Source organism: Haliotis cracherodii, unplaced genomic scaffold, assembly GCF_022045235.1.
Source record: "Haliotis cracherodii isolate W230 unplaced genomic scaffold, xgHalCrac1.p SCAF_8, whole genome shotgun sequence".
NCBI classification, from domain to species: domain Eukaryota; kingdom Metazoa; phylum Mollusca; class Gastropoda; order Lepetellida; family Haliotidae; genus Haliotis; species Haliotis cracherodii.
Genome location: NW_027266341.1, coordinates 57598942 through 57731311, shown reverse-complemented (window position 1 = coordinate 57731311; position 132370 = coordinate 57598942). Strand labels below are relative to the sequence as shown.

The following is a 132370-nucleotide window of genomic DNA, read 5'->3' as shown; positions in this document are numbered from 1 at the left end:
AGCACTGGTTAAATGTTTGTTGTTGGTGATACATTTGCCGGAATAACAACTGTTTCTACACTCTATGACCTGACTGTTTACATGTTTGTGGTTGGTGATACATCTGCCGGAATAACAACTGTTTCTACACTCTATGACCTGACTGTTGACATGTTTGTTGTTGGTGATACATCTGCCGGAATAACGACTGTTTCTACACTCTATGACCTGACCGTTTACATGTTTGTGGTTGGTGATACATCTGCCTGAATAACGACTGTTTCTACACACTATGACAGCACTGTTTACATGTTGGTACTTGGTGATACATATGCGGAATTACGCCTGTTTCTACACTCTAGGACTTACATGTTGAGTTACGAATGTTCCTATATGCCATGACCTGGCTGCGTGAGTGGCGAGTAAGAAAGAAATCTGTTAAAATTATCTGAATCATGTCAAACATTTGGCAAACCTCAGACTGCTTGAATACACGAAACCTTCCTATGGACGAAAGGCTTAGAAGTAGCCCTGAAACGTCGTTAAAAAGAATAAAAGAAGTTGTTATTCATAAATAAGTGTCATGTATATCATGTTCTTCCAACTTCTTGAAGTCTATCAAAGACTTCCATGACCGCTTCTAGGTGTTATGGACTGACCAGTGAGTGATAAATGTTCAACATATGCCACAGTCATGTTAGCTTGTTCGGTGTTTTGTCCTGACTGTGCAAGAGGTAGGTCAAACATCTGCGATAATTACGACAGACTCGAGGTGTTTTGAGCTATCTGTGTGAGAGTGTTGTCAAACACGTGTCACATTTACGACTGCTTCTGAAAGATTTGAGCTCACTGCGACCATAATAAGTAATTTTATGGATGACAACCTCTTTATCTACACCCCTGCAACGTTTCGGTGCAGATACGATCACCTCTATCAAGCATGTTAGATCAGCAGAAGATATATACATGGTTGTGAAAACATACTTAAAGTTATGACAAGTGGTATGACTGTGTGTAAAAGGTTATCAAAACACCTATCACATTTACGACCGCTTCCACCTAATTTGAAATTGTTGATCAGCTTTTTTTGTATCCAGCCAAGGCTGGGAAAGTTATTAGCCAGGCTCACTGTCTCACACAAACAACAATATCCGTGACTGCGTTTTATTTGAACGTGTTTGTGACAGGTTCCACCGGTGGGGCAGGAGACGCTCTCAATTTCGCAAACACCTGGTGTCATCACCAGTTGATAGTGATTTATGAACGTATGCTCATGATATAGTCGGAATCTTACAATCGCTTCTACGTTTGGCAGAGATTTCTTATGGATGTGGTAAGGGCTTTGTAGTTTTTATTTGCATCAGCATTTTGTTGATAGTGATTTATAAACGTATTCTTATAATGTACTCGGAATTGTACTACAGACTCTGCTTCAAGCAAACATATTTTATGATTATTGAAAGGATTTTGTTGCTTTTACTTATATACATGGGTCCACAGACATTTTGATTGGTAAGATGTCAAAGTAGTGATGCAGGCTTAACGCCGCTTTGAACAGAATGCCAGTTTCATCACACTGCGTCACAGTAACAGCCTGTACTCTGTTCAGTGTACGGATATACCTGTGTTTTTTCAGACAGGTTTATTGACGTAAGTATATTTATACTAGTGCACATGATCCTCGAGTGGCATCATTTGCTCCGTGCAAATATCGCAATATACATTACAGTGTTTCAGCGGTATCAATCTACTTCAAACACCGAATCGAAACCATAAACAGGAGCTATCTATGGAAAGTGTATATTTCAGGGATATTTGCAGTTCGGAAACGTAGTGTCTCCTCATCGGTTCATTTCAACACTCGATTCTCTGAAGACAAAATTTGCTAAGGAGAATTTAGAAGTGATTTGTGTTATTTGATTTATGTTGCCCTGTGTTCGAGGTTACACAGACTGTGCTGACCCGGAAGACCGTCCTGGCGACACAGACCATATGTTCTGCTCCCTGTGGTATTTTGGCCGTGCCTCTACATGCCCGAGATATGTGCACAGCTTAAACAATGTGGTAATGTTCCTGAACATCGAATGACATTACATTCAACACCACGTTCAGGGAGCCCTGACTAACAATTCGATTCTGTAATCAGTCAGTGAGAAATCCCTGTTGCACACGTGAGCCTGGCAAGCCACTTTGATGAGGCCCAAGAGAAATATAAACTTTTTGACCAGATTGCTATACTTGTTTCGTCAGATGTTTAGCTAAATATTTCGATCAAATGATCAAATTTGCACCACATTTGTACATATTGAGCTGAAGGAAATGTTTAATATCGACCCAGTTGCAAATTACTTATTCGGATTTGACGCATTATCAGTTACAATTTGTTAAATGTTATCATTTGTAGTTTGATTATTTGTTTATTAATTACTGTGCTTAATTCTGTTGAAAACGTTCTTAAGTATTGGCAAATCTTTAACTCTCCAGTGATCGAGGCTGATACAAGTGGGTTGAAGCACTAAGCCAGAAATATGTATGGTACACTGCCGCTCTGTTTGTTGTAAGGGAGCCTCACCACCTGATCACTAAAGCACTCGGAATCTTCACGGGGTCTTATAGGGAAGGTAATACCTATGCCTAATAACAGGTAATTCAGACTTCCCTTTCACAGATCACAAGTAATTGTTCCACCTATTTAATGAAGACACATGTATAGCAACGATCAAAATTTGCGTTGGTGATTTTTTATCAGGCAATATATATTTACACAACTGATTGTGAACCTGCCTTGTGAGTGCTGTCAAAGTCAGATCCTTGAAGCAAGATCTGATGAGATATTAAAAGGCATACATTTTTTGTGGTGATTGTTGTTATCATTCTATAAAATTGAGTTGAACGATAAAAAACTATTCTCAATTTATTCACAGTAAATATAAGATTAGATATTCATACATTCTGCTGAGGCTGTCTGTAGTAAATTACTTAATTAACCTTTTCTGAGATAAGTGTTTGCACTATTTTCATGATTCAGTCGGTTTTTTCGAACGAAAAACAAATTGTTCGCTGTGTAATCTACAGCGCTAGGCGATCACAGTTATCACGAAGCCAATTTACAAACACTCTCTACTGTAGAGTTATATAAGGGCGTCATTTTCTTGTTCGTTAAAGTTGCCTTAGCTTTTAAGGGTTCTTAAATACGTAAATCACATATACCCCCCCCCCCCCCCCCCCCCCGTTAATCTTCAGATATAATACGTAAATCTACGGTACATATTTGTGCTCAGCTTGTGAAAACATTTGCATGTTAACGTATTGTTCTAATTGTGTAAACTGCAGTAACGTCTCATTGATGATGCTTTAAAGTATCATGATGTCCCGCAGCTGCATGTAATAATGATGATGTCGGTGGTGATGTTGCTGCTGCTGCTGAAAACCTCCACGCCTCAAAGTGTAATGCTCAAGGCACATTCAGAAAAAATAATATACCCAAAATATATATTTAAAATAATGAGGTCACAATGTACATGTACTAACGTCAAGTGATATCATCTTTTTTTTGTACAAATAGAGCAAGAACCACTTTCACTTGAACAAGAAGTGTAGACATTTGTTTCCATTTTGACCTTGGTGTGGGAACATTTAGTTTCTAACACACACAGCCCTTTCTAAAATAAAAAGTACATTGAATATGACACCCACAAGATGACATTAGAGGATGTAGGTTTAGGCCTAGAACATATAGAAAGTATGTGTAGGAGTACACCGTGCAGGAAAAAGGGATCAATACGTGGCCGGAAACTAACTACATTAAGGGTTCTGGATGCCTAGTAGTCTGCAGTACGCATTTCCCTGTACGTCTTTTATATAGCCGTGCCAGGAATCTTTCTAATTTGAGATTCGCCCCGATTATGTTCCTTGGACTGCGAGTACTCATGGATAATCACAAAGTTGTAAAAGGCTTACTGTACGTGCCACTTTGGATTTTTCACCAATATCAACCTGACACGCAGCGATATTACTTAAAGACTATTCAAAACATCATTTAAGCAATACAATCACATCATTCTGTGTTCAACCTATTTATAGAACCTGGGATGAAACCAACAATAAATTTAGAATCTCTGCCCTTTATCTGACAATTTTGTTTGATAATAAATGTATATATTAATGTTAATGTCAAAAGATTCGTCCCCTTACGTGTGACAAAAAAGTATTTTTCAAATTTATTTGCTCAAAACCACTGAAACGAAGACTATGAATATGTCAATTATAGAAATAAATCTCTTACATAAATTGATTAATCATAACTAGTCGACGGACTGGAGCCATGGCTGAATACAGAATTCAGAATACGACTCCATAACGCTATGAGTGTCGATTTATACTAAAAAATAGCCAATACATCAGTCAAAAATACATCAAATATTTTCTGAACAAACGTACAATACATGACCTACACAGAAGTTGTAAAAAGTTCTTGTAGTCTTATCGAGTGGTCGTGATCAATACAGGGATGTTGTTCAACGCAAATGAAATAGATCCAGTTTTTTTATTCTTCTTTTCCCTATTTTTATTATATTTTCGGTGATTCTAATGAGGAATAGATAAATAAAGGAATCACTGCTTCACAGTTGTTCTGGCGCCATCTATCATTAGACCTATTTATGAAAGCTGTTCGTGTATTGGAATCTGTATGTACAAATAGAACAAGAACCCCTTTCACTTAAACAAGAGGTGTAGATATTTGTTTCCATTTTGACCTTGGTGTGGGAACATTTAGTTTCTAATAGACACAGCTCTTTCTAAAATCAAATACATTACAAATTGAAATGTTCATATATATGTTGAATATGACACCCACGAGATGACTTCACAGGATCTAGGTTTAGGCCTAGAACATATAGAAAGTACGTGTAGGAGTAAAACTTTCAGAAAATAGAACTGAAGAATGTACAAAAAGTAGCTTGAACGATCTCTGTATTTTGAGAACTTAAATCCATGGTCCATCGATACATTATGACACACTGACATTTGAATTTCTTTGATTAGTCGAATTTGAGTCTTTTTCGAAATGAGAGAAAGGTTTCATGGTCTCCAACATGTTCGAAAACAACTTATGCATATATGCAATATCAAGATTCGTGTATGTTTACACACGTCTCAGGTGCCGCAACTAGTTGTGTAGAGTTGCTTTTCTTATTGCTCTCATGGAACGATGTGCATGCACGTGTGTGTGTGGCTGCTTGTACTAGTTCGGGTGTGTCTCGCTTTTATAGTGCTAGCCCGCTGACATATCACGCTGCAGTTTAACACGGATACCCTACTCAGACATATTGTACTGACTCCGAGCCCACCAGTCCTTGTTTTAGCCCCTTAATGCTGAGCACCAGGCAGGGTATGTTTTGGTATGACTCCGACGTAGGATCGAACCACTGACCTCGCGCTCTTCGGGCGGACGCTCTATTCACCGGTATTTGTCTTATAGCTGACACTGTTCAAATCGGCTTTTCAACAAACTCGTTCGCTCATTTTATGAGTTGTCAGTACCTAATTCTTCGGATGGCATATTCTTTCTACGAAGTTCCGAACTCTCATGTCAGCCTTTTAAGGGCCTTTGATGAAAGTTTTGGCCTTGGTCCGCTCTAATTATTGTCTAGGTCAGTCTTTTTCTATATTTCTACAGATGTCATTACAATGCATTGATTTTGAAGAATACCATGCGAGTTTATGCAAAGATCTTTGTTGCAAACTAAATGTTTTCCTAAACATTTTAGACCATCAACTGTAAACCTTTGCCTTGTGTTGGAATAGTGACGCAAAGGTAGAACAACAGTACCAGCGACAGGAAAAATATATTTGGAAGTTATTTATGAAAGGTAGTTTATTTGCCCTTTTCGCGATTTGGTAGTTTTCGTTATAAGGTTATTAATTTTCATAGCTGCAATTTAGAGACAATCAGAAATACAATGGCCGATGATATAAGACAGCTCCTTTTCAGCATTAACCGATATCCGCCATTTTGGGTGTTGAATACGGTGAAAGGTCAGGTCAGTTTAACCTATCTGACAATAATGTGAATGTCTGCAGTTGACAGTGTCAAGCCTACCCAGACTTCACATAAATCCAGGATACACAAAGGCTTGCCATTCACTTCTAAAGTTCAACACTAATTGATTCAAGCTTTAAGGGCAGCAGACAGAGACATCATCTACAGCGATTACTTGTGGACGGTTGTGTAAGCAGTCGATATCAATCATGCTGGACCATTCCGTTTACCATCACTTGGACATGATTCAGATGATTCCCTGGATTCATCAGATCATAAAGGCCCGAAGGGGTTATACAACAGGTCCTGCCGGTTCATCTCCTTTCTAGAATTGCAATAGTCTACATTCCATCAGACTTCAAGTCTTTCAAACTTTGTTTGGCTTCACGATTAGCGTTTGTTTGTTTGTTGTTTAACGCCACACTCAATATTTCCAGCTATATATATCCCACACAGTGCGGTTACGATCATATGCACTTAACCAGTTCACCGAACTTGATCATCCATCCTATCAGTCGTCTCTTATGACAAACATAGTTACTGTGGAGGTCATTCTAACGCGACACCGACATCGGATCAATCGGCATTGTATGAACATTGCTCTCACTTTAAAGTAAAGTTTCCAAAAACTCGAGACACTGTTTTAAAGCATTTGTAATGGTTACCAATTGTTGAAACATTCTTTTTTCTTCATTTTTATTTGAGTCGTTAATATTTAAATATTTGTTTGTTTGTGTAGTGTTACGCCATCCTCAGCAATTCAAACTAGATGAAGCGGTCTGTAAATAATCGAGACTGGACAACACAATCCAGTGATTGACATCATGAGCATCGATCTACGCAATTGGGACACGATGACATCCATCGACCAGGTCAGCGAGCCTGATCACGCGATCCCTTTAGTCGCTTCTGAAGACAAATATGGGTTGCTGAAGACCAATTCTAACCCAGATCTTCACGGAGGACCTTTGAAATAAAAGTAAATAGATCCATGACGAGGTCGTTGTTTATTAGGAGTGTAACTGTAGAAAATGGCTGATTTGGCACAGTAAAAAAGGAACGAATATGATAGACATGAAATTGATACAGACATGAGTCGGTAGGGATAGGAGGAATGGTGGGTGTTAAACAAGAAGTTGTTCAGATTCAGACAACGTTATCTACGCATTAGTGAACATTTATTGATAACTTTGGAAATTTTTTTTGCTGTTCATTGTGCGCTGTTTATATTTTATATAACATACATTTCAAAAGCAAACTTTAAGGTTCTCATGCTAACAATTGTGGCACCAAACGTGAGATCTAAATTGTTGCCATATATTATAGAAATATATAGAGTATAGAGTTTATTTCCTCCAAGTTTTAGGCCATAGGCCCATAGAACATACATGATATGAATAAAGTGTATGCATAAATACATGAAAAGAATATAATACATAAATAATACATCAGTGAGTTGTGAGTGACTCGCGTTATCTAAAAGCGTGGTAGATATATTTAGCAAGTTGTGTAATAGTGTATTTACATTTAGAAGACATAAGATTTACAAATTTTTCATATGATGGATTAGTGTGAAAATATGTATCAATAAAATGTAAACGTAATGTTGAAGATGAAGTACAAATAATAAGGAAATGATATTCATTTTCAATGTAGTTGAAGTCCAATTTTTGACATTGTGGGCAAAGTCTTTTGTTTTCTTCTGTATTGGTATGACGTCCAGTTTCGATCATAAGTTTATGGCAGCTGCATTATAGAAATGGTCGCGAACAATTTTGTAAATGAATCATCATTTGTATTCATTATTTAAGTATAAGTGACATATCCAATAGTTCCACAGATAAAATCAGACATGTTAACTGAGAAAGAAATCTGCCCAAAGCATGCATCAATACTGTTAATTTTTGACTTGACACTTAAACCTGAAGACATGCACATTCCTTTTTCGTACTGTAGTCCAAAGCTCCATAAAAATCCGTAGAGATATATTACTGTGTCCAACAAATGCACCGCTTATTCCCTCAATGATTTACCATAATCCTTAATACAATCAAGGAAGGACTATATATTTACAGAGACAAAGGGGATCAATACCATGTGGATACTAAAAAACTCAAAGGATTTGCTTGACTTTTTACAATATTCAATTCCGTATGAAAATATATTTGATTTTACAACTTTGTACACCGCTTTATCCCAAATGACAATTTAAGGAAACACTTCATTCCTTGATCCATTTGGGCTTTTCTTTTCACTAATATACAGTAAACTACCGTTATAACGAATTCAAAGGGACCACTAATTTAGTTCGTCAACAACCGTAGTTCGTTATAAGCATATATACAGCATATATACACAGAAAGGGAGAAAACAAAGTTCGTTATATCCGTCAGTTCGTTACAAGCGTGTTCGTTATAAACGTAGTTTACTGTTAAATATCTATCCTCAGAAGTTGTCCCGTTGTAGCGCATTTTAACGCAGCTGTTTCACACATTTTAGATGGGGCGACAATTCGACAGCGTCAAATGTCGCATTGTCGCTCTTTGGTACAATAAATACTATCATTCAACGCGGGACAATGCGACACGTTTTGCCTGTTTGTGTAAGGGTGACAACACAAAAATGCGACAATGTCCAATCCAGAATTCCATACTCTCCAGTTTGTATAATAATTGTCTGATATTTCCAATACATGTCACACAGTGTCTCAAAAGACGATGCTATATGAACATAGATACTGGAGTAGCTTATGTTTTATTTCTGTAGTAATGTGTGACACTTTGCATAAGCATTTTTCCTCTCTTTATATTTTTCTAAAATTATTTAAAAAAGAATAAACATAAAACATTCCTATTTGCATTCTAACTACCAGCGTAATAGTCCTAATATTTATATACTGACATGTGTCAGTCATTGTCACTTCCTTCTGGTCGTTGACAAGCTGTCCTATGTCCTCGCATCTCTTTCTTGTCCCTAGTGTATGGAAGTATGTCCAGCAGGCTCATGTAAACAAAGTACATCCAGTTTGCTCGTCCAACAAGCTGTCCTATGTCCTCACATCTCTTTCTTGTCCCCACTGATGGAAATATGTCCAGCAGGCTCATGTAAACAAAGTACATCCAGTTTGCTCGTCCAACAAGCTGTCCTATGTCCTCACATCTCTTTCTTGTCCCCACTGATGGAAATATGTCCAGCAGGCTCCTGTAAACAAAGTACACAGTTTGCTTGTCCAACAAGCTGTCCTATATCCTCGGGTCTCTTTCTTGTCCTCCGTGTATGGAAATATGTCCAGCAGGCTCCTGTAAACAAAGTACACAGTTTGCTTGTCCAACAAGCTGTCCTATGTCCTCAGATCTCTTTCTTGTCCTCCGTGTATGGAAATATGTCCAGCAGGCTCCTGTAAACAAAGTACACAGTTTGCTTGTCCAACAAGCTGTCCTATGTCCTCAGATCTCTTTCTTGTCCTCCGTGTATGGAAGTATGTCCAGCAGGCTCCTGTCAACAAAGTACAACATGTACATCCAGTTTGCTTGTTAAACAATTATCAGCTTTACGGTGATATTTGTTTTTATAATAAGTATAAGTGATGAGCGAGTAGTATTTTACGCCGCTTAATGACGTGAGGTAATAAAGAACTGCTTCACAGATTGTACCCATGTGTGAAATCCACCTCGGCCTTTCGGATAAGTTATGAGACTAATATATAAGGAATTGCGTAAGATTAAAATCATTCGTTGTGGACATGTCACATAGATATATCCACAATTGAATAAATGGATCAAAATGTTTCGCCGTGACAAATCCGTAAAATAAGCAGGGACCTGTATTGTGTTCTCTGGAAAATGACCAAACTTGAGGAACGTGCAGCAATCAAGTATATCCTTGATCGACAGGGCACACTCACATTCTGCTTCTGCTTGCTCTTATCGCGCTTGAATTTAAAATCATTTGACACTCTGACACTGGAGCCACTTGTCAAATACACAAATAACAAAGTAATGGCTGTTCGTGGAAGCAATGACTGTGTAGAAGATTCCTAAAAATATTCTGGAAAGGTTATGTCCGCCGTGTTCGGGATGCCATGTGTGGCATCGTGGTGGACTGTCTTAGAAAAAGGCCAGACAATAAACGGAGCATAAAATTCTGCACTTTTGATACAATAAAGATTAGGAGACTAGGGGGAAGCTGAGAAAAAGTGAGCTATTCCATCAGGACATTGCGCCAATGCATTATAAATCAGTCATTGCCATAGCTACACTCCACGACTGTGTCTTTGAACTCCTTCAGCATTTATTCTCTTAATCTGGCATCGCCAGACTTCCGTATGTTCTCAAACATGAAGAAAGCTCTAGCCAACCCATTTCTACTCGAACAATGACATCATAGCAGCTGTGGAGAACTTTTCGTACAGCCAAGAAAAGGACTTCTACGAAACTGAGAGATAACTGAAAAAACAACCTTCCAACATTTTGGGAAAAAGTGTATCAATGTCGACGGGAACTCTGTTGAATATATATCATGTTGATGTCTGTCTTCAGGTCAAGTCTTTCTCTGTGAGGTTAAGAATATATTAATTACCGCTCGTATAAGGATTTAATAACATTCGGTGTTCGTATCTGCCTTTGATCACCTGTGATGACGTATTGTTGATGACTATTCTTGCAAAAACTGAAGTATGTGACTAATTCAATATATACACGCATGTGTTATCGATGCTTCGAGTGACGACTAACTGTTGAAGCTGTTTACGTGACCGATTCATGACTCCATCACTTTCTTAAGTTTTTTGTGGCACGTGTTTTTGCTTGGATCTTTGAAAATTTGAAATATTACAAACGGTTAAGAACAAAGAAACGCAGTTTCTGAATGTTTAAATAGCATGATTGGTAGGTTGGTTGTTTTACGCCGCACTCAGCAATATACCAACATATGACTCACTCTAAATATATTCAAATATAAACCTAACTATTCCTTTGTTCATATCAATAAGGTAGCATCATATGACTGTTTCCCAAGGCAAAACTTGCATTTAGATCTGCACATGTATGATTGCATAAAAAGAAGTGTTTTACTCCCATAAACCTAAATCCAAATCTATATCCAACTCTAAAGAGGAATAATGTTTTTTATATGTAAGAGAATGCATCAAAAGTGTTAAGATTTACCTTTATCTTTCAGAAATGCCACACTTGCTCAGGGACGTTACTCACCGAACCTCGCATGACTTATGTACGTACGCTACAGGGGATAACTGTTCTGGCAACTGTACAGAAACGTCACATTGGGAGATAAAGAAGTCAGTCCAAATGACAGTTAAAGGTCGTACACGCGTATAGATAAAACTTATATTACTTAACCATTGATTTTGAAAATTAGCAAAGGTCTAACTTGTATGAAATATACACCAAACTGTTCGAGAAAATTGCTAATACTTTTTTGGCAGACGAGTTTCTGCTTAGTACCTCTGACAGTTTAACGAGCGTTACTATTTTTAATGTTAATATGTCAAAGCTGTAGAAGATTGTATAATGATGTGCGAGTATACCATTTGGAACTGATGGATCACCTTGGACTAGTATATGACATGTATTATTTTAAGCTGTACACTTACACGCGGATGCAATCAGCATTTTTTAATTACCAAAATATTTATTTACACATAAAACGTCAATGCCAGAGAATAACAAGTCTTCCAACATCCATTGAGCATAAAAGGCAAAATTGCGGTGAAAAGTGCATGAATGGATCACTGAAAAACAGGTGTAGGAATCCATTATACAGTTTGTATCACACTGTGGCGTGCTGACAGGCCAGGTACAATATAGAATCTGCAGTCGTATTTTCCGTCTAAAACTAGGATACTTACATGAAGTATTGGACCCTGGACCTTGGTCTTTGTTTTCATCTCCAAACCAGAAGTTGTCGTCAATCATCCAGAGGATTTTGTTTGCATCATAGGGTTGGGTACTCCATATTGGGGGTCCTTAACAACCGAATGGCGTCGGTGTGGAGTGACCGGACCCGTCATCGTTCTGACTATGTCGCTAGGGACGTGCCGTTCATTGAAACAAATAATAATTATGTCTATTTCTGAATTGTACTGGCTAGGTTATTTAAACCATTCAGTTCTAGAAGAAACACATAAAACCGCAACAAAGGCGGTCATTTCGATGTATGTCCAAAGTATTATTATCTCATGTCATGCATCTCTTTTATGAATGCGGGCAATGCATCAATGGAAATGCATTCTTTTCTACATGTAACGTATTTCTTCATCTTCAAATAAAAAAGACAGCTTTTATTGCTATTGTTCGTAAAAGAATTTGGAATGAGAACCTATCTCAGTTGTTTCACACCTTGTTCATTGATGCAAATGAGCATGGTATAAAATAGTATGCCTGGATTCTGAACGGGTAAAGAAATAATAATTGTTATACGGACTATTTAAAACCGTTCAGTGAAACGGTATAATTGCAAATGAAATAGAAAGAGTCGGGAAATAACGGTCATTTGTGCATATTTCCAAAACCGATCATATAAAAAATTTCAAACAGTGATATATTGACATGCTGCTCCGCGGGTTACAATGACCCGCAAATCAAACAATTCACCGTTCATGAAAATCCATTACATTTCGTCGCCTCTTTGGCCATATAGTTTATTTGGGGCTCTTCCAATACAAAATCAATACGGGTCAGTTGGAATGAAAACAATTACTTTTACTTGTTAAAGTAAAGTTTCGAAAACCGCCTGTACACTGTCCATTTTCATTGGTTTTCTTCAGTGCACAGAAACATTTGTATAATTTTGTTTATATTTCTCAGCGAGCATCAGTTTGCACACCTTTGATCTTCCTACGTACCAATAGATAAAGTAACGGAGAACGCTTCAGGTGTTTGAATACATCCGGCTGACTTAGGGTACAGTATGCTTTCATGTACAGTGTAGCAAGAATGATTGCACTCGTTGCCGAGATCAACTTGATTTTGAAAGAAATTTCCATGATAACATATGGGGTACACAACGCTCTTGGCGTTAGGTATTATATTGCATAGTCATAGTCCAGGACCAAGCATCAAGAAACATATGACAACGTAGCACACTTAAAGGAGATTTCGGAAGGCCGCTTGATCGTGCTTGGGCAATGTCTAAAGATAATTTCTAGGCCTGCTGTACAAATAGTGGTATCATTTTTCTAAATATTGTAGGCCAAAGTCCGAGATTGATGTAATTCGTGTACACGTTTTTGAGGTCACTAGAAGATATGTGATATTGTTCTCTAGATGACCATATATTCATAAACAGTGTTTGAATTATTACACATTAGTTACATGTGTAACCACATATGATTATTTTATGACATTAATTAACGTTTCATCCATGAATTTTGGAAATACTCGATGTTGATTGGTTAATCAGAGGTATCAAATCACAATAACCACTTCTGATTGAAAAAACTGATTTGACGAACGTATCATCGGGAAAGATATAAAGTCTTCTTTCTCCTGTCATTGTCGGTAGAAATTTTATAATAATTATATGTACAATTACTGGTAGAAGTTGTAAAATGAACAGAACAAATCCTGACATACCTGACTGAAAAGTTTTGGGGCTATCAGGGATCAATTTTGACAAGTACCATTTGTTCCCATGTGTTTTCTGGTGGACAATTGACGTGCCTCCGGACTTTTTGTAAATTGAGCCACTGGAAGGGCAGGATACGCTCCACTTTTCGAGAACACTTGGTATCATCACTATGGTTGTGATATATGAACATGTGCTTATATGTAGTCAGAATCGCACAGTGGGTCTGCTCTAACAAATATTTCGTATGCTTAATGACAGGGGTTTTGTCACTTTATTTCTTCAGGGGTTCCCATCATGCTGGCCTAAAAAGGAGCTGTGCTACATACGTTATGTTCCTGCCGTGTATGCTAGTAAAACCTCTTTTGTAGGAGCTGATGAAATGTGATATGTTGTTCAGAGGCTGTTATCGGTGTTTCCGGAATTGAAATCGACAACCATTCAAAACAATGGACTATAGCCATGCAGCTTCACTCACTATATTATTATCCACAAAAGAGTTTGCGTTCAATTGTGTCATGGTAGAATGGCGATAACCGCACCATGCTTTCAATTTAGAGCTAGGATAGCCTGTCGACTTAACCGTGTTAAAAGGAATTCGGAACCGAACGTGCAGCTCTACATTAATTTAGTGACAAAATATTTTACATATGCATAATTAGGATCCAGTCAATGGCAACTTTTAAATACCAAAACCACGGAACATCATTTTTTAAATATTCCTGTCAAAATATCAACAAAAAAGTAACATATACAGCTAATTAGTTATCCTTGAAAATATATAAGAAGGAAGACCGTTTCTAAAAACCTAAATAATTTAACCAAACCAGATAAGTGTAAATCATATAAATAGTTTTTTTTATGCCGTAACTAAAAAATTAATGAACCCTGCCAAGAATATTTTGTCAGCATGTTCATACATGCAACTCACTCGATCAGACAACAACAGATTATGTGTCTGCATAATTATTTTGGATTGTACGGTTTTCGACAGGATCCGATCCTATAATGTGTCTGAAATCCAGGTTGACCCGTACACTTTGATAAATCCAGACCACACAAGCGTGCTTCTGTCCTATGACTGGGTATCTCCAAACGTTGGCAATTGAATTTAGTTCAGAATACACTGACATGAAATAGGTCCAGGCAATAATAAAACAAAGATGTGACTGAACCATCCATGTTAAAGAAACGAAGAGTGCGAAGAAGGTAGCAGATTAGGAAAAGGACACTCTATTCAGAATGGGGTGGGGAGCTTTCAGATCGCCCTGAACTACTTAACGGTGATAGGAAGCGGTTTGTGGGTACAGGCTGGCACGATCTCCCCAAAGTGTCATTTTCCTCATCTGCTACCTTCTTCGCACTCTTCGTTTCTTTAACATGGATGGTTCAGTCACATCTTATATATTATTGCCTGGACCTATTTCATTACGTCAGCTAAAGAAAGGAAGATGCATCAACGGACCCCCAATGCCCTTGAACTTTAAAAGGTTTCTCACGAGCCGACAGGGGGCTTCCGTAACAAGTGCCACGTGTGACTTACTGGAGAATGAATGTCCATGGACTAGATGTGCAGATTCCCCTGTCAGTTTTCACAACTCATCTAACTACAAACCCATTCACCTTTCGAAACACTGATGACAAGGCATGTCCATTATTGTAACTGAAGGAGTGCCAGTCAATATGACCCACATGTCATTGTATCCCAAATGTGATGGGCACTGGACATGTTAACCACTGGTTTATCTATCCCAGACTGACCTTTCAACATCCTGCCGAGACATTGCTGAACTGTTGTTGAGTGTGCATAATAAAACAAACAGAGCAAATGTGTCCATAATCGACTGGACACATTCACATCCTGCTTCTTCTTGCTCTTATCACGCCTGAATTTAAAATCATTTGACACTCTGACACCAGAGAAGTTTGCCAAATCAATAAATGACAAAGTATTGGCTGTTCGGGGTGACAATGACTGTGGAAATGTGGAGCTGCAAGTGCTGACTCTGCACTGTTTCCTTTTCCTCGGGACATTCAGATGACACTCTTAGAATGAACATTAAGGGTGGAATGTTAACATTCTCGAGTCAGATAGGCCTGCTTACATCTTGGATGGAATGGTATGTGAGCAGATGGTGCCACTGCTACATACTGGGAATGATGTACATATCTGTATGGGAGACAAGGATCTATCAAGGCAGGAGTACACATGGAGCTTGAAGTGGTAATTGTTAAAGAGAGTACATCAGCAATCCAGTGACCACATCTACAATAGTAGCATGTCAAAACAGGTCTGAATAGATTATCTGATGTGTTGTGGAGAGTGGATACAAGGATACTTTAGATAGCGTACTGATTCTTCACCTGGAAGTGTTCAGGTCAGCTAATGGGAAGAAAACAAAGCGACGAAAAACATTCGCATAATCGTAAGAAATGTCCATTGTAGGATTCCGACTATATTATGAGCATGTGTATATGAACCACTATCAAATAGGGACGATATCATTTGTTCGGGAAAAGGTGGGCGCACCTGCCTCACCCATGTATTCGTCACAAACACATGCAAAGGCAAGTTCCATTGTTCAAACAGCACGCGAACATATTATGGTACAAGTCAAAATAGGAAGTCAAACACGCATTTGTGGCATGCACATCATGCCCCTGACGTCCACACACGAGTAGTCTCCAGTCTCCAGTTTCCTTTTATATTTTGGGCACGGTTGGCCCAGTCTCCTCGGCGCCGGGATCCCGGTTCATCCACATTATGTTTGTAGGTTTGTCAGGACCATGCCTGTGTTGGTGGATTTCGCCAAAGTGGCAAGCATCTAATACCTACATTACTGCGTGCTTTCCTCACACGTCAAATCAACACGCCGTGATATAACTGTAATACTGTACAAAACGACGTTAAACCCGACTCACACACTCACTCCTTCCATACTAGATACAAGTATCTATGTCAGTGTTCTGAGATGGGGGATCCACACAAACACAAAAGGTTATCTATATAAACTATGAACCATCACATTGAGTTGCAGAATGTTTAGGTCCAACGCTGTTCTCTCCCCTTATACGTGTAGGATTTCATGAACTTACAGGGTGTGATACTACTAATTCATATTGGGGGAAAGGAAATAAAACGACCCTGTACATGCTTAAGTTTTCCCATAGTAAACAATACGTTACAATATGAGTGATTGAGTTGGTATGGTTGCATGCCGCTTTTAGCAATATTCCAGCAATATCACGGCGGGGGACACCAGAAATTGGTTTCACACATGGTATCCATGTGGGGAATCGAACCCGGGGCTTCGGCGTGACGAGCGAACGCTTTAACCACTAGGCTACCCCACCGCCCCGTGAACACGAGGAGCCACCGGTAGATGTTGTAAGGTCCTGTGAGTGTATTTTGCAATTATGACTCAAAGCAAGGCTCGATAAAGGCTCCATATGACGCGATATAGGCAGCACGCTGTCGACGTGACAGAGAAATACAGGAAGGACTAAGGACTGTGTAGAACTGCCAACTACAATTTCTTCAGAAGCTCCCGTTCCAGTTCTCATGTCAGTCTATTTTTGTAACCACCTTGCTCGTGCTGAAGAGTTTCACCAAGTGGTTCAGGTGTGGGACCTGCATCCATTCATGCTTTCCTCCTACATCAAATAGGCATTCCGTTATTACATTGCATTGTCTATACCCAACTCAATCAAACTCCTGTCAAAAGAACATCTTGCAAATTTAAAAAAAAAAGCATGCAAGACGAATTACCTGTGTCACTGCAGAAAAAACAAGTTTGCATGGTAGGCGAATCGTGTGAAGATGTTTTGATTACACTAGCAGGTGATTGTAATGACCTTGATTACTCAAGATTGAAATTGAACCTGCAAAAATTGTATTGAACAACATTGCAAGTGCTTTGTCTTTGATCCTTGATTGACATTGAGATTGTTCAAGTTGGAAAAAGCATTTGTATTTTTGGAGTTGCAGTTGTGTGTTGATTAATTTCAAAGTTGTAGCATAGAAAGTTCACACAAATAAAGCGTCCATCTTGGATTTCTAAAATTACTAAATAATCACAGATGGTCCAAACGAATATAATTGTATCAATAAACTACAAAATACTTTTTGTGGACGCAGGTGCAAGGTTAGTACCTGGATTCCGAAACGATAATTCTGAATGAAAATGGACACATTCCCCTGTAACAAACATTGACCAATAAATTTAACTTACACCACAATTCTATCGTACAGCGGGCCTGAAAAACTGCCTGAGAAATCAAACTAAGTGATTATAATGTCAAACCTTCCGAATATTTGGTGTGCTACGTTACTCAAATTCTAGGCTCCTATTGAAAATTAGCTCTTCTACTAATATTCAAATAAGTTATTACAATATGACAATAAGGTGACATGTTAATGTCAAGTATAGTTTAGTTCTAATCGTCTCAACTTTATACAGGGTACAATATGTACTATTTCATGTACACCCACACTGATGACACGACACGGTGTCTTATTGTAGGCGAAACGTGCTTGTGGATCCTGGCATTCTTGCACTGTGAGGGTTATGAGCGTTTAAGATAAATTAAAGGCGTTAGGTGGAAATATCATGCACCTAATAAAGAGTGTCTCCGCATGAATACCTACACTGAGTACACGACAAAGTATCTTATTCAATGTAGACGAAACGTGCTTGTGGATCAAGAAATAGTTGAACATATTTGTTCGAGGTGCAGGGCCCGATAGGCGATCCAAGCTTCAAAGAATAGATAGTTAGACTAACATCTAGTCTCTCGCATGAACATGTTTTACAGAAAAAAAAATGTTTAAATTATCTCATATGTCTTGTCATATATTATTGACTTGAATGGGCTGTCATCTAAAGTGTAGCATTTCACCATTCAGAGTTACGTCCCTTAGGCGTGCCAGAATCCTATGATCGTGGGTTCGAATCCTAAATTCACACTGATTATGGCCGTTGGTCTGTCAATGCCATTCCCTCGCTCATGGGTTTCACTTAAGTGTTGGGGGCACGGGTGGCCCAGTCGTCTAAGGCGCCGAGATTCGCTGTGCAGAGTTGCATTCCTTGGACACGCCAGAAACCTATGATTGTTGGTTCGAATCCCGGTTCGCCCCGATTATGTTTCTAGGTTTGTCAGCACCATACCCGTGCTCGTGGGTTTCACCAAAGTGGTAAACGTCTGAGACCTGCATCACTTCGGGCTTTCCGCCACATTAAGCTGACACGCCGTGATATAACTGGAATACATCATCAATGTACTGTTAAAAGCGGCGTAAAACCCAACTCACTCACTCACTTAAGTGTTAAACGCTTAAAAACCGACATCACTTCAAACTCTTCCCTCTACCTAAACTGAGACGACGGGATATTTAAGTGTTTTTTTCAAAACGTTTTTTAAAGTTTGTTGTTTCTTATCTGAAAGTTGTGTCATTGCAATATAGTGTAAAATTGTGAGAGTTTATAGAAGTATTAACAGAATGTGTCATGAGTGCAGGAAACACAATATGGAATGGAGACGAAAATAATATTCCTATTTACTACCTATTTAGTTATTTTTGTACCAGTAATCAGAAGAGGAATGCCTTGGTGTTGTACGGATGCCCTGATGACCCGGTTATCCTTGTCCATACAGTTAGCTGTGCTAGAGTTGTGTTCCTCAGCAGCCAGGCTCTGTGGTTGGAATACAAATCTCGCCTTCAAAATGACACTTTGTTTATCATTAATACATCCATTATAATAGGGTTTACTAAGGTGGCATATAGCTTTCACCTGAGACACTTAGGACTTTCCTGAACTGACGGTCGTGAAAAAAAACTGAAATAGTGATAAACGCGGCGCTAAAAACATCATTCATATTAAGTGAGGTTCGAATTCAAGTGACATGCTCTTCCCGACGCCATGTGAACGTCAACAATGAATAGTAGTAGCAGCGGAAGCTATGAAATGGTTTAGCTTATCAATGTGTTGCAGTCGCAAAAACAGACACTATTTTTTAATTCACATTACAATGACTACAAATAAATGAAAACTGAAAATCAAATTGATAAAAAAGTAAATAAGTTACTACTACTACTACCGTTCAAAGCGGAGTTAAACCCCACTCAATCACTCACGCGCTCACTCACTCACTCACTTACTTCAACTTTGAATTTCGTGATTTAATTTAAGTATGTGCTATTTTTGTTTAGTCAACGGTTACATTACACGGAAACTACTGTTCTCTTTCTGACCATCTTAAAAAAAACATAAAAACCTTTGCCAGCAGATGAGTATCTCTTGCAACATCCTGGCATTCTTGCAACATCTGGCATTCTTACAATACCCTGGCATTCTTGCATAGCGAGGGTTATGAGTGGTTGAGATAAAGGTGTGAGGTGGAAATATCATGTAACTGATGAAGACTGTCACCGCATACTGACTCTGATGGTTGCAAGAGGGTTCAGATTCCTGGTTGGGCATTCCACATTCTGATGTTTACCCTTTGCCATATGTCCTGTATATTGTATATATGGTTAAGTACCACTGGACCAATTTCTACACAAAAATACATTTACCTTGCTGTTAGTTTTACCTATTTGGTTAAAACGTCAACGCCAGAGAATAATCAGTCGCGATGGAGTGTCAAAACAGATTCCTAAGGGCGTAAAGGGCAGAATGGTATCTTCCCATCAGTCATACAGGCCATTTGTCATACAGCCTATAACAACATAGGATATGCATGACTGGACCACTTATCCCCTGCCTTCTACCTATCAATATGGACTGTTCCACACAGATCATTAACTGTGTTATTGTTTAAGTTTGAAATATAGGGAACACCAGGATCATCATTATGAATGATCCTGTGCTAATTCATTTGCAGATTGTAAGAAAAACAAATTGTAAAGCAGAAAAGTAGTTTATATATTAGTATCATAGCTGAATGGCTGAATGGCTATTCAAGCTTCAATAGGTGACCTGCAGCATCAAGGAACTGGATTGGACTTTTCATTCCTTAAGCTTGGGTCAGTTGATCTTTCAGTCTCTGGAGTCTATTGTCATTTATGAATTTAACATTGTTGTTGTAACCAAGACATAACTCAGAGTGTTGGGTCATACCATTACAGCTAAAGGTGAGTGTTCTAATTACCCCCTACTCAACTGTATGACGATTGGCAATAACAACGTGTATGACAAATGGCCTGTCTGTCTGATGGGAGGGAACCGGCAGAATAGTGTCGACAATCAGAGTAAATCAGTTTTGACACCAGGTATTCGCAAAAGGGTGGGCATGTCCTGCGTATACTTATGTCCACATTTTCACCACCTTATCTGTGTAAACTTGTTCTTATTCTGCATGGTTACATTTACCTTGTGCCCTTATCAACTGTCCGCCAAGGTTCCGTACGTATTTCAGCGTTTAGAGACAAAGTTATTTTGTAAAAGCATATCATGATACATACATTGTTAAATTTATCTGTAATAAACACCGAGTAAAACATAATTAGAATTAAAGAAATCACGTTGTGTGAATAATTTGGGATTAGCTTTCAATTACATCAATAATTGGCCAACCAAGCTCTCACAACATACCTCACTTACGTTTCTTGCATATAATGTTTGTTTGTTGTTGAATGCCGCACATATAAATTTTCCAGGTATATAACGGCGGTCGAGTCCGGACCAGATAATTCAGTGATTGACCCCATAAGCCTCGATCCAGTATATTCTGTTCATCATTAAACATACAAATGTGTTTGTTGACGTACAAATGGACCATATAAGTAGAACTATTTTCATTATATTGGTGGTTTGTTTAATTTAATTATACAAGCGTTAGATACTTTATCAGTCAGAAGGGGCGGTCGGGTAGCCTAGTGGTTTAAGCGTTCTCTCGTCACGCCGAAGACCCGGGTTCGATTCCAGACATGGTTTCAATGTGTGAAGCCTATTCTGGTGTCCCCCGTCGTGATATTGCTGGAATATTGCTAGAAGCGGCGTAAAACCATACTCACTCACTTATCAGTAGTACATTTGTTTTATAAAATACAGAAATGGTGCACCTGACAAGGTGTTTTTTACCTATATGTCTTGAATATCTATGTTAGTCGGTAACAACTATATCATACATGTAGCTGTTGGATTACAGGAGCGGTTTGTTACCCGAGTGGTTAACACGTTCGCTTGTCATTCCGAAGGCCTGGGTTCGAGTCCTCACGTGGTTACAATGTGTAAACCATTGCTTTAAAGTGATGGAAAATGCAACTCACTCAACTCATCTAGTACAAGTGTTATAATTTAGTGTTTACATTTTTCCATTCATATTAAATTATTCATTTATTTCAATGCAGCAGTAATCGTAGATAAATGTTAATGAAATTGAATACAATTTTGATATTTAGATTCTTTCGTGTAGAGAATATTTATTGAATAATTACGCAAAGTTACATATTATCAATGCGGCTTCAGTCCTGCGTTAGCAGTGCTCTTTGAAAATATTTCAAAACCAGAAAAAGTATTTCTATTTTCGATCTTTACATTTCCGGCAACTACTTAGTCATAACGGGTCACTGATAAGTAGCATTTGCTAAGCGTTCATTATCAAATTAAATTCGACATGCCGTTTTTTTTAACAAACCATTAACACAAATATTTCTTAAAAGTTATAAATTTTAAATTCTAAATAAGTCCCTTTTTTGTTGGCTGGATTAGATAAACAAAACGCTGCAAAGAGGCAGTGATATTTCAGACATATTTATACACCGGACCGACTCTCAAATATTAGGTCACGTTTACTCACAATGTTAGGAGACATTCACATTCAAAGTAAAGTCATATTTAAATACGTTGTTATATGTAAGTCATATTAAATTACATTATACATCATATTGACTCAGAATGTTTGGTATATTTTCTCGCTGAGGCATATTCGACACAGTGTTTTGGCACATTGAATCACGACGTCGACAAGTATAATAAATAATACTTATGTGAGCTAACGGGTTTTAGTGATGTGATCTGGTGAAATCTGGCAGCTGCGTACCACATATAATAAGATCACATCTCTACCCATCTGCCACATATTATAAGATGACGTCCCTAACCAACTGCCACATATAGTCAGATCACGTCACCAGCGTTTACAAACTGCCACATACCGTCAGATCACGTAACTAACGTTAACAAACTGCCACATATCGTCATATCACGTCACTAACGTTAACCAACTACCACATACCGTCAGATAACATCACTTACGTTAACCGACTGCCACATACCGTCAGATTACGTTACTTAAGTTAACCAGCAGCCACGTATCGTCAGATCACGTCACTAACCAACTGCCACATGCCGTCAGATCACGTCACTTTCGTTTACCAACTGCCGCATACCGTCAGATCACGTCACTAACGTTAACCAACTGCCACATACCGTCAGATCACGTCACTTAGGTTAACCAACTGCCACGTATCGTCAGATCACGTCGTTAACCAACTGCCACATGCCGTCAGATCACGTCACTTAGGTTAACCAACTGCCACGTATCGTCAGATCACGTCGTTAACCAACTGCCACGTATCGTCAGATCACGTCGTTAACCAACTGTCACGTATCGTCAGATCACGTCACTAACCAACTGCCACATACCGTCAGATCACGTCACTAACGTTAACCAAATGTAACATATCATGAGATCACGTCACTACCCAACTGCCACATATTACTAGATCGCGTCACTATCCAACTGCCACATATTATGAGATCACTGTTATGAGATCGTGTCTGGTGAAATTTATTATTGTTTCATCTCGCGTAAAGGCAAATGGAGTAAATATATTCTCACTCAATTGATATGTATGGTGTACATCTATAGCTTTGTCGCGCTAATATCACCAGAAACTAACGACTGATACAAACTGTATTGCCTGAGAAACAATTACATTCAACAAGAAATAGCGGTATTTACCACCTGGAGTACTCCAGATCGGTACACATGTTTGCCTGGACACTACTTGCGTCTACATCATGTTAACACTACAGATGTTTGTACATGTGTTAACAACATCGCTAAAGCAATATTTACTCACTCACTTGTGTAAACAGCATTGAAAGGGAATCTAACAACATGTTTCTTTGTAGAACCATCTAATTTCCAGAACATTGCCAAGCACAATGTTCATATGTCCATTCATGCTCATGTACACAAGCAATGTTGCCGACATTTGGGTAACGACATTATTCCCGATAAAGTTAAACATTTAAGGTACGTTTAAAAGTAATAGCAACTATATCGTGACACAATGAATGTTTAAGTTTTCTTTGTTTGTTGTTTAACGTAGCACGAAGCAATACACCAGTCGGCTTGTGTTTAAGAAGTAATGTCTTTTTGAAATGTAAATGATTACAAATTTAAAAATAATGTCAGCTGTCAACTTTAACAACTTTTTAGTGAAATCATTGGAACGTTTCTGGTCGCAGTCGTTAACTGTTCATGGTTACAATCTCCATTGGTTGTTCAGATGCGGATGACTACGATGACATATAATAATAATAATAATAATAATAATAATAATAATAATAATAATAATAAGTGCATTTATAATGCGCCAGATTCCAATCACCAAGTGAATGCTCATAGCGCTACACTATTATTACCTCGGTCAATGGATCAGTGAGCATTCGATTTTCATTCTTAGCTCCCTGGGGGGGGGGGGGGGGGGGGGGGGGTATACAACCCAAGTTGCTAGAAGGTTAACATAACCATCTCATCCTACCGGGTACCCACTGGCTGCTGGGTGAACAGAGGCACATTTCGAACAAATTCACTTGCCAAAGGAGACACTACATGTGGTACATGTGCTTCAGAGTGGGGCAAACCTCTTCGTTTGGTTGTTTTTTAACGCTGCACTCAATAATATTTCAGCTACGACGGCCTGTAAATGTCAAATCTGGATCAGACGAACAAGTGAGCAATGCCTATGCAATCGGGGTACGATGACACACAGTCAACCAAGCTTGACCACCTGATCCATGTCGCCTTGTAGGACAAGAATAGGTTGCTTGGGAGCTACAGGAATTCTAACCGAGGGACCTATTTCCCGAACGTGTGAATTGAAAATTGAAAACAGTTTGCTGGGAATTAAGTAATCTCACTAACAATGCTAAATCATTGAAGAGGCATTACTAAATACGTATAGCCACGAAGCCAGTGAGAATTATTAACTCGTTTTATAAAAGTAATGTAACTTGTTGGCAAAGAGGCTGTTAAAGAATCTTTACGTTTCTGAAAGGTTTTAATACGTCACATACCATTTTCAATCAAGTAGTCAATAAAATGTCAAAAATATTTTGATATACATGTACGTGAGTGAGTTAAAATATAACGTCGCATCGGCATTATTTCAGCCATATAGCGACTATACATGTACGTGTTTATCAGTAGACTTAAATAATTAAATCAGTTAACGTTAAATGAAATGGAATACAACGTATCACTGTTGTGTTGTGTCATTTTCGCCCTGTTAATCATGGAGTTATGATATTGTTTTATTATATGATTATTAAGGTTTTATGGCCAATTATTGATCCAGAGTGATCAACCTTTTTGTCAGCCATTATATTCTATTTCGGTCGTTAGAAGTTTTTAATGTTCTAATTGACTGTTGAAGTTTGTATTAATTCTCTTACTAATGAGACTGAGATCGACTGATCCATGAACAATTTACCACTAATTTGATTATAACCAACACATAATGTCTCAGATAATTACAAGCGATCATTTGATACGGTAAATGGCCACATCGTGGTCAAACAGACCAAGCTGTTGCTTAATTCCAGATGTCTTCTGATAAAAATGTGAAATTTGGAATGATATGTGGCAAAAACATTTATCTCCCGATTATTTATTGTCGGTGAAGGCCGCCTTCGTGGTGTAGCGGATACAGAGTATGCCCGGAGAGCGGAAGGGGAAGGACGGTGGTTCGATCCACTTGCCCGTCATATAGAAACACATTCAAGATAGTACGTTTTGTTACCTTCCTGTCATTAAGGGGCTACAAAAAAGGACTGGTCGGCACGGAGTCAGCCTTATGTGTTTGAGTCGGGTATCCACAATAAACTGCGGCATGATATCTCAGTGGACTAGCACTATAAAACCGGTTTTAGTCCGGACTTGTACAAGCACGCACGCACGCACGCACGCACGCAAATAAATGCAGTAATCTTGAATGCGACGTCAAAACCCTATTTCACCTAGCATCACCTATTGTGGTCGAAAGGCAACTTGGTTCCAGTGGTCATAATTGGCAAAGGATGAGATCGGCATTGAAATAGATTAGACTAGGTTAAACAGGCCTAGGGCGTGCATTTCTGGGTAGTTCATTCAGAAAATAGGACTATTGAAACTATAGTATCACTGAAATAAAACTGATCCTGACAAATTCACAAATGGGGGTCATGGTTGACCGAGTCGTCTATGATGTCACTTGGCTGTGCAGATCTCCTACGTATCACAAGTACAGTGAGTTCGAATCCTTGATTCGACCTGATTATGATCCTTGGTTTGTGAGGTCCTTACCTGTGATCATGGTTTGCACCGAAGTATTCAACAAAGGGTGTCAGGTCATCAACAATTGGACCTTCCTCATACATTATGCTGAGATAATGTTCAAAGCAGCGTTAAACTCACTCACCGATGACAGTATGGTGCATATGATAACAGAAATGTAACCCACCCAACGCCTAAAATGACGAGGTTACCAAGAGACAGTTAAATGTAGGGTATCCTATATTCACGTATGTCATATGCTTCATGGTGAGTCGACCGAGTAGCCTTGTGGTAAAAGCGTTGCCTCGTCTCGCTGAAGTCCCGGTTCGATGCCATTTGTGGTGTCCCCATAGGTCGTTTTATGCAATTATTGTCACGTAAGTATTTGGGATAAATATTAACAGTATATTTGATATTCATTCAAGTTTAATCTGAAAGCAAATCAAAATCCGTTTAATTAAAACTTGCAATAACCGAATTGAACGTAGTCCGCTTTACGTTTCATTCCATGGATTGAATTCGTCTAGACCTAGACAGAAAGAAAACATTTATGTTCCAAACGTTACAATCTCGCTAGCACCTGTGTCAATACGATCGCTGGAACTCAATACTTGCCTCAACCAGAAAGGTCACGCAGCCATTATTTTCTTCATAGTCAATCTTAATGGCGTGTTTCAAAACAAACAATAAAAAATACGTACATTCTAATTAAAATTTTATTTTTTGCCAATGTTTTTCTTGGTCGCGTGTTTTAGTCTAGTTGAATCTAGAAAGGGTAACACCAGCTGATAACGCATGGCCATGATGAGCGGTGCTTGTGGTGAACACATCTGGAGGAAACATCCTGGTGTTGCCATGTAACTCTGAATGGTAATGCACATTCATCGTGTATGATAGTGAATGTGGAATCACTCGAGGTGTATTTCAGGAAGTAATCATTGAGCGTGGATGATTTTGTAAATTGTGATGAGTTTAACCTGTTCTTATCACTCCAAATGTCAGACTAGGACCCATCCTTCTTGATGATTCAGTTGCAAAGAAAGCTATAAAGTGAGGGTTCAACATTTTACAAGTTTTCATCAAGTTCCTGTTCTGAATAAACGTTTCTGTAGGATCGTCTTTATTGGAATTCAATGTGTGGATGATGTGTCAAAACTGCATATATCCTCAAAGGATGGTGTTGCAGTTTTAAGGTTGTTACCTGGGTAAAAGACTTGACATGTACATTTTTTAAGAACATGTGAAAATGTATTCAGGAGAGAAGTGGACATGCATTACCATTCCATATGGCTTCGTAATAATGGCAGATAAACCCAAAAGTAACTTCTGTGATCCAGTAAAATCACATTTCACCACAAAAACTAATCGTCGTTAGCATAATCCGTAGAGACGAAGGCGATGTTGATGTTATCTTACAGTAACTGGAATTGCCATTTGAAAACATCCTGACTTGGACGTCCACTGCTTGACTCAGTCTCTTCGTTAATGGCTTGTTGGGCATGGGTGACCAGGTGTTCTAAAGCGTAACATCCCTTTGGGCAATACTGTGGCCCTTAACCAGGATCCGACGGAGCTGGGTTCGAATGCAGGAATCATCAATTATGGTAAATGTTGATGTGTCCTTGTGGCTTCGCCAATGTATCAAACTTCTCCGACCACCATCGATAGGCGCCGTGATAGAGGTGGAATACTATAAAAGCTAGAGACCGGCAAAGTCATTTCTGAGTGGCGCGTTGGTTACGTCAGCACACGTCAGTTCCATATCGTGTATCATGCATGACATGAACAATCGTAAGTTAGGATTTCTCAGATTCCTTTAATCAGTTAAACATTCCTTTAAACAGTTCACGCCACCAGTCATGCCATGTAAGTTGACAAAGCTGTTTCATTCTTATAAATATTGGACGGTGGTTTATCATTTTGGTGAAAGCGTTCGATCGTCATGCCGAAGGCCCGAGTTCGTTCCCAACATGGGTACAATGTGTGAAGCCCCTTTCTGGTATCCCCAATCCCTGGTATTACTGGAATACTGCTAAAAGTGGCGTGAAACCGTATTCACTCACTTATTTATAGACTTGATAACATTAGATTTTTTAAACAGGAAACATATTTAAGAAGTAAAAAGCACTTGTTACGTTGACTGAATCTGTTTTCAGTGATTCACGGTGAATGCCAAATCCAGGAAACTCTCTAGCGTTAAAAAAATAAAGATGTTCCTTAGAGTAATACTTCAGAATTTAAGAAACATGTTCCAATTTTAAGCGTTGTTAGACACACAGCTTAGAATGACATTGCAGTCAGCATTTTTGATTTGCCTGTAAGGTAAAACCAGTGTCAAACATCTCTAGTTTACATTTAAAGAAAACAAATGTGAAATGTATTACTAAGGAATATGTGTATGCGATTTAAATTGGGTGGTCTGTATGTTGGGAAAACCTGACAATGATATTTGGTGACTGTACAGATGTAAGACGTTGAGGATGTAATGTTAATTACGCCTGTAAAGTTAGATGTCATTGTCTGACGCTTGTTGCTGTTCACATTTAATTGATCAACAGTCTGGCGAGGCAGTTACCCTGGAACGTTTCCTCTGACAAAGTCATCAATGTATACTCTTACAGCCTACTGAGTATAACAGTCTGGGTGATACAGTGTATGTTTCTGATTTGAATAAAATAAAAAAGAACATCCGTCCATCATGCAAGTAGACAAGAAATGTCATTCTTCAAAAGGGATTTTGAATTAACCTTTTAACATAAATGTCACCCAACACTAACGATGTACAAAAAATGAATGTATCGTGTAAATGTGTAACCATCATAGGTAAGGGCATTTTTTTTCCATCTTGTAAACAATGTGTGTGTGTGTATGTGTGTTTGTGTGCGAGCGTGCGTGAGACCGCGAATGCGTGCGTGAGAGAGAGAGAGAGAGAGAGAGAGAGAGAGAGAGAGAGAGAGAGAGAGAGAGAGAGAGAGAGAGAGAGAGAGAGAGAGAGAGACTTGAACTCGTCTGTACTGATGCTTGTTCCACACTGAGATACCATTGACAGTTTTGGCACGGATACCTCACTCAGAGTGTGTGTGTGCGCGCGCGCATGTGTGTGTGTGACTGCTTGTACTAGTCCAAACAAATACCGTTTTTTACTGTGATATCATGCCGCAATATAACAAGGATATAAAACTCAGACACACACATCATACCGACTCCGAGCTGACAAAGCATTGTTTAATCCCCTTAATGCCGAGTGCAAGACATGGTAACAGCGCCTTTTGGAACCATAGACCTTCTGCTCTCAAAAAGACTCTCTATCCACTGGACTACGGAGGCGGTCTACATGGGCAAAAAGATCAAGGTGGTGCGACCATGTGAATTACACCACTTTAACCTAGGTGATGTGAAATCGTGTTTAACTTTGCTTTCATATACAATGTAACGACTTGCATGGACGTGTGTGATTGCACTAGTCCGGACTTTCCTCTAAGCTAAACTACGTACATTGTACATCAAAACATGCATGTCTACTCTTGTTGTGTTACAACACTGATAGCAACGTGTGTATGAAGTGCTTGGCTACGTCTGTACACTTGCCGCCATTACTATGTCGTACTTTTTTAAATATTTCCATTACAGACGAAGCATGTGAGACAGTGTTCGAAATAGCTGCCTGCCCGCCAGGTAAATGCCAGAGACTTTTAAATTGGGTTAGTAACATTTCTGTGAAGTTGGCCAGACTGTCGGAAACTCCAGTCAATACATACTTATTTCTACTAATCATCAAGTCAGTTAAGGCTTCATTTAATTTCAAAGTCTGTTGTCATTTGTTTTCATTACGTACATGTAGTTTATTGGAAATGTTTTCGGCTAGCAAATACGATATGATGAGGGCTTGCATCATGTTTTGTTAAACCCCCCTGGTCAGCGAACTTTGGAAACTAATACATACACTGATGTGGGATACTGTTTAAAGTTGAGTTACATTATGTGTAACGTACAAGTAGGATAACCCTGGATTTAATTATATTTCACGTCAAAAAGCATGCATATTAAATATATTCATACATCAATGGCTGGTGAGACATTAACGGCAGCAAATATATCAAAAATACCTCGTATGGGTAAAAATCATTTTGGAAATAGAGTATTCGAAACATAATTTTTCTGTCATGATAGGTTGAGTCCTCTGACTTAACACTAATGAATGATAATATTATCACACAATTTCGTCATTTTCCTGTGATCTATTCACGTAACTAACGACACTGAACTCTTTTTCTTCTGATCGAACGTCATCTGAATAATATGAGCTAATTATGAAGCAAATCCAGATGTTTAAAGACGCTCCAAATGTAATGTTAATTATTCACTTCCTTGACTCCCAATGCCTGGATTAGTTCATATCTGTTAAAAAGCCGATGTTTCAAACTCACTGTTAACCTTTCCAATGATGGCATGCCTGCCATTTCAACCATCTTTGCTTTGATGTGTCAACCCTTTGGAACTGCTTTACACGTGAGTCCATCGCTGATAGAAACATGAGAACGCGAAAAGGACCAGCGAGCCTGTCCAACAGAGAGACATATTATTTAAGGCTGATCTTTAATATCCTTCTCAAGCTGTCAATAGGATGAATTCAATGTCTCCACGTTCGCATTACACTAACTGAACCTATTCCTACTTCACGCTGAATAACTGTGGAGGGTGCATTGTTTCCATATTTTCTATTGTGTCAGGGGCAATGGAGGTTATCTGCTTACATGTTTCGGCCAGTATTAAATTGGCAACGTTTTCTTGTAATGTGTGGGGCGTTGATTCGTTTCTACACTCGGATATACAATGTGTGAACTCTTGTCTGGTGTCCCCGCAATGATATTGCTGGAATATTGCTAAAAGCGTTGTAAAACACATTTACTCACTTTTGTAATGCGTTTGGATAAAACAACAGACACATGCCAGAATATAAGATGAGTATGAGTGAGTGAGTAAAATTTAACGTCACATCGGCAGTATTTCAGCTTGAAGTTGAGTATGAAACGGGACATATTTTAGTCAAATCTATATAGAAATAAAGCGACAAGGCCCTTTCCATATTCCGACCATCATCAGCATGTGTTTATGAATCACTATCAAATAGAAATGATACTATGTGTTCGAGAAAAGGTGAGCTTATCCTGCCCCACCAGTGGCACCCAAACACTATTTGAGGCAGAACAGTTTACAGACTCCGCTTAAAGGTATATTTTAATTTCATTGATTATTTGAATTCATGTGATAGTTTTGCTCGCTTCGGTTCGATGCTTTTTCAACGAATCAAGGAAATTGCTGTAGCATATTCCTAGACTAACAAAAAGCCCCTGATCCAAAATTATATTGATACATTTATAAAATGAAATAATTCCATAAAATATCTCTTTTAATGTGAATTTCGGAGCTAAAGTGGCACGAGAATAGGGTGTTCTAGAGCTGAGATGGGACTTGAATATGATGGTGAGAATTTAATTGTGCATGCAATAAATGTTCTAGACTCTGGAAGAGAGACTAAGATCTCATATTATCATATCCGAAATGTTTTATGTCTTCGTTAAATACTAAGAAGAATATCACCATTTTGTGACATATTGCATTTTCCATAACAATCCTCCTTAGATGTTTTCCTTTAAGTTTTTTTCCACAAGAAAGAGGGGAACATGACTATGAATTTAATATTCGCCTTATCGACGCCATAAGTGTTGTAGGCGAGGACTTTGGACACAAACATAACCGAGTGATCTAATCGACAGATTTGTTTATCATCAGTTAAGTTTTGAAAGGAAGAGAATAACTTTATATCGTGGCTTCTACTCTTGCGGGGGCGGTCGGGTAGCCTAGTGGTTAAAGTGTTCGCTCGTCACGCCGAAGACCCGCGTTCAATTCCCGACATGGGTACCAAGTGTGAATCCCATTTCTGGTATCCTCCTGCCGTGGTATTGCTGGAATATTGCTAAAAATGGCGTTGAAACATACTCACTCTATTCTTGCGTTAATGGCATGCGGATACCGTCATGATTTGGTCCACGCATTAAGCAACCAACCGCGTTGGATAGTTGAGTTATAGGATTATGTCATGCAAACAATTATATTTTTAATGTCATCTAAACGTTAACGTCAGAGAATTATCCGTCTTGCGTATCTGTCGAAACAGATTTCATATGTCGAAAAGGGCAAAGTAGTGATAATAATTCTATGAATGGATGACTGGAAATCAGTGAGGACAACTGGTGTTCGTGAAGACTAGGGTGAGAAAGACTAGTCCTGTTCTATCGGTAGCACCCGCCACTCACACACATTTCATTCAGAAAGAGTTTGTGTTTTTTGTTTCCCAACGCCACACCTAGCACAATGTCTGAACCAGACAATCCTTCCATGGACACTGCAAGCAACGACCTACGTTTTTGAGGTCCACGCAAACTCAAAGTAGACACAATTTATGGATAACAACTTATTTAATACTGTAAAGGTATTAAAGAAGTTGTTATCCATAAATTATGTCTACTTTGTCATCCGACAAACAAGTCACCAAGCAAGTCACCAATACCTATCACCACGTTTTCTTACTTTATCACAAATTAACTGGGCCAAAGAGGGCCCTTTCTATACATCTCAATGTCCTCTTATGTGCGCTTATGAAGACAATTACTGCTTGTGAATAAGTTAGCAGCCGTTTGCAGGAATAGGATCTTGAATCTATTTTGTTTGTGAGACACTTCTTGGGCAGATTTATAACAACTATTGTGTTTTGTAATTAACATTATATTATCACACCATTAGAGCGAATTTACCACTTATACACATACCAAACACCTGTCGGTACCAAGCCATAATTTCTGTATGTTCACTTTATTGAAGGAGGAAAGCCTGATGTGATGCAGTTCTCTGACGTTTACCACTATTTTGGAATCCACGAGCTCGGATATGCTGATGAACAAAGAGACATAATCAGGGCAAATCTGGGATTCTGGCATTTTTAAGGGATGCATCTCCATTCAACGAGTGGGCGAGTGTAGGATCAGTGCCATAGTATCGATGACTTGACTTATGCTTGTCATCGTTCTCCTCATGAACTGGTTTGTCTTGTGCAGACTCGAATATTTACCGGCCGCCGTAATAGAGGTAGACTGGTGCTCACTGCCACGTTAACACCATACACTTGTTTCTTTGCACGACTGGTGGGATGCAACAAAGTCAACCGAATACAAATTGTTAATAGGATCAGATGATGGTATGATGATTCATTATATGGTAATTGGACATATTGACAACCAGACTCACCGAAACAAATTCAACCGGTGTCGAGTATAACCGTAGTCCGTAGAAAATGATCTCGCTCATTGATTGTCATTCCATCTTGGCGTCATGTTTGGACATTTTGATGTCGTGTTAGGGTTGTAATTACCATAGAAACCGCATCGCAACCAAGTGGTAATAACACTGGATGCCATGAATCAGTTGAAAATGAACAAAAAACATGCTATGAAGTATGCAAGGTAATGTACACAAATTCAAGTTGATTTGATGATGGCGGTAGGAGGTCATACCGGTTTAGGTTTCATGACCATGACTTAATCCTTGTGCGGTGCCATCGGGTCTTGATGCGATTGTGCCATTGGTGAATACTATGACAAGGAGCTAGCGGAAACGATGTGAAAGTATTCTTCACGTATAATCAATCGGAATAAGTTGAGGTCCACACCCAGAGCAATAAGGACTAAAGAGACTACAGGTGTTATACACTTTGACATGTTGCATGTCCATCGGTTTTGGAGCATATAATAAAGATTGTAAATTGTGGATAATCGAGTTATGCCATGTCTCTATTTGTCTCCACACAGAAATACGTTTACATTTTTATCATTATTGAGCCGACGGTATACAGGATAAGTTTGCGTAGATCGATGCTCATGATGTCAATCACTGGATTGTCTGGTCAAGACTATTATTTACAGACCGCTGTCATATAGCTGGACTATTGCTGAGTGCGGCGTTAAACAACAAACAAACAAACAAACAAACAAACAAACATGGACGTTTTAGTGAATTTGGGTAAAAATAATCATTTCTACCAATAGCGGTTTAATTCATATGTAATGCAACTGACGATTACATAGCTGTACGCCAAATTGAATCTGTGACGTGGGATAATATTCTCTGGCTTTGACGTTTCATATTTGCCTATTAGGACAACCTATTTTGGTTTTGTTCCCTTAAAGTTTCTTCAGATGAAGGGACACAGATAACAGGCTGACATCGCAATAAATGTAAAAATAAATCACCAAGTTGTAGAATACACCAACTCCTTTTCTGGTCCCTGAAGAAATATGTCAGTGTGTGAATGTGTTAAAACCACAACCACTACGGTTATTTAAAACATTGGTGACATTCTCACGATTACTATAATTGCTGAAAGCAACTGTTAAATTAATTTCGTCTTCAAGTGAACACTTCACTTGCCTTTGCAGGTGTTTGTGATGATGACACAGGTGGGACAGGATTCGCTCATCTCTTCGCCTTGTACCATCACTTATTGATAGTGATTCATAAACACATGTAATTGTACAGTGGTCTCTACCTTTAGCAGCGCTTTCTCATGATCAGTGAAAAGGTTTTGATGCTTTTATTTGTTATAAATATCCATCTTATCACAGTAAATGGATACTACTTTATTATAGAACCCCGTGAAGATTGGGGATTGGGGTTAGAATTGGTCTTCAGCAACCCATGATAGACGAATGAGGCGATTTACGGGATCGGGTGGTCAGGCCGCCGACATAGTTGTTGGATGTCATCGTATCCCAGTTGTGGAAATGGATGTTCATGATGTCAATCACTGGGTTATCTGTTTCAGATAATTTACAGATCGCAGTCATATAGCTGAAATCATCCTAAGTGCAAAGTTAAAAAAACCTAAACCACTACTTTAACAATATTCCAGACACGTCGAACCAGCGATGTTGGACTTCACACATTGTTTCTACTTCATATGACAAATACCACACACGGTGCAAAACATGTGTCTGAGAAGAAACAATTACACTCATACGTACATAAAGTTCATTACCTTTAACTATGAGAGGCAGATACATCGAGATGCGCCGACGGTGGCACGCCGGTTCTTGATGAGTTGACAGGTGCTGTATTCCTGTCATACTTGCAAATCCCCCTGTCGGCAAGACGGACACATAACATGTGCCTTGTTATTACTTGTGCTTACTTTATGTTCACACTTAATCTTAGAGTATGTAAAAACATGTGTACGTGTCTTATCAGCTAGGACGTTCAGCGAGGAAAATAAGCACTGAAACGATTGACTTTCTGCTCCGGTAACATTTTCTTCCCGATCAGCGCCACATTATGATCATAATGTCATTTCTGGTGTGCTTGTGTTCATCACCATTACATAACTCCATGATGGCTTATAACTCATGTTTAAGGATGAGTATAAGATATGATGTTTACGTATAAGAGGGTCTTATCGCTAGAACTGTATCCCTGATGTACGAAATGATTAAGTTAAGAAATATTAATCTCCCAAGATTTCTATGTTTGAAATTAGCACTGTCTGCTTCTAAATTGCAACTGAGCCATAGCTTTTTGCAACAGGAATTGATAAAACATTTCTCAAGGCAGTCAAGTTGTGCAAGGCAATAACACTTGTCATTGATCGGCAAGAGTTACACATCCAATGTTTCTGATTTGAATAATCTATGTTGTGTTTTTGTTTCGCGAAAGGGATACTTGGCATGATGACTGAGATTTTATGTTAAATTGTGCATATTGAGTTCAATTTGTCTGGATTTCAAATAGAAAGCCACAAAACTCGTATTGTTAACACATCAAGTCATAGTGCCTCTGCAATAATAAATACACCTATTGTTTCATTAAACAAAACGTGATCAAAACACATGAACGTTGAATGTAAAAGACATTAAACACCAACGCTGATATTATCAGGGGAACCCGATTTCAAAGGGTGGGCCTGTATAAGCCTTTGAAAACGTCCTCTGAAGTACAATAAGATCGGGATATACGTTAACACATACTCGGATATTAACAACTTCAGTTGTTATCTACGCTATCATGTGAAGGGTAAACTATTACATAGATGATATTAAAGTCACTTTTAATTCGGTATATCCAATGAAACACAATTTAATTGATCCGATTCGATTTTATGATATGTTCACAACAAGAAGCTAAAGTACTTAGAATATAATAAGCCTACTATAATATCCGAAATATATCAGTTCCGAAACGCGAACCCTTTGGAACTGTTGCTAAAGCATGGTCGGCACGCCGAAGAACTCGTTTTGATTGCCCCCGTGAGTCCTTCACTTGGTTGTCCTTAACGTTCTCTACAGTTGCTGTGACGTCACCGTTCGAATTGAAAAGGGTTCCGGCTTGAGTTGTCTTCATGTTTGGGAACAGATGGAAGTCTGACGGGTCCAGATGAAGAGAATAAGGTTGGTGCTTGAGGAGTTCAAAGCTGCACTCGTGGGTTGTAGCCATGGCAATGCCTGAGTTGTGCACTGGTGCATTGTCCCAATGGAAGAGCACACTTTTTCCCATGTATCTTAGACGCCCTTGATGACACCCACGGCATCCCAGAACACGGATGCCATAATCTTTCAAGCTGATGGGACAAAATGGACCTTCTTGGGTGCTGATGTGGAATGTTGTCTGCACTCAGGCTGGAAATGAGAACCCATGTTTTTCACCCATAGCCACAACTCATTGCAAGAACCTCTTTGGATGAGCTTCAATCAGAGCTAGAATACTGCGAGACATGTACCTGGTGCGTTTGTTTTATCAGGCCAGAGGCTTTGGAACCCACCGAGCAATACTGCGATATGGAATGTCCTGTCTCTCTCAATGGGAAATGCCTTCTGAAATAGCGTTATTACGCTCAGTCTTTGGCCTGTCGGTAATTTCTGGTGTTGTTGACGTCACATGCCTTCAAGGAGGTGGTAGTCTTCAAGGCTCTCACTGCCACGCCTTAACTATTCTGCCCATCTCTTAACATTGGCATAGGTAGGGGCATCTTTTCTAAGTGTTGTACTCAATTCTTCATGGATGGCTCCTGATCTTTATATCTTGGATGCCTCTCGATGTTAAGCCTTTGTTCTGCAAGTACATTGTACTTGATCACTGCACGTTAAGTCACACTTAGTGTACTGACTTGTCACAGCGAAACACTTTGCTAATCTGACTCAAGCTACTGTGGATATAAATCTGTGACATCATGAAAAAAAATATGTCACTATTACGCAATTCCTTATGTGGGAGGCTCTGAAATTATCAATCAACCCTCGTATGTTATCTGATTAACATTGCAATAATGAACGTTCAGTTCAATACACTCTAATAAGTGAGACAGAAACTTATGTACACACATGGCTTTACAAATACACAAACATGATTTTGTTTTTGTTTGTTTGTTTGTTTGTTGTTTAACGCCACACTATATATTCCGGCTATATGATGGCGGTCTGTAAAATAATCGAGTCTGGACCAGACAATCCAGTGATTGACACAGCGATCCACGCAATTTGGATCGATGACATGTATCAACCAAGTCATCCACCCGATCCCGTTAGTCGCCTTTTACGACGAGCATAGTCGCCTTTTACCTTTAGTATGGGTTGCTAAAGACCTTTTCTACCCCGGAATCTTTACGGGTCACACAAACATGACGCTGTATAACTACGATATTCCAACAACAGCTATTGTCTGGAATTGATTTTGTTCCAAATAACACACCCAGGAACGCATGTTTTGCATTTCTGAATTCCAGAGCTGACTTGAACATAAATATAAAACATAAATCTGGAGCGATAAGCAACTCAGTTTTTATTATATATATGCTTGAAAAATAACTTACCGAATGCCATCGACTCTAATTATTTGCCTTTCACTTCTGTGCTATATTTGAGTACATTTCACACTCAAGATCCTACAGATAAATGCTAAGCTTACATAGATTTATTTCAATCTCTGTTTATTCTTATCAAGTATTTATTTTTTCTAATTTTGATTGCGAATCTGTCTCAGCAAACATAAATAAATACGGGCATGGAGGGTGGCTTCAAACACTTGATGGCAGATATGATAAACTTTTATTATCACTTCACATAATTATACCTGGCAAATGTCGGTTAACACACTTCAGTAAGGAAAAGATTATGTCATCAAATGTGTTCTCTTCAAGTATGTTTTTCGTCTAAGCATACGGTTCTCACTCTCCTGCTACGCAAAGAAACAGACATATCAAGTGTTTTGTTCTTTCCAGAGGAATGATCAATATGGTAAGAAAGTCGAACACCAATACAAACATATGATAAGGCAATTTGTCTTTCATCACTGAATGGTGTATCAAGGGAACAGTACGGTTTGGTTCTGTGGTTTACATATACAGTCATAGTTGGTTCACCGAGCTAAAAAGGCTTCATGCACTTAAGCTTGCTGTGTTCTGTGTAGGTGAGGTAAAATGGAGTTTAACGTCGCGTTCAAGATTGTTGCACTTATTTAGCGACGTGCATGCTTGTGTGTGTGTGTGTGTGTGTGTGTGTGTGTGTGTGTGCGTGCCTGCGTGCGTTGCTGCTTGTACTAGTCCAGACTAATGCCAAGCGCCAGGCAGGGTAACTACAAGTACCAACGTTTTAGGTCTGTTGGTATGCCGCAAACGTTCTACCACTAGACCACGGAGGTCGTATTCTGTGTAATGCGTTAAGTGTGTTAATTGCGTCGCATTTAGCATAATCCAAAGCATATATAAGAGAGTGACATTTAGAGTGAGCATCACACATTGTACCCATGTACACGTAGGTATCGAACTGGCAAGTGACAAGCGAACGCCTTTACCACAAGGCTATCCGACCGCACATCATGTGAATCAGGTGCATGTTCAACAAGTTCAACATTCCGGTGACAATGAAAGACACCATTAAATCCTACAAAGCGTCCCATTGAACACTATTGAATTCTTTTATTCGTGCACCAAACGCAGATTGCCAGTTCACAACCTACCGTTTGCGTTTCATATTTAAAGGTTTGGTTCTTTGTTCTTTTCACCGAAGCAAAGAAAACACTTCCTATTTCAAACGGTACATTTCCGCAAGCACCTGTATCAATACGGGTCATTAATATGCAATATTGCTTTTAGCGAGACAAGTCAGTTTGGCAGCAATCTCCATCAATTTCAATATGTGTTTTCAAAACAAGCTATTTACGTAAATACGTTTCTAATTAAATCTTATTTATGTTGTCGAATGTTTGTATTTAGTCGGGTGTCTTTTTTGTTTCTAGTGAAGTTAATATCCAAGTAGAGTTAAGCCAGCTGTGCTGCGTAAGACTATGATGTGCGGTGCATATGGTGAACACATCTGGAAACGTCCCATGTTCCTTCCAGCAGATCTACAAGGAAAGGTCTCGTCAGGCTGCAAGACTGAAATGCAATGTACGCACATCGACGAGGATGATAGCGAATGTGTAATCACTCCAGAAGTATATTTCTGGAACCTCATCATCGAGCGCCGATGATTTTGTAATTGTGATGAGATAAACCTGTTCTTATCACTCCAAATGTCAGGTTACAACCCCTCCTTCGTGATGATACAGTTTCAGAGAACCCTGCCATGTTAATCTACAACATTCAGTTTTCCACAGGTTCCTTCATTTCAGTGTTCTGTTTAGGTTTATTCAATGCTCGGGGTCATATCTCAACACTGCTTCCTTAAAGGATAGTCGAGTGTTTTAAATGCGAAAAGAACATTAGACTCATCGCCACATGTGTTTTCATGTAACAGACAAATGTAATAAATGAAGGAGTAACGTAAAAGCGACTGCTGGAAATGAAGTGAAATAGATGTTAAACAACACCATAATTTGCAGCCAGCGACGTACGTCTACCTTCTACACAATAAAACTTTATGATATATCAGCTTCAGTCATGTTTTCTTCGTGCAGAATTATTCAGTAATGGAAATGGGAAATGTGTAAAGCTACCTACCTCGTGGAGGGTATTTAAATTGTTCAAGAGTGTCATAAACTTTAATGAACAGTTTCATTTATCCACAGCACACAGTCAACTTGTCCACATATTGTAACTACCCAATGCCCAGTGATAGACGGATTAAAGACCATTTGCTGGTCCGGAAATGTGTTTCTCTAAGCTTAAAACACATCAATATTGCACCTCTATTACATTAAAAAGAAGATTGGGCAAAGTTGGCCTTGTGCTTTTAGGCATCGCAATTCCCTCTACAGAATTGCGTCCTTTAGGCGTGCCAGAAACCTATGATCGTAGCTTTGACACTGGTTAGCACTACTTCTTTCCAGGTTTGACAGCATCATACAATGTTCGTGGGTTTTTCTAAAGAGGTAAATGTCTGAGACTTTGCATCAAGGCAAGATTTCCTCCATGCCAAGTTGACACGGCGTGATATAATTGAAATACTGTTCAAAGCGGTGTCAAATCAAACTCACTCACTTAAAAGACTAAAAAGCACAATGTGACTTTGTACACAACGTAATTTACAACATGCAAATTGACATATTTAAACAGGAGACATGATCTTAGACAATTTAACTAATCCTTTCACTGATTCTCATATTTAGAATTTAGTTATGACACTAATGTCGGAATTATGTGGCAGTGATAACTGGATAACACAAACTGTGTTTCATGAATAATGGCTTTTGTTTTCTTTGACCTTTGTACTCCAAGTCTGGGCCTCATGTCACATGATATATAGTTTAAACCTTAATTTGGAATTACTGTATGAATAGTATTACGTCTTTGCTTCTGAATTAGCTATTAGCTTGCTCGGAAAAGTCTCTCTTGTCATCAACGAAGAAATGAGAAGACCTGCAAACATCTGAGTTCATGATCATGAACATCCTACTGATACAGTACTTATAGTTCAATAAGTGCAGAGATACTAAGCGCTGGTTTCAACCAGTCTGTTGCTCAACTCCTGCAACTGTCTATGTTTCAGTGTAAGCACATTTAAAGGAGAGGAGGGCTATGGAAGGCTTACAGTTGAAACGGTACACGAGATTGAAACAGAACAATCAGATAAGCCTTTGTACAATAGAGAAATTAAGTGCAGGTTGTATAGGTTTTATAAAGAGCTGTATTGCCATCAGGTTTGCAGATCTGGCACATGGCTAATCGAAGAAAAGTGTTTATACTATACTATGTATTCATTGCAGTTAGTTGAAAGTGGATAATGTGCTGCCGTAGACGTACTATGTACTCTCATACTCATATTTAATATCGATTTAATATTTCACATAAAGCATAGAAGACATAAATTTGTGGACAATGGACCCATTTGTAATGCATATTTATCATTCGGATGAGTGTCAACACTACTGTTATGCTTGTCTACTTTCTTCCTATCCCTTGTCAAGTAATTCATTGCTGTTCTAAGTAGAAAACGTCTCATCAGTTATTGTCGACTCCATAAAACACACGAGGGACTACACCAACTATAATCCTCCCCTTCATGAATGGAATATGCTGCAATCTGATTTGTTTTAAATAAATGGGATTGGATCACGAAAATCTTTCAGATACTTCTGCATACATTTCGTGATATGCATTTCATCTCAATCCCAAAATGTAAAATAGGTGTCATTTAGTCCTGCACCATGACTATGGAATATATATTTTTAGGTAATTGTTTTACTAACAGTCGAGGCAAGTCTAGATCAAACCAACCAAGTCTAGTTTGCTTGATTCCACATAGAAGAGGAAAGGTTCTTTCGAAGATTTTAAAGACATGTTTTCATTGACTAAGTGTTAGTCTATGTGTCATTCGCCTTGGCGAAATGGTCACCACATCATTAATCAAATATTACCTTTTCTCATTATTGATCACTACGACCTCGATTTAGTTTTTTTTCTCACATTTAAATAAAACGGCTTTCCAGAAATGCGTCTTACAAATGTGACAGTTTACTTACAAAGAGACTACTGATAACATCGATTTGTATTTTACAATGAGATCACTGTTACATGAGTATGTAGATATCTTAATAAGATACACAGAAGTTCGGAATATATGAAAATAAAGACGGGTTGTGTTTAACTTATCTTCAGATGTGTAAATATAAAATGAAGCACAACTAGTTAAGCAAAAGTAAGTTAATTAATCTAATCTGGTTATTATCTTAAACTGATAGTAACATGTGAACTCCAATATATTTTCATCAAATACGTTGCCTTGATGACTCAACAAAATCTGAACTGATTGACCCGCCGATTCATCCTTGATAGAGACAGACCAAGACGTCGAAGGTGGCTGTTAGATAATCTTTAAGGCCGATTTTATGTATCCTTCTTCAGCTGTCAGTTGGATTATTACAGTATCTCCGCGATCGCATTTCACCCAATGAATCTATGCTTCAGTAACACTGGATGATTGTGTGTGAACGTTCAGACTGACGAGGCATGGCTCTCCCTCTGATTGTTTGAGACGTGCCTGATCAGGACGAGTTACGACGTATTGTAATGGATGCAGGAAATCGCTCGGGACTTACGACTGGCTTTCTTCAGCCATGATTGGAATCGTACTTAGCAAACCGGAGAAGACACGTCAAAATCTCACTCATTCAAACGCACTGGTACATAGGAAAGCTTAATCATGTTTTTATTATTCGTCAACTAATCTATTTCACGTCCCGTCTCCAGATGAGTAAGAGCGTTGGGTTTAACACTGCTTTAATCCGTCAAGTATTGAAATACATGTATCTACAGATGTTTAAGCCAGTTGACTATTTTTAATGAAGAATGCTAAAGAAAAGCACCCCGATCGTCCTTTGGGGATAGGGTAGGTTACATGACTGAGATATAACGCTAGTTTGTTCCATTTCCTTTCACTTGCCCTGCTTCGCAATGGAATCTTTATGATTCTTGTATGAATTCGTTCGAAGATTATTCTAAGTTAAAGTATTATATGTGTCGTTATAAGGTACCATTGCCATTTGAACGTGTCACTGGGTTAAGTGTTTCCCATCAAACTTCTAAATTGCTGACAAGGGTATCACTGATCGTGCCATCAAGATCAAGACTGTTTGAAGTCTCCTCCAGTTCCCCATTCATTATATTGATTGAATTGTGTGAATCTTGATAAAATAGGCAGACTGATTCATGTCATTTTCCGGAACATAATTTCAAGAATTTGGAACATTTTTCATTTTATTAACTGTGTTTCATTTCTCTTCATAGACAAGACAAACTAAGAAAGAATATGCATTCATTCGACGCTTACTCGACGCCAAAAGAGCTGCGGATAAGGACACTGCTACATAAATCAAACAAAATCTAGTGATCTAATGGGCAGTTCCGTTTATCATGAGCTGCTTGTGGAACGAAGTACGTTCTATCGGATCGCCTAAACTGGCGTTGATGTTCTGTGGCAACTGGTCATTCTCTTTTCATGTACATTATTCAACCAAACCTTGCTTTGATGAAAGAGGAAGTACAACTTGAAGCATGTGCTGGAAGCCTGTGTTTTATTATGTTACTGTGAGTCGCAAAGGATTAGAATTAAGAACCTTCATGATGTGGAACAGTTTCTTTTCTTTGACTGATGAGATTTGTATCGGTTCACACTCGCCAGGTTGGGGTTACATGTATATGTACGTATATAATTGTCCCGTGAAGATCCGGGGTAGAATAGGTCTTCAGCAACCCATGCAACCCAAGAGGCAACTATCGGGATCGGATGGTCAGGCTCGCTGACTTGGTTGATGCATATCATTGATCCCAATTGTGTGGATCGATCTTCATGATGTCAATCACTGGATTGTCTGGTCCAGACTCGATTATTTACAGACCGCCGTCATATAGCTGGAACATTGCTGAGTGCTGCGTTAAACAACAAACAAACAAACGTATATAATTTGTCAGAAAACAACCTTTTTTAATAAAAGAAAACTGTTATCAGTATCAGAAATATTGATCAAGTCATGTACAGGTCAGTCGGGGCGGTGGAGTAGCCTAGTGGTCAAAGCGTTCGCTCGTCACGCCGAACAGTGATTGCTTCCATAAGAAAGGGCCCATATAATACCTTCAATGTAACACTTAGGTTTTACAGTTTTAAGACGGGTGTAGAGTAAAAATATGTCCGCCAAACTAGCAATTCATAATAATTAGGATCATCAAATCTCTGTTAATGCTTAATAGTTTCCAAAATGATATTTGAAACCAATCATTTGTGATAATTGAACACAATTATTAGAATATTAAACTTCAACACCAGAAACTTCGACCAGCGGAACAGATTCAACTGGACCTACGAGGCAAATAGCGGTGAATGGATAATTGAAAGGGATAAGAATATCCTGACCTTGCGGAAGCATCCCGACTCACACCACCAGTCCCTTACTGTCGAGCGCGAGGCACGGTAGCAATAAGTACCATCTTTTAACGTCTTTTGGTATGACGCGGCAGGGGATCTCTGCTGCTAACAAGTAAAGAGAAACGTTAAAGAAATGTGTTCGCTTGGCAACATATACAAATATGACAAATCGATCCTTTATTAATAGTTTAAATCTACCTTCACAACGAAGAACCACACATGACAAACTAATTTCCCCAACCTCTATTTCAATACTTGAAAACACCCATTGATATAATTCACTGATTGGTCGTAACAGATTCTTCGACAATATTGGGATAATATCAATGGAAAGTATGAAAAACACGAACTCTATTACCGTGCCGGGTAAGATTTTCTACAAGTGTATTTCATTTTGTCATGTACAGGGATCTCGAATTAAAGCGTTTGGCTGTTTAAATTTAAATTAGTCAAAGTATCCCGATGTATTCTGATAATTATAATGACACTCTCAAATGTCTTAGCTATAAAAAATGGTTAGCTATAAATGCGCTCACAGGCTAGCTCATTTTTGTCGTTTCTAATCACGTACATTAGTTTGAGTATCCTCACTTTTTCAATGAACACAGCACGTTTAAACAAAATCAGTGGAACATAAATCATTCAACATATCCTACAAGATTTATACAATCTATCAGATGACTGACTTCTCAGGCTGCAATCACTGAGAAATCACCGAACATATTAACAGCAATAGTACTGATATGTCGCTTTAGCTCAAGAGAGAATGTATGTTTCTTTGACAGATTTAGCAAAGAGCTTTGATATCTGAATGTTTTTCTCAGATGAAACATTTTACCAGTAGTTCCTAGGTTGTAACTTGACATGTGGTTGTCATTCAGCTATCAGAACCAGGAAACAGTAAGCCGTAAGACACAGAAGAAATTCGTCGCTTTCAATACTAGTGTATTGTGGCAGAGCTGGTATTTCAGTGTACAAACCTTAAACATGAGCTTGTCATTTTTTATAATTGTGATAATAAAACAAGTATCCCGGTGATTACTTTTAAGCATTCGTAAAGATTATACATGGACGTATGGATTTACACACAGTTAGGCTTACATTAACAATACGATGGCATGTGAGAATTGTTATTATATACTGAAAAGAATTGTGGTGGAAATTGAGCACATAATTTCATAAAATTATCCACCAAAATAGTGATCCCCGATGAGCATATTTACACTACATTTCAAAAGTCACTTCTCCTGTATCATTCGTGATAGTGCCGTAAAGGTATCGCGAATGTGACTCGAAAATGGCGCGATAATACCGCAAAAGTGTCTAGAAAGTGGCGCGTTAATGGCGAAAAGTTTCGCATTAGTGGCGCAAAAGTGACGCGATAGTGGCGTAAAGGTGACGCGATAGTGACGCTTTTCCGCAAAAGTGGGTAATAGTGCGGCGAAAGTGGCGCCATTTGGTACACTACTTCGAATTCCCCATTTATATTGGATGCGAAGATACATGAACATGAATGTTAATCTAACCCGGAGCTATATTAAGCCTGTTCTTCTTGTTATATTCAGAGAGGTGTATATTTGTACGTAATATACAAATAGCTTTGATAACATAAAGCATACTTGTTGAAAGTCGTCAGTGAGAGACACTTTTCCATTGCAGAAGGACCATTGAGACATCACAGGGTCACAATGCCTCCCATTCCGTCATGCACCAGTTTCTGGCACCTTCCATCACACACTTACCTGCACGATGTGACTTCTCGTGTGACAGTAGTTAAGTTATATCATGGCTGGTAAACCTTATTTTCGAGCTTTCCCTTCCGTGAAACTAAAGGACACGCGCGTATCGTGCTGACGAATCGTTGATGCAAACCATAAAGACCAACCGTTCCTGGCAGAGAACACACGCCCATGTTACTTTTCCAGCACTGACATAGCCTGAAGGCATTCGCATCTGGGTGAGAGAAGACAATTTTTGACAACACTACCAGCTAGACATCTCGTGGAACTGTTTCAACAACCAAAGAGGTGTTCCACTATTGACAATTTAGCAATATCATTATTAGCTTCCATGTAGGAGTGAAACGATCTGGCGCATGTGCATTAATAATTTTACAAAAAATACGTTGTATCATTTGGACGTTAAAGCGGACTTTCCACAACTCTTTGAATAAAGTCCCTTTAATCCTGACGATTCCGTTCTCAGTGAAAATGCCAGGGTTATGGTATTGTCCGGATAAACGAATCATTATCATAGAGTAGAGTACCACTGTGGAGACGTTTCTAACAGCAATCGCCCTGAAAGCGATGTTTCCTGACTCACGGGTCTCGCAGTTTCGCGAATAAAAAAAGGAGCTGTATACTTTGTAAGTTATGGAAGTTAGGTCTGCGTTCTTTACACACGAAAGAACATTATGTTCCCAAAAGACGCAATGAAATAGTATGGGAGTAATTTAAGTCGACACAGCAAATCCATGATGATGGATTTACGCCATCGGCTGTCTACGTTGAAATTGGAACTCAGCTTCAATACGTAATTTGAAATGTTGAAACAGTTTTCGAGGCCATCAATTTATAAAGGAAAAAGGCAGGATAGCCGGTCAGGATTACATGCACTGTGTTTCAGATTTAAATAAACAATGTTTTGATGTAAATTTGGTTATATCTTGTTTTGTATTCTAAAGGGAAGTCACACAAGATGAGTTTACACTTCCATGTGTCAGACAAAGGTGCAGCCTATTGCATCTCTGTCGTGTTCCTGTTAAAAAAAACACATGGATGTTGTAACGAGAGTATCTGTGATCTTGGTGTCGGTACAAACAATTGAAACCAGTCAACGGTCGCTTTGTAATGTTATTACAGAAGATAAATGACTCTTGTTATATGTACTGATCGTGTAATCCATCATGCCAGTGTCATGATGCGACTTGAAAAGTTAACCCTCCCACTAGTACAGGAGAACGCGCGAGAGGAAAGGCCAGCAGTGAACTGCTTACATTAAACACACACTGTGTATACCCTAAAGGTGTCCACCTTTTATGTGTCTTTGTTGTTTTACGACACACTCAGCGATATTCAAGCTATATGACGGCGGTCTGCAAACAATCGAATCTGGACCAGACAATGCAGTGATTGACATCATGAGCATCGATCCACGCAATAGGGACCGATGACATGCATCGTCCAAGTCAGTGAACCTGACCACCCGATCCTTTTAGTCGCCTCTTACCACAAGCCTTGTCGCATGAATGGGTAACCGTAGACCTATTGTAAAACGGATCTTCACGGGTTTCCTTTTCATGACAGTATTAACTAGTATGCATGTGTTTGTGACGACAGTGACCAGTGTTCAGGATACACTCACCTTTTCGCGAACACCTGGTGTCATCACTATTAAAATACAATTTAGAAAAAAACATATTTATGGAAATTGTTTGCCGCATATATTCACATTTTGATTTGTATTTGGACATACCTGTTTCACAATGGAATACCTTTGATATGAAGGCTAATGGCAATGATATATTTTTGCTTGAGTTTCAAACTTCTGAAAAGACCAAAGTGATATCAATTAAATAGACAGAAACAATCAGTGTATGTGTTATATTAAAGCCGTACTCAGCAATATTCCAGCTGTAAATATGCGAATCTGAACCAGAAAAATCCAGTGATTGATATTGTGAGCACGCGATCAAACCATGTCACCGAGATTGACCCGATTCATTTGGTCAGCTTTTATGCGTAGCATAGGTTGATGTAGGCCTATTCCAATCCGGAATACCCACAGTGGACAGAGTATTCCTTTCATACAGAATTATGAATATATTTATGAATTAAATTTATTATAGTCACACAGAACCTATCTCTGAAGAGGGGACACGGGTCGCCTAGTCGTCTAAGGGGGCGCGATTCGCTGTGCAGAGTTGCGTCCCTTGGGCACGCCAGAAACCTATGATTGTGGGTTCGAATCCCGGTTCGCCCCGATTGTGTTTCTAGGTGTGTCAGAACCATATCCGTGCTCGTGGGTTTCACCGAAGAGGTAAACGTCTGAGACTTGCATAACTTCGGGCTTTCCTCCCACATTATCTCTTAAGAAGTAAAAATGAGATTTTTGGCAGCGAGAGATCCTAAACAAACGAAAATGCCTGTGGCAGTATCACATATTTAGAAGAATCAGAAACTCTTAAATCCCATTCTAGAAAATGTACAAACGTTTGATTTTTTTCCTTTTTATAGACATCAATTCCCATGGAACACCTAAGAGGAGTTCGCCCTTTGATAAAAAAACAAACATATTTGGTATAAAAAAGGTACGTCAATGAAGATACATCTTCATTATCTTATGTTGTACTGGTATCAACTGAGAAATATATTCTTTCAACAAGTAAAGCGAATTGGATATATACGCAAACATGCTTGAATTCCTGATTGACTACATCAATGTCAAAGAGGAGGGAAACATTTGAGGCAAGAACCTGGCATGCATGCATCACGTTTTGCCGACCATTCTTCTATATGTACATGCGTCGAAACACTTCTAGATCGGGATCGAGACAAACATTTAAACTATAATAATTTCAAATACCATCTCACAGTCGACCTAACTTCTTTAAATAACAGAACAGTTGCGGAAGACATACCGTTGATTTATCGACCATTCGTTTTGATGCACATGATTAAGAATTGTGGAGATACCCGCACAAGTTATGACAGAAGCAAGGAGTTCATTTTACCAATCAATTTTTACCAATTATATCAGAGAGACTATCCTAGCCATGTCCCAGTATGATTGGTTGGTTGTTGGTTGGTTTGTCAGGTTGGAGAACAATCAGGAAGAATAGTTTGGATTGTACATTTTTCAGACACAACACAAAGCTGGCCTTGTTAACATGCAGAACATTTCAACAACACTTCCTTTGAGGAATAGGTAATTATTAGAGGTCCCAAGCACGATATTACTTGTCACAAGAATTCATGTAGGTGACATGTGATCGGGTGATTGCAGTCCATCGTACTCGACGGCATGTGATCAATCACTGATTTTTGTCATATTTTTTTATATGCCATAGCTGGAATACTGCTGACTACAGCGTTAAACGAAAAACAAACCAAACAATTCCTAAAAATCCAGCTAAGCTGAAGGCAATTTATCTTATCAAAACCATTAATGGAATTGCAGGGCTGCTATCCTATACATGTATGTTGACATAAGTGTACTTAATCAATCAAACATGTCGTGTACAATCAGTAAGCTATTATCATGTGATATAATACAAGCATACGCTTTCTTGTTGTATGAGATGTATTCCATACGCTTGACATATCGTTGCAAAACATTTCAACCGATAACACGTCAGATGTAATGTAGAATTTTCTTTGATACTTAGGTTTAGGAGTACGTGGCAATTGCCAACTATATTAAGTAATTACTTAAAGATTATTTTACTGTGTTCACAGAGTAAAATGAGTGAGTGAGTGAATATTGCTTAACGCCGCATCAGCAATTTTGCAGCTATTCGCGGCGAGAAAAGTCTTTTGTGTAATCAGATATCAACCAATAGAATAAAAGTGATGTTGAAAATCACTAAAATCTCAGTCATGTATCACATTCAGAGGTAAAAGACTGACTGTTCAGGTAAAAAATCTATATTTTATCATAGAGCTTGATTTCCTTTAAATACGCTAAAATCAAGTGATTAGAAACTGTGGTAAAAAGTTCAAATAAGGTACGAACATTACCATAAAAACGTTGTCTGACAAGTGCAAAATCAACACATTCCAGCAGAATGTGCTTCATAGTAAGAGGGCTATGGCAAGGTATACAAAAAGGTGGATCTTCACCCTTCAATAAATATGAATGTGTATAATAACTGTGTCCAATGCGGCATCGCTGCAAAACAACTTCATCATGACGATATAAACCAGAATGTGCGTGACCACCAATCAATGGTTTGATAGCATGAAGTTTGTTCATAGTCTTGGTATTCCAATTTTTTTGCCAATGGTCATTCACATATTGTCTGATGGAAGGTTTTAGATCAGAATATGGGAAGTTTGTGTTGGAGATTGGTTTATTAATAGCAGCTTTTGCCGAAGAATCTGCTTTACAGTTACCACTGATGCCAACATGACTGGGCAGCCAACAAAAAATGATATCTTTTCCAGCTACGGATAAATTGAGATGACGCCTTAAAATTTCAGCTAAAAATGGATGATCCACTTTTCGATTTTTGATGGCCTGTAAACAGGACAAACTATCAGAGAATATGAGAAAACTGCTTTTAGAAGACTGTTCAATATATTGCAAAGCTAATAATATAGCCTGAGCTTCTGCCGTAAATATCGAACTGCCGTCAGTTATACGCATAGACACTGTATAATTGTTAGCAACAGCTGCAGCAGACACCTTTTCATCATCTTTTGAACCATCAGTGTAAATACTGGTATAAGAGGAATATCGGTTCTTCAGTTCATGAAATTCTTGTTGATAAAATAACTGATTAGTGTCAGACTTCTTCAGGTTCGCTAATTCTAAATTAACATCAGGTTGTATCGATTGCCAAGGAGGCATTTCTGAGATTTTGTATTCGGCAATGGCAGATAGGTTTAAATGGGCATCCTTGATATGGGATTGCATGCGAATTCCAAGTGGTGGGATTGTGTTTGGTTTTCTGAGATATAAATGCTGATATGAAGCATTGAAGATATTGTTAAATGCTGGATTAGAAGGATGGGAGCGGAGTTTAGTGATATATTGTAATGCCAGTTTTATTCGTCTTAAGCGAAGACTGGGTTCATTGGCTTCCACATATAGACTGTCAATGGGCGATGTCCTAAATGCTCCAAGACACAACCGAAGACTCTGATGGTGAATAGTGTCAAGTACTTGAATGTATGATTTACGAGCTGAACCATAAATGAAGCAGCCGTAATCAAGTTTAGACCTTATCAAAGTTCTATAGAGATGTAATAGTGTTTCTCTATCACCACCCCACCTAGTATTTGACACTACCTTTAAAATGTCAAGCGCTTTCAAACATCTAGCTTTAAGATTTTTAATGTGGGGTATAAATGATAACTTTTGATCAAAGGTAAGACCCAAAAACTTGGTTTCTTTGACCACTTTTATTGGAGTATTATTTAAAGTCAATTCAGGATCTTTATGCAGTTTCCGTTTATTGCAAAAATGAACACAGCAGGTTTTAGTTTTGGAAAACTTAAAACCATTTTCTAAGGCCCATTTCTGTATTTTATTGAGACAAAGCTGTAACTGTCTCTCAATGCTATTCATATTTGCACCACAGCATGAAACATTAAAATCGTCAACAAACAACGAACCATCAATATTTTCATTTAAAACTTTAGCAAGACTGTTGATTTTAATGCTAAAAAGTGTCACTGATAAAATACTGCCCTGAGGGACCCCCATTTCCTGATCATATATCTCGGACAATGTGGATCCAACTCTAACTTTAAATTTTCTATCTTCTAAAATGCGAGTGATGAAATCAGGCATACGGCCACGTATACCCATGTCGTGGAGATCTTTTAATATACCATACTTCCACGTGGTATCGTAAGCCTTCTCAAGATCAAAAAAGATCGACACAATATGTTGCTTGTTTACAAAGCCATTCCGTACAAATGATTCCAATCGGACAAGATGATCGATGGTGCTCCTGTTGTGTCTAAAACCACACTGAATGTCTGTGGTCAGATTATTTGATTCAAGAAACCAAACGAGACGCCGGTTAATCATCCGTTCCATGGTTTTACAGAGACAACTTGTCAGAGCAATAGGTCTGTAATTAGAAGAATCTGTGTGATCTTTACCAGGTTTAGGCACAGGTATTATAGTAGCCTCATGCCAGGAAGGAGGGAAGTTACCATTTTCCCATATACTATTAAATATGGATAAAAGCGTTAAAAGAGAAGGCTCAGGAAGACGTTTCAAAAATTGATAATGTACATCATCTGGTCCAGAAGATGTATCCGGAGCCTTGTTCAAAGCCTCTTGTAACTCAGTCAACGAAAAGGATTCATTGTAATCCTCTGCATTATCAGACCGAAAATTCAGAGTTTTCCTTTCCTGCTGATTTTGAAATTTTTGAAAATTTGGGTCATAGTTGGCAGATGAAGAATTTTGGCTGAACGTTTCTGCCAACTTATTAGCAATATCCTGTTTTGATGTCAATACATCATGATTAGATTGTAGATGCTGAATCTTGTTCTGTGACCCCTTTCCTTTTATCTTTCTTATCATATTCCATACTTTATTAAGGGGGGTTCGAGAATTTATTTTCGAAACAAACTTTTTCCAGCTTGTACGTTTATTTTGTTTTATTGTTCTACGAGCCTTTGCTCTAGACATTCTTAAGCAGTTTAAATTATTGGCTGTTGGGTGTTTATTAAACATTCTTTCAGACTTTTTCCTATTTTTCCTAGCTTTCCTACAATCTTCATTATACCATGGTGTTTTTACATGTGGATTAATCGAGGTCTTGGGGATGGTTTCTGTGGCAATGGAGATCAATTTATCCGAAAATGAACTGATTGGGTCAGGATCATCAATAAAATTTTCGAAGGTCAATTCATCACTGCACATGGAACTAAACGTTTGCCAATCTGCCTTGTTAAGTTTCCATTTAGTAATCGGTGGGTCTTTACAAGGAACGATAGTTTTGAGTAAGGTTGGGAAATGATCACTCCCACACAGGTCATCATGTACTGACCATGAGAACTCATCCAAAAGAGACGGATCAGCAAAGGCTAAATCAAGAGCAGAGTAAGTACCAGTCGCTGGATGTAAATACGTGTTGCTACCATCATTAAATAGACAGAGATCATGCTTCTGAAGCAACTCCTCAAGTATTTTCCCTTTATGATTTTGATCACTGGAACCCCATAATGGGTTGTGACCATTTAGATCGCCCATAAGCAAGAAAGGCTTAGGAAGTTGGGTGATCAGATTATCTAAATCTTTAATCTGAAGTGCAGATGATGGTGGTAAATAAAGCGAACATAAAGTTATAGCAATATGCAAAGTTAAGCGTACTGCAACCGCCTGTAGGTTGGTATTTAGGGGAACAGCACTATGGATTGTCCCTTGTTGAACGAGAATGCTCGCACCACCTGTCCTTTTACCATTAGTAACCTTCGCATATGAATGATACATATCATATTGACGGAAGCTGAGATTATCGCAGTCACCTAAATACGTTTCTTGAAGACTAAAAGCCACTGGATTAAACTCTTTTGATAAAAGTTTCACCTCATCAAAATTCGCCCTAAGCCCTCGACAGTTCCACTGTAGGATTGTATTATGATACATTTAAGGAGCATTGACAGGAGACCGGTCTCGGTCTTTCTTCTTTGGAGAATGGCTCCTTGAACGTGTGTTTTGTGGAGAGGACACGTCCATGTCCTCGAACACACCAAACCTATTAAACATTGAGACTGGATCTCTATGACCTTTTGGGACACGATCTGAGTTATTCTTATTCTTAGAATAATCAACGTTTGGGTTTTTTTTGTTAGCAGGAGGTATTGATTTAGTAGTCTGTGAACTAGATGTTTTAGATGCAGTTGTTTTAACCAGAGAAAGTGAGATGACTTGAGGAGACTCAGTTCTTGTCCAAGTGTAATCTGTTTGGCAACCAATGGATGCAAAGGAAACAGACCTTGAAACAACTTTTAAAACATTACCTGAAACAGGTCTAGAAGCTGTAACTGAGTAAGAAGGCACTGTTGGATGTGCTTCAGCTAGTACAAGTTTCTTAGCATCTTGAAACGATATGTTCTGTTCGTGTTTCAGTTTGACAATTTTTGCTTCACATTTCCAAGTTGGGCATTCCTTTGAGGAGGAATAGTGGTCCCCAGAGCAGTTGACACAAGATGGCACATTATCACACACAGCACTGTCGGCACAACTGCCACCACATCGATGACAAGCAGATGGATGAGTGCATGACTTAGAACCATGACCAAATTTTTGGCATTTGTAACATCTCAGCGGATTAGGGATATACCTATCCACCTTGATGTTACAATATCCTGCTTTAAGTGAGTCTGGGATTTTAGGAAATCCAAATGTAAAAAGATAAGTGTTTGTTAAAACAACTTCATTTTGTCTTTTGGCAGTAAAGCGCTTCACCGACGTTACACCTTGACCTTTAAGTTCCAATACAATTTCATCTTCAGTCATATCTGCCAGGAATCGCCCTCTATCTCGAACGATTCCCTTGCTACTATTGAGAGATCTGTGTGGGGATACCACAACAGGAACACTGACAAGTGACTGAAGTGAGAGCAAATTGACGGCTTGCTTTTGTCTCTTACATTCTATCAATAAGCACCCAGACCGCAATCTTTTGGCATCTGCCACATCTCCAGCTATGCCTTGTATTGCTTTCTCAATTGCAAAGGGGTTCAGCTTTAACGGGGTGCCATCCGAAGCAGATATCACCAAGAATCGAGGCCAGTTGTCAACAGTAACAGGAGAAGTCCTTGGACTAACATCTTCAGAATCAAACCAGTCATGAGATACATGAGAGCGTTTTTTTAAAGGGGGTTCCATGTTGGTATTAAGTGTGTTTCATCCTCTTGGGTCCCCACCCACCATGGAGTGTCAACAAGGACAATGCCATCTGCCTGTGGGCCTCCGACAGGCGACACCAAGGATACCAAGAGGATATACTCAAGCAGAAACAAAAGATATTGTTCTACCAGATTGGCCCATGAGCCACCGCCTTCTGGGCATAGGACTCTAGGCAAATTTCAAACTTGAAATACATACATTGGAAATACAAACATTTGAAATTGAGACATAAGTCAGAATAATCAGGGCCAAGCCTCAAATAAAATACAATTCTGAAACATAACTTGTGCAAATGCAATTTTGAATGCACAGGGCTCGGCATGACCAGCCGATTGATAGGACCGGGCCCATCCTACCTCCCGTCTAGGCGAAGTAAGGGTCGAAGTGGTGTATTGGGCAAAGGAACACTGTTCCTGGAACCAGTGCCCTCAACCACCAGACTCCCGTCCTCCGCCGACACAGGGACGCAACCCACGGCAAACGGGCTGCCCACTTTGGTCGCCTCATACGACCAGCAATGGGGTGCTGTGGAATTATTCTGCCCCGGTTCCACACGGGGGAAGAGCTATTAGCGCTACCCAGCACTCACCACGAGGAGGTTGCTCTTCACGAGTGCCCACAGAGTAAAGAGGATTCTTTTCTTCATCGTTCATTAGGTAATTCCGCTAGAACAGCCAACTGATCGTTCAAACAGGGCAGAGGCACAACGTCCGTACTTTCCACAGACTGCTGCCAAACCTTTGGTCGTGCGTTCCAACCTGGGAGGAGTGAGTGAGTGAGTTGGGTTTAACGCCGCTTTTAACATAATTCCTGTTATATCGCGGCGTGTCAGCTTAATGTGGGAGGTAAGCCCGAAGTGATGCAGGTCTCAGACGTTTACCTCTTCGGTGAAACCCACGAGCACGGGTATGGTGCTGACAAACCTAGAAACGTAATCGGGGCGAACCTGGATTCGAACCCACAATCATAGGTTTCTGGCGTGCCCAAGGGACGCAACTCTGCACAGCGAATCGCGGCGCCTTAGGCGACTGGGCCACCCGTGCCCCAAACCTCGAAGGAGGATCACCATAAAGAAATTGCCTTTTAGGGATTGTTTGTTTGTTTGTTGTTAACGCCGCACTCAGCAATATTCCTTCTATATGACGGCGGTCTGTAAATAATCGAGTCTGGACCAGACAAGTGATTGACATCATGAACATCGATCCACGCAATTGGGATTGATGACAAGCATCAACCAAGTGGGCGGGCCTGACCACCCAATCCCATTAGTCGCCTCTTACAACAAGCATAGTGGCCTTTTATAACAAGCATGGGTTGCTGAAGACCTATTCTATCCCGGATCTTCACTGGTTTTAGGGAGTGAGCCACGTGGAAACTGAAGTACGGGAAACAAAGTAAAAAATTTAACTAAATACGTTAGCTTGGGTTAGAATTATTTACAGACCGCCGTCATATGGCTGAAATATTGCTCAGTGTGGCGTTGAACATCAATATCCGAATCTCCGCCCTCATTGTTTGAAAATTAAAGGAGACAAAACAATTTTCATAATCCATAAGAAATGTCAACCCACATTTTTTTCTGAACAGTGTCACTTGAAGCGCTATAGGCCATACCAACGGGTTTTCCCTAAATATGTATGTGCGGTAGTTATAGCGATAATAAGGTAAGTCTGTTAAAACGTAAATGCTGATATGAAAACCCAAAATTATTCTGAAAAACCCTATTTTCATCGTCTTTGTAGACGTAAAATAATTATTGGCTAATATAAATAAATATATAAACACACACACACACACACACACACACACACACACACACACACACACACACACATATATATATATATATATATATATATATATATATATATATATATATTCACACACAAGCGACAAAGCCATTTCCATAATCATAAGAAATCTCTGAAATAAAATCTGAACCCCACTTATCCTTGTTCTTAAGGACCACGAAAGAATACACATTCCTTTACTTAAATCAGCACTACAAAGACAATTTTCCAGAGTTATTGTGCCATAGATTGGATTCGTAGTAATGCTCAAAACATCAGTCTATACAAACAACACCTGGTGTTATCACTGCTCTGTCATCGGATGCTTTACTGTTAAGGTGTAATATCAATAGCTCATTGGCGTATAACATGTGTATATGGTTGATAAATTCTTTTTAAAATTATTCAACAATATTTCAAAGTTGCGTCTTGGATATCCCAGGTGTCCTTGGGGTCTCAATTAAAATTAAGTTGTTATTCATTATTCATTGTGTACGTGAGATCTACATACATATATACATTTATGAATGCACTGTTCATGGGCCATACACCTTACAAATCTTGACAAGTCTTTGACATTTAATAATTAGTCCTGAAAAGTAATACTATTTTTGATACTGTTGATCTTAGTGACATACATTTAGTTTACAATAATGACAGTGCTAACATATGAACAAATATGTCACAATCAACAACAATGACTCTGATTAACTAACAAAATGTCATTTCATTTGAGGAGATGAAAGACAATTCTTACATAAAAAGATGTAAAGATAATTGTTTACTTTAATCTCGATCTGTGAACATCTGATTAAAGAGCCTGTCATTCTTCTCCGAACCCAATATTCTCTACCATTCCATTACTTTGATGTCCGAACCATGCGCGAACTGCCTGACACGTGAGTTCATCGTCGTAAAAGACAGATCAAAACGTCGAAGAGGCCTCTAATGCCGCAGATTGCAATCGAGAGTAATAAAGTTCAGTTCATTTCAGCCAGTGTACCAGGTACTAATACCTTTAAGAACTTTTTATATAACCCTCTCAAGCTGTCAATTGGATTACTGCAGTTTCCTTGAGATCGCATTCACTCAATGAACGTGTGCCTCAACAATACTGGATGGCATTTGTGGAGATGTCTAGATCAGCGATGCATAGTTTTCATTACTCGTCGTTTCAGATGTGCTGCTTCGTGAAAAGTTGAGACGTATTTTAATTCCCAATGATTTACCCTGTGTCCTTGGAGCCTGAAACAATATTATGACACAAATACTTCAAACTGGAGGACGAATAAAACGTGTATAAATCAGATTTGTGGGAATGTATCATGTTGACATGTGTTATTTATTTACTTTACCAAATCAATTATTGTTTATTTAGTATGAATACCAAGTTTCAATTTAATACTGTTTCTTATTCTTATTTCTAAGATAAGGAAGAAATCACGGTAATACAATATTTCTTTCCGTATTTTGGAAAACATTGTATCCATTACTGTCCAAATATACTGTTCAACCTATCCTGTCTTTGTATAAGTGAGGGTGTAGTACGTCAGGTATTTTATAAGAATAAAAGTGTATAATTGCGAAGTGCCATATCAAATCTGCCAAGACTCAAGAAGAAGCTATCTGAACGACAACTGCATCGGGTTTATGTGCAGTGTGTTGAGAAGATCCGTAACCCTGAAGAGTCCTTCACTTGGATGAAGTCGGCAGGCCTGAAAAGTGAACAGAAGGCTTTCTGTTTGCTGCTCAGGACCAGTCACTTCCCACACGAAACCGTCAATGTGTGATTTTGCATCGAAATTTAAACATGTAATGTAGATTATGTAATAAATTGAATGAGACTGTCCAAAACATTGCCAGTGGATGCCCAGCTTTGGCACAAAGATAGTATATAAGCGACATGATGGAGTGGTTCGATCCTTTTAATTACCGTCTTCGCCATGTTTGTGGTTTGGGCACAGAGGTCCACCCATGATACGACCCGGAATTACATATGCGTCATGGAAAATGATGAATACAAAATTCTTTGGAACAAACCTGATCTTGTCCTGTGTGATAAATCCAATTTAATCATTTATATTGTTGAGTTTTCTGTCCCTCTTGACACTAATGTGATTGGCAAGATTCAGGAGAAACATGGTAAATATGCGGACCTCGCTTTCGAAATGTCAAGCTTGCATCCCATGTACCAAGTTGTCCGACTCCCCATTGTTCTCGGTGCCCGAGGTTTAGTACCTCTCAATCTGTTAACTGACATTGGGAGAGTACCCGGGTTTGCTTCCAGGAATACAGGGTAATGCAGATGGCTGCAGTGTTGGGGGGTCTTCACATTCTCAGAAAAGTTCTCGGTGGGTTTGACTAGTCAGAGAAGTCCCATTCAATGTCTGGGCTGCGATGTAAGGGGGCAAGGGCTCTGATCTGATGATGAGCCCCACCAGCCTGACTGTGCCAGGAACACCTGCAACAGCAATTTAACTTTTTACCTGCAAAAACACGAGAACGCATGGTTAGGTTAGGCTTGGCAATTGCATCGGACACAATGTTTGCCAGTGATGCGTCAAATTTGGAAATGTTTTCCACATCTCATACCATAAAACATTTTAAAGCTTTGCTGAGGCCTTGAATTATGTAACCTTGATCAAACAACTTTCGAGCAAGAGACGTATGACACTGGTAAGAATTTTCGTAAAAAACGTATGTCCAATTGTACCTCAAAAGTTGTGAAATGTAGCCTTTTGAAAACACGATATGCACGTTCAATCATGATAAATTGTGAGTGAGTTTGGTTTAACGCCGCTTTTAACAGTATTCCAGTTATATAGCTGCGTGTCAGCTTAATGTGGGAGGAAAGCCTGAAGTGATGCAGGTCTCAGACGGTTACCGCTTCGGTGAAACCCACGAGCACGGGTATTGCGCTGACAAACCTAGAAACATAATCAGGGCGAATGGGGGCGAACAATCATAGGTTCCTGGCAGGCCCAAGGGACACAACTCTGCACATCGAATCGCGGCCCCATAGACGACCAGGCCACACGTGCCCCCTGATAAATTGTACGAGCAAAGGTATTACTAAATTCATCAGATGCATATATGTCCATCAATTCTCATCCTGCCGTTTGCCTCTTTGACATTGGCGTATTAAATATCGACGAATATCAAAACTCAAATCAGGTTGTTAATTAAAGTTCCTATTTTGGTTTACAGACGAGGAAAGTAATCATGCAAGGTTAATGTCATCCGCGTTAGGACACGTTTACATTTTGCTCACATGCCCCAAATCACCATTAAATGACATTGCTTGATTTGATATAAAAAAAGTAATAATATTTGGATTGCTCTAATGCATTTACGAGTAAATATGTTTTCCAAATTATGTATTCCACTACAATGTAAGTGTATCTATTGTATGGACAGCATACAAACATCTTTAAACCTACCCGAATGGGACATCAAGGTATGTTTTAAGGAAGTTCCTTTTATATCTGTTGAAATACATTACTCTCGTTCATAATTGTTATTGCAATCCTCACTGGCCTGCGTCTTATGTACTTTACTCGACAAACTCAAACAAACCACAGATGAGGACAAACATCCGTTCCGTGAAATAAAGACACATTCTCTGAAATAACAGAAGCCTTACATTCATCACCGCTGACAACAATCACTAAAGACATTAAGGACTTAAAGATGGATTTGTCTTCTAAACTGAATTGAAAGTTTAACGCAAACGTAGTTTTTTCTGGCCCTGAAGACTCATTTCTTCAGATTGTTTTAATCTTGGAAAGGCTGGAAAAAACCCGTTCGAATGTAACTCAAATGATGTAAAGAAGCAGAGGGTTGTCATTCTGTCTCACAAATTCTAGAAACTACCATAGAAAGAGAAGATCGATAAGTGAGATTATTTGGCGGAGACAGTTTCTGATATTAGCGAAGGAACATTATGTATTTCACAACCCATAAATATTGTCTTTCTCATACATGTTGAATTGAAAACAAACAACAATTAATACATCGGATTCATAATTGTCCATATTTGACCAATTTATCTTTCAGAACTGTATCCCTTGCAAGCAAATTTTCACAGGGGAAAGTATCAGTGTCTCGTTAACTATCCACTATAACCCTTTATAATTACATGGATTTGGGGATACGATACTTGATTGTTACTTCAGCACAGTCTATATATGCATGTAATAACTGTGTTATCATGTTGAGATGTAGATCAATATTTAAAACAAAGTCACATGAATGTTCGTGTGAATTGGGTCGTGCGCATTCATGCTGTAATCCTCCAGTAGTCGGTGTATTGCAGATAAACCCTCCAATAGTTAACAACTAATGTTCACCCTCCAATAGTTATCAACTAATGTGCACCCTCCAATAGTTTAAACTCCATTAGCCGATCATGTCAGTCGAACCGTGTTTGTGAACTTTGATAGACAAAACGTAGAAACGCACCCTCCCAATGAGTTAAGGAACTACGCTCACCATTGGTTTGCATGTGCCAGTCGACGTTCGCACGTTTCACTGCAACGCATAACCACAATAGTTTGGCAGGCTTTTCTTCTGCAATGAACATGCCGCCGTGATATAACTGAAATTCTGTTTGTAATAAAGGCGCTAAATCCCAAATACACGAACCGTCCTGTATTTGTGTTAACACTATAAAACTACCATGATTTCTGTCCTCTGAGGTAAATGAAACGGAGACACATTAGAAATTAAATTTATTTCAGAAAGACGACGACAAAGTTGCCCCATCTGGTAATACGAGTTTCATGGAGTTTTTTGCTGCACTCTCGGCTGTAGTTGTTTCTGTTACTGCGACTGTTGACGTTTCATCCAGAACCGCTGTAGGTGTCAAAATTGTCTCAGCCGATTTAGCATCAGCAGAGGCGGTAGATACCAACGTTTTCGAAGGTGCGATAGCGGGACCAGAGGCGGCAGATGTCACAGTTGCAGAGGCTCTCGATTTTCTCTGAATAACTCCGTCTACTCGGCCCTCCATCTGTGCAGATGTTCTCTGTAACAAAAAGTGTTGTGTGAGTTTAGAATGCATATTGGACGATGTCAAATGATAAATCGTACTTTCTTCATACAGTAAAGATTGTAAGAAATATCACATTAAATAACATCGGTTATCATCTAGTTTAATGTCACAATGTTAGAAATGCATGTTTACAGCTAAACGTTGGATACTCATTCATTTGTGCACCTAAATGTGTGAAATAGACTATAATCACGGGGGGACCATGACGTCAGTGACCGGTCACCTAACAGGTACAAAGCTGACCTAGATGACAGTCAATGTATTGGGGAGTCTCCATAAAATATAAAGGCAAATATTATCAAACCGAGCGGTTTTATGAGAATGGGACTGAAGTTAGGAATCATAAAGTTATCATTTAAAAATGAAACGACTGCTTCCCGGGAGAAAAATGTCAAATCTTTATTAAAGTTATCTTTATGTTAGGATGAGAGAAAGTACTTTAAACGTTATGGCATAAACCCTGGTTTGGCTATGTACATCTAATGATATATGCATTATGGGAGTAGGTTTTAAATAATAGGTGAGGCGATGAAAAAAAATAAGAAATTTAACTCACCCATTTATCGCAACATTGATATTAGCAACCAATAATGAAGCATTATTTTAAACAGTAAAAATATGTGCTACAAAACTACATTTGCATCAATTTATAGTCTGTTTCAGATTTCCTTAATTTCTTTATTTTCCCCCATTTTTTAAGATATACAACGCTCCAGCAAAAGTAGAATATTTTGGTTAAATCTTCCTCCTGTAAATTTACAATTAGAAACTGCTCATTAGAAACATAAAAATATTAAAACCCTAGGCAGACAGAGCATTTATGATTTAGATTAGGTATTTCAGTAAAACTTTAAAAATATGATATTGAGAGTAAAGGCGAAAATTCAATTTTTAGGATTTCCGACAGGACTTGAGATCTATACGACACATCTAGAAACACCAGTGAATACAAATACCTTGTAGCTACGGATAGCCAGAGATCTGTGTCCAGTGCGTTCGGCTATCAATTGCTCGTCCAGGCCGGAATCGTACAGTCTAGTAGCTGCCGTTGCTCGAAGAGAATGATTAGTGAAATATCCTTCAATACCAGCTTGCTTGAAGAGTTTGGAAACTGTTGCACGTAACGGGTGCTTCCCGACGGGAATATCGGCATACCAGACACCCTCCTTGACGTAGTGCAGTGGTCGCAGGTAAAATGCGTTGCATTTACCATTGTTGGGTCTGAAATATACATTGCAGTCAAAAATTATAAGAATTTGAAATCGGGATTCACACCACATAAATTAAGCAAAGATTCATAAGTACTTTAAGCGCGATTGTTGCTGTTATTTAAGAGAAAAAATTGATATTTTTTCACATGCAGATCAATTGCAAATCACATAAAAAACAATTTGACTGCAACAAACTGTTTTAAATTCAATTCTATGCCTAACATCTTACCTCAGAGACATGTATTTGCGGTATAGTCGAACTGGACATCGCTGTGGTAGTTCAACGTTCTCTGACACTCGAATGGTCTTCCTTGAACATTTTCGACTTTTTAAGCCGCCTTTGTTTGTCTTAGAAATGTCCTCAGTATATTTCAAATAGGTGACGCCACTTGAATCTTCTGTTATTTGAAATTGAGAATTGGGGCCCACACGTAGATTCCTGTGTTCGTCTCCACCTCGAAGTGCACAGTTTAAGCCAATGAGATAGACCAAAGTGTCTAGCAACTTTTGAGGCGTATCCTCGCCGAGCATACCCTTCTCCCACAATATATCCTCTTGATCAACTGAAACAACATTTGCCTGTCTTTTCTCAATGCCAATACCCTGCTTAGCTAATGACTTCATGCGAGCATCCAAGACGTTTCTCATTCCCTTGATTCAAGGAGACTCGTAAACGTTAATCTCGACATCATGTCTTCGGAGATAGTATTGCAATGACGCAATCAGTTCATATAACGTATTTCCCCGATATTCTTCACCTTTTTGGTTTCGTACTTCTACCAAGAAACGCATGAGAGTTTTATTAAGATCTGTTTCTCGATGCGAAAGGGCAATAATGTCGGGGTTTAACAAGACGTTATCACGTAACCCACGTGATTGTCTTTCCTTGACCCATGCTTGGAAGACGTTGAGGGCCCACCTACTCTTGTTTTCTGTGTTCTGAGAAAAAGCCGAATTACAAAGACTTTGAAGATCCTGCTCTGACACAGGATTGCTAAAACAGTTAGGAATAGGACCTGCGTTATTTCCGGAAATACTGTCTGCGTCATCAATGGCATGAGTAGTAATGGGAATTGGTATGGCCTGGGGAATTCTTGCTTCTACTTGTTGAGAGAGTTCCACCAAATCTGTATCATTTCCAGAGAACTCATCTGATTCCAAGATATCACTTTTACCAACATCAAAATCTGGTACAGCCACGTCAAATGTTTCAATATCAGTATTAATAAGTCTTTCAAAATCTGAGTTAAATTCTGCCTGGTACGAGCTCGTAAAACGATTTTGTGTAATGAAATGAATATCGGAATCGGAATCGGAATCAGAATCTCCCATGTTAATCACGTACAAAGACTGAAAGCGAATTGAGAAATCGCACGTGCTTTTCCGCGCTCTTATAAGACGAGGGCTCCAATAGTTTTGCTCGAACTTTAGCGCGTTCATGCGCGCAGTTCCTATCGATTCGGCATAAACAAGAACGACCCTCCAATATATATGCACGTGCATATTGGGTGGACATTAGTTTAACATGTATTTTGAATGGGACTCTGTTTTAAGTTGGATATGGTCCTCAAAGTCACGATTATTTTTGCACGTGAAGCAAGTTCTCGGCCTGACGGCCTCGAACTCGCCCCACGTGCAAAAATAATCGTGCCTTTTCGGACCATATCCTACACGTATTGATTGTACGAATAAAAAATAAGGGCATAATAATAAAAGTATGTAATTTGAAGATGAACTGACGGTGGCTGACCATTTGTATTGAAAATATAAATTGTCAATGCAAGAGAGTAACCAGCCTACTAGATTGTCCGCCGAATCAGATTCCATTTGGGCAAAATGTGTAAGATGTGAAAGTCATATGAATGGACCAGACCATCAAGTGATCGATGAAAAAGAAAATCCAGCGACACGATGGTGCATTTACTGAATATGATTCTATTGAAACAAATGAAAACGATATCTTAATTCTGAAGTACGTCTGCTGTGTGCTGCTTCAAGATAAGACATACGTTTTAGAAATGAATGTATTCGTTTTGCAACAAGGTTTGGGGTGGGGGTGGGAATGGGGGAATGGGGGATGCAGTTTTAATGTCCCGGTAAAGAAAACTTTACAACCAGTAAAACCTGCATCTGGTGCAGATAATGAAGTATATAATGTCATTAATGTGAATACACTAAGAATTTGTTTCACACTTTGTATCAATGTTGGAGGCGAACCATGTTTTGGAGGGGATGTGTAAGCTTCATTACCAAACTACCGCATTGATGGTGCAGATAATATTTAGAAGTTTCAAGCAACAAATAAGGCACACAACGATTTATAATGGCTCGAAGGAAGACGTGAAGTAGGCCTTAAAATTGACTATCATATTCCCTAGATCTCTGAATAAATAAGAAATATTAGACTGACAGTTATTTCTAGAAAATAAATGAACACACAAACGATGTGCATGAGAAACGTGATTACTGTTAAATGTGTACATGTTTATAGAGATCAGTTCACAATATTTGATAATAGATTTGATCGATAGTTCGTATTATGTTTGATTAGGAGCAGCGTAAAATTTTAATAAGCAAGAGAAAGTTAATAGTGAGTACCGACGGGAACATGTATTGACAGAAAAGGGTTTCTTGTGTTTGTGTATAGATCACAAACATGGATGTTAGCTTTCAGGCAAACTGCAACTGCATTTCAGACAGGTTTTCCCAATTAGAGTCGTTAATGGGATTCAACTGCAAATACGTGGATATACAGAACCGATATCCGTCAACCTGATATAAAGTATAAAGGAATTACAAGGAGTTGGCAAGTTTTAAAGTTGGCAAAGACAAATACAAGTTGTCCAAGTTTTTATGACTGTCAACTATTCTCTATTATTACCAATACATGGAATATTTGGACATAACACATTATCTGACAATTGCATTCAGTAAAGCTTTCGACAACATTCATGGTACTAGACATGTGGAGGACATTTCCAAGCCTGTCGCATCAGTGACCAAAATGATGTCCAATGCAATGCTCTAGTTCAACTTGTACAAAATGTTTCCATGTTGATTAGTTGAATATTAAAATTGCTTTCGACTATTGAAACCTTTTCGCGAACACTTGGTATCATCACTATTTTGATAGTGATTCATAACGATATGCTTATGGTACAGTTAGAATCTGGACTCTGGACTCTGCTTTCAGTACATATATATATTGATATTATGTATCCAAACAATACATTACATCGTTATTATAATACCGCCTGACTAGGGGGACAATGCAATTATCAAACTCTGATACGTTGAAACACAATTTCAGCGATCCTACCAAGTGAAACTGAAGCCAGCATTATAGGGTATCCTCATGTCCACTCCACTATAATAATGTGTTACAGATAATAAGTCGATGAAAGAAGAATAGTAGAATTTTCGGTACTCGAAACTGCCTACAGATCAGGATGTGGAAAGAAGTGTTTTCTTACAGATATATTCTTTTGCAATTACCAGAGATTCATTATTTGATACCTTTGATTAATTAGTCAGAAAAAGTAAATGTGCAGCTCCGTACAAACCAGCACGGTAGGTAAAGCGGTGTTGTTGCCCCTGTCTTTATTATCACAAATGTCGTAGATCTATTTCAGCCTTAACGAGTAGAAGCGGTTCTTTGAATTAACTGAGGAACACAGTCGTTGATTACCGACATGTTGTTCATAATATAAGGGTGAGTGAGTGAATAAGTTGGGTTTAACGTCGCTTTGAACAGTATTCCAGTTATATCACGGCGTGTCAGCTTAACATTGGAATAAAGCCCGAAGTGATGCAGGTCTCAGACGTTTCCACTTTGTTAAATCTACGAGCACTGATATGGAGCTGATAAACCAAGAAACATAATTGGCGCGACCCTGGATTCGAACACACGGGTTTCTGGCGTGCCCAAGGGACGTAGCTCTGCAAGCGAATTCAGGCGCCTTGAACGACCGGGCCACCCGTGTCCCCACATATACGGAAAGAGAAAAACAGCACTCAATCAGCATACACAACCACATGCAGGTCCTTGTATTTGTAACAAAGCATCAGCAGTTATAATTGATGCTACTTGACCAAAAACATATTTCTAATCAGTCAGTTTTGTTTAACTATATACATGGAAATACCATGACCGATTCCACACTGACACACACATTGATAGAATTCGTTGCCACATTTAAGAGTTACCCATGTGACGTTCTCATTGGGACCACTCCTTTCCTGCTTCATATTTAATTTGAGGCACTCCTTTGTGGTCGTAACAAATTCTACATTTCCGATTTCCCGTAGAAATAGAGATAAACTTGACTCATTTCAGTGTATTCGTGTATGTGTGCTTGAAATTTATAGATTTACCTCAATCTGTGAAAGACATGACGGTTTCAATATCCATTGCTGTATAGAACAGTTTCTACAGTGTCGAATGCTTTAGGGAAGAACACAATTTACTTTTTCAAACCTCTTTTCCTTTAAAACGAATTCCCGTGGGAAAGTATCCACGATAACTAGTCTACTGAAAAGAGAAAAGATAGATGATTTAATATAATTAATATAGTTAATATAATTTAAATTCTGTTTATTCATTTAACATCACGGTAAAAGACATGTCGGTAATTAATATGTTTCTTGTTACCCACAGTGTCAACTATTCCAGCGTTACTGTGATATATTTAATGTTACTATTTCGTCCGCTGAATTTAAAACATTGAGCTGTAGTCTTGATAGCGTTTTTTGGTCTCGTCTTTGGTGAGAAGTTAGACGTGAGCGGATGGGGTTTTGACTGTTCGAGCGGAAGGTCGGAGGTTCGATCCCCTGGCCGCGTCATTATATGCATAGAAATGAGAACATGTATTGCCATGTATGTGTTTAAGTGCAAGGTAAAAACTTGAAGGTCAGAGATCTATCAATTTGTAATGGGTCCACAAATTGTTCATGAATTGGGTCGTATGATTATATACTATTCAAGAAGAAGCAAGAATCACCCAATTCTTCGTGACAGATTAACTGTAGTGATATGAAATAAAAGGGTGAACCTTAACGTTTTTAAGTGGTATAGAAATAAAGACACTGTTGTGACGGAAGCATGACATATCAGTAGTAAATCACAACCTCGTCAGTCATGACCCTGGCATGAAGATGGCTGATGGGAACGTATGTACAAGGCAAAATTAATCCGGTGAGCATGCCAACCTTCAACATCGGAAGTGAAATAAAACTTTTCATTTGACACTGAAATACGTTTTCGGCAGTTAGTTGAGCGGCAGGTTCACATTCTGTGACGATCTGAGGTGATTTGATTAATGACAAGTTTCATTATTTTAAACATACAGTTAAGACATATGTGTACATTAAACGCAATTTCAATTTTCTGTAATGTAAGGGTGATGATGCAATGTCTATAATACATTAATATACATAATACAATAACACATGTGCGAGTGACACCTTGATGCCCAATGCCAAACGACTGGAAGCAATTCTTCACAATGACAATACAACTGAAGATTGTTTCTGGTGAGAATATCCAGTTTTGTTCATGCGAGCATGCCAACCTTCAGTAAAATATATCCTTTCATTTGACACTGTAACACGTTTTGACAGCTTGTTGATCGGCACTCTCACATACTGGAAAGATCTGGGTTGGTCTGAGGTAATGGGTCAGTAGTGCTGCTTTCTGCTTAAGGTGAACTATCTCGAGTAAGTGACACAGTAAACAAACCTGACATCTTTTGCGCCCTTTATTGGCTGTTCACTCTGTTTGTAAAAACCAATAATCCTTTGCAGGGTGTGCTCAAATGTAAACCATTACTCCGTACCGATGATTCGTTAAGACGGTCAATTTTAGTCATAATGCCTCTTCTGGGTCAGGGCGGTCGGGTAGCCTAGTGGTTAAAGCGTTCGCTCGTCACGCCGAAGACCCGGGTTCGAATCCCGACATGGGTACAATGTGTGAAGCCCATTTCTGGTGTCCCCCGCCGTGATATTGCTGGAATATTGCTAAAAGCGGCGTAAAACCAAACTCACTCACTCACTCACTCTTCTGGGTCAACAGGAATTTCGCTGTATATACACTCCTTCCATAAGTTACTTCCCCTGTGTCGTGAAATGATATCGCGAAGGCCTCGCGATTTTATTGCGAAAACGATGTGGAAATGGCACTATGGTAGTGCGGTGGTATCTCAAACGTGGCGATCCTCTGAGCTGTTATTGCGGAAATGGAGAGAAGGCATGTCGGAAAAGGCGAAAAAACTTTGTGGTAATTATTGCCTCTAAGTGACACGATGATATCGCGATAGTTACGCATAAATGGCGGTAAACATTCGTGAAACTGCGAAGTTATTTTTGAATGTAGTGTTATATTCATCCTACCGGGCGTTGTTGGTCAACGCCCGGGGAGACAATAAAACACAAAATGCTTTGCATAACCATAAGATATCACTGCCAAAAGCAGATTCCATTGTACGATTCCGACTACATCCTAAGCATCATGACAGACATAAGTCAGAATGGCTCCTGTGCTGTTGTTTGGAAGGATATTTATATAAACGCCTAAAGCTCATATGGAGACATTCTTTCAGAAAAGTTTCAACATAAATGATTTGTTCACGATGCGATTTGTTTGTCTAGAAACGAGGGGGCACGGGTGGCCCAGCCGTCACAGGCGCCGCGATTCACTGTGCAGATTTGCATCCCTACGGCACGCCAGAAACCTATGATTGCGTGTTCGAATCCCGGTTCGCCCCGATTATGTTTCTAGGTTTGTCAGCGCAATACCCGTGCTCGTTGGTTTCACCGAAGTGGTAAACGTCTGAGACCTGCATCACTTGGGGCTTTCCTCCCACATTAAGCTGACACAACGTGGTATCACTGGAGTACTGTTAAGAGCGACGTTACACATAAGTCACTCACTCATACTTAGAAACGCTTTTCAGAACCCCATGGGGATTCCTCATAATAATTGGTCCCCAGTAACTCATAGTAGGGGTGGAATACAATGGATCAGACTCGCTGACTTTGCTGATTACATGTGATCAAACCCATTTTAGAATTTGGTAATTCTAGTCACTAGAAAAGGGCAAGTATATACCTCATTCTTTACAAAGTTGGTAATTATAATAACGACTTAACTAGCTTCAGAAGACGTGTGGGCGGGGCTCTGCAGCAGCAAATTCTCTCAGATCCTACTCAATCAAATAAAAAACAAACAACACACACATGTTTCTTTATTTCACGGATGTGACGAAAGACGTTACAATGCGAATGAAAGAGATGGGTGAAGGAAAACTCCTATTAGTATTTATAAACGTTGATATAGATTCCAATAAGATGAATGATTTTGTTATTATGTTTGATATATAGCAACATAACTCAATTATAGACGCTCGAGCGACCCGAGCTGTGACCAGTCGGTGACTTGCAACATAATGCCACAAGCCGGAAATGATCCGGGTAACTATATCCTGTATAGCACAGGTAATGGGTAGTAAATCATAAGCCGGCGCCGATTTGGAACCGTGATTGGACGGAGAAAATAGGAGTGATGAGCAAAGGTACACTCCAATAGTCGATTAGTGTAAAGATGTAGACGGTGTGGTTCCAGTGGAATGAAAGTGTTTGACAATCGGATGCAGTTTCCAAAATCGAAGTGGAAGCTCCGAAGTTGGCCTCTGTGTGTTTTGATTAAAGAGAGAATGTTACGCAACACATTTGAAATTGATTTGCCCATTCTTTGAAATAATCACTGACCAATACTGGAGACGGTTATTTTCGATTTTTCAAATAAATAACGCAAGTGGAATCCGAAGAAGCATCAATATTTTTAAAATCCAATTACGACCCCGTCCATCAAAGAGAATGTAGTTGGTGAAAATGAAAAAGAAATATTTGTGTCTCATTTTGATGCTAAATGTTCACCTGGGCTTGACTAAAACTATATCTCAAATATCATTTTTTTGTTTTCAATGACATTAAAGTATTATTGGCACAAGTTTAATTAACGTTAAAAATACCTAATCGATTTTTTTAATGTTAAGATTTACATTGCAAGTATTAATAATTCCTGTATTGTTCAGTGTATTCTGTCATCACACTGACAATGCGAGTTCGATTTAATACACGAGGGATCACGGTCGGCCTAGTCGTATGATCAGGCGCCGCAATTCGCCATTCCAGAAACCTATGATCGTGGGTTCGAATCGACGTTCACCCCGATTATGTTTCCAGGTTTGAAACCACCATACTATTCTCGTCGGTTTCTCTAAAGTGATAAACTTCAGAGACCTGAACCACTTCAGGATTTCCTCCCACATTAAGCTGCCACGCTGTGATATAACTGGACTGCTGTTAAACGCAGCGTTAAACCCAAGTCACTGATTGAGTGAGTTGAGCGTAGCGCCCCTTTGGACAGTATTTTAGTTATATCACGGTGTATCAGGTTGATGCTGGAGGAAATATAGAAGTGGTGCAGGGCACAGACGTTTACCATTTTAGTGAAACAGACACACACCTAGACACGTTCAACCCAGGATTCGAACCAATAATTATAGTTTCATTCCACGAGGGGAGGTGTGGGGTGCACATCTATACACAGCAATTTCCGGCGCCTTAGACGATTGGGTCGCCCGTGTCCCGGGCAATATGTGGAGCCTATAGAATGGTAGGATCATAATGAGGGGCAAATTGGTGTATTTTCGAAAGTGTGATTGTTGGTGACATCGACCATGCATCAGATCAGCATCATTAACTTGAATACAGTCCGAGAAATCGTCTAATGCATGATGAAACCTACATGTACGTTCAGCAAGGAGCAGTCGTCTCAAGCATCTGGTTGGTCTAAGGTTACAAAGAAAGCGGTAAAGTAAAACAGGTTTTATCACTTACCTTAAGGATATGTTTTAGTGCAAAGATTGTACATTTTCGGATCTCATTTGTTTGTGGTGAGACCAAACATTTTGTTAGTTGTATATGTTTGCTCAAACGGTTTTTCTAGAACATCCTTGCGAAAAAGGGACTTATAATTGGACCTTAATGTATGAGCTCCCAACAACACCAACAAAACGTCCTATCTTTTCAAATTATTAAATGATGCCTTTTTCCGCGTTAAATGTTATTCTTTTTAAAAAGCCATTCTGTTATCTATTGATTTTATATCATGTTACCAAATAAAACATCTTTATTACAACTAAAGGTAACTTTCTTGCAATGTACCTTTTGAGGGAGAACTGAAACTGCGTTATGTTGATTGGACTTTAGGCTTTCTTCAAATATGAACCTGTCACAACCTGATACATCTAAAATACTGTTGAAACGAAACACAATAATAATACATCAAAGGGAAAGTTATAATCTGATCATATAGATTTTAGTATTTTGGAAGCAAACATTATATCTAAACTCTGGCTTCCTCAGGAAATGCATAACATTTGAGTTCGCATGGGACAGATAGTACTACCCATGGACAATTGTTCATTTCCCGGTGATAATACAAGATGAACCCTGACACACGGTCTGGCGGCCGTTTGTAAAAACGGTCTAGATTGTTCTTGAAATTTAAACATTGTCTCGTCAAATTTAGTATATTCATTGACTTTGCCAGCATCATACCCGTGCTCGTCGGCTTCACCAAACACCTCACTTCAGGCTCTCCTCCCACATCCAAAATAAGTGAGGTACCACTCAAAGTGACATATTGGTGTAAGAAGTGCTTGTATGTTCAACATGTACATTCAGTCGTTTACTTTACCAAGGACTTCACTTGCTTTAATTTCGGTAATTATTTAATACTGGATTGGATTGATTTAAAGTATAGGATTGGACTAACAGTTACACATGACAAAGTTTTATTAATCAGTCGGATGTGGAAATGCAATAAAACATATTTGTGGTCGAAGTTAAAATAGATGTTTGAACTTACTGGATTTGGCAACAAGCCATTTCAAGATGCTTACGAAATATATCTGAGTTTTTCAATGTGAATGAAACTTTCCATACCCCCGGGGAGGCCATTTCAAATTTCAGACTATCTCTTTTCAGGCTCCTGAGTTGTACATAGGGCGTTTACACATAGACGTTATCACGGGAATCTGCACACATAACAAACAGTCTGTCACTGTTTGTAATGCTCCATACGCCAGTTGTTTCTTGATGAGGCAGCGGGTTTCCTCTTTTCCCCCCAACATTACATCCAAAAGACGCATACGGCTGTGATTTTCATTTAGTGAGTCGCTGTTGTTTCGCACCTTTTCCACCGACTGTTTGTCACGGCGGTTTTGTAAATTATTGTGATTGGACCAGACAAACCAGTGATGGCAAAAATGCATCATTGGGAAACGATGAAGCAGTTCGGTGGGTCTGTTGTCTTTGATTTCTCTCCTTCCTGTTCTTCTCTATTAGCAACAATAGATCGTAGAAAATGTTTGCAGGAGAATGCGTCAACATAATTAACTGTTCCGGAAGACAAGTTGTCTGAAGGAGAATATATTGTTTGGTGAAACGATACGAAGAATGCAAGATTGTGAAAACAATTAGTCAAATAGATCAGTCTTAATGTTTGCAAAATATAGATGATGCACACAACGTAATTCTCTGCAGCAAATGCATGTACATACTTGTGACGACAATGAATATTTTCTGTGCTGTATTTTCAATTGAGACTTTGCAAGTGATACAGTGTTAGTAGCTTGGCTATAATCCTGGCTTCCCAGTCAACATAAACAATTACCATTTGTCGCATGTGGCGAGAAACATGTGAATCGAGGAATCAAGCAACGTGCTTTCCTATCAAATTATGCAACGAAACTGTGTTCAGTGTAAGAAACAATACATGCACTAGGTTATTTATGGATAACAAATTATGTTTCCAAATGAAGCGTTTTTACGACAAATTGTGAACTTTGTTCAATATTTTTAGCTAGAATTAAGTTTTCGTCGTGTGGACATGACTAAATAACAGCAAAAGACGTCCAGTGATGAAAAGTGAATGACTGTTCAGTTGTGATACACGGACAGAAATTGAACTTGGAATTGAAAAATGGAGTGAGTGACTTGAGCCTTTTCGTGAATGTTTTTAATCCTCGACAATTGAACGGTGGCAACTTAGTGCCACAACATTCATCAGCGAGATCAGTGCATTGACTCAATCGGCCTGCCGTGCCACCTGAAACATTCAATTGAAGAACACTTTTATCTGCAAGTGATCTAGATGACGGCTGTAATGCATTTAATATCAGTAAACGTCTGAAGATAATCCTGTACAAAGATTTAACAATTTCAAAGGACGAGGTTGGACAAGGGGCCTTTCCGCACACAGGATCTGCATTAAGAAATGAGGAAAACTTTAAGAAGTCACATGAATGCGAACTAGGCTTTATTCATGTCCAAAACACTTGCATGTGTAAGGAGAACAGGCTAGTTGTCAATCATAAGAACATGTCTGATAAGTTTCAAAGTTTTCCGCAACTTTTGAAAATTTGACACAAAAGTCCTAATCCTCCCTCGTCCATTGTAAAATAAGTCTGAGAAAGCCATAGATACGTGTATTTTGACGGGAATATCCGTTATAGGTGTAGGTTGGAAATATGCCACCATGTTCTTATATGCTTTTATTGGTGCCATAACATATGTTGAGAGTAAGTTGCGATAATAACATTCCGGAAATAAATCGTCACAGGAGAAATATGAAAAAATGCGACAAAAAAACGATAAAGATTCTGCAGTTGAAACGAGGAGAAATACAAATATAATTGTAAGTATGTTGTTAAGTTCTCTTTATTTCATATCCAGACTTCATTTTGCACAAACTGATTATGTTAAACATATCTGCAGGGAGCGACAGACACACAGCTTCTTTACAATATCAGTTATGGCTATTATTACATTGATCTTGACCGTTTTGTCTTTTATATACGTATGTAAGATAGAAAATAGACTAAAATAGAGATCTCAGGATGTTTTTATGCTCTGTGTGACATGTATATTATTGCAAACTCGTATTTACTTTAGATTGCAGCCGTCTTGACGAGTTCAAACAAATAAAACTCAGAAGGAAATATGACAGTCTTGTTAAGATGATAGGGCGATTCGTTTACGATAGTATATTTAGGGGAGAAAGCTGTCCTCTAGTCTTTTTATAGTGCGGATCAGACATCAGGGGAACAGGAGACTGTCTGCCACAGGTTCACAAAGCAATAACAATATGTTATCATCAAATTTAGACAATCAAACCTCAAACTACAGATCTGTCTCTTGAAACTGAAACAACCAAACTGGAAAGGGTAAATGGTAGTAGAAAATACCTAATTACAATTTTGATGACAACGTTTTCCATCGTAGTAGAAAATATCTAATTATAATTTTGATGACAACGTTTTCCATCGTATAGGCACAGAACGTGGTGGATGCATGCCTTGTCACTTATCAATTGTTAAAAGAAACGTCTGTTCAAGGATTTTTATGAACGAAAAACCCGTGGGTGTGAAATATTGAAGTGTGTCTGTCAATAACTGAATGTTTTTTCTTAAAGTATTCAATCCTGACCTTTACGTCATGCGACTCTCAAGACGGACCTCTCAAACCCATCATACTCGGATCGTGATACAATCAAGGGCCGCAATTATGCACAGATAATTCGTACACATTAGACGACTGGGCGACCCGTTACCCCAAATTTCCAGGATAATATTGTCTCTTTACAAAGCGTCATCGTCCGGGGATTTGTATCCAGATTGTCTCTCTCGATGCATTTTGCACATAAACTGTGTCTTTTGATTTCACATGTCTTACTCCAGTCTTTCATGGATACCTTACAATGTTTCCTTACTGATGTGCTTATACGCGACGCTTCCATCTCCTTTATCAGCAAATTCAGGGAAACAAAAAGATTTCCAAATGTTCTTGTGAATGATATGCTTTTCTTAAAGCTTTTTCAAAGAATGTTTTGAACATGCATTTATACAATTTGCCATGGCCAGCTAAATAGAGATGTTGACTCAAGGGCACACATACTCAATTCATTCGTGAAAAAACTTATGTAGATTGATGAATGAAATATGTTGAATTTAACACCAATTCTGTTCATACTGACAAATACAATAAGAAATGGCTTTATTGCACTGCCGTATAAATCAATAGTGTATTATTAGGTAACAATTGAAACATTGAGGGAATGTCTTAATATCTGATGTTCAAAGTTTAAAAGGAACCTTTGATGTTCTTGTTTTGAATTCGATGAGCATAAGTGACAGGTAGACATGAACACATGTTCAGGATGTTTAATTATTGTATGTGAAATAATTGTACCCCAAAAATACAACAAAATATTTCCGTCTTACAATGTATGTTCATCTAAACTGACGGACAAAAAAACTTTACCGCTTTAAAAATGAAATTGCAAACATTTTATAACACAAGTTCAAACTATATTAGTGCAAAACACACCGTCCAAACACAACAAAGCTCCACACAGACAGTGATACATGTCCATGATATGTGTTTTGTGTGTAGAAAATGGGCAGCCTATTAGTAAACTACATGTACATAAATGATACAAACGGCTTGTCGGTCACTCACACAGATAAAGAATATCACTAGTTGCCTAAGACACGGAGGGTGTACCAAATGGTGACGAAGGTGATGAGTTACATGTGGAGGTGATACAAAAGTGAAGCAGTTAACATTCTCCAATGTATCATGTTACAGTTATAATGGGCATGGACACGACCAAAGTGCCTTTAAAACGTCGAATTGTGAAGATTACAAAGAATTTAAATTACTTTCAGAAGACATCCTATAGTTTTTGTTGTAAAACATGCATTTGAGCTTATTGTAAAAAAGAGTGTAGATGTATTCTACAGAACTGACGAAAGAAAGAAAGTCTCTATGTGTATGGCTGTAGCCTCATGTGATATATCCCGTTTGTCTGTACTCAAAAAAGTCATTGATGCATTGTTCGACCACACATATTCTACTTTGGAGATGCTGCATGCAATGCGTCTGCATCAACATGTGCACCTAAAGTGACATCCAACAATGTACCCTTAACATGCACAAGGCATAAACAACATCTAACCCTCAGGTTGGTTGGTTGGTTTGTTGTTTAACGCCGCACTCAGCAATATTCCAGCTATATGACGGCGTTTTGTAAATAATCGAGTCTGGGCCAGACAATCCAGTGATTGATATCATGAGCATCGATCCACGCAATTGGGATCGATGACATGCATCAACCAAGACAGCCATCCCGTTAGTCGCCTCTTACGACAAACATAGTCGACTTTTACGGCAAGCATGGGTTGCTGAAGACGTATTCTACCCGGGATCATCACTGGTCTTAACCCTCAGGACACACCACACATACATATTAAGAAGTCATCCACATTTTATCCCGAGACACAACACTAGGGCTTCTTATAATAGTAAATAGGACCAATAAACCAGAGGTAGACATTACAAGGGTATGCCTGATTTCGGGTTAAACAAATGCTGACAATAAAACAAAAAAGTATGCGTGGTATTGAACTGACAAGCAATATTTTGTTTGTACCGTTTGTACCATCAAGTATCACCTTGTATGCATTGATACGCAAAACCTATTGGTACCGTGACAAACACAGGGGCTTGTTCTCAAATTCATATACGTCTGTCACATATCAGAAAATCATCACTGACAAATTTGTGAAAAACAATTACAAAACATGACGGTCTGTCCTTCAAACTCCCATATTTGCTTTATAAACAGTGACAAGGCGGAGTTATTCATCAAATGCTGATGTGTTCCCCGGACTCCAAAAACACTGTTAAATCAGCACGCGAACGTAAAAGTTCATATTCGTCAATACTAATACTTTTATGATTTAGAAAAAGGATGTTTCTCTCACATTTTCTCAGTATGGTTTCTTCCATTTCAAAGGTTCTCTTTCTTTGATGTGAGACGCGACTGGAGTGATTGACAAGGGTGTCCATCAATGCTGGAAGAACATAAACGCAATTGAGGAAACAAGATTGCACAACATGAGTCTTTTGGGGCGATCATCTTAAACTCTTTAAATGTGTCAGATGGATCACGGTTATTTTGGGAGTCTTAAAATCTGATTTATTGAAAGGCATGGACGGGATTTCAAACAACTGGTGATTATCCTTTATACCTTCATTTAAGTTTCATCACTATTCTGCTTTTTAAGCTCAGTGGAATCTCTTTCAGCAAATAATCGAGACTTATTCTCTAGAGCTTATTCTCTAGCCTTGACGTCTGAATTTATAATGCCGTAGTCATTGTCTTAAATAGACTTTAGTGCTGCATCTGATCATGATTTAGTCAGTGAATTAGTGAGATTTATGTTGAAGTAAAATTCGAGGTAATGCAGGACTTGGACCTTTACCAATTTGGGTGAAAACCTCGAGCATCGGTTTTGTGCTGACAAGCCTAAAGACATTATCAGGGGTAATCTTTGATCTATGAATCGAACTCACGCTCAGGATGCAACTCTGCATATCCTAAAAGATGGCTGCTTAGACGACTTGAGTAGAGTTAGTTTGGACATATTGATGGATATGTCTTCAACAATACACTGTGTGGCGATTTGATGTCAATAGTTAGAGCATAATTCGATACACTATAAGATAGCTGACAACTTGATGCCTGTCATGGGAAGGAGTTATAGTCCATCGTCAAAAGGAATGAATGGAGGTCCAACCAAACAACTTAGTAAATATGCGTGAACTAAGAAAACAACATTCTGTCTAACATTTTTCAAGAAATCTCGGTTCTTCGACAGAGAAGAACCTTTACCGTCAGAAAACCGATTGACTTTCATAGATGCTGGCCCTTCTGGATCCAGTCAATACAACCTGAGGGTTGCATATTTTCCAGGAAAATTAGGAATTTGCGATGGGACCAATCTGTCGACCATATCTCATTATTCAATGATTTTGATGGTCGAATAATTTCTCGTCACATACGCCCTCTCAGTTTCTAACGTGTAAGAAGCCGACCTCTACCTGAGATACAATGTATAATAGGCACATAAATCAAAACTCGTGAATAAAAAAAACGGCATGTGGTTAGTCATGTTTTAATAAACAGAATGAAATATTTATATATGAGTATTTCTAGTGTAAACTGGATTACAACAAACCAACAAATTACCCCTGGAAAAAGAGCATAGGATAAAATAAAAGATTGTTAATCTATATCTTATCAACGTGATACAGCCGCGGTGCATTTACGACGTGTTCAAGTGAACAGCATGTCCAGTAAAATCAACAAATCATTTATGCTACGGCAAATTTAATTAGTATCGTTGGTGGGTATGTTTGATAAGATTCTGTTTATTCTGGAAATTAACCATATATTAGTACCACCATTACAACACCCACTCATCATAGAGGGAAATCAATTTGAAGACGTTGGTGATGTGGTGCCGTTTTAACGGAAATAAACTTTGATCAAACAACTTATCTTCATGCAAAGAGTGTTCTCTATTGTACCTTTAAAATTGTGAAATGTAGACATCAATGGCTAGAGATGCTGCAGTATTACTCAACATAAAGGGAATGTTGACTTTTGGAAAGTTGAAGTCATCTCTCTTTGTCATACAGTCTTGTGAGTGAGTGACTGAGTGAGTGAGTTAAAGTTTTACGTCACATCGGCAGTATTGCAGCCATATAGTGACGAGATACAGTCTTGTGAAGAGAGCTTTGTCACTCTGAATCTTTACGCAAAGATCTCAATATGAAACAGCTGAGTCTCACTGGTCTCCTTTATATCTCGTTGAGGTTGGTAATCAGTGGAAGGGACTTGGCTATTTGACCGCTAGTGAACGACATCAGATCACCGTTATACCTGAAGCTTAACAAGCCATTTGGAAACACGATATGCACGTTCAATCATATATACATAAACATGATTTTTGGGAGTGAGCAAACGTATCACTACAATCTTCCGATTCAAATCCGTCAATCAATTTTCATCTTGATGTTTGCCCCTTTGACATTGGCGTATCAAACATCGTCGAATATCAAAACTCAATTCAGGATGTTAATTAAAGTTCCTGCTTTAAGTATGTGGATCAGTGGGGGCCAGTGGTACCACCTTGAGAGACCAAGCATCATTGTATATTTCATGTAGCTTAAACTGCCTGTGAGACATTTGATAGACATTTGTGAGGTACAGCGTTTTCCCGAAATTGCTCATGGTATGTATGTAGTGACGAAAAATGGACAAAACATCATATTTAAGCTCTTGCTATCATAGTGAAAGTGCAGTTTTTATATCTCGGTAACGAAAACTTTACAACCAATAAAATCTGCATCTCGTGCAGATAATGAATAAATATAATTTTATTAATGTGAGTTTCACATATTGGATCAATGTTGGAGGTGAACCATGTTTTAGAAGGTGATGTGTAAACTTCATTACTAGACTACCTCATTGATCGTGCAGATAACATTTAGAAGATTCAATACACGTAGTTCTATTTCAAGCAAGAAATAATGCCCACAACGATTGATAATGGCTCGAAGGAAGACGTGAATTAGGCCTTAAAATCGACTATCAGATTCCCTAAATCTCTGAATAAATAAGAAATATTAGACTGACAGTTTTTTGTAGTAAATAAACACATAAAATCGATATGCATGAGAAACGTGATTCCCTTTTAAATGTGTACATGTTTATAGAGATCAGTTATCAATAATTGATCATACAGTTGATCAATAGTTCGTATAAATGTTTGATTAGGAGCAGCATAAGCAAGAAAAAGTTAAAAGTGAGTATTGACATGTATTGACAGAAAAGGGTTAATGGAGTTTGTGTATAGATCGGAGAAATGGATGTCAGATTTCAGGCAATTAGAATCGTCAACGGGATGCAACTGCTATTACGTAGATTTACAGAACCGATATCCGTAAACCTGTCGTTAAGTATAAAGAAACTAAAGATTCAAACTTGAGATAGACAAATATAAGTTATCCAACGATAACAATGACAGACAAATTTTGACAAGATTTGGACATAAACTATTATATGACAATCGCATTTATTAAAACTTTTGACAACATTCATGGTACTAGACATATGGAGGACATTTTCAAGTCTGTCGCATCAGTGACCAAAATGATGTCCAATGCAATGCTCAAGTTTTTACTTGTATCAAATGTTTCCGTGTTTTTCAGTAGAACATTTGACTTGGTTTTGACTGGTGACACTGGTGTGGCAGGATTCGCTCACTTTTTCGAGAACATCTGGTATAATCACTATTTTGAAAGTGATTCATAAACATATGCTCATGACACATTTATAATCGTACAATGGACTCGGCTTTTAGTACATATTGATTAAGATTATGGAAAACCTTTCTCAGTTTATACACATTTGTATTCGAACATAGTATAACATCATTATAATAATACCGCCTGACTTGGGGACAATGCAATGATCAAACTCTGATACGTTGAAACACAATGATCATGATCCTACCAAGTGAAACTGAAGCCAGTTTTATAGGGTATCCTTATGTCCACTACACCATAATAATGTGTTACAGAGAGAATGTCATTGACAGAAGTACAGTAGAATTATCGATACTCGAAAGTGCCTACAGATCAGGATGTGTTTTCTTACAGATATAATCTTTTGCAATGACCAGAGATTCATGATTTGATACCTTTGATTAACCAGTCCAGTCAGAAAAAAAATACAATCTGCAGCTCCGGTATAGGTATAGCGGTGGACTTGGTTGCCCATGTCTTTATTATTACAAATGTCGTACATCTATTTCAACCTTAACGAGTAGAAGCGGTTCTTTGAATTAACTGAGGAACAAGGTCGTTGATTACCGACATGGTGTTCATAATATAAGGGTCAGTGAGTGAATGAGTTGGGTTTAACGTCGCTTTGAACAGTATTCCAGTTTTATCACGGCGTGTCAGCATGACATGGAAGGAAAGCCCGAAGTGATGCAGGTCTTAGACGTTTACCACTTTGGTGAATCCATGAGAACGGATATGGAGCTGATAAACCAAGAAACATAAATAGTGCGACCCTGGATTCGAACACACGATGATGGGTTTCTGGCGTGCCCAAGGGGCGTAACTCTGCACAGCTAATTCCAGCGCCTTAGACGACAGGGCCACCCGTGTCCCCACATATATCGAAAGAGAAAAACACAGCACTACATGAGCATACACAACCACATGCAGGTCTTTGTATTGGTAACAACAGCATCAGCAGATGTAATTGATCCTTCTTGACAAAAAGTATTTCTAATCAGTCTGTCTTGTTTAACTGTGTACATGGAAATATCATGACCGTACACATGACACATACATTGATAGAAATCGCTACATGAATTAATTACCAATGTGACGTCCTCATTGGGATCACTCATTTCCTGCTTCAATTTTGAGGCACTTCCTTGTGGTCGTAACCAATTCTTGACTCATTTCAATGTATTCGTGTATGTGTACTTGAAATTTATAAATGAAGAGGGTTTCAATATTCATTGTTGGAAAGAACAGTTTCTTAAGTGTCAAGTGCTTTAAGATTGAACACAATTTACTCACCTTTCCAAAGCCCTTTTCCTTTGAAACGAATTCTCATGGGAAATTATCGACGATAACTGGTCTACTCAAAAGAGAAAAGATATCTGATTTGACTGCCACATGTTCTCTTAAAATAATCTCATTTCACCTTTGATATTATTTTAATTCTGTTTATTCATTTAACATCCTGGTAAAAGACATGTCGGTAATTAATATGTTTCTTGTTGCCCAAAGTGTCAACTATTCAAGCGTCAGTGTGATATATTTCATGTTACCTTTTCGTCCGCTGAATTTAAAACATTGAACTGTAATTTTGATAGCGTTGCTTGATCTCGTCTTTGGTGAGAAGTAAGACGTGAGCGGATGGGGTTTTGAGTTTTTGAGGGTCAGGTCCGAGGTTCGATCCCCTGACCGCGTCATTATATGCACAGAAATGAGAACATGTATTGCCACGTATGTGTTTTATGTGCAAGGGCAAAACGTGAAGGTCAGACATCTATTAATTTGTAATGGATCCACAAATTGTCCATAAAATGGGGTCGTATGAATATATACTATTCAAGAAGAAGCAAGAATCACCCAATCGGCATGATAGATTAGCTTCCCTAATATGAAATAATAGGGTGATCCTGAATGTTTTTTTAGGTAGTATAGAAATGAATACACTGTAGTGAGGTAAGCATGATGTATCAGGAATAAATCACAACCTCTTTAGTCCAGACCCTATTAATAAGGAAATTCCACATTTCGGAAGATGGATGATGGGAAGTCTTCTATGTATCGTTGTACAAAGTAAAATTACCAACTATCTGTAATGTGAGGGTGATTATGCAATGTCTATAATACGTTAATATACATAATTAAACACATATACGAGTGGCAACTTGAAGTCGAATGTCAGCCGGCTGGTAGCAATTCTTCACAGTGTCAATAAACTTGAATATTGTTTCTGGTGAGAATGTCCAGTTTTGTTCGAGCGAGCGTTCCAACCTTCAGTGAAATAAATCCTTTCATTTGACACTGAAGCACGTTTTTGACAGGATGTTTAGCGGCATTCTCACATTCACGATCTGGGTGCTGCCTTCTGCTTTAAGGTGTTGAAGAACCTTCGTGAACGTCTGGAAGTTGTCAACAATTACCTTCACTTGTTTGGAAGGGTGGTTGTGAATCTTTCGGAAGGTTGTGATAAGGCCATGTGAAGTGTGCATGAAGGCTGATGACACTTCTTATGTATCCTGGTATCACCTCGTCTCTAAATTCGATACATGTAGCCTTGTCGCCATACTTGCTAGGTACACACTGAAGTATCACCTGTACATTTACCATTTTGCTATAATAACAACTGATATTGTAGATCCTCTTATGCTAAAAATATCAGCTGGTCATTATATGCTAGAACACGTCATAACATATATGATTTACTTCACAATCTATGAATGTAGCCGGACGTTATTGGTCAACACCCGGGGAGATAATAAAGCAACAAATTTCTTTCCATAATCATAAGATATCTCTGCCGAAAGCAGATTCCATTGTACAATACCGACTACATCCTGAGTCAGAATGGCTCCTGTGCTGTTGTTTGGATATGTTAATATAAAAACGCATTAAGCTCAAAGGGATACATTCTTCCAGAAAAGTTTCACCAAAGAGGATTTTTCCACGATGCAATTTGTTGGTCTTAGAAACGCTTTCAAAAACTTTCATAGCAGGTTTCCACAATGTCAGAACCCCATGGGGATTCCTGGTTATAATTGGTCCCCAGAAACTTCTGCCGTTGGAGTGGAATACGATGGGTCAGACTCGCTGACTTTGCTGATTACGCGTGATGGTGCCTATTTAAGAATTTGGTAATTCTAGCCAGTAGAAAAGGGCCCGTATATACCCCATTCTCTACAAAGTGGATAATTATTATAACGACTTAACTACCTTCAGGAGACGTGTGGGCAAGGCTCTGCAGCTGCAAATTCTCTCAGATCCTACACAATCAAATACAAAAATCAAAAATCCAGTAAACGTTTTTCTTTATTTAACGGATTTAACGAAAGACGTTAAAATGTGAATGAAGTAGATGGGTGAAGGAAAACTCCTATTAGTATTAATTAACGTTGATATAGATTCAAAAGAGATCTATGATTTTGTTATTATGTTAGATAAATGGCAACATAACTCAATTATAGACAATCGAGCGACCCGAGCTGCGACCAGTCGGTGACTTGCAACATAATGCCACCAGGCGGAAATGACCTGGTTAACTATATCCTGTATAGCACAGGTAATGGCTAGTAAATCATAAGGCGGCGCCGATTTGGTACCGTAATTGAACGGAGAAAATAAGAGTGATGAGCAAAGGTACACTCCAATAGTCGATTAGTTTAAAGATGTAGACGATGTGGTTCCAGTGGAATGAAAGTGTTTGACAATCGGATGCGGTTTCCGAAGTTGGCCTCTGTGTGTTTTGATTAAAGAGAGAATGTTACGCAACACATTTAAAATTGATTTGCCCGATCTTTGAAATAATGATCACAGACCAATACTGGAGACAGATATTTTCGATTTTTCAAATAAATAACGCAAGTGGAATCCGATCAATATTTGTAAAATCCAATTACGACCCCAACTATCTAAGAGAATGTATTTGGTGAAAAAAATTAAAAATATTTGTATCTTTTTTCTATGCTAAATGTACGACTGTGCTTGACTATAACTATTTCTCAAATATTGTTTATTTTTTTCCAATGACATTAAAGTTTTATTGGCTCAAGTTTCATTAACGCTAAAATTACCTATTCGAATTTTCCTGTGTTAAGATTAACATTGCAAGTCTAATAAAATTCCTTATTGTTCAGTGCTTTCTGTCGTCACACTTATAATGCGAGTTCGATTCAATACACGAGGGGACACGGTTGGCCCAGTCGTCGCAGCCGCCGCCATTCGCTGTGTAGAGTTGCTTCCTTTGGGCATTCCAGAAACCCATGATCGTGGGTTCGAATCGCGGTTCGTCCCGATTATGTTTCTAGGTTTAAAACCACCATACCCATTCTCGTGGGTTTCACTAAAGTGGTAAACGTCTGAGACGTGCACAACTTCCGGATTTCCACTCACATAAAGCTGACACGCTGTGATATAACTGGACGACTGTCAAATGCGACTCACTGACTCACTCACTTCAATATATATAACTTGACAATATGCGATTGAGGGGACAGTATTTCAGTTATATCAGGGCATGTCAGGCTGGAGGAAATACAGAAGTGGTGCAGGTCACAGACGTTTACCCCTTTTGTTAAAAGACACAAACCTAGATACGTACTCAGTTGAACCCATGATTCGAACCAATAATTGTAGTTTCATTGCACGAGGGGAGGTGTGGGGTACATTTCCGCCGCCTTAGACGATTGGGACACCCTTTTCCCGGGCAACATGTGGAGCCTATAGAATGATAGGATCATAATGAGGGGCAAATTGGGGTATTTCCGGAAGTGTGATTGTTGATGACATCGACCATGCATTAGATCAGCATAACGACAACTATTTACTTGAATATAGCCTGGAGAATCGTCTAATGCATGATAAAAAACCTAGCTGCACTCATCCAAAACGTTCATCAAGGAGCAGTCTTTTTCACCATCTAGTTTGTCTAAGGTTACAAAGAAAGCGGCGTAAAGTTAAACAGGTTTTATCACTTATCATAAGGATATGTTTTAGTGCAAAAATTGTTCATTTTCGGATCTCATTTGCTTGTGGTGATACCAAACATTTTGTTAGGAGTAGATGTTTGCTCAAACGGTTCTTCGAGCACATCCTTGCGAAAAAGAGCCTTATAAATGGAACCTAATGTATGAACTCCCAACAACATCAACAGATGTAATATCAGTTGGCATTGGTGCATGTGGAGCGAAGCACGTGAATGGAGACATAAGGTAACGTCCTATCTTTTCACATTATACAACGACTCCGTTTTCCGCGTTAAAAGGGAATAATTTTCTAAAGCTATTTGGTTATCTATGGATAATATATTATGTTACCAAATAAAACATCTTTATTACAACCAAAGGTTACTTTCTTGCAATATACTATTTGCAGAGAATTGAAACTGCGTGATGGTGTTTTGGCTTTCTTTGAACTTTTCACAACGTGATGCATCTTAAATACTGTTCAAAGCGGTATTGTACGAAACACCATAATAATGAATCAAAGGCAAAGTTATAATCTGATCATACAGATCATACACTTTAAGCCTTTTGATAGCAAACATTATATCTAAACACTGGCGTCCTCAAGAACTGCATCATATTCGATTGAGTTCGCATGGGACAAATAGTACTACCCATGGACAATTGTTCATTTCCTGATGATAATACAAGATGGACCATAACACACGGTCTGGCGGCCGTTTTCAATTAGGGTCTAGCATGTTCTTGAAATTAAAACATTGTCTCATCATCTGTTGTATAATCATTGACTTTGCCAGCCGTGCTCGTGGGCTTCACCAAACACCTCACTTGAGGCTCTTCTCCCACATTCCAAATTGACTGAGATTCCATTCAAAGCAACGTAAAACCAAGTTCATTCAGTTGGGACGTAGACGTGAAATAGACAGATTGGTGTAAGAAGTGCTAGTATGTTGAACATTCGGGCACTAAACTTTAACAGGAGTTTTGTATATATGCTTATACCTACAAAATATAATACGTTGAGAGAAACACGCATTTTTTTGGTAAAAATATGTTTTACTGTTAAACAACGTGCTAAGCTTTTACCAGCAGTAGGAAGATAATAAAGAAATGCAATAACGTCTAATGGTAGCCAGACAGAGTTTCAGCTCCAGACACGAACGATTCTTGAGGAATGCATCTTAGAGGAACCCTTGAATACAGGCTATATTCATGACAAAGCTGTCAGTAGCTATCGCGCAAGATAATATCATGTGAGGCAGTGTGGCGACTGTAAATACATTTACACCTTTAAGGGGCATTATTTCATGTATGTTTCCGGCAGTTATTTGCTATAATACGCAACATGAAGGGCTTATTATGACAATCACCTGTTGTGACGTGTGATGACACGGTCATTATATAATAAAATGGGCTTTTCAAATGCTGCAAACTCGAACAAAGATTTCAAGAAATTATCAACCGTTTTGTTTTCAAAGTAAGATACTCATTTTGATTTACAGAAACGTAATCGATTATCTAATGACATGTTTATTACTGTTCTATGATACCAGTTATTGTTATTTTTTGTTTGTTCTCCTACTATTTTAGATCATATGCTGGGATTGTTTGACAATGGGGAGCAACATACACAATGTTTCCAAAGGATACATGGTAGTTCACGATATGAAATAAAAATTGTGATGGTGTTTAACCTTTCTCACCGTGTTTTAAAGGAAAAGGTGAGGTAAAGTGGAGGATAGTTTCTCCATTCAGTTTCTCTAAATTGCTATAATTGCGGTAATTATTTAATACTGGATAGGGTTGTTTTTAAGTGTAGGATTGGACACTCAATTACACATGTGTCATAATTTCAGTACTCAGAAGGCTGTGGAAAGATCAATGAAACCTAATTGTGGTCGAAGTTAAAATAGATGTGTGAACTTACTTCGTTTGTGCAACAAGCCATTTTAAGACGCTTCCGAAATGTATCTGATTTTTTCAATGTGAAAAAGAACCCTTTCCATTTCAAGTTTCAGCTATTTCTTTTCAGGCTACTGAACTGTACATTAGGCGTTTACAAAATGGACGTTATCACGAAAATCTGCACACGTAACAAACTGTCTGTCACTGTTTGTAATGCTCCATACGCCAGTTAATTATTGATGAAGCAGCGGTTTTCCTCTCCTTCAATCAGCATTATATCCAAAAGACGCTGACGGCTGTGGTCTACATTTAGTGAGTCACTGTTGTGTCGAACATTTTCGACATATGTCACGGCGATTTGTAAATAATCGTGTCTGGACCAATGCAGCAAAAATACATCATTTGTTTTGGTGGGTCCGTTGTCAAAACCTTTCCTCAGGGAAGACCTCAGTTCTCACATCATGTGCACTTTCTAATTCTGTTGTGGTCTCTACCAAAGATGCAACTCAATAAATTCTTCAACGTCATCAGACACTTATGAAGTGTTATGTTTTTTGCAAATCATCTGTGGTCATTGAAGAAATAGATTATGAATTCGAAAGTAAAAGCTCTTGCCCAAATAATAGTCATTTGACCAGGTGTAATACATTTTTCTTGCGCTGAGTATGCTTAACATATAGCAACGTCCTGCACGTGTATTTCAAACAAAATGTGGTATTTGCATAGTTTTGCTGTGAGTAAGACAGATACGTACATTATCTATTTATTTGGATACTGCAGAAGGAAGAGAATGCTTGCTTCAACTTGTATTGTTTCTTGTGACAGTGACAATATCCTTGATAATGTACTGTCACTTTGATATTTGCTGTGGCAGTGACACTATACTGGATAATGTCCTGTCACTTTGATATTTGCTAGGCAGTGACAATATACCGGATAATATACTGTCGCTTTGATATTTGCTGCGGCAGTGACAATATACTTGATAATGGACTGTCACTTTGATATTTGCTGTGGCGGTGACAATATACTTCATAATGTACTGTCACTTTGATATTTGCTGTGGCAGTGACAATATACTTCATAATGTACTGTCACTTTGATATCTTCTCTATCTATTACAAGGGTAATATTTATAATGGCTGTATTTTCTCAGAAAAGAAAATGAAGCATAATTAAATGCCAGCCTTCCAAAGAAGCATTATGTAAGTCAACCCATCTTCTCATAGTGTCACGTTATCAATTTGTGGTATCATGTACTTGGATGTCGACATATTGCATTGTTGTCAACACTACAGCCACAGGGCGCCATAGTCCTTTTGAAGTCGCCAGTCTGCACATGTGCAACACAGTTATAATTCAGTAAACGACGGTTATAGCGAACTCAAAGGGACCACTTATTTTAGTTCGTAATAACAGAAGTTCATTATAAGCATATATACAACAAATGGCCTGGTTCCTTATATCGGTCAGTTCGTTATAAACGTGTTCGTCATAAACGTAGTTTACTGTACTTGATTTATCAACCATTATGCTTAATAATGTGATTTCATTAATCACTTTGATTTTTGTAAGACCGTGTTATTGAGTGGAATATCCCCATCCTCGCTGCAAATATATTTTTGTCTGCGCATGGACAACATAGTCGTGTTACCTTGGTTTCTCTGTGTAGTCCCCAAAGCTGCCTCTGCTGTAAAGACTGGCATAGAACAATAGCGGGGTGTTTGTTCTGGCATCGGGTCAAGTAATTAACGTTTGTTTATGAAGATCTGTCCTTTGATTTCTCTCCTTCCCGTTCTTCTCTATTAGCAACAATAGATTGTACAAAGTGTTTGCAGGAGAATGCGTTAACATAATTAACAGGTTAACAATTCCGGAAGAAAAAGCTGTCTGAAGGAGTATATATTGTTTGGTGAAACGAAAGAAGAATGCAAGATTGTGAAAACAATTAGTCAAATATACCAGTCCTAATGTTTGCAAAATATAGATGATGTTGGAACTGCACACAACGAAATTCTCTGTAGAAAATGCATGTACATACTTGTGATGACAATGAATATTTTCTGTGCTGTATTTTCAATTGAGACTTTGCAAGTGATACGATGTGAGTAACTTGGCTTTAATCCTGGCTTCCAAGTCAACATAAACAATTACCATTTGTTGCATGTGTCGAGAAACATGTGAATCGAGGAATCAGGCAACACCCTATGCTAACAAATTATGAAACGAAACTGTGTTCGATACAATACATGCTCTAGGTTATCTATGGATAACATATTATGTTTCCAAATGAAACTTTTTTTTACAAATTGTTAACTTTTTTGCAGTCAATATCTTACAGCTAGAATTAAGTCTTCGTCGTTTGGACATGTCTAAATAGCAGCAAAAGACGTCCAGTGGTGACATGTGAATGACTGTTCAGTTGTGATACACGGATAAAAATGGAACTTTGGTACAAAAATAGAGTGAGTGACTTGAGCCTTTTCGTGTTTTTTTAATCCTCGACAGTTGAGTGTTGGCAACTTAATGCAACAACACCGATCAGCGAGATATGGTGCATTGACTCACTGGGCCTGCCGTACCACCTGAAACTTTCAATTGAAGTGATTCTACAAGTGATCTAGACGAGTGCTGTAATGCATTTAATATCAGTAAAAGTCAGAAGTTAATAACCCTGTACAAAGATTGTAACATTTGGACGAGGTTGGACAGGGGGCATTCCCATCAACAAGATCTGTATTATCTAAGAAACGAGTAAAAGATTTAGAAGTCAAGTGAATGCGAACAAGACTTTATTCATGTCAAAACTCGCATGTCAAAACTCGCATGTTTTGGACTCAATGTGTCGGTTTACAGGAAGTATTTTTATGACTATTTGAACATGAGCAAGTCATCGACCCAATTTGATTTTCTTAGAGTGATTGGGGGAATGAGTTGGGTAACGCCGCTAAGAAAATAGTCCAGTTATATCACGACGTGTCAGCTTTGTTTAGGATCAAAACTTAAAAAGATGCATGTCTCCGAAACTGTAGAGAACTTTTAAAAGTTTGACAAAAACGTCCTAATCCTCCCTCGTCCATTGTAAAATAAGTTTGAGAAAGGTGTAGCTACGTGTATTTTGACAGAAATATCCATTACAGGTGTAGGTTGGAAATATGCCACAATGTTCGTAAAAGCTTTTATTGGTGCCATATGATGTGTTGAGAGTAAGTTGCGATAATAACATTCCGGAAATAAATCGTCACTAGAGAAATATAAAAAATGCGATATAAAAACGATAAAGATTATGCAATTGAAACGAGGAGAAATACAAATATTATTTTAAGTGTTTTGTTAAGTTCTCTTCATTTCATATCCAGACTTAAATTAGCACAAACTGTCTATTTTAAACATATCTGCAGAGAGCGACAGACACACAGCTTCTTTACGATATCAGTGATGGCTATTATTACATTGATCTTGACCGTTTTGTCTTTTATATACGTATGTAAGGTAGAAAATAGACTAAAATGGAGATCTGAGGATGTTTTTATGCTCTGTGTGACATGTATATTATTGTAGAATCGTATTTACTTTAGACTGCGGCCGTCTTGGCGAGTTCAAACAAATAATACTCAGAAGGAAATATGAGTGTTATGTTAGGATGATAGGGCTATTTGTTTGCGAGAGTATATTTAGGGGAGAAAGCTGTTCTCCAGTCTTCTTATAGTGCCCACGGATCAGACAGGAGGCTATCTGCCACAGGATCACAAAGCAATAACAACATGTCATCGTCAAATTTAGACAATCAATACTGAAACACCAGATCTGTCTCTTGAAAATGAAACAACCAAACTGTAAATTGTAGTAAAAATACTTAATCATAATTGTAATGACAACGATTTCCATCGTATAGGTACAGCACGTGGTGGATGCATGCATTGTTACGTTGAGAAAGCTCTGTGCAAGAATTTTCATGAACTAAAAACTCGTGTATGTGAAAGATTGAAATATGTCAATGAACTGAATGGTATTTCTTGAATATTTCTTGTCATAATGGAAATTAGGTATATACATTCGTACAGATATATCAGAGCGTGTCAGGTCGATTAATGTGAAAGGAATGGCTACAATGACGCACGTGGTGGAGGTTTAGCACTTTAGCACTGGGATTCAAACCAATCATCCTCGGATCGTGATACGACAAAGGGCCGCAATTCAGCACAGATACATTGTAACTTCTACACATTAGGCGACTAGGCCACCCGTGACTCCTTATTACCAGGAGCGAGTTGATATCAATATCATATATCATTGGCGAATATTGACTGTTTACAATGCGTCAACGTCCGGGGCATTGATGACAGATTGTCCCCCATGATGCATTTTGTATATAAACTTACATAATAATTTACAAAATGCGTTTGTGAATGATATGATTGTTGTGACCATAAGCTCAGACCACGATAAGGATGTCGCCAGTGAATAACTTGATCCTAAAGAATTCATTTTTTGCTTTGAGTTCTCAACAATTTGCCATGGCCAACTGAATAGAGATTTTGACTCAAGGGCACAGATACTCATCGTTAAAAACTGGACACTTATCATTTCATAAATGAAATATGTTAAATCATGTTTGAGAGTTTTGTTTAGTTTGCACATATACAAGTAGGAATGGCTTTATTGCACTGCCATATAATTCAATAGTGTGTAATGATAGTGATAGTGATAAAAGCCTTGAATGATAGGACATTAGGGAATCAGAATTACGGCCGTTAACTTATAGGAACTATATTTCAGGGTGTAATTCAAGGGCACTGAAACCTGAAGGCAATGTCTTAATGACTGACACTCCACGTTATTTGATAAGGAACCTTTGACGTACTTTTTGAATGTTTGAATTAGATGTGTAAAAGTGACAGGTTGGCATGAATACATGTTCAATATGTTCAGTTATTGTATTTTTCAGTTTTGTACAAAGTAACCCCCGAAATATGCAACAAAACAATTCCGTCTTACAATGTACGTTCATCTATATTAAAATTAAAAAGTGCAGTGTCTCGTACATGCAGGTGGACGTCATCAAACCTTAAGATCTGTTTGTTTCGGGTCGATGTGATTTCTAATGCAAAGCAAATATAATTGATCCAGTTAATCCACTTTCAGACAATTGCAATCTTAAAATAGATAGTATTTGCAAATGATAAAGAAGTAGAACCAACGAGAGAGGACATCGACATGTGAGAGGTAATTCTGGTTCATGCACACGTTTGAAAAGCGTCGTTAGCTTTTAATGGCGTCTCGAAAGTATAATCACGTTTGTGATCAATTGAGTGAGGTAACAACCGTTGCAAGTAAAGAGCATTGAAACCTTAAGGGTATTTCTTAATATCTGACGCTCAACGTTAGTTTGAAAGGTACCTTTAACGTTCTTGTTTAATGTTTTGAATTCGATGAGCATAAGTGACAAGTGAACATGAGCACATGTATGTTTAACTAATTATACAGAAAGTGGAACATATCCGTGGCACGTTTTTTATGTAGAAAATGGGCAGCCTAAACTACATGTGCAATAAGCGTACATAAATGATAAAAACGGTCACTCACACAGATAAACAATATCACTAGTTGCCTACGACACGGAGCCTGGACCTACAACATGTGGAGGTGATACAAAACTGCATGTGTGAGCATTAGGGAAGCAGTTAACATTCCCCGATGTATCACGTTACAGTTATAATGGACATGGCCTATAACAAAGTGCCTTTAAAACGTCGAATTGTGAAGCTGACAAAGAATTTAAATTACTTTCAGAATAATTGCTACAGTTTTTGTTGTAAAACAGGCATTTGAACGTATTGTAAATAGAGTCATCATCTTTACTCTAACTGCTTGACATGACTGCCATGTGCACCTAAAGTGTCATCCTTGAACAATGTACCTTCGACATGCGCCAGGAATAACGTCGTCATTTCGAATCGAACAAATGCTGACAAAAACACAAGAGTTTGCGTGGTATTGAAGTGACAAGCAATATTTTGTTTGTACCTTTTGTAACGTCAAGTAGCCGCTTGTATGCATTGAGCCACAAAAACGATATGTACCATGATACACAATTTAGCTAGTTCATAAATTCATATAAGTCTGTCATATCTCAGAACATCAACACTGACACATCTGTGAAAAAACCCAATATAAAACAAGACCCTCTGTCCTTCAAACTTTCATATTTGCATCGAAACTTTGTAAACAGTGAGTTATTCATCAAATGCTGACATGTTCCACGAACTACATGGACACTATTAAATCAGCACGCGAACGTAAAAGTTTATATTCGTCAATACTAATACCTTTATGATTTAGAAAAGGATGTTTCTCTCACATTTTCTCAGTATGGTTTCTTCCATTTCAAAGCTTCTCTTTCTTTGATGTGAGCCGCGACTGGAGTGATTGACAAGGGCGTCCATCAATGCTGGAAGAACATAAAATCAATCGAGGAAATAAGATTGCACAACATGAGTCTTTTGGGTCAAGGGGGCGGTCGGGTAGCCTAGTGGTTAAAGCGTTCGCTCGTCACGCCGAAGACCCGGGTTCGATTCCCGACATTGGCACAATGTGTGAAGCTCATTTCTGATGTCCCCCGCCGTGATATTGCTGGAATATTGCTAAAAGCGGCGTAAAACCATATTCACTCACTCACTCACTTTTGGGTCAATCATCTGAAACTCTTTGAATGTGTCAGATGGATCACGGTTATTTTCTGACGATGGGAGTCTGTCTTAAAATCTGACTTATGGAAAGGCATGAAAGTGGATTGACACCTAGTGTCATCACTGATTATCCTTTATACCTTAATTTAATTTTCTTCACTATTGTGCCTTTTAAGCACATTGGAATCTGTTTCCGCAAATAATGGAGATTTATTTTCTAGTTTGATAAATTATGCCGTTGTCATTGTCTTAGATAGACTTTAGTGCCCTGTCTGATCATGATTTAGTAAGTGAATAAGTAAGATTTATGTAAGAGGAAGTGCTGCAGGTCTTGGACTTTTACACTTTGGATGAAAACTTTGAGCACCGGTTTTGTGCTGACAAGACTGACGACATTATCAGGGTTAATCTTTGATCTATGAATCGAACTCACGCCCTGCGGATGCAACTCTGCACAGCCAAAATGGTGGTTGTTTGGAAGACTGAAGTAGACATAGTTGAGTAATATTGATGGATATGCCTGTGACAATGCACTGTGTGGCGATATGATGTGAAGAGTAAGATCATAATACGATACACAATACTATACCTGACTGCTTGATGCCTGTCATGGGAAGGAGTTATGGTCCATCGTCAAAGTGAATGAATGCAGGTCCAACCAAACCACTCAGCAAATATGAGTGAACTAAGAAAACAATATTCTGTCTATACTAGTAGTTAACAATACCATGATTTTACATTCCTAAAATATACTTGTATCGATATATACAGAAAAATGACCTAACGAAACGATACTCATTATGGCGGCACAAAATATTCTTCAGTAAATCTATTTTGATCTGCAGGGAAGAACCTTTACTCTCAGAAAACCGACTGACTTTCATTCTGGATCCAATCGGTACAACTTGTGGCCAAAAACGTATGATAAAGAGAAAGAAATATGAGTATTTCTCATGAAAACCTTGATCACAACAAACTAACAAATTACCCCTTGAAAAACTTTGAGTAGAGGTCTACATAAAGGATTGTTTATCGATATCACATCAACGTGAGATAAAGCCATGGTGCATATTCGACGTGTTTAAGTGATAAGTATGTATAGGAATATATTAAAAAGTCATTTATGCAACAGCAAATTCAATAAGTATCGTTGGGTGGTGTTTATGACAACATTCGATGTGGATACTAACCATATATCAGTACCACCATAACGACATCCCACTCTAAGAGGGAAATTTATTTGCAGACGTTGGCGATGTGTTGCCGTATGTGACGTAAACAAAATCGCATTTTCAGTTACCAGTCAGTACCATTCTATATTTGGAGCTGGGGTTGTGACGTTTGTCAAAGAAAATTTATATCTGTATCCTAAGATACAGAAACAACAATTGTAAGTCACTGCTTCTTCGGGTATATCGATGATCTGATATTGTTCAATAACGGTTAACTAGCAATTCTATTCCACTGATTTACCCACCTGAACAAGACCACTGAGGGGGACCACTGAGACGGCCTCATCTGTTTCATATTTACATATCAACTACTGATTTTTTCCCAAAACTTGATTTTATATAGGCCACAGTGATATAGCTGGAATAAGCTGACTACGGCCTTAAACGATTCCATAAAAAACAACAATCAATTTTTCTGATCAAAACCATTATTTGACGTGCAGGGCTGTTTCCCTATACATGTATGAAGTGTTATATTGCGGTGTATTTTATTGTTGAACAATGATTGCAGCTGTGTCACATTGTTTCTATTGAGATTCGGTAAACGCGCATTGCATTGTGTTTGCGCAGTGATCAGTTGTCAGGAATCTACTATAATTAGATGCTAGTGTGGTGTGTAAACTTCCGGTCCGGTGTACCGGTGGAATGTTTCAGTGCCTCTTTGGCATTGGCGTATGAAATAATGACGAATATCAAAACTCAAATCGGGATGTCAATTAAAGTTTCTGTTTCTAATCTATGGGCCCGTGAGGGTCAATGGTATCACACTGAAAGACCAAACATCATAATATGTTGCATGTAGCTCAACCTATCAGTGAGACATTTTGGTATGATAGACATTTGTGGGGTGCAGCGTTTTCTCGAAATGGCTCCTGGTATGTATGCACCCAAAAGTGACGAAAATAAGTTGTCATCTTGTCATCATAGATAGAGTGTTTGATGGATGTATTAACCATAAATAATGTGTCCCAATACCTCAAAGTAAAAACATTAAGCTTATAACATAACAAATTTAAAATACATTTCATCACCCTTAAACTGTTTTCTTCACAAGAAAATGATGCCTATTTTAAAACTGACCACAGTTATTTTTATTGTTTAAGCAATCTGTTTTTGCCTTTACTGGCAAATAACCCTTTACAATTGGTGCATGATACTTGGTTGTTACTTCATCACACTTGCTAAAGGAACTGCTGTTTGCCGTTGAATGGTAATTCAGTTCCTCATATAAAACGACCCAAAGCACAGCTTATATGCATATAATAACCGAGTTGTCATGTTGAACAAAATAAAGTCTTTATCATACAGCAATTTAATTTGAAGATTAACTGTCAATGGTTGACGATTTGTATTGAAGCTATGAATTGTCAATGCAAGAGAATATCTGCTAGATAATCCGCCGATTCCATTTGGCATAAAGGGCAAAGTAGCTGTGAAAGCCATATGAATGGACCACTGAAAAAAGTGATGGCACCAGGTGTTCGCGAAAAGAGTAAGCATGTCCTGCCCTACCAGTAGCACCCGCCACTCACACAATTTGCATAAAAGTAAGTATTTATTGCCTGATGCCCCACATAGGTAATCATGCCATGCGCCGGCAGCCTGTAAAGAAACCAGACAATCTAGTGATCGATGAACCAGAAAATCCAACGAAACGATAGTGCATTTACTGATTATGATTTTATTGAAACTAATAAAATATATATTTTAACTTGTGCAGACATTCTGCTGCTATCAGTAAATAAAAACATTTAAGAAATTAATGTATTCGTTTTGCGACGAAGTTTGGTGGTTTGGGTAGTGGTTGGAGCTAAAATGGAAACTTTATAACCAGTAAAAACTGCATCTGGTGCAGATAATAAATCAATATAATATTATTCACTGAGAGTAAGTTTCACATATTGTACCAATGTTGGAGGCGAACCAGGTTTTTGGAGGTGATGTGTAAACTTCATTAATAAACTACTCCATTGATCGTGCAGATAATGATTAGAAGATTCAATACACGTAGTTCTATTTGAAGCAAGAAATAATGCCCACAACAATGTATAATGGTTCGAAGGAAGACGTGAAGTAGGCCTTATAACGATTCAGATTCTCTAAAACTCTAAAAAATTTTATTAGACTAACAGTTATTTCTGGTAAATAAATGTATACATAAAGATCTATGTGCATGAGAAACGTGATTCCTGTTAAATGTGTACATGTTTATAGAGATCAGTTATCAATATTTGATCATAGATTCGATCAATAAGTCACACAAATGTTTGATTAGGGGCAGCGTAAAATCTTAATTAGCAAGAGAAAGGTAAAAGTGAGTACTGACATGTGCATTGACAGAAAAGTGTTAATTGAGTTTGTGTATAGATCGGAGATATGGATGTCAGCTTACAGGCAAACTACAACTGCATTTCAGACAGGTTTTCCCAATTAGAATGGTTAATGGGATGCAACTGCGAATACGTGGATATACGGAGCCAATATCCGTAAACCTGACGTTAAGTATAAAGAAACTACAAGAAAGGGAAAGTTTTCAACTTGGGATGGACAACTACAAGTTGTCCAAATATTTTAATGACAGACAACTATTCTCTAATATTACCAACACTTACAAGATTTGGACATAAAACATTATGACACTCGCAATTAGTAAAGCTTTCGACAACATTCATGGTACTAGACACATGGAGGACATTTCCAAGTCTGTCGCATCAGTGACCAAAATGATGTCTAATGCAATGCTCTAGCTTTACTTGTATCAAATGTTTACGTGTTTTTCAGTTGAACATTTGACTCTGAACAGCGAATTCAGGGGCCTTAGACGACCGGGACCACATATATGGAAAGAGAAAAAACATGAACATACACCAACAGCATCAGCAGGTCTAATTGATCCAACTTGACCGAAAAAAATATTTCTGATCAGTCAGTTTTGTTCAACTATGTACATGGAAACATCATGACCGATTCCACATTGATACACACACATTGATAGAAATCACTGCCACATGTAAGCGTTACCCTTGTGATTTCCTCATTTTGGATAATTCATTTCCTGCTTCACATTTGAGGCACTTCCTTGTGGTCGTAACAAATTCTACATTTCCGATTTCCCATAGAAATAGAGATAAAAATCTATGCGCGATCTTGACTCATTTCAATGTATTCGTGTACGTGTGCATGAAATTTGTTAATTTACTACAATCTGTGAGAGGAATGAAGAAGGGGGTTTCAATATTCATTGTTGTACAGAACACCTTCTTAAGTGACAAATGCTTTAGGATAGAACACAATTTACTCATCTTTTCAGAGCTCCTTTCCTTTGAAACGAATTCCCATGGGAAATTATCCACGATAACTGGTCTTCTCAGAAGAGAAAAGATAGATGATTTGACTGCCACAAGCTCTCTTTGCATAATCCCATTTCACCTCCAATATAATTTTAATTTTGTTTGTTTATTTAATAGCACGGTAAAAGACATGTCGGTAGTTTATATGTTTCTTGTTCCCACAGTGTCAACTATTCCAGCGTTACTGTGATATTTTTCATGTTACCATTTCGTCAGCTGAATTTACATTAAACTGTACTTTTGATAGCGTTGTTTGATATCGTATTTGATGAGAAGTCAGAAGGGAAGGGATGGGTTTTTGAGCGGAAGGTCGTAGGTTCGATCCCCTGGCCGCGTCATTATATGCACAGAGATGAGTACATGTATGGCTGTGTATAAGTTAAAGTGCAAGGTCAAACGTGACGGACAGACATCTATTGATTTGTAATCCACAAGTTGTTCTTGAATGGGGTCGAATGATAATATACTATTCAAGAAGAAGCAAGAATCACCCAATTCGGTATGACAGATTAACTGTAGTAACATGAAATTTAAGGGTGAACATTAATAAGTGGTGTAGGAGTAAATGCACTGTTGTGACGTAAGCAGGAGTATCAGTAGTAAATCAAAATGACCCTGTAAGAAATTCCCACATTTTGGAAGATGGCTGATGGGATCGCTTCTGTGTATGTACACAGAAAAAAATTAATCCGATGTGTTTACAATTTCCACATGACACTGTTCTTTCTTCACAGCGTCTTGAAGAACTTGAAGATTGTTTCTGGTGAGGATGTCCAGTATTGTTCATGCGAGCATGCGAACCTTCAACATCGGAAGTGAAATAAAACCTTTCATTTGACACTAAAACACGTTTTCGTCAGTTAGTGGAGCGGCAGTTTCACATTCTGTGACGATCTGGATTGTTCTGAGATGATCCGTCAGTGGTGCTGCTTTCTGCTTTATGGTGTTAAAGAATCTCAAGTTAGTGGCTTCCTTCTTGTACGTCTGGAATTTGTCGACAATTACCTTCACTTGTTTGGAAGGGTGGTTGTGAATCTGTCAGAAGGTGGTGTTGAGGTCATATGAATTGTTCATGGAGGCTGGTGATGTCTCTTAATTCGGTACCTGCAAGCCCTGGTGAGAAAGGTATTTTTCGCAATACTTCTTAGATGCAAACTAAAGAATCACCTGTACATTTGCCATTTTCCAATAAATCCAGCTGATATGGCAGATCCTTATATGCTATAAATATCAGCTGACCAGTTTCTACTAGTAAGTGGTGTTCTCTGTACTTACTATGCACAGTAAACAAGCCTGACATAGTTTACACCTTTTATGAGATGTCCCCTCTGCTTGTAAAAACCAAAAATCCTTTGCAGGGTGGTGGCAAATGTAAACCATTACTCCGTACCCATGATTTGATAAGACGGTCATTTTTTAGCCGTAGTGCTGCTTCTGGGTCAAAATTTCACTGTATATACTCTCATTTTATAACTTACTTTCCCTGTGGCGTGAAATGATATCGCGCAGGACTCGCGATTTTATTGCGAAAACAATGTGGAAATGGCACTATAATTGTGCGGTAGTAGCTCGAAAGTGGCGATCCTCAAAACTGTTTTAGCGGAAATGGGGCGAAGGCGTGTCGGAAAAGAAGAAAATATTTTGCGATAATTATCGTCTCTAAGTGACAGGATAATATCGCGATAGTGATGGATAAATGGCGGAACTGGTCCAAGTTATTTTTGAATGTAGTGTAATAATTATTCTTCCTACCAGGCGTTATTGGTCAACGCCTGGGGAGACATTAAACACAAAATGCTTTACATAATCATAAGATATGTCTGCCGAAAGCAGATTCCATTATACTATTCCGACTACATCCTATGCATGATGACAGACATGCGTCAGAATGGCTCCTGTGCTGTTGTTTGGAAGGATATTTTAATATAAAGATGCTTTCAGCTTAAATAGAAATATTCTTCCAGAAAAGTCTCATCATACAGGATTTGCCCACGATGCATTGTTTTCTTAGAAACAGGTTTTCACAACTTCAGAACCCCACGGCGATTTCTGATAATAATAAGTGTTCCCCAGAAACTCATGCCGTAGGAGTGGAATACTATGGATGAGAATTGCTTATTACGTGTGATCGAACCCATTTCGGAATTTGGTAATTCTAGTCAGTAGTCATTCTTTACAAAGTGGGTAATTATTTTAACGACCAAACTAGCTTCAGAAGACGTGTGGGCAGGGTTTACTGCTGCAAATTCCCTCAGACCCTACACAATTAAATACTAAATAAAATATACACTTGTTTCTATATTTTACGGATTTCAGGAAAGACGTTACAATGCGAATGAAGTAGATAGGTGAGGGAAAATTCCTATTAGCATGTATCAACGTTGATATAGATTCCAACAAGATAAATTATAGACGCTCGAGCGACCCAAGCTGCGACCAATCGTTGACTTGCAACATAATGCCACCAGGCGGAAATAATCTGGGTAACTATATCCTGTATAGCACAGGTAAGAGGTAGTTAATCATAAGACGGCGCCGATTTGGAACGGTGATTGAACGGAGAAAATAGGAGTGATGAGCAAAGGAACATTCCAATAGGCGATTAGTGTAAAGATGTAGACGATGTGTGGTTCCAGTGGAATGAAAGTGTTTGACAATCGGATGCAGTTTCCAAAATCGAAGTGAAAGCTCTGAAGTTGGCCTCTGTGTGTTTTGATTAAAGAGAGAGTGTTACGCAACACATTTAAAATTGATTTGCCCTTTCTTTGAAATAGTGATCACTGACCAATACTGTACACAGTTCTTTTCGATTTTTCAAATAAATAACGCAATTGCAAGTGGATTCCGAAGAAGCATCAATATTTGTAAAATCCAATTACGACACCGTCCATCAAAGAGAATGTAGTTGGTGAAAATGAAAAAAGAAATATTTGTGTCCCATTTTGATGCTAAATATTCACCTGTGCTTGACTAAAACTATATCTCAAATCTTCTTTATTTGTTTCCAATGACATTAAAGTATTATCGGCTCAAGTTACATTTAAATTGAAATTACCTTTTCGAGTTTTTTATATGTTAGGATTAACATTGCAAGTATCAATAATTATAATTCCTGTATTGTTCAGTGTTTTCTGTCGTCACACAGATAATGCGAGTTCGATTCAAAACACGCGGGGACACGGACAGCCCAGCCGTCTCAGGCGCCGCCATTCTCTGTGTAGAGTTGCGTCCTTTGGGCAAACAAACACAAACCTAGACACGTTCTAATTTCAACCCATGATTCGAAAAATAATTACAGTTTAATAGCACGGGGAGGTGTGGGAGGCACAGCTACATGTATTTCCGGCGCCTTAGACGATTGGAACACCCGTTTCCCGGGCAATACGTAGAGCCTACAGAATGGTAGGATCATAATGAGGGGCAAATTGAGGTATTTTTGAAAGTGTGATTGTTGATGACATCGACTATGCATTAGATCAGCATAACGACAACTTTTAACTTGAATATAGCCCGGAGAGTCTCATGCATGATAAAACCTACCTGTACTCATCCAAAACGTTCATCAAGGAGCAGTCTTCTTCACCATCCAGTTGGTCTAAGGTTACAAAGAAAGCGGTAAAGTAAAACAGGTTTTATCACTTATCTTAAGGATATGTTTTAGTGCAAAGATCGTTCATTTTCGGATCTCATTTGTTTGTGGTGAGACCAAACATTTTGTTAGTGGTATATGTTTGCTCAAACGGTTCTTCTAGAACATCCTTGCGAAAAAGAGACTTATAATTGGACCTTAATGTATGAACTCCCAACAACATCAACAGATGTAATATCAGTTGGCATTGGTGCATCTTTAGAAAATCACGTGAATTGAGCCAAATGGGAACGTCCTATCTTTTCAAATTGGACAACGACGTCATTTTCAGGGTTAAAAAGGAATAATTTTTAAAAGCGATTCGGTTATCAATGGATAATATATTATATTACCAATAAAACAGCTTCATTACAACCAAAGGTTGAAACCAAACTTTCTTGCAATTTACCTTTTCAGGGGGAATTGAACCTGCGTCATGTTGATAGGACTAAATGACCGCAAAAAGTACTCCACTTTAGGCTTTCTTCAAATGTGAAAGTGTCAAAACGTGATGCATCTCAAATACTGTTTAAAGCGGTATTGTACGAACCACCATAATAATGAATCAAAGGCAAAGTTATGATCTGATCATAGATCACACGCTTTAAGCCAAACATTATATCTAAACACTGGCTTCCTCAAGAACTGCATCATATTGAAGTTCGCATGGGACAAATAGTACTACCTATAGACAATTGTTCATTTCCCGGTGATAATACAAAATGGACCATAACACACGGTCTGGCGGCCGTTTTCAATAAGGGTCTAGCATGTTCTTGAAATTAAAACAATGTCTCATCATCTGTTGTATAATCATTGACTTTGCCAACATCATACCCGTGCTCGTGGGCTTCAACAAACACCTCACTTGAGGCTCTTCTCCAACATCCCAAATGACTGTGAAATCACTCAAAGCGACGTAAAACCAAATTTAATCAGTTGGGACGTAGACGTGAAATAGACAGATTGGTGTAAGAAGTGCTAGTATGTTCAACATTCAGTCGTTTACCTTTCCAAGGACTTCACGGGCATTTAAGTTTAACAGGAGTTTTGTAGACATGCCTATACTTACAAAATATAATACGTTAAGAAAAATACGCATTTTTTGTGATATATTTTACTGTTAAACAACGTGCTAAGCTTTTACCAGCAGTAGGAAGATAATGAAAAAATGCAATAACGTGTAATGGTAGCCAGACAGAGCTTCAGCTCCAGACACGAACGATTCTTCAGGAAGGCATCTTAGAGGAACCCTTGAATACAGGCTGTATTCTAGACAAAGCTGTCAGTAACTATCGCGCAGGATAATTTCACGTGAGGCAGTGTGGCGACTGTAAATACATTTTCACCTTCAAAGGGGAATTAGTTCATGTATGTTTCCGGCAGTTATTAACTATTATAAGCAAAGTTTTAGGTTTTATTATGACAATCACCTGTTGTGGCGTGTGATGACACGGTCATTATACACAGAAATTGACTTTTCAAATTCAACAAACTGAATAAATTATCAACCGCTTTGTGTTGAATGTTAGATATTCATGTTGATTTACAGAAACCGAAATCGATTATCTAATGACATGTATGTGACTGTAATTTGACCACTTCTCTAATGACAGTGTGGAAAAACATGCAAAATGTTCCCGTGTTAACGCATCAGCAGATGTCAGTGATATCTTATATATACTTCAAATTACATTAATGTCATGTGTAGATATTTCCAAAGAATACTTGGAAGTTCACGATATGAAATAAAGATGTGACGGTTCTTAACCTTTCTCAAACTGTATAGTTCCAAAGGAAAAGGTAAGGTAAATAAGGATATTTTCTCCATTCAATCATCCTTAATTGCTATAATTGCTGTAATTACTTAATACTGGTTTGTTTTATGGTGTAGGATTGGACACTCATTGACACACATGTCCAAGTTTCATTACTCAGTCGGTTGTGAAAAGCTAGTCAAACATATTTGTGGTCGAAGTTAATGTTTTCAATTTAAAATGGATCTTTGAACTTACTGCATTTGGGCAACAAACCATTTCACGACGCTTCCGAAATATATCTGAATTTTTCAATGTGAATAAAACCTTTCCATATCCCCGGGGAGGCCCTTTCAAATTTCAGACTATCTCTTTTCAGGCTACTTAGTTGTACAAAGGGCGTTTACACATAGACGTTATCACGGGAATCTGCACACATAACACACAGTCTGTCACGATTTGTAATGCTCCATACGCCAGTTGTTTCTTGGTGAGGTAAGCGGGCTTCCTCTATGTCCCTCACAGCGTATGGCTGTGGTCTACATTTATTGAGTCACTTTTGTTTTGCACATTTTCAAACTATATGATGGCCATTTCTAAATAATCGAGTCTGGACCAGGCAAACCAATGATGGAAGAAATACATCATTAGTGAACGATGAAGCAGTGTGATAGGCCCGTTGTCAAAGCCTTTTCACCTGCGAATACCCCAGTTCCACCACAATATGTGTACCTATTTCTAATTTTGTTTTATCCTCTGCCAAAGACCCAACTCAATCAATTCTCCAACGTATACTGGCATGTCTTTTGCAAACCGTTTGTGGTCATTGCTGAGAAATAGATTGTGCAAGTAAAGGTTCCTGCCGAAATAATATTCATGGACTAAGTATAATTAAGTTTTCCTGGGATAATTATGCTTCACACAGAACGTCCTGCACGTGAATTTCAAGCCTGATGTGGTATTTGCATAGTTTTGATGTAAGACAGATTCGATCTGGCATCACATTGTCCCTTCATTAAGGTATTACAAAACGAAAAGAATGCTCGTATAATTTCCAGTTGCAGTGGCAGTGACAATATACTGTCTCACATTGATATTTTCTGTAACTATTTCAAGGGAAATATTTCCTATAACATGTATCAACACATATTCAAGAGGTAAACAACAGAGATAGTTACTAGTATTGCGCCGCAGGTGTTATGACAACAAAGGAAATATTGTTTCTGTGACATTTCTTTATTTAAAATATAGGAACCTCTGCATGATAATAGGGATAGCTTCTATTTATCAATTTCCGTTTACTAATAACCAACGAGTTACGAGTAATTACAAATCATATGACCCAATTGAATATCCGTGTAACCGTCATTCCGAGTTTCGTGTAATTTGTATTATCCAATGATACCAGTTATTGTAATTGTAGAAATTATGAAGGATAATTATATTCCAGCCTTCCAAAGAAGCGTCACGTAAGTCTTCAGCAACCTATGCTTGCCGTAAAAGGCGACTATGCTTGTCGTAAGAGGCGACTAACGGGATCGGGTGGTCAGTCTCGCTGACTTAGTTGATGCATGTCATCGTATCCCAATTGCGTGGATCGATGCTCATGATATCAATCACTGGATTGTCTGGTGCAGACTCGATTATTTACAGACCGTCGTCATTGTAGCTGGAATATTGCTGAGTGCGGCGTAAAACAACCAACCAATCAATCAAAATCTTCTGATAGTGTCACGTTATAAATTTGTGGCGTCATGAAACTGAATGTCGTCATATCGCATTGTTTTCAACGATACAGTCACAGGCTGCCACAATCCTTATGATGTCGCCAATCTGCACATGTGCACATGTGTCACATATGTACAGTTACAATACTTGATTTATCAACCCTTATGCATAATTTTGTGATTTCATTAATCACTTTGATTTCTGTAAGACCGTGTTATTGATTTGATTGTACCCTCCTTGCAGTAAATACCATTTTGTCTGCGAATAGACAACACAGTCGCGTTACCTTGGCTTGTCTGTACAATCTCCAGAGCTGCCTCTGTTGTAAAGACTGGCGCAGAACAATAGCGGGGAGTTCTGGCATCTAGTCAAGTAATTAACGTTTGTTTATGAAGATCTGTCCTTTGATTTCTATCCTTCCCGTTCTTCTCTATTAGCAACAATAGATTGTAGAAAGTGTTTGCAGGAGCATGCGTTAACATAATTAACAGGTTAACAGTTCCGGAAGACAAGCTGTCTGAAGGAGTATATATTGTCTGACGAAACGAAACGAAGAATGCAAGATTGTGAAAACAATTAGTCAAATAAATCAGTCTTAATGTTTGCAAAATATAGTTGATATTTCAACTGCACACACCATAATCCTCTGTAGCAAATACATACTTGTGATTACAATGAATAGTACTGTGCTGCATTTTCAATTGAGATTTTGCAAGTGATACAGAGTGAGTGACTTGGCTTTTATCCTGCTTTCCAAGTCAACATAAACAATTACCATTTGTTGCATGTGGCGAGACACATGTGAAACGAGGAATCAGGCAACGTCCTATCCTATTAAATTATACAACGAAACTGTGTTAGGCGTAAAAAGCAATACGTGTTCCAGGTTATTTGTGGATAACATATTATTTTCCAAATTAACTGTGCTTTTTTACGACAAATTGTGAACTTTGTCGCAAGCTTTTTTTGTAAACCAGGATTAAGTCTTCGTCGTGTGGACATGACTAAACAACAGCAAAAGACGTACAGTGGTGAAATTTGAATGACTGTTCAGTTGTAATACACAGACAGAAATTAAATAGAACTTTGGTACCAAAATAAAGTGAGTGACTTGAGCCTTTTCGTGATATGTTTTATCCTCGACAATTGAGTGTTGGCAACTTAATGCCACAACACTGACCAGCGAGATCAGTGCATGGACTCAATCGGCCTGTTGGTGTCCCGGTATAAACTCTCCCCCGTACAAATTATCCCCCCCCGGAGATTTTATACCGGTACAGACTCTCCCCCGGAGAATCTGTTCTGAAATAAAATCTCCCCCGGTCGGATATATTTCGCCTCCCCCCTCAGTATAAAGTCTCCCCCATGATTATTCGGTTTGTTGCAATGTCTTTTAGTACTATATTCTTTAAATAGGTATCTTTAATGTAAGGAGGGTTATTTTAAAAAATAGATTATGAAATATGGCCATAATGAATTGATATTTCAGCATATTTTATTTGGTAACTGTAACTTCCATCCGGCCACCTGAAACATTCAATTGAAGAACACTTTATCCAGACGAGCAGGCCGACTGCTGTAATCAGTATGAGTCAGAAAGCGGTAACTCGGGACAAAGATTGTAACGTTTTATACAAATTTGAAAGGACGAGGTTGGAAAAGGGACCACGGGATCTGTTTAGTAAGAATTGAGCAAAGAATTTTGAAATCACATGAATGAGAACTAGGCATTGTTCATATCAAAACATGCCTGTTTTGGACTAAATGTGTATGTAAGGCTAAAAAGTGTCCAAAAGACCCGGTTTACGGGAAGCATTTTTATAACTAGTTGAACATGAGTCATTGACCCAATTTGATTTTCTTAGAGTGATTGAGGTGGGCTTAACGCCCCTATACATATATCACGACGTTTCAGTTTCGTGTTGGAGGGAAGCTAAAAATGATGCATTTCTCAGAAACTGTAGAAAAACGAAAAAAACATGGTTGGTCACTGACTTTCTGGCAGACAGCGTTTCTCTTGTTTTCTCGCTCATTTTGAACATCGCTGTGTACTTGAACATACCAGAATTAAAACGCATGTGTAAGGAGAAGAGCAGGTTAGTTGTCAACCATTAGAACATGTCAGATAAGTTTCAAAGTTTTCCGTAAATTATAAAAAGGTCCTAATCCTCCCTCATCCATTGTAAAATAAATGTGAGAAAGCTATAGCTTCGTGTATTTTGTCAGGAATGTCCTTTATAGGTGTAGGTTGGAAAGATGCCACCATTTCCGTGTATGCTATTATAGGTGTCATAAGATATGTTGAGGGTAAGTTGCGAAAATAGCATTCTGGCAATAACTTTTCACAAGAGAAAACTTAATATCTAGAATGCGATATGAATACGATAAAGATTATACAGTTGAAATGATGAGAAATACAAATATTACTTTTAGTATTTTGTTTACTTTTTTTCCTTTCATATCCAGACTTAAATTAGCACAAACTGTCTATTTTAAACATATCTGCAGAGAGCGACAGACACACAGCTTCTTTACAATATCAGTGATGGCTATTATTACATTGATCTTGACCGTGTTGTCTTTTCCATACGTACGTAAGGTAGAAAACAGACTAAAATAGAGATCTCAGGATGGTTTTATGCTCTGTTTGACATGTATATTATTGAATAGTTGTATTTACTTTAGATTGCAGCCGTCTTGGCGAGTTCAAACAAATAAAACTCAGAAGGAAATATGAGAGTTATGTTAGGATGATAGGGCTATTCGTTTGCGAGAGTATATTTAGGGGAGAAAGCTATTCTCCAGTCTTCTTATTGTGCCCTCGGATCAGACATCAGGGGAACAGGAGACTGTCTGCCACAGGATCACACAGAAATAACAACATGTAATCTCAAATTTAGACAATCAATCCAGCAACTTCAGATCGGTCTCTTAAAAATTAAAAAAGCAAACTGGTATGGGTAAATTGTGAAAATACTGAAAAGACAACGATTTCCATCGAATAGGTACAGCACGTGGTGGATGTATGCGTTGTCAGTTATCAGTTATTCAGAGAAACTCTGCACAAGGATTTTCATGAACTAAAACCTCGTGGATGTGAAAGACTTGTGATTATGGAAAAAAGTTATATTTATTCATACAGTTATATCAGAGCGTGCCAGCTTATGATTAATGTAAAAGGTATGCCTAAAATGACGCACGTGGTGGAGGTTTATCACCTTGGTGGAACGCAAGAGCACGGTAAGTAGATGACACACAAAATGGCACAATCAAGACGAATCTGGGATTCAAACTCATCATTCCCGGATCGTGATACAACTAAAGGCCGCAATTCTGCACAGCTAACTGCTACACATTAGACGACTGGGCCATCCATAACCCCATATTTCCAAGAACAATTGATAACATTATTTTCCATATAATCTTTTGAGAATATCGTCTGTTTACAATGCGTCAGACCCGTGAAGATCCGGGGTAGAAAAGGTCTTCAGCAACCCATGCCTGACTAAAGGGATCGGGTGGTCAAGCTTTCTGACTTGGTTGATGCATGTCATCGTATCCTCATTGCGTAGATGATATCAATTACTAGATTGTCTGATCCAGACTCGATTATTTACAGACCGCCGTCATATAGCTGGAATATTGCTGAGTGCTGCGTTAAACAACAAACAAACAAACAAATACAATGCGTCATCGTCCAGGGCATTGTTTCCAGATTATCTCCCGTGATGCATTTTGTATGTAAACTGTATCCATTCATTTCATATGTCTTAATCAAGTATTTCATGGATACCTTAAAATGTTTACTTATTAATGTGCTATTACGCAAAGCTTTCATCGCCTTCATCACCAAATTCAGGTTAAAAACACTTCCAAAATGCGTTTGTGAATAATGTGAATGTTGTGGCCATAATTTCAGAGCACGATAAGGATGTCGCCACTGAATCATTTGGTCCTAAAGAATTCATTTTTTGCTTTGAGTTCTCAACAATTTGCCATGGCCAACTGAAGAGAGATTTTGACCCTACGGCACAGATACCCATCCATTCGTGAAGAAGTGGATAATTATATCGATTCAGAAATCAAATATGTTGAATTTAACACCAATTCTGTTCGCGATTGTTTTTCTTATTTCACTTATACAGGTAGGAATGGCTTTATTGCACTGCACTATAAATCAATAGTTTGTAATATAGCCTTGAATGATAGGACATTAGGGAATCAGGCACGCTTAAGTGAAATGAAGATAACAGTCATTTAGAATTACGGCTGTTACTGTATAGGAACTATGTTGTTAGGTTGCAATTCAAGGACACAGAAACCTGAAGGGAATGTCTTACTAGCTGACGGTCCACGTTAGTTAAGAAGGAACCTTTGACGTTGTTTTTGAATGTTTTGAATTCAATATAATTTTTTAATTTGAGGTTTACACGATATACGGCTTTTCCATTGGGCGAGAGGCCGGTCACATGACATCGAAATTGTCGTTCATATAAGGGTAACGCTATTTTTCAGGGCATTATCATTTGTAGAAGCCTGAGGTTTTCCATTAACTGCCCGACGAAGGAGGGCAGTTGGAAAGACCGAGGGCTTCTGCAAATGATAATGCCCTGAAAAAGAGCGTTACCGTTATTATAGCTAAAATGGATGGAATTTGTTATCAAATAAAAAGAAACAACAACATCGGTTTTGAAACATTTACGGCAATCAACACCAATGTCACTGACCACGTTTGACAAATATGGACACGTCATAGAACAAACCAGATGACGTCACTATAATACGTGACGTCATTTTCTCTAGCCTATGACGTCACCGAACAACGGGCTTGATAATGGCCCGTCGTCAAGCAATATGAGGGTATTATCAAGTTACAGTGGCCCGCTCATTTCTGATTACGTGCGGGCGGTTTGATGATAATTCTATCCATTTTAGCTATAATGAGTGTATGAACGACACAATTTGACACTTTAATCTTGAACATAGCGTTTTAGCATACAATGGGATAAGTCAGAGGGTTTGTTTGCATTTCCGTTCAAGGATATCCTCACTACAACTCATCCTCGGGATAAAGACGAAATTGGAATTTTATAGGGCAAGAAATGGGGGAACGCATGTGCATTTCAATTTTCACGGAACTCACGAACCATTGCCGTGATGCGTTTGGGCGACATTAAAATTCATTTTTCCGGACAAGGTAATGTTAAATTTTAGAAACTTTGAAAAAAATTACCCAGATATTTAAATGACAACTTTTCATGCAATGTTACTTGGGGTGGCGTTTCATTTGCGGTTCAGTATATATATTCACCCAGCAGCGGCAGTGGTCAAGCTTACGTGATGGGCCAGGCAGGGAACTAGGGACGATGGGCGAGACTCACACGAAAGCCGGTCTAGACGCGATGAAAATGCGTGTGTGATAAAATGTGCGTAAGATACGTAAGCCCGGTCTAACCAGCCGAGAGGTACCAGAACATGACAGACTTTTCTATCACCATCCACGGTAATCGGAAGTTTACACACATCTCCAGCATCTAAATATAGTAACTTCCTGACGACTGCTTAGATTAAACAGCACTACATTCCTGACGACGAATAACTGCCCAAACACAATGCAATGAGCGTCTACCGAATCTCGACCAATACAATGTGACACAGTTACAACCATTGTTATACAATAAAATATACTACCATATAACATTATAAATAACTAAAAGTATGTATATATCTTTGGAGAAAGATCCTTAGTCGTGAGATTAGTTTAGACTATACAAGGATACTGCTTTAAAGAACAAGATTCTCTATTTGTCCTTCGCTAGTTTTTCTAATGGCATTACCTATTGGTATCATGGGTACCTACGTACATTGTTCCGTGTAGCAATTATGGCATATCCGACTTTCACTGGTCTTGAGGGAGTAGGTGAGGTCTGTCGCTGCTTGGAACAGTATTTCACGAGCACAGAGATGGTGCTGACAAACCTAAAACCTGAGCGAATCTGGGATTCGGACCCAAGATCTTAGGTTCTTGGCACGCCTAAGGGATGCAACTCTGAACATCGAATTCCGGATACGCGATCTGAGAGGTGTCATATTTTGCGAACACCCGGCGTCAACATCGTTTACAGTGTTTCTTGAGTGTTTCCGTTTTGTTACTTTTCAAGAGTGAGAATCAAGCAAAATAAACACTCATGTTGTTAGCATATTGAGACACACAACTAATATAGGATGCTGAACGTGTACATTCTACATTTCTTTCTCTACGAGTGTCCAACAGAGATTTCCTGTGGCTTAGGAAAGAGTTTTGTCGCTTGTATCTCTAGTTGCCCGCGACACGGAGAGTGGACCTACTACATGTGGAAGTAATACAAAACTGCATGTGTGAGCATTAGGGAAGCAGTTAACATTCTCATATGTTTCACGTTACAGTTATAATGGACACTGACTCGAACAAAATGCTTTTAAACGTCGAATTGTGAATATGCGAAGGAATTTAAATTATTTCAAGAAAAATGTTGTAAAACATGCATTTGATCGTATTGTAAATGGTGTGTAAATGAGTTCTTCAGACAGTTGTTTAACTCTGAACAGACTGAAGAAAGAAAGAAGGCCTCTTTGTGTATGGCGGAAGCCACATCTGATATATCTGTTTGTTTGTACTCAGAGAAGTCATTGACTGCGGGGATGCCCCATGCATTGTTCGACCACACACTTTCTGCTTTGGAGATGCTGCATGCATTGCGTCTGCACCCACATTCTACTGCAGGGATACGCCGTGTATAGTGTTGTAAAATATGTTCTACATCTGGCATGCGACATATATAGAGTCGTCAACTTCATTCTACTTCAACGACATGACTTCCATGTGCACCTAAAGAGACATCCTTCTCCAACAAGTTCCTCCGTCATGCGCCAGACAGAACGTCGTCATCAACTATTTACCTCGGGACAAACCAAACAGAATATGGTCATCAATTATTTACTTCGAGATGTCCCACACATTTTACCACAGGATGAACCACACAGGCTTCTTATGACGATAATCAAACTAACCAGAGGCAGGCATTACATGTCTATGCCGAATTTCGAATTTGACAAATGCTAACAACAACAAAAAGTATGCATGGTATTGAACCGACAAGCACTATTTGGCTTGTACACTCGTTTCCTGGACATTAAGTAGTACCTTGTATGCATTGATCAATCCATATGTACGGTGATACATAACTCCTCATGGTCACAAATACATATAAGTCTGTCACACATCAGAGACTACTAACACTGACGTATTGCCTTTTCGTGCCAAGCAATAAAAGAAACATGTCCTCTGTTCTTCATTCTTCCATACTTGCATCAGAACTTTATAAACAGTGACAATACAATACGGAGTTATTCATCAAATGTTCTATGTTCCCCGAGCGCCAAGAAAACATTAAATCAGCAGGCGAACTTGAAAGTTCATTTTCGTCAATACTAATGCCTTCATGATTTAGAGAAGGATGTTTCTCTCACATTTCCTCAGTACGGTTTCTGCCATTTCAAAGCTTCTCTTTCTTTGATGTGATCATGACCCGCGACATGAGTGATTGACAAGGGAGCCTACAACTGCTATGAAGGAAACAAAATTTCGCAACATGAGGCTTTTGGGCAATCATCTAAAACTCATTGAATGTGTCATGATGGATCATGATTATTTTCTGACGACGGGAGTCTATCCTATTTCTTGAAAGATAGGTAAGTGGATATCGAACATCTGGTATCGTCGATGATTTTTAGTGATCCATTCAAATAATTTTCATCGTAATTTCGCCTTTCATGCCCAATGAAAGCTGTTTCGGAAGATAGTTGAGACTCATTATTCTCTTGCGTTGACGTTTGAATTTGTTTTCCCGTTTTCATTGTCTTTGACAAAGTTGACCATTTCGTGCTGCGTCTGTTTTAGTGAGTGAGTAGACATGTGAAGATCCGAGTTAGGTTTGGTTTTCAGCAATTTTGCTTGTCGTAAGCGGCGTCTAACGGGATCAGGTGCTCGCTGACTTGGTTGATGCATGTCATCTTATATAGTCAGTCATCAAAGGGAATGAATGGCGGTCCAACCAAACCATTTAGCAAATATGAGTAAACTAAGAAAACAACAACGTTCTATCTATGGTTTACAATACCATGATATTACATTCCTAATAATATCTGTATCGGAAAAAAAAGGACCTCACGAAACGAAGACCCATGCTTGCCATAAAAGGCGACTATGCTTATCGTAACAGGCGACTTACGGGACCGGGTGGTTAGGCTCGCTGACTTATTTGATGCATGTCATCGTATCCCAATTGAGCAGATAAAAAGCTCATAATGTCAATCACTGGATTGTCTGGTCCAGACTATTATTTACAGACCGCCGTCATATTTCAGGAATGAGTGGCTAAGTGCGGCGTTAAACAACAAACAAGCAAACGAAACGCACAAAATATCGCTGTGCCTCGAATCGTCGGAGAATTTTCTTGTGTTCGACGAGGAATAACCTTTACTGTCACAAAACCGATTTACTTTTATAAATGCTGATCATCCTTAAATCCAGTCGGTACAACCTGTGGCCAGTGACGCATATTTTGCAAGGAAATTGCAAAGGAATTTCCGAATGGCTCCAATCTCCCTGCCATGTCTCATTATTCTATGAATTTGATGGACGAATAATTGCTTCTTACAAAGGTTCTCCTAGATTTTCTGACGTGTGACAAGCCGACCTTACCCTGAGTTACAACAACGTATAATGGTCACATTAATCAAAACTTGTGAATAAAACAAAGGGCATGTGGGCAGTCATCTTGTAATAAACAGAAAGAAATATTAGTTTTTCTCGTGAAAACTGGATCAAAACAGACTCACAAATTACCCCTAGAAAAACTTCTTTGACCTCAGGTTTACATAACGGATTGTTAATCTATAGCTCATCAACGTGAATTACAGCCATGCTGCATATACGACATGGTTGGGTGATCAGCATATATTGTAACATTGATAGATCATTTATGTTACAGCAAATTCTGTTAGTATCGTTGGGTGGTATTTATATGATAAGATCCTCTGCGGAAATTAACCATATATCAGTGCCACTATTAGGACATCACATGCAAAGAGGAAAGTACATTTGAAGATGCTGACGATATGGTGCCGGATTTAACGGAATTTAATCGAATTTTGTTATCAATCAATACCATTCTTTATTTGCAGCTAGGCCTGGGACGTTTATCAAAGACAAATTTATATCTTGATCCTAACAAACAGAAACTTCGGACTTTACGAATCACTGTTTTCACAGGTATATCGGTGATCTGACTAACAGCCAATTTCTTCCACTGGTTTACTGAGGCCTATGCGACCTCCTCATCTGTTTCATATTTAGAACTGTACTGTGCATATAGATTCACAATGACTCACGTCTGTAATACAAAAGGGATGACTTTAACTTTCCAATAGTCAACTTTCCCTTTATATGGAACGATATTCCAGCATCTCAAGCCTTAGGTATTGAAGACATTGTACATGGTTTAGGTACAATCGAACTTTCTAACAAGATTTCAAAAGAGCTCTACACGACTTCTGCTCGAAAATTGTTTGATCAATAATTCCTCATTCAAGGGCTCAGTGAAGCTATAAAACGTTTTATGGTGGAGGACATTTCCAAATTTGACGCATCAGTGACAAAAATTATATCCGATGCAATTTCCTACTTGCACCACATATTACCATGTTTTGCTTGCTTTTGCATGTGTTTTTGACGGGTGCTACCGTTGGGGCAGGAACACCTGGTATCAGTACCATGATAGTGATTCCTGAACACATGCTCATGACACAGTTGGAATCGTAAATCGACTTTTAGTGGCTATGGAAAGGATTTTGTCGCTATTATTTCCAAAAGAAAAAGTAATACTTATTCACCTCAGGTTTTTACCACCCTTATATTTTTCTCTAAGTACATTACGTATTCACTTGAAAGGTAACAGATTGGTTCCAAAGATACGTCATTCTCTAAACTTGGTGCATGAATAGATTATCCGCCTGTTTGATAAATTGTACAATCTGTAAATAATATTACATCTATGGGAACATATTTGTCAACGGATGTTGGTATTAGTGTAAGACACATTACACCGACATGAACATGCTGCTAACAATGATGATGAGGACTTCAAAGAAAAGAACATGGAATTTATGGATCTATAATGTGTCTGGATTGATATTATTATCGCATATGCATGTATCTATGCAATAAACATCTACTAAGGTGTATATTTCAGAACTGTCTGAGTGACACGCATTATATCGTTCTCTCCTACTGTTATCAAACCAATATTAGACACGTTTTTGTGTCCATCACTTCGTTTAACATCCCATGTTTAGTGATGCATTTACTGAAATAATCTCCTGGGTCAATATTGCTTTGATGTTCTGTCACCTCCAGTCTGTTCATTTCCTGGCGAATACATCATAGCGTCAATTATTGATTACTTTCTCGGCGCCTTTCATCCCCTAAATACTAATTTGCAGATACTTGATTATTTCGCTCTAGTGGTGAAACAATCCGTTACCTGCACAGAAATTCATTGTCCTGTTTCTTAACGTGGAACACATAGTCTACTCACTTAAAGTTCTCTAAGGATGATTAAACAAGGTTTTTCAGCAATAACCTTATGCTTGTCGCCTGTACATGCATGGTGATATATGAATTGATTTACATCTATTTAAGGGCAGTTTCTTGATCTGCTAGTTCAAATTTGATTAATATTAGATACCATGTCTAGACCTTGACATAATATGGGCACCAGACAGTGGAGCATAATCTCCTTTCATATGCTTAAATTACTTTTAAGGGGTTTTTTTTAAATTAACACTTGCAAGCATTAGGCTTGTTCAGATGCCGAACTTCTGGAAAACATTCTATCGAGCAGTATGAATGTTCCACCAATTGTATACAATGTTTTTACCTACATTGCCTACGAAAATGAGCTTCGGCAATACATTTATGATACTCGAAAAAATATGCAAATAGCCTTTCTTAAATTTTCGGCAATACTATGATAAGTTCAAAAGTAACACGTTATAAAAGAATATTAAATGCTATTCTATATGTCAATCCTTGATAGGTGAACGAAGGCTTTATTTTTTTGTAAACAACACAGTTTTGCTCCTTGATGAAATATGACTAAACTATTCTCTGCTATGTAAACACAAAACTCAACGTTTGGGAACATAACTTTATATTTAAAATAAATTTATAGTTTGTGTGATGTTGTCAATAGTAGAATGCACAGAGGAAGAGGAAACAGAATTGGAATAAACACATTCTGTCCAAGCCAGCTGTCGTCCAATCTCTGGCTGCCCTACTGACATAACCTTTACAGGTAAGCCCAACTACAATACTGTTTTGATCAAAGAAATCAGTAAAAGTGTTAATATCAAATAATGTCATATTTAAGGACAGTATGTAAACTGAGGAAGAAGTCTGCCAAAACAACGTATTAGTACTGTCAAGTTTGGACTTGACTTTAAAACCTGAGGAAATGTTCATTCCTCTTTTGCACAGGAATCGAAAGCACTATCAAAATCCGTATAACAGGAACTATATTGCTGGGTCCAGCACATCTACCCCCGAATTCCTATCCTTATCCTTATCCACAACCCTTATTACAATAAACTTATTCTTTACATTCACAAAGGGTGTGCTTAATTTTTTTGCAATGTCAAAAAACAAGTTCCATTTGATTTTTCAACGTTGTACACCGCTATCCCAAAAGACAAACTTTAGGAGAAACTTCTTTTCTTAATTTGTTACTAAACGTGGTGACCATATATACAGTTATATCTTTTCTATGAAATGCAAGACATCCTCACTGACGTCATCTACTTTATGATAAAGTCGGAATTGTATTGTGAGCCTGCTTTCAGGACATTGTTCTGTTGATTATGGAAAACGATTTTGTCGCTTTTATTAAGATTAAAAAAGATAACTTAATAACAAAAAGTCCCGCTAACAACTCCTAAACCTGATGTATTCATGTCATATCAACATAAATACAAAGAATCAGGTACCATTGTTGAACTAAATAATTTTAGTATGTTTCATTACATGAAAAATGTTCCTCTAGAATGTTCAGACAAAGTGTTCCTTTAATGTCCAACACATAACATATTGATCATGGTTCACTAGTGTCGGAGTGGGATAAACGTTAGAACGACCCAGGAGCCTTTACACTAACATTTTATGAAAGTTGTATATATCCCCTTCAGCTTGAAATTTGGATAAAAGTAATGTTTGATGATTTCTTTTCATCTCTCTGCGCTGTTTCCTTGTGCCTGTGTTTGGACCCGAATGCATTGGTTTTGATTCTAGGCAATACATTACAAGATTACTGATATTGATATTGTGCGAATGTGGTATGAATAATGTAGTGTGTCTACAGTCATAAATGACCTAACATATATTTTACATTACAAGCATCTTTTTCACAAAAGATGAATCTATATATCAGGAGGCCACGTAAATATTAGACACCATATACTATTCAAAAAAGCCAAATGTATGTCAATGAGTCGTAAAAACACATAGCTTCTATATTACTAGGGTTGATTGATAAGTTCTGAGCCTCACACAGAACGTCTTCCTGAGGCATTGTGTCCAGAGTCCTCTATCAAAGCTTAGTTTCTGCCCTTCCTAATTCTAGCCTACTTTTCTAGGTTCCCTCGTGTCGCCATCTTTTAGATCACAAGTTGTGACAAAAACGCGATATGAGATCGCTGTTCTTATGTCGAATGGCTACACAAAGATGACTACCATAGCAAACGAACTGGTCGATCAGATAACGAAACAATTTGAGATTTCATCCCAGGCAAACAAAGCAATGGATTACCACAGTAAGGATACTTATTGCCGCCTCCTTATTGCAATAGTATCAAGTAACACTGCACATCGCCGCAACATGAATCGCTCAATCGGGGATTGTCTAAAAATAGCATTGCGTCTCAGTCACTTCGCTAAGCGTTCAGGCGTTTGAGTGAAAACTGTTAAACCAATAAATATTTGTCTTACCTTAATTTTTGGAATATCTTCAACGCAAATTCCCTGATAGGATTATAGATACATGCGATAGTCCCCTCAGATGTTTAGGACAGAAAAGTAAGCTTGAAATGGCAAGCGTGGAAGCTAGACTTTGATATAGACTAGTGGACACGCTTGTCTCTGGAAGATGCACACAGAAAGACTTGACCTATAGACATTAAAATTATGTATATTTCAACATAATCCCCTTCCACGTTCATACACGTTTGCCTAAGATGTTTTCAGTTTCGTAGAATTCCTTCTCTTGGCTGTCCAAAACATTATCCGCAGCTTCTATGACGTCATCATTCGAGTGGGTTCTGGTTAGAGCTTTCTTCGTCTTTGGAAACAGATGGAAGACTGACGGAGCCGGAGAATAAAGTTGGTGTAAAAAAGGAATTAAAAGCCACATTCGTAGATTAGTGCACTGGTGTATTGTCCTGATGGAAGAGTACACATTTTCTCGGGGACACGTCTAGATGTCATAAATTTATCACGTAATTGCCTCAAAAGTGCAGCATGATAAAACATTTATTTTCTAGCCTCTTGAAAGATGGTCACCATGGTGACACTCTCGGCATCCAAGAACACGGAGGACATAATCTTTCCAGCCGATGCGACAGTATTTGCCTTTGTTGGTGGTGGTGAACCCAGGTTTCATACATAGTCGTTGCACGAACAGCTCTGGATCAGATTCAAACAGCTAGATTATCACAAGTCTTGTGCCTGGTGCATTTTTTTTTATCAGAAGTCAGAAGCTTTGAAGTCCAGCGAGATGATACTTTCTTCACTGCCAAAGTTTCTTAAATAATCGAATGCACTCTTTCCTGGAAAATGAAAACTGAACTAGCAATATGATGCTCAGTCATTCAGCGACAGTTTATCACCATGGCGAGGATTCTTTGCATCATTTCTGGTGTTGCTGACATTACAGACCTTCCGGGACAAGGGTTGTCTTCAAGGCTCTCCCTTTCATGCTTAAACTCTGCTACCCACCTCCTTACCGCCGCATTAGAAAGGCGACCCTTCTCTGGTGTTGAACTGACATCTTCATTGATGGTTATGGTGTTAAACCTTTTTTCACTGCACATTCCTAAAGTCTATTTTCCAGAGGTCACTGACCTTTGCTGAGTTTACTGACTTGTCACAGCGAAACAATTTGCTCAATTGACTGAAGGTGTTATGGATACATCATGCAATGTCTACACAAAATATATTACTATTACGCATTTTTCCTTCTATGTGAGGGTTAGAACTTATCAAGCAGCCCTAGCATTTCATTGTAGGGATAATTACTTTTCCCGAGAAAGCTGTGCAAAAATTGACAGGAATTGGCATGTTGCTGCACGTTATTAGTTTCTATGTTAATTCTGGCGAGAAAAATGGTTGAGCTGCTTTCAACACCAACTACACAAGCAGGAGGCATTTCCTTCTTCCTGAATTACAGCGTTGTTTACTTGCACCTACGTGTACATCACATGTAATACTGGTTTTATCAGAACACTTTTCGCAATTTGATGACTGCTTAAATAGCATGCTCTTTAGTTAAAACCTTTGGCAACTATGTCCAAACGATTTGCCAATGAACTCGGAAACTAGTAATAAACACCATGACTGATCACCCGATCCATGAAGTAGCCACTTACGTTAAGCATAGGTTGCTGGAGACCTGGAATGACTACGGGGCATTCACAAAGTAAGTGGGTGTATCATGAGTTCTGTTAACTCTGACCTGTCACACACAGGGACAAAAGAAGATTATTTCAATTTTGTTACTTTACCTATGGCATGGTCAGATAATTAATTATTCTTTTCCAAAAATACAGACGCTTGCCCTTCAAGGACCTTTGTCTACTATGTGACCTCATTTAGCTGGTCAACCCTTATCGGGGATAAACCAGAGATTGTCACAAGCATCAGAAGTGCTGGTCCTCATCGGGGAGATAATCCAGAGATTGTCACAAACATATGAAGTGCTGGTGACCTGAGACAAAGCCAGCATCTATGTTTACATTGGGTCAGAACCACCTTGTGGACAGAGTTATATCTGTGCCAATTTCCATGCAACGAGCCTGACCGCCCGATACTCTGTGTTTCCTCTGAGGAGAAGTAATATGGTACACACGGGCCTTTATGCACATATGTGTTCCAAAACTTACATGCAGTATAGACATGTTATCCGCTGATAATAGCTCAGTTCGTCAATATATGTATTATCATCTTATAGGACGAATAATATCTCATGTTTTGTGACTTGATTCTGACCCAGATTCGATCATTTACAGACGGCCGTCATATAGCTGGTATATTGCGTGTGGCGTTAAACAACAAACAAACAACAAACAAGATAGCAATCAGTGTGGTAATAATTCAAATGGACCACAAACAAGTATAACCACAAACTAGCGTCGTTTGTTGCTACATATACTTAGAGACCAACATAATGTAATATTCTAGGGATAGATATTTTTGTTTGAGATAGGGTGTTATATGTGTCACTGCTTCCAAACACGAACTAGTTTTCTTCTGTGAAATAAGGAGTGCGACAGCCATCCCCAACCCAGAATATCAAAGGACCGCTCCCTTAAAACCAACTCTGGATGCACAAACACTTCAGATCAATTGAGGACTTTAATCTGACTTTCATTAATCTTTTCATAAAATTCATTTCTAAAGATGCCTGTAAGTTTATTGCATTATGTCTATAACTTCAAACGCCGCGTTGTCTTTGAAGTAATCACAGTAGAAAGTATTAACCAGGATGAACACAATCTAAATGAGAGAAAGAAATAAACAGTGTGAGCGTAAAGATATTAGATTTACAGGAAACCAGTGCCTTCAGTGTGTTTGCTTCAAAATGTGTGGGGTATCCTTCCATTCTTGATAGAATAAGGAAACACTTCATATCGGGGGTTTCGGTGCGTTCTTTTTTCATATATATTTCCACACCTTCTTACTCTTTTTACGTAACAACCACGTTGTTCAGCAGTCGTAGATAAATGATTGGTACAAAACGTTATCTGAAACGTCATGACAATGAAAGATCTGTAAACTTTAAGAACTGTTGTTTGTCTAACCATAAAATCACTGTTGTATTGACACAATCCACTCGTTTGCTACATGAATACTTGTTGTGTAGTGTAGATTTAATGTTCGTAGGGAATATATTGCAATACAAAACTCCACAATGATGCCAGTGAGGTAAGTTGAGTAAACGGGAGTCAGTATTATTGTAGGAAGGCCCCCATATAATATGACCATTTGTACATGTGCATGTATAATTGAAAAGAGCATGTTGAGCAGCTTCATCAGGAAATCAAAAGGATCCTCGTCAGTAGCATACAACGTAACTGTCAACAAGGAACATTTAGATCTGTAGATGTAAAGCTGAGGTCAATGATTCTGATGCATTATAGAGAATATCTGATGAAAACAAGCGTGTCATATGTTTTGAGTGAGCGAGTGCAGGCAGGCTATAGATATTTACAGCTCCAGTGAAGGTTTGTAATCTGGTCAAATTAGAGGCTGCTGAACAAAGGAACGCAACTTGGATCACTTGGTCATACATGCCCTCATATTTTGCTAGAGGTTTTCATGACAAACCGATGGTAGGTAGTAGATACACTATTGCAATGTTATTTGATTACAGTATACAACATTACTGTCGAAACAGGACATTTCTATGGATATATCACTACATGTATGTTAGCTCGGAGGAACCTTGCCAATGATATACCACTGGGATGCTTTCAGACTCTCAGAGAAGGACTATCCACAGAGTCTAGCGTCGATCTAGAAATAAATTTCCCGTCTGGAACTGACATACCGTCTCTATGTAATTAGGTCAATCGTTTCTTAGAATGGAATATGTCAATTTGAGGTAGCTGACAAACAAACTGGGATATGAATAAGTCGCTGTACGTGGTTTCCGACTTGCTCGATCTTTTACTGCTCTCGATACATAGGTTTAGGTTTGGAACTACTTTGCATCTATGACGTCCATTAGCTAAAAACTTACCTCGCTTTGAGAATGTCCTTCCCAACAATTTACCTGAAGAGAAGGTCGGAGCTAATTTCTAATTCTCGATTTCGTTTATGAGGTGTCTTTTAAAAACACACACCTTATTTATGCATTGGTTGCACTTGAAGTTATGTTTGCGCATTTTGTAAATACGAAACACGTTTTTTCTGTGTGTTTTACTCGAGTATGTGTATGTTTCTGTAACATGATTTAAGACGAAAGTCGGGTATACATATATATATGAGTGACCTTGACCTTATTTTCTTTTGGTAAATATAACATGTTTTCAATCTCATAAATACATTTGGTAAAGCGTTACACCAGTCAAAATAGAGCCTCAAGCAGTTACGTTAGCATGAGATATCATCAATTATGTTACCATTGTGGTAGTAATGAAGTGATAATCAATTATACACTTACAAGTCTGAATCCATTTCTGAAGTTCATAGTTCAACCTAAACCCATATAACAAATACGTTACATCAGATCATCTGAACAAGATACATCTAATGACGTTATTGATCTATTACTCCAATAACCGTTTTCCATCAGCCATTAAGTAGATCATTTGAGTTACTGTCATACATTTGTACACGTTAAGTGATATTGGACATCATCTAAGTATAACCTGTATATGGTTGTCTTGATGCATAATCGAATGCTCCAAATGTCTTTAAGATATCCAGGGCTATGTCTATCATGAAAGACAAGGACACTCTTGTAACAGTATCAAAACATCGCATCTCTAACAAACATTACATCTATGGATTTTGAAGAATATATGCTACTTATCCTTGATACTGTAAATCGCCGTCAAACCACCAGGGTGTGATCTATAAATGCTTCCCTTTTGGGTGAATATAGAAATGGGTTACTGAAACAGAATTAAATTGTGCGCTGACAGATATTAAGATAGAAATGGGGTTAACGTTCAATAAGGATGAGTGATAACGAGTCTGTAGTTACTGTTTGAAGTACAGCGTGTGATCATATTAATCTCTTTCGAAACCGCTTAACGTCGAGTGTATGTATGGTCGATGGTCATTTTGTCGCCACTATATGTTAAAGCGATAATGCCAACACGCGGAATAACTCGATAGCATATGGGCTTACCATAAACATATAGAGACAATTAGTTGACAATTTGTTATACTCTTAATCCATCTACCCGACCAATTATTTCAAGGTTCTTGTTATTAGAAAGAGGTGATATCCGATTATTTTTCATTACAATTTAAACTATCCATTATTCAAAGATTTCAATTTATGGGTACAACTTTTTTATTTTACTGTAATGGAGACGTGTACCGTTGTCAAGCAAGGCTTAATAATGAACATCATATTGTTACACTAGTTATTATTTTGGTGTTATTATTTGACCTCCTCATGTTAATCTCACTCATGTGCACAATCGTTGTTACTGCTAATCCTCCACCTCCCCTAAATATCCCGTATATATATAACTTAGCCATGTTTGACAACGGCATAAGGATCTATACCGAAACGTCGCCATTACAGTAAAATAAAGAAGTTGTTATCCATAAATTGTGTCTACTTTGCCATCCGTCAAGAAATGCGTACTAAACAATATTTCCACTATCTAAAACAATTGGTTGTGATCGTCAGTTTCGCACAAGTTGTAAACGTCTGAGGCCTGCATGATTTCGGATTTTTCTCCCATATAGATCTGACACTCAGGGATATACTATGATATGGTTGCATATGATTATGGTGGACAAACGAAATGACTATTATCGTGATTGAAATGTAGCTGAGCTACCATTCAAATAGGATTTAAATCAAACTTATTTACTCTTGAAGCTTTATTTAAATGCTGAGGACCAACAAACCCCATTGCATTATCTTCCAAATATGACATGCCTCTTTGTTAAGTGAAATGTGTAAAAGAGTACCAATATTTAACATGTCTGGACCAAGAGCCAGTAATCTTATAATGTCTGGGTTATAGCCTAAAGGCTTTGTCCAGCAGTTTGAAATAATTGCTTAGCTCATCCTATATCCTAAATATAATTATCCCCAGTCACCGCGACACAAACGATGTCTATGATCAGGAAACACACACAATTTAGCATCATCCCAATGAAAGAAATCACACATTGCATGCCAAATGTGGGAAACATTATCATTATGTCCAAATCAAATCAAAATCCGTTAAACACTACCCATAAAATGACATTCAAAGGATTCAACAGTATGCGTTCAAACACATCACTGTCAATATAAACAATAAATACAACAATAAAACACTATGCCCTGTGTTAAATACTTTTTGCAATGAGTCCATTGTGTATACTTAAACGTCCATTACGATCAACCTCATCTTTGCTAATTAACGACCTCTGTCGTTATGGTCGTATTCCGGGGCGTATTCCGGATCAAAGGTTTGGACGCTTTGTGAAGTCGTTAGTGATTTAATGTGGATAATTTCCTGCTGTACAATTACACAGTTTCAATCCATCTGAAAGCAATTAATAACCACGATTAGTGACGGTAAATTGCGCGTCTTGACAGTGACATTGCTATTCATATTTACCGTCCCAATGAACTGGAGTAATCACTGGAATAGAATACCTTCAATGCCAATATGAAACGATTCTGTCTTCTCCATAGGCCAAAACTAGTTCCCAATGTATTGTGTATTAGATGTTGCTACCATGGCGTGAGTTTCACGTACATCATCAACGGGTCGAGCAACCGCCTTAACAATTTGGCTACCCTGTCATAATCCCTGTATGTGTATTACGTAGTGGGTAAAAGATGAGAATCCGGAAGTGGAATCAACGAGCCCGAAGTGGTTTCCATCATACCATGTTCGTTCGTTCGTTCGTTTGTTTGTTTATTGTTGGACGCCGCGCTCAGCTTTATTCCAGGTTTAAAAACGCGGTCTGTAATTAATCGACCCTTGACCAGACAATCCAGTGATTGACATCATGGGCTTCGATCCACGCAATTAGGATACGATGACATGCATCAACCAAGTCAGGGAGCCTGACCATCCGATCATGTTAGTCGCCTCTTACAACAAGCATTGTTGCCTTTTACGGAAAGCATGGGTTGCTGACGACGTATTCTTAACCGGTTCCTCACGGGTAAACACGTTCGTAGGTTTTTATCAAAACACATACGCCGTGTGTAGCGTTCCTCCCACATTCAGCTGACACGCTGAATTTAAACTGAAACACTGTTCACAGCGACGTTACATCCGACCCACGCCGTCTATGAAAGAGTGTTAGGGAAATAAAAATATCTGAATTAGACATGTTTAAACTTTGCATCGATTCACGAATAGTTTCAATATTTAGTTTCGGCTACAGTTACATGTATTTACTTGAGTAACTGAAAAAATGTTACACAAGACATGTTTGATTCGTCTCGAGATTTACTTTGTGGAAAAAAATCGCCTTAAAAGCTCTACTTCTTGGCCGAAATCCCATGAAATCTTCCAGATACCTTCAGCAACCTTCAAATTTCTTGGTAATTTTCAGATAACTTTTTTTGTGTGTTTCACACTTAAGTGAACAAAATGCACCCCCCAAATTTTGACATTTTGGGGGGAAGGTTTCCGGAAGGTATCCGGGCCGGATCCAAAGTTGGAAGGTATCCGGAAGGTTTCCGGAAACCTACACTTTTTTGGCTGTGAGAGATACGAGTTTAAATATCCACAAGGTACCAGACAGCCTGTATTATATAACTTTGTTTCACGATCTCTCATGCTTTTTTCAGTCCATAAATATTTCTTGGGGAAAATCACAATCAGCAACCATCTCTGCTCAGGCAATTGATCCAAATGTGAAACCGTTCTAGTTTTTGTTTATTGTTTGACATGTCACACGGCGTCTCCGGGAGTGATGTAACTGTCCAATACGTGCAACTTTGGTACACTTCTGACTTTCTTTCACAATGACGAGGGTAAGATCAATCTCACAAGTGAATTTGTCTATCACATAGCGCGCTCAACAACACTCGTACAATCTGACTCAACGACCAGTGCCCTGGTGATATTGAGTAGGGCCAAGGCTGGTATTTATTGACATAGGATGACGGTATCCATTGCGAAAACATACAATCTCTCCCCAATCTGACACTCGTAATGTCCTAGAACCCAGATGCAAAGATGTTAATCTTCAGTATTTGATTTTCTTGAACTCAAATAAATGTAGACAAGTTTCCGACACTTACGTCTGGGGATAGTTGTAGCTGTTCCCAAATGATGTTGTTAAGGGGGTGTAACGTCATCTAGAAATTGGTTTATGTTGTGCACGTTATCCCACAGACTCCTAGACGCTCAAATTACGACATTTTCCCTCTTTTCCTCTGTTGCTATCGATTAAACACTGATGCTAGGGGCCAACTTCAGGAGACATCGATAATATTTGATTGGATGTCTAGAAGGGATGTACTATATTTTTCTAAGTTTTGAGCTGAGCAGCCCTTTTGAAAGGATGCGAACAGGAGTACTTATTTCTCTAAGAGTATTGTCCAATCTCGAGACAAATATACATCAGAGCAAAATATTTGAACTTGTCAAAGTAGATGAGGAATCTTGTCCATGTGGTTGTGGATGTTGTTGATTACCTTCAGAAATTAAGTGAAGGAGTAAAATGAATAATTAATAAGCCCAATCGAATACATTTTAACAAAGGTGTTAATGTATGCAGGTAAATATCACTCCAAGCTGTACACACCTCATTTGCACACTGTAATGCCCAGAGAAACATAGTTATTGGGATCATATCAGTACATGTTTTCCCCGCCTGGCAAATCACATCCATCGTGTTGGCTACGTATACAAAACCATGAATAGTTATCTAAAACTTTCCAGTGGCATACTTTATTATTCAAATATATACGAGATAATATGCACTGAGACTGTACTTTCCATAAACTAATGCCAAAATATGATAATGCACGAAATATTAACAGGGTTTTACAGTTATATGATTTTCATGTTCAAATTGACCATTGAACGCCATTTAACAGTTGAACTAACAAAGCATATCCAATAAGGAACCGACCGTTTGATATTCTGGGGATGCTGGGGTTTGGGTCTGGGATTTTGTATCGAGATTAGATATTGCATGTTTTTAGCTTCAGCTGCAAAACCGGATATTTTTATATTTAAAACGATGAATATCAAAATGGTCAGTCCAAACTATGTTTGATTGAAACGTTGATGAGAAAAATAACAGCAAAAACAAACCCCAAACCCCTAAAAATCCATATAATAATATTTTTTAAACCCAGCATTCGTTATAAATATTTTCCCAAATGATATCGATTTCACTTTACAAAAATAACATTTAAACTTGGCAATTAAATCTTGAAACCCAATTTCCTATTTTTCGTTTCAATATAAACAATGTCCGGAAAATCTGAAAATTGAAAACTTCGTTTTGATGGAAAATAATCAGGGAATTAATGCTTAAAAACGAAGATGAGAGCGCACAGCACGCACGGAAGGCATACATAATTCACCCTTCCTGATCCCCACACATCGCTTGTTGAACCAGAGACTCAGCTTTCTGAGGGATGGGGTGAATCTACAAATATTGCAGGCTGCTTTCAGCTCGTTTGTCCAAATATTAGTTTTAGATGATTGAATCATCATAGATGTATAGTTGTGGTCATCTGACTTGGATTACTTGTGGGGTCGAACATAAACATTACTCCATCTGAACACGCATGTGTTTGTGTGTACAGCGCAATGCTTACGGTTGTTTCGTTAACTCTTGGCAGGATGTGCTAACCTTTTCGTCAATACCTGGTGTTGAAAGGGATTCATAAACACATGTTTATGATATCGTACAAGGGACACTGCTATTGGCAGAGATTTCCTATGATAATGGACATGGTTTTATCGCTTCTTTTTATATTATTAGAGTCTGTTTCTCAGTTTGACGATTGTAACCAGAAATACACGGTTCAGAATCCATTAATCCTTCAGAAACTTTGTAGTAAGAACAATTGAAGGAAATTTTGTAATCAATTGTGCAAAGTCGAAAACAAAGAGAACTATTGCATGATATTCTGCGTTATTCAGAATCCAAAAATCATTTAGAAACTTTGTGGTATTAAATATTAGCGGAATAATGTCCAGTATTCAATCAATGTTGCTAGGTCGATAACAAAGAGTTTTGTTGTATGGTATTCTGTGTTATTTCAAAGGCGTTTGACGGAGTATGGCTCAGTATAAAATCGCTCTCTATTTAACAAATGTCAATTCAGTTAGGACGAATTAGAAAACCATATGTATTGCCATTTCTTTGAATGTATGTTGTATGTTAACCTAACTGCAGAGTGGCACAGATGGCCTATTGGCCTCTAGGTCCAGGCAATGGGTTGTGAAGATTAGCTGAGTTTAGTCTTGCAAGGATATCGGTGTGAGGTGGTGGGGTACAACTCTAAGTTTGCTTCAGTTACGATCGACCCGTGAAGATCGAGGTAGAATAGGTCTTCAGCAACCCATTCTATGCTTGTCGTAAAAGGCGACTTACGGGATCGGGTGGTCAGGCTCCCTGACTTGGTTGATGCATGTCATTGATCCCAATTGCGTGGATCGATGCTCATGATGTCAATGGCTGGATTGTCTGGTCCAGACTCGATTATTTACAGACCGCCATCACATAGCTGGAATACTGTTGAGTGCGGCGTTAACAACAAACAAACAAACAAAACAAAACAGTTATGATCATCAGTTTGTCAGCACCATATTCTAGCTTGTGGTATTTTGGGTCTCTTTTGACCCGCTGTGCTATTACTGACATATTGTTTAATGCGGCGTTAATTCCAAATCACTCACACTAGCCGCCCATCCCGCTAGCCGGACATCTTCCGCCATTTTTATAAAGGATGAGCACAAGCTCATTCGCCTTGCTAAAATAACAGAGGGGTTGCGGGACTCCCCACATAACGGCTTGAAAGCTTTTGTAAGTAGATGAATATTTTTAACAACCAGAGTAAAATCGTATTTATATAAAATTATTGTATGCATATGGGCCTATGGCCTGAATACAATTAATGATGATGATGATGATGATGAGTAAGTACAAAACACAACGTGTTCGCTGTGACGTGGCTCCACGGGATGTCACTGATAAGGATGTCGCAAGCCATTATGGAACAATTTTCGAGTACCAATTTTCTACTTTTATGCATCGCTTTGATATACGATATCCAATTTCAAGAATAGTGTATGTTCATCCAGATTAATGCAAGGATTGGATCATGCCATGACATGCAAAGAAGCAATGGAAGCATCTCATGACATAATCGATTTTTATATATTTTAATATATGAGTACATGTATGCCACTTTGTAAACAACAACCAAATATGTTTCGTCAGGAAATAGATATCGGTTACGAGTACTGTATTATATTCCAAGTGTATGTATTACATTTCATATCATGAGCAACTAGTGCAACATTTACTGTAAATGGTAAAGTAATATAATATTGTTTGGTTCACATTTGAAATGAATACTATAACGAGGTGATTTCCAAACTGAAACGCAATCGTTAACCCAGATATGCGTACATACAGCATTGACTTGTGAAATCAGTAACATACCTCACATGATCACCCAATAATCAACACTATATTCAAATACACAAGTTAAGGTTTACAACAAAAAGGCAATACAATGTGTGAAATAACAGACAGCAGCAATGAAGCCTATGCACTGACAAATGTCAAGATTTAAGTCGCTGTCGAATGTTTTGAATCCGGAGTAGTGTCTGAAGCTGTGAGGAATTCGGGTTTTTTTCAGACAGGTATCCTTACGGCACTTGGCAAGTAGATAATCTCCACATCGCCCTCCTGTCGCTCTCATGTAGGTACAGTAAGCCTTCTCGAAACCCCTCCATCCCGAAACTTCTCAAAGAACAAAGCTTGCCATGTTTGTTGTTTACACAAAGGCAGATAACTCTAAACTACTCGCTGCTTCCGAGTACCGCTAAAATCTGGCCACAACAGCTTTCGACATTTTACTAAGGCTTCAAGCATTTGCTGCAACTGACAATCGCTACAGATACAGCAATCTCTAATGGCAAAAAACACAACATATTACGGACATTACTTTACGATTACAATCAAATTATTTTTTAGTTAGTCCAATCGTCATATTTTCGGGAATACCTAATATTATAAATGTATGTGGCAATGTTTTTTATGATGTTCTCTTAAAAAACAACAACGCAAAACGGATATTTGGGGCCATAAAAGCAAACTTAGCGGTCCAAGAGGTCCAAAAACGAAGAGGTTTTACGTGTTTAAGTGCCAGTGACAAATTTACCGGATCAAAATGATCACAACAAGGAGATGCGAACCATTAGTCGGAAAACACGTACGATTCGGAAAAACGCATCCAGTGCATTAACAAAAGGGCCATGGAGCTGCACGTACTGCACGTGCAGCAGCACTGTGAACGGTAAATGACACGCTTAACAGAAATGCAAAAAAACAACCTCATGGGCCGCTTGCGGGCAGGGGAATACCGATCAGCTGTAGCCAGCGTT

At 38.4% G+C, this 132370-nt stretch overlaps 1 pseudogene; it reads right to left on the bottom strand.

Annotated features, from left to right (window-relative positions):
* Positions 1-61674: 61674 nt before the first annotated feature.
* On the bottom strand, positions 61675-130693 carry LOC139451100 (uncharacterized protein KIAA1958-like; annotated as a pseudogene).
* Between the last annotated feature and the right edge of the window lie 1677 nt (positions 130694-132370).